This window comes from Capra hircus, chromosome 13 (genome assembly GCF_001704415.2).
Source record: "Capra hircus breed San Clemente chromosome 13, ASM170441v1, whole genome shotgun sequence".
Taxonomy (NCBI): Eukaryota; Metazoa; Chordata; class Mammalia; order Artiodactyla; family Bovidae; genus Capra; species Capra hircus.
Window position 1 is genome coordinate 74,250,732 of NC_030820.1, and position 141,318 is coordinate 74,392,049.

Below are 141,318 nucleotides of genomic sequence, written 5' to 3' on the forward strand. Positions count from 1 at the left end.
TTCAATGAGTTGGCTCTCCACATCAGGTGGCCAAAGTATTGGAGCTTCAGCTCTAGCATCCAGGACTAGCTAGCATCAGTCTAGCTTCAGGACTAGCATCTAGTCCTTCCAATGAATATTTAGGGTTGATTTCCTTTAGAATTGACTGGTTTGATCTCCTTGCAGTACAAGGGACTCTCAGCGTCTTCTCTAGCACCACAATTTGAAAGCATCTATTCTTTGGCACTCAGCCTTCTTTATGGTCCAACTCTCACATCCATACGTGACTACTGGAAAAACCATAACCTTGACTAGATAGACCTTTGTTGGCAAAGGGATGTCTCTGCTTTTTTAACGTGCTGTCTAGGTTTGACTTCCTATAGAAGGAGCTTAATACAGATAGGTGGTAAGCACAATGGTACTGTAATTATTATTAGCATCTCTGCCAGTCAGCATGGGAATTGCCAACACCCTGGAGCTAGAATGGTAGGTGTGTTTGTTGTGGGGGCAGAGCGGGCACTGGAATGATGCTCTCCCCTCGGGCAGGTGGTGTCTTGCAGTCCACACACCTTCCCGCTTGGTCCCAGACACCAATGTCTTTCTCACATCCTGCCAGGGCCTCTCAGGGCTGCCCCTCCCCTCTTGGGCATGTTTGGGAGAAACAGGCTTGGAGTTCCCCCTGCCTGGAAGTGGGGAGCGAAGCCTCATCTCGTGAGGCTGACCTCGGTCTGGGGGCCTGGAGTTATTAATAGCAGTCTGCAGGGCTGTGTCATCTAGCTGGTGACTCAGGGCTCCAGGATCAGCCCCCTCCCCAGCCTGATGGGGCCTCCTCCTGGGTGAGGGGCTTCAAGTCCAAGTTCTGACTCCAGACAGGGTTGGGGGGCTGCTCACCTGGGGGTGGATCCTGCTCTCCCAGGGCCTTGGCTAAACTCTGTTGTGGTGTTGGGGAAGGAGGGGCTGGGGGAAGTGGGGAAGGGATGTGGTGACAGAACCGCTTCCTGCCATTGCTGTGTTGAAGGCCAAGTCCCCCAAGTTCCCCTTGGTGGGGGCTGGGGAGCCCAGACGTAGAGGAGGAAGTTGGAAGGAGTGAGGAAAGGAGGGTTGGATTGACTCCAGGGATCAAGTTCTGGGGTTCCTGGCGGGGTTCCCTCTGTCTGTTCCCCAGTTGGTAAAAACAGCCAGCTGGCCCGGAGGGAATCATAATTAGAACAGCAGCAAGCACTTGTTACCATGGGTCAGGCACTTTATCTCTGTGAACTCATTTCATTCTCACAGCCCCACAAGGTAAGTGCTGTTATTGCCCTCATTTTACAGATTGGGAAACCGAGGCACCAGCAGCTTATGTCAATGACTTACAGTAAATTGATGCTAGAGCAGAGACTTGAACTTCTCAGCTACCACTCCTGTTTGCCCCCTCCCCACTCTGTCTATGGGGTCACACAGTTGGACACGACTGAAGCGACTTAGCAGCAACAGCAGCTCTCTGTCCCTGGCTTGCTCTGTGACCTAAGGGAGGTAAAGTCCCCACTCTGGGCCTCAGTTTCCTCATCTGTATGATATTGGAGTAGATAAATATGCCTCCTTCTTGTGATATATATGTCTCTCCAGTACTAATTACTCATTCAGTTTTTCCCCTACTGGACTTTCAGCTCCATGAGCTTGGGGACAAAGCCTCTTCTGGCCACTGCTATATTCCCCAATCTTAGCACGATGCCTGGCCCATAAAAACTCAACAAATATTTCTTGAGTAAGTGGTCCTTAAAGGTTTGAGGATCATCATCAATGGCTTGAGTATGTGATAAAAGTTCTGGACCCTTCACATTAAAAAAATCAACATATATCAGTAGTTCTCAGCTGGGGTTGTCTGTGCCCCTCCCAGCCACCCAGAGGGCATTTGGTAATGTTTGACAACATTTCTGGTTGTCACAACTGGCAGGGGGAGGTGCTACCAGCATGGCATAGAAGCAGGGGGTGCTACTCAACATCTTACACTGCATCGCAGAGATTTTCCAAACAAAGAATGATCTAACCTCAAACATCAATACCATCAAATCTGAGAATATAACATATATTCTCATATATAAATCTGAGTATGTGACATAAATACACAGATCTGGCATTTTGTACAACTGATGGCAAGTTGGGAGTGGCTCATGGATTCTCTTAAAGTCTGTCTCTGCTACCAGCTGGAGATCCCCTCGATTGGAGGGTCTCGATGTTTCCATCTCTAAAGCCAGTCATTCTGCTGAACTTCCCTGGTGACCAGTGGTTAAGAGTCTACCTGCCAATGCAGGGGGCACAGCTTTGATCCCTGGTCTGGGAAGATCCCACAAGCTGTGGAGCCACTAAACCCATGTGTCGTAACTACCGAGCCCACGTGCTGCAACTACTGAAGCCTGTGTCTCTAGAGACTGTGCTGCATACCAAGAGAAGCCACTGCAATGGGAAGCCTGCTCATTGTAACTGGAGAAAGCCCGCGAGCAGACACAAAGACCTAGCGCAGCCAGAAATAAACTAATTAATAAAAATAAAATCAAACTATAGTGCTGGACAATTCCATACTCTCAAGTCTGGAATATAGTTCCCCTGAGGCCCCTGTTGCAACCTCTGATCCCCAAAGACCTGAGCCTCCTCTCTGATCTTCAGTGGGCACCAAGGATTAGGGAAGAAGGGTCCTGGTTTTGTCTCTTATCTCCCATAATTCCCCTCTCACCCCTGGTCATCTCAGATCCTGTAAATGGTAATAAAGACGAAAAGCTTCATAACCAAATAGCCCCAGGCTTGAGTCCCGATTTTGTGTATTAACTCACTGTGTGGTCATAGCCAAGTTCCTTAACTACTCTGAACCTCAGTGTCCTCCTCTAAAAATGGGAGGGATACTCATTAAACCTACCTCATAGAGTGGTGGGGATGAAACAAGATGCTTATGGGGAACTTAACAGAGTACTCGACACGGTAAATCTCTAAAAACTGCATTATTATTACGGTTCGGAAGTGAAATGACTTGCCCAAGGTCACACAGCCTGGAGATGGCAGAGCTGGGACTGAAAACCAGAACAGTGTGACTCCAAAGTAGCTGCTCATTCATTGTGAACTCCAGGGCTTCCATTTTCCTATAAAGGAAGTTAACTGTCTCCATCTCAGAGGCTGATTTTTGAGATAAGCATGTAAAATGCCTAGCACATAGTAAGTCCTTTAAATACAGCTTGTCAGATTGTTGCTGTCGTCCTTCTCAAATAATGCTTTGAAGAAGGCAAATATAGATCTCACCGCACACTGGCTGGCTGGGAAGAAGAGAGGGAAGGAGTTTGCTGGTTATTGGCATAAGGGGTGATAACTGGGGCTGGAGTTTGTGCCAACTTCCCTCGACTGATAAAACACTTTTACAGGCTGAGGGAGGGGGCTACATGCAGAAACAGCACAGTCAACTCTGACAGTCATCTTGACATTGGTCATTGGTGGTCTGACCAGCATCACCTGGATTGTTTTGAGGTACAGTTAATCTCCAGTTCCAAGGTCAATTTGTTTCCATTTCTTGAGGCCAGTTTTCGGAACTGTGGCAGCTGAGGTCATGGCTACGTCATGTAGTTAACTCTTCACCTGGTGGAGGTTTCAGTACCTATAAGACAGCTCACAGGATATGGCTCAGAATATTATCTATAGCCCTTGAGAAGAAACTAGAAGTCCTTGACATGTTTAATGACTAAACTATGATCATTTGGTCTCCTTGGGCTGCTTTCCTTTGTTTCTGCATATTCTCACTTTTCTGATTAAACTTATTCTTTGGCTAAAGTTTTTCCACAGACAAAAGGCAGGCTGAAGACATGGGGGCGGGGAAGGGCAGCAGCAAGGATCATAGGGTCCTGCTCTGTTTCAAGGTCACACAGCAGATTAGAGTCCAAGACCCCTCTTCTTCCGATTCCCAGATTCCTGGTTTTGGCCCAAACCATAAATAGTGATCACAGCCATTTCTTGAATATTTGCAACATACACAGTCCAAGGTATTTTATGTGTTTGATCTCATCCTCACATCAATGTGGGGACAAAGAACCCTTTTAAATGTATTTTTATTTATTTTTCGAACTTCGCATACATTATTCAGTTGACACTGATGGGCAGTGTGGGGGATGCAGATTTTTCTTTTCTTCCACACAAACCATCAGACAATTTCACACCATCTCCCCAAGTGGAGAAGTCTATATCAGTGCATACCCAGTGGGCAGAGAATGTAGTCAGCAACCTGCTGTACAGATATTTACACATAATTACAGGGCCCCTGGGCTTCCTTGGTGGCTTAGTGGTAAAGAATCTGCCTGCCAATGCAGGAGATGCAGGTTCGATCCCTGGGCAGGGAAGATCCCCTGGAGAAGGAAATGGCAACCCACTTCAGTATTCTTGCCTGGCAAATCTCATGGACAGAGGAGCCTGGTGGCCTGCAGTCCATGGGGTTGCAAAAGAGTTGGACATGACTGAGCGACTAAACAACAACAGGACCCCTGCCACAGGATGTGCCAGGCTTGGCCCACCTCACCCCACCTCTCCAGTCTCTGCCCAAACCCTCCTCTCCCATCCCAACCTCACTGCCTTTAGCTACAATAAGTAGCCCGGGGCCTGGGACATAGCAGACAACTGAGAGGGCTGCCAGCCCTGAATGGTAGGACCCAGCCAGCTATGGGAAAGGGGTAAAGTTCAAAAGGGCCCCTTTTTACAGCTGAAGAAACAGACTCACAGTGGTGAAGACATTTGCCCAAGGCACTGAAGGAATGAGGCCATGTCTGCTGGCTTCCAGACGCCGCAATACTCCCACTGTCCCCACCTGCCCCTCCCCCCCACCGCTGTGCAATTCTCAAGGATCCAGCCTGTTGAAGACCAGGAATTGTCTCCATGGAATTCCCCGATTTCCGATTTCCACCAAGCGGAGCTCACTCCTTCTGCCCCCAGGTGGAGCAGGGAGAGGAAGCTGAGTCAAGGCAGACTTCAGGGAGAAGAGGGCAGAGCCTGGGAGTGTGAGGAGGGTCCACGGAGGGCGTCTGATCAGGAAGTGGGGATCATCTGGCTCAGACAGAAGTCTCGGGAACTTTCCATCCTTCTTCCTTAGGCTGATCTCTCAGGGGTCTTCCGATGAGGGCTCAGGGAGTCCTCCAGCCAGCCCTGCCTCCCTCCCTCCCTCTCACGCAGTTCTCACAAGCTCTGCAGTTTGCAAAACCCAATCCTTCCCGTGTGGGCCTGTGGTTTCCTGTTGGGTCTGGGGTCCTGCCTGACTCGGCAATGGGGGCTGTGGGCAGGAGGGAGAGGGGGGAGGTGGTGTAAGCCCTTTCCTTGCCTTCTCATGCTGGGACTGCCCAACACACACACACACACGCACACACACACGCACGCCATGCCCTGAGTCAGCTCTTGCCAGTGGCCTGTCAGAGAGGGGCGGGGTCACTGATTCAGTTGACAGCCTCTTTAAAGCCCCCAGGAGGGCAGCTGCAGCCAGACCAAGTGCCAGCCTCACCATGAGCCCCCGGCAGCCCTTGGTCCTGGCACTCCTGGTGCTAGCCTGCTGCTCTGCTGCCCCCAGCCCACGCCAGCCCACCGTTGTGGTCTTCCCAGGAGAACGACGAACCAGCCTCACCAACAGGCAGCTGGCAGAGGTAGGCACACTCCCCTATCTAGAGCTGAGAAGGGCTGGCCTGGAGTCCCAGGAAGGGCGCGGGGTCTCGGATGAGATACTCTGGGGCTTGTTGTGTGTGTGTCGGGGGCTGGTGATGGGCACCTCTAGAGAACACTCAGAATGGGCTCTAGGAGATTCTGGACATGGACTGCTGGAAACAGGCTAATGAGGGTCTCCTAGATGGGCATGGGCACTGGGAAATGGTGAAGGGGCACTGGGGGGTTCTGGAGTGGCAATGGGCTGAGGGCAAACAGGGGGAAACCCTAAGGGGCTCTGAGGTAGGCACTGCACAGGGGCACCCTGGAGTGGAATGGAGCTGAGGATGTCCACATGGAGGGGGAGATTCTTGGGGTGGGCACAAGCCCTGGTATCCAGGGTACCAAGTACTGGATATATTGTCTCATTGCTAGTCCCCGAGAGCGGAGAGGGTTGGAGTCCTGGCTCAGTAGGGCAGAGAAAGAGCATCGGGGCTCTGCCACATCTCTGCCCTTCCTTCCTCAGGAATACCTGTACCGCTATGGCTACACTCCTGCGGCAGAGCTGAGCGAGGACGGCCAGTCCCTGCGGCGAGCTCTGCTGAGCTTCCAGCGGCGCCTGTCCCTGCCCGAGACTGGCGAGCTGGACAGCACCACCCTGGACGCCATGCGAGCCCCGCGCTGCGGCGTCCCAGACCTGGGCGGATTCCAGACCTTTGAGGGCGAACTCAAGTGGCACCATCATAACATCACCTACTGGTGCGCGGCTGGGCCCCGCGGGGGCGAGCGGGGAGCAGAGGGTGGCGAGAGGCGGGTTCCCGAGCGCCGCCCGTTGGCAAACACATCCCGTCTTAGGCCAGTCTGTGGCTTTCACTGAATGTGTCCGCCTTGAGGCAAGTGGCACCCCCTCGGAGCCTCCGTCTCCCCCGTCGGGGGAAATGGACCTCGCCAACTGACTCCATAGAGAAAAATGCGTCTGAAAGTGATTTCGAGCTGAAAGCGTGGAGCGCAGGCAGCGCTGTGTATCTGAAGTCGCGGAGACACCGGGTGGCGCTGCTGGCCCGGCTCCCGCCTCTCACTTCGGCCCTTTATCCTCCTGCCCTTTCCCTCCAGGATCCAAAATTACTCGGAAGACCTGCCGCGCGACGTGATTGACGACGCCTTTGCCCGCGCTTTCGCGCTCTGGAGCGCGGTGACGCCGCTCACCTTCACTCGAGTATACGGCCGCGAAGCCGACATCGTCATCCAGTTTGGTGTTAGAGGTGAGGACGAGAAGAAGGGGGAAACCGGGAGAATCTGAGATGGGGACAGAGGTGGGAGGATCAAAGAGAGACGAGAGGAGGGCCTGGACCTGGATTTCTCTTGCCTGTCCCCGACGCTCTGGCGGCCGCTCGCCCTTATGTCGCCCCCTCCTGACCGACACCTCACTGCACTGGGACAGCGGCTCTCAGACCGGATTTTAGCTCGCAGTTAGGCCAGCGTCCTTGGGCAGTGCACAACCTGCGCAACCGTACGCGGCTCACTCTCTTCTCCACTCGCTTCTTCAGAGCACGGAGATGGGTATCCCTTCGATGGAAAGAACGGGCTCCTGGCACACGCCTTTCCTCCTGGCTCAGGCATTCAGGGAGATGCCCACTTCGACGATGAAGAGTTATGGTCTCTGGGCAAAGGCGTTGGTGAGATCCCGATCTGCCCCGGCCCCCACTCCCTTCTCTCACGCGCATCACCAGTCCCCCTGACCCCAGTCCTCCTTTCCCGCAGTGATCCCGACCTACTTCGGAAACGCGAAGGGCGCCGCCTGCCACTTCCCCTTCACCTTCGAGGGCCGCTCCTACTCCTCCTGCACCACGGACGGCCGTTCCGACGACGTGCTCTGGTGCAGCACCACCGCCGACTACGACGCCGACCGCCAGTTCGGCTTCTGCCCCAGCGAGAGTGAGTGCCCACCCTCCCGAGGGTCCAGAGCGCTGGCTCTTAATCCCAGCTCTGCCACTGATGCCGAGGGTGGCCTGCGAACCCCTCTCCTGTTCTCTGGGCCCAGTTCCCTCATCTGTGAGACGAGGCGAGAAAGGGGAGGAGGACACAGGTGGTTCGTGGGTCAGTAAACTGGCGGCACCTTCAGTTAATCGTGTGGGCCTCCCAGGACTCTACACCCAGGACGGCAATGCGGACGGCAAGCCCTGCGTCTTCCCGTTCACCTTTGAGGGCCGCACCTACTCCGCCTGTACCTCCGATGGTCGCTCCGACGGCTACCGCTGGTGCGCCACCACCGCTAACTACGACCAGGACAAGCTCTACGGCTTCTGCCCGACCCGAGGTACCTCTGACCCACCTACCTGATTCAGCCTCACGTCCTCATTCCGCGTTGGTTCCCGAGCGTGGCCCTTCCACCCGTCCTTTGTCTTCCCGCTCCTGTGGGCGCTCAGGACGGCCTTGACTCGGCCTGCCGTCGCCGCAGCTCCTCCCCCAGCCTTCCAGATGCCGCCGCTGCATCCGCGGAGGCTTGGCCTTTCAGCCAGGCTTGCAGCCTCCTCCTAGGTCTGCGATCCCCAGGCCCCGCCCATTATTCTAGCCAGTTGTCGGCGGTGCCCCACAACTCCCCCTGGGCTTTTAAAATAAGCCTCCTAGTTTTTCTAGCTCCTCGATTGGCCCGCCCCTGGCTCTTCATTGCCCCCTACACCCCGCCTCCACTTGGCTCACCCGAGGCTCTGGTCTCTCCAGTCGATGCGACGGTGACCGGGGGCAACGCGGCAGGAGAGCTGTGCGTCTTCCCCTTCACCTTCCTGGGCAAGGAATACTCGGCCTGCACCACAGAGGGTCGCAATGATGGGCACCTCTGGTGCGCCACCACCTCCAACTTCGACAAAGACAAGAAGTGGGGCTTCTGCCCGGATCAAGGTGGGCGGGGTGCCGAGGTTCCGTGGCTGGGGCCTCAGCCAGGGCAGTGGTGACCGGGAGGGATGCCCGGGGCTGGGAGCTCGGCCCAGGTCTCCGAGCTCAGGCTCCCTTCTTTCGTCCAGGATACAGCCTGTTCCTTGTGGCCGCACACGAGTTTGGCCACGCGCTGGGCTTAGATCACTCCTCCGTGCCAGAGGCGCTCATGTACCCCATGTACAGATTCACCGAGGAGCACCCCCTGCATAGGGACGATGTTCAGGGCATCCAGCATCTGTATGGTGAGGGCATGGGGCAGGGATAGAGGGAGGAGAGGGAAGGGCTAGGTTCTGCCGGCTCGGAACACCCGGAGAATAGGGAGGAGGGGAGAGTTAGGACTCTGATATCTATCTTTGAGAGCCCTTGAGGCTGCTGGGTACAACTGCTGCCAGGTCAGTGCTTGGAGATGATAATAAAGAGCCCGGACTCTAGAGTGAGACCGAATAGGTTCAAAAGCCGGTCCAGCCACCATCCGGCTAGATGGCGTTGGATAGGTTACTTCACCCCTCAACTTCCTCATCTGTAAAGTGGGGCTAACACCTGCCTCATAGGGTTGTTAGGAGACTTAAGTGAGTTAGAATAATGCCTGGAATATAGCAAGCACCATATAAATGTTTGATAGTTTTATTATTATCACCACTTATTATCATTAGTATGTTTCCACATCAAAACAATGAAAATATTAAAGAATCTGCTCCATAGTTGTTTTTTTTCCCCCCTTCTGAAGATCAAAGGAGCTAATGTGCATTTATAAAGCTCCCAGCACTGTTTGGCACCCAGTTTGAGAGCTCAAGAAAGGCTTCTCTCCCACCAGCCTGGGGGTGGGGGTGAGTATATCAAAGGAAGCTGCCAGCCCGGGGTTGGGGGAAGGCAGGATCCAACATCTGAAGTGGGGAGAGCGCCAGGGACCTCCAGGTAGGCACCAGGGAGCAGATACCCAAAGGCACAGAGATGCAAGAACAGCGATATGTCTTACGCGGTACCTCTTTTCAGGTCCTCGCCCTGAGCCTGAACCACGGCCTCCGGCCACCACCACCGCCGAACCCCAGCCCACCGCTCCCCCAACGGTCTGCGTCACGGGGCCTCCCACCGCCCGCCCCTCAGAGGGCCCCACTACTGGCCCCACAGGGCCCCCGGCAGCTGGCCCCACGGGTCCTCCCACGGCAGGCCCTTCTGCAGCCCCGACAGAGTCCCCGGATCCAGCGGAGGACGTCTGCAACGTGGACATCTTCGACGCCATCGCGGAGATTGGGAACCGCCTGCATTTCTTCAAGGCTGGGTGAGGGGCGGGGCTGCGCGGTCGTGGGCGGGGGCTTGGAGGCGGGACCTGCCTGTGTCTCCCCGCCCACTGGCAGTTGGTTCCAAGCTCAGTGCCCCCACCCTCTCTTTTCGTGTCCCCAGGAAGTACTGGAAACTCTCTGAGGGAGGGGGCCGCCGGGTGCAGGGACCCTTTCTTGTCAAGAGCACGTGGCCTGCGCTGCCCCGCAAGCTGGACTCCGCCTTCGAGGATCCGCTCACCAAGAAAATTTTCTTCTTCTCTGGTTAGTTTCTGTCTTTCTTCCTCTCCTGTGCTGTGCTTGGTCGCTCAGTCGTGTCCGACTCTTTGTGACCCTGTGGACTGTAGCCCAACAGGTTCCTCTGTCCATGGGGATTTTCCAGGCAAGAAGACTAGGGTGGGTTCCCATTTCTTTCTCCAGGGGATCTTTCCCACCCAGGGATCGAACCCCGGTATCCCGCATTGCAGGCAGATTCTTTACCGTCTGAGCCACCAGGGAAGCCCTAAATAAATTTAGCAGGGCTGAATTTCAGCCCTCCTCACAGCACCCTGGCACAGTCCTACCGAGGGGCTCTGCTCCTTAGGCACAGAGACTGAGGGCACGCCTGGAGCGGAAAGGCCGGCCTCCCTGCGTTTTCCCTCTTGACATTCAAGGGGTGTGTGTACCCCACTCCCTGCCCCCAGACCGATGTGAGCCTTTCTCCGGCAGGGCGCCAAGTGTGGGTGTACACCGGCGCGTCGGTGCTAGGCCCGAGGCGTCTGGACAAGTTGGGCCTGGGCCCGGAAGTGGCCCAGGTCACCGGGGCCCTCCCGCGCCCTGGGGGTAAGGTGCTGCTGTTCAGCGGGCAGAGCTTCTGGAGGTGAGATTCCCGGGGAACGCCAGCAGGGGGAGCCCGGGCGCCATCCGCCTGCCCGTTGGCTCAGCGCCTGTCTCCTCGGTGCCGTCCTGCAGGTTCGACGTGAAGACACAGAAGGTGGATCCCCAGAGCGTCACCCCCGTGGACCAGATGTTCCCCGGGGTGCCCATTAGCACGCACGACATCTTTCAGTACCAAGGTGAGGGCTGAGAGAGGGGTCAGGGGGGAGGATCAAGGGTCAAGGGTCAGGGGGGAGGATCCCTCCCAGAGATACCTCCCACGGTAGGTTCCCCTACCCTCTGTTGTTAGTCGCTCAGTCGTGTCTGACTCTTTGTGACCCCATAGATTGTAGCCCGCCGGGCTCCTCTGTCCATGGAATTCTCCAGGCAAGAATACTGGAGTGGGTAGCCATTCTCTTCTCCAGGGGATCTTTCCCATCCAGGGATCAAACCCGGGTCTTCCACATTGCAGGCAGATTCTTTACCATCTGAGCTGCCAGGGAAGCCCCTGCCTTAGTGATTGTTCAAGTTCCGAGCCAGAAAGAAAAAGCCGGTGGAGACTGAGGCAAACGCCCCGCATTGATGAGTTCCCCGCAGAGTCAGGGATCTTCCCAGACCATTTGAGGACACAGGGCCACAACCAGAACTAGAACCCAGATTTCCTGCCTCTCAGCTAGAAGCTCTTTTCCCTATAGCACAGGACACCTGGTTTGCATGGAGGTTTTATTAGACCATATTTATCAAGTGCTGTAATATGCTAGGCACCATGCTGCCACTGGGAATACAGTGATAAATAAGACATTTCATAGATGCATATGTGTGTGACTTTGGGCAAGTCACTGCTATTCAGAGCCTCAGTTTCCCCATCTGTAAAATGGGGATGGTAGCTGGAGTTAACCCTTTCTCTTTCCCACTGCTCACCCCCAGTCAGCGGACAATTGCTGTTGGCTCAGCCTCTGAAATATTTACAACCTCCTTTGCAGACACCCTAGTCCAAGCCATGCTGGTTGTCCAATACCTTCAAATATATTTTCTGAGAGTAGGGAGGGGCTAGGAGGGGGAGGGCATGCAAGGTCGAAGGCACTAACGCAACCTGATCTGACCCCTCTCCTCCCCCCTCCCCACCCCCTCCCACTACTCCTGTCATTCCCTTTGCTCTGCTCCACTCACACCAGCCTCTGGCTGTTCTTTGAACACACCAAGGTCATTCCCAGCTTAGGGCCTTTGTGCCAGTTGTTCCCTCTGCCTGGAAGGTTTTTTCCCCAGATTGTCACTGGGATGCCTCCCTCTCAGCCTTCAGGTCTCAGCACTCACGCCACCTCTTCAGAGAGGCCTTCTCTGGCCCTCATTATCTATTCACTCGACTGCTCACTGACATTTCCTTCATCGCTTTCCCTATTGTCAAAACCAACCTCCTTTACTTATGCATTTGCTTGTTAATCATATGTCTTACCCCACCAGCATGTAAGCACCCAAAGAACTGAGATCAAGCCTGCATTTTCCCTCCGCTGTATCCCCAGTGTCTCTAACAGGGCTTGGCATGATGAATGGTGGATGGATGAACAGGACTTGTTGAATGAATTGTTCTGAGTATCGACTGTGTGCCAGGCCCTGTGCCAGTGCTGGACCTGGAGGTCTGTGCCCTCCAGCATCTCCGGGGTGGGGTGGGGAACAGACATGTCCTATGGAAACCTTGGAAAGATTTTGAAAGGGCAGGAAGCGTGATTGTAAAGACCATACTCCTGTTTGCGTCTGTGTGTGGGGAGAGCTGGAATCACCGCTCTTGGTCCACTTTCTCCCTTGCAGAGAAAGCTTACTTCTGCCAGGATCACTTCTTCTGGCGTGTGAGTTCCCGGAATGAGGTGAATCAGGTGGACTATGTGGGCTACGTGACCTTCGACCTCCTGAAGTGCCCTGAGGACTAGGGCTCCCAAGCCTGCTTCAGCACTGCAGTGGGGGCCCCCTCGGGGACCCTGCCAGTAGGGAATGAGCCAGTCTGCCGGATCCCAACTAGTGGATCTGTTCTGAAGGACGAGGAGGAGGGGAGGTGGGCTGGGCCCTCTCTTCCCACCTTCCTTTCTTGTTAGAATGTTTTTAATAAATGTGGATTCTTTAACCTTGAGGAGCAGATTTATGTATGGTATGCATGCCTGCTTATATGTATGGAACCAGCAGAGAGCTTATTATGTGCCAGGCGGTGTTCTAAAACACTTCATAAATATTAACGTTCAATCCTTCCTATTAGGAAGGTATAATGTAATTATTCCTATTTTATAGCTGAGGAAATGGCCAGCCTAATATTCATTCATCAAACATTTATTGAGCTCTGACATGGAGCCGGGCCTTGTGCTGGGCCCTGGGGATACAGACATGAGCTGAACGACGTTTCTCCTCTCAAGGACCGCTCAGTGGCCCTCAGATTCTCAGGTGCACAAAAGCCCTCAAAACTTGCTTAAAATGCAGGCTCCAAACTCCATCTCCATTCTCAGAAAGTCCACCTTAGTTACAAGGGTGATGATCCTGTGGCTGGTGGGGGATCACACTTGCAGGTGTGACCCTTTATTCTAGAATAATGGTGTGTGTGTGTGATTCTGCATGTTGTGGTTGAAGTCAGGAAACCTTTCTCAGCCAAGAGGACATCTGAGCTTGAACTGAATCTGGAAGGGTGAGCAAGAGTTTCTTCCTGTGCAAGGAGGACTGTCTTAACCATTAAGCCTAAATATGTTCCTACTCTAACCCTCACGCATGTGTGCACAAAGCAACACCTTGATGAATGTAAACTGCAGCACTGTTCAGAGACTGAGAAACTGGCAACAACCTAAGTGAGCAGATGTAAGGCAGTGGATAAAGAAAATCCGGGTGACATACACGATGATAGGAATTATTCCTAGGACAGCACTGACTATATGCCAGGCACTGTTTCACATGCTTTAGTGCATTAACACGGCCAGTCCTTAAAACAACCCTATGAGAGAATGGATACACGTATATGTATGGCTGAGTCTCTGCTGTTCACCTGAAACTATCACAACATTGTTAATCAGCTATACGCCAATATAAAATAAAAAGTTTAAGAAAACCCCACAACTCTATGAGACAGGTACTGCTCTTAACCTTACAGGTACTATTACCATTGCCATCACTCCCTCCCCCGCTTTATAAATGGGGTAACTGCTGGCCTAGAGCTACATAGCTCACCTACACTCTCTGAGCTGGTAAGTGATGACCCTGGGATTGGAATGTGAGCTCTAGGGGCAAAAGCTGGGAGGACAGAAAAAGCAAGATGGCATTTCAGTTCAGTTCATTTCAGTCGCTCAGTCGTGTCCGACTCTTTGCGACCCCATGGACTGCAGCACGCCAGGCTTCCCTGTCCATCACCAACTCCTGGAGCTTGCTCAAACTCATGTCCATTGAGTTGGTGATGCTATCCAACCATCTCACTCTCTGTCGTCACCTTCTCCCTCCGCCTTCAAGCTTTCCCAGCATCAGGGTCTTTTCTAATGAGTCAGTTATTTGCATCAGGTGGCTAAAGTATTGGAGTTTCAGCTTCAGCATCAGTCCTTCCAATGAAGGGGGCATTCGGGGCAACTAGAAATAGCTCAGAACTCTAACGTGTGGTTTGAGCAGAGAGGGTTCTGGAATGGGGTTCTGGAATGGTTGAAATAGGGATGGGTGGTCTGGGCTAGATGAGAGAAGGTCTAAGCGGCAGGCTGAGGTGGATGGATTTGATCTTCCAGGAAAGCTGAGGAACTTGACCGAAGGGTTGTCGCAGGTGAGTGGAGGTGATGGTCTTGGTCAGCTTTGATCATCATCCACACCCGGGGTCAAGTGGGAGTTTAAAGAGAGCTTTAGAGAACTCTCTCCTAAGATTCCTGTGGGTGGGGCCCTCTCTCCTAACTCACCCATTTCTCACTCAGGAAGGATCCACTCCCACTGGAATACAAATGTTCCTTAATATCACTTGTTTAAAATCTCTCTGGGCCTCTCTCTCTCTCAGTTCTGTTCCATTTCTCTAGTCCCCACCCCCAACTACAGGAAAACTTCCCCAAAGTACAGTCTAGACTCACCATCTCCCATTCTCGCCTCAGCTGTTTGCAGCCTAGTTCTCACTCCACTCCCACTGAAATCCCTCTCTTTTTAACACCTTAGCCAGATCCAGTGGGTACTTCTCTGGGCTCATTTCATACCATCTCTTGACTTGTTGGACTCAGTGGATAATGCCTTTTCTTCCTGAAATTTTTCTTCACTTGGTCCCTGGGTCAACTCTTTCTATGGGTTCTCTTCCTCTCTCATTGGCTAGATCTCCTGCTTTCCAATCTCTAAATGATGGCATGCCCCTGTGTTCAGTCCCTTGACATCTTCTCTGTGTATACTCATTCTTTGTGATCTCGTCTAGTCCCGCAGCTTTAAATAGCATCTCTCTGCTAAGGACTCTGTAACGCACATCCCCAGCGTTGTCCTCTCCCCTGAACTTGACTCAGACGTTTCTTGGGAGCCGAAGAGGCATCTCAGCCTACCTGTTCCAACTGAGCTCTTGGGCTCCACCTTCCAAACACACTCATCCATGTTCAGCTCCTTATCCTGGCACACAGTTTCTCACCCTTGGCACTATTGACAATTTGAACTGAATTATTCTTTGTTGTGGGGGATGGTACATACATTCCAGGAGGCTTGATGTCTTCCTCCAGGAGGTAGTGGGATCCATGGACAGATGCTAGGCCCATTCAGGGTCAGTCTCCCTCCCTCTCTCTGTCTTGGGCTGTAACATACAGGTGAGTGAAGGGACATGATGGTGAATCTGTGGCTCAAGGCCACGCAGTCTCTACCCACTGGATGCCAGTACCATCCTCCTCCAGTTGTGACAACCAAAAATGTCTCTGGATATTGCCAACTGTTCCTTGGTGGGCAACAATGCCCCAAGTTGAGAAATGTTGCTCTAACGTAACAAACATACAGACAGATAGACCCTTCATAAGTGTACATTTCAATATATTTTCATAAACTGAACATGACTGTCTCATTAACATCCAAATCAAGAAATAAAATATTTTGAGCACCCTAAAAGCTTCCTTATGCCCCTTTTTAATCACTACCCCCTCACCCCTTTTGAACTGTGGTGTTGGAGAAGGCTCTGGAGAGAAAATTCCGGGAGATGGTGAAGGACAGGGAAGCCTGGCGTGCTGTAGTCCATGGGGTCACAAAAAGTTGAACATGACCTAGTGAAAGAACAACAAATACACTCTTTTGTGTTTGGCTTTTGTTCCATATGATATTTGTCAGGTTTATCCATATTGTTTGTGAATTATAAGATTGTACTATGGTACTCACTCTATGAACGTACCACTACTTATTCGTCCATTTTACTGCTGATGGGCACTTGGGTAACTTTCAGTTTGAGGCTATCATGAATAATACTGCTATGAACAATCTTGTCAATGTCTTTTGGTCAACAGGAGCTGTCACTTCTTTGGGGCACAAACCTTGGAGTGGAATTGCTGAGTAGACAGGCATGTCTAATTAGGCTCAGCTTTAGCTGACTGAACAATTATCCAAAGTGATTTTGCCCAACTATACTCCCACCAGCAGTGCATGAGAGTCCAGGAGCCCTCCTTGACTCCTCTTTCCTTTACATGCAATGTACCATCCAGCAGCAGGTCGTGTAGGTTTCTACTTCCAAAATGTATCCGAAATTGGACTGCCACCACCCCAGCCTGGCGATCATCACCTCTTACCTGGTCGTTGCAGGAGCCTCCTAATTAGACTCCCAGCTTCTACTCCTGCCCTTAGCTGAGTCCTCACCCAGCAGCCAGAGTGATCCTGTTAACATGTAAGTCACAGCACATTGCTCCCCTACTCAGAAACTTCCCATGGCTTCTCTTGTAGATAAGAATCCAGACTCTTTGACAAAGCCTCCAGGTCACAGTATGATCTGCTCTCCTCTCCCCCACCTCATCTCTGCCCCATCACTCACCTCTCCATTCATGCTGCTCCAGACACACTGGCCCTCTTGTTGCTCCCTGAACTGTTCTAGATCCCTTGCACTTGCTATCTTCTCAGCTAGAGGGCTCTTCCCTCAGATCTTTGCTTAGCTGGCTCCTTCTCATCTGTGAGGGCTCAAGTCAAATACCACATCTTCTGAGAGGTCCTCTTACTCCATCCCTTAAAGTAGTCCTTTCCCTTAGTCATTATCCCTTGACCCCACCTTTTCTTCTTAATATATACCACAATCTCAAATTGTCCTGTCCATGCATTTGCTCACTTGTAATCTTTCTCCTCTCACTCATTAGAATGTAAGCCCCACGAGGACAGAAAGCCAGTCCATCTCATCCGATGCTATATCCCCAGTGCCCCAACCAGTGCCGCAAACGCAGGGGCGCTATCAAGATATGTTGAGTGAATGAAACCCAGTTTAGGAGACCTGAAAGTGAAGTCGCTCAGTCCTGTCAGACTCTTTGCAACCCCATGGACTGTAGCCTACCAGGCTCCTCCGTCCATGGGATTTTCCAGGCAAGAGTACTGGAGTGGGTAGCGCCATTCCCTTCTCTAGGAGATCTTCCTGACCCGGGGATCGAACCCGAGTCTCCTGCATTGCAGGTAGATGCTTTACTGTCTGAGCCAGCAGGGAAGCCCTGACCTAGACGAGGAGAACCCGAGCTCCAGGAGCCACACACGGGGACACCTGGTGCCGGGGTGGCTCTCACCAGCGGGTTGGACCCTCAAGAGCTTCCAGCGGAATTGAGAGCCCAAGGCCCCAGAGCCACGTGGCCAGACACGGAGGCACACAGCCCGGCGGGCACTAGGACCCTGCGCGGCGCCGCGGCCGGCGGGGGGCGGCCGGCGGGGAGGGGGAATCCGCTCCTTCTGTCTCCCAGAGCCAGGTTGCGGCCACTTGTGCGATCCGGGCCGGTTCCGCAGCCCCCGGCGCCTCTCCGCACCATGAGCCGCAGGTTCACAGTCACGTCGCTGTCCCCGGCGGGGCCCGCCGGGCCTTCTGACCCGGGGCTCCACGGGCCTTCAGCCTCAGACCGCCGCCGCCGCCTCTCTGGGGGAGACGCCAAAGGTAGAGGCCTCGGGGGGCGGGGCTTGTAGGGTGGGTGGGGCGATGAAGGGGGCGTGGCCACGGCGAGCGGGCCTTTGGTTGGGAGGGGAGGGACCGGGACCGGTGGGGAGAGGGTCCGTCCCCTCGGAAAGCCGGAGAAGGGAGAGGAGCTGGGCGCTGGGGGACCGGGAAGGGCTGCAGGGGCAATGGTGAGGGGAGGGGCCAAATTCGAGGTGGGCGGGGACACACGGAAGAGGGTGGAGCTAGAGGCGAGGGGGCGGGTCTTATGATACGAAGTCTAGGGCCTCGGAAGCTGGGCCGGGGCGCAGTCAGGGGGCGGGATCATCTCGGGTAGGGGGCGGGGCTATAGCGAGGGAGAAGGCGGGGCTAGAGGGAGGGAGGGGCGGGCCATGTGGGTCCAGAGCCAATGGGAGGAGGCAAGACCATCCTGGTTTGCGGACAGAAAAGGGCGGGACCAGACACGAAAAGGTTCGGGCCAGTAGGGTACGGGAGGAGTCGACGGAGGGAAGAAACAAGGACCTGGGTCGCTAGGTCTCCAATCCTTAGTGCCTCAAGAGGCGTCGCGGACAGCGCCTTGGGGATCCCCCGAAGAAGACAGGAGAGAGAAGTTTGGGACCCTGGGCAGCTAAGATCCTGGGCGCAATCCGTGGGGACACTAGTCCTGTCCCTGCGGGGATTCACCTAGCTCCCTCTTCTCCAGTTCCACAAACGGTGGGTGGAGCCAGCTCTGGCGGGAGCAGGGGCATCTTCCTGTAGATCCCATCGCGGTGGTCTTATAATGGAAGTTACATGCAGGGTACAGATGAGAGAGGAGGGAAGGGATCCTTCTAGGCTTCGGTGAAGAATTAGCATCTTGGATGCACACGTAGTCTTCTCCGCAGGGGCCCGCTTGTGCCTCTCGGGTCTGGAAGGAAGGTGGAGAATTCGCTTGAGGTGGCCCCAAGTGGGGAGGAGGAGCCTCCTCGGGCCACCAGGGGTCGCTGCTGAGCCGCAGGTGAGCTCACCCTGACCCCAGCAAACTTAAGCACCAAAAACCCTTTTAGAGGTTTTATCTGGCGAACCTCTAGGTTGAATAAATGGCCGAACTGAGGCCTAAATTTCCTCAGGGCTCCAGTCTCGTGAACCAACCGCATACTGAACGTGGTCACTCGGATTATAGGGGGCTCTTTCCTTTCTTCTTCTTTCCCATAATGTCTGTCCCTTTTCTCATTTTCAGTGATGTTCTTACCATTCTTACAGATTTAAAAGTCAGAACTCTAGGAGCCATCAACGCCTCCTTTTCTCTTCCCACCAGAGCTGAGTGGTCCTCATGTCTTGGTCACTTCCTTCAAAACTTACCCTGAATCTGGCCACATCTCTCCTTCTGACATCATCACCTTGCTCCAAACATCCATCATCTCTCATGTGACCATGACCCCAGCCTCCTCACTGGTCTGCCTGCTTCCTGTTCATAAGCATCTGCATCATTTATAAGATAAACGGCAAACCCTTTAGTCAGTCGTTCAGAATCTCCCCTCATCTGCTCCTGGTATGCCTGTCCCTGTTTCCCCACCTCCATTGGCCAGGGAAACTCCTACTCACTCTGTAAGTTATAGCTCATTTACCCTTTCCTGAAACTCTTTTTCACTTTCTCTCACTTCCAGGAAGAGGCAGACATTCCTTTTCTGCCCACCCAGTGCACCATTATAGCACATGTCCAGTGAATGGAAGTTATTCACTTGTGTGTCTCCTACATCTCCAGGGCAGGGACCTCATCCTTTTACCTTTGTGTTCTGACTGCCAAGTGCTCAGCTGGGCACTTAGTATGTGCTTACTGCTCACTCATCAGGTGAGGGGGGAGGGGCTGTAGGCTCCTAATTCCGCTACCTTTGCCTTCTCTCCTGCCATTCCCCATCCACTGGCCTGAAAATAAGATGGCTCTGTCTCTTATCTCAAGGCGACTGTTCAGTCTTCCTGTTCCTATTTCCAAGCTCCTGCATACTGAAGTAAAATACAGCTCCCAGTGCTGGGTGTGCAGGTGTGTGTGCAAATTGGATGTGAATCTGGAATGCCGTGGGCTTATGGCAGAGGCGGTGTGTGTGTATCTTTGCATGTCTTGAGGGAGATGCATCCCACGTTAGCTCTGTTGACCCGTGGGACAGTCGGTGAGTCAGTGCTTATGTGTGTTACTGTGTGCCAGTGTGCTGATTGGCATGCTGATGTGTGTATTTCTGTGTCTGTCTGTGGGGTGGGTATCTGTGTGCTTGAGCTTGCACATCTCCATCTTGAGAGTAATTTGGGGAATTTTTCCCCCAAACTTTAAACGTGTTATTTTGTATTGGGATATAGCCGATTAACAATGTTGTGGTAGTTTCAGGTGAACAGGGAAGGAACTCAGCCATACATACACACATATCCATTCTCCCCCAAACCTCCCTCCCATCGAGGCTGGCACATAACATTGAGCAGAGTTAAGGTCCCTTAATTCTAAAATGATTATCCATTGTAAACATAACAGTGTGTACATGACCTTGCCAAATTCCCTAACTATCCCTTCCCCTACTTTGTGGATTTTTAACCTCTTAGGCCCTGAGACAGCCTCCAGCATCTCTTCTTGGTAGGCCAGAACGTGGGGAAGTAGATAAGAGCTCCCTAGGAGAACTTAAAATCTGGTGGTATCTTTCCCCCAGCTGTTCTTGAGCCAGTGCTCTGGCCCCAGCGGGATGCTCTCCCCACAAGCTGTCCTCACCCAGGTGCTAGGGGAGAAATGGCAGCATGTGGAAGGTGGGGGAAGATTGGGGGAGGTTTTGTAGCTCATTTACATACAAGCATTGTCTTTCCTTCTGGACCCAGGGAGTGGAGTTTGTTGTCCCTGGGGGTGCTTCCTGCAGCCAGAGGATAGGAGGGGATATGACTTATGGGGGAGGAACGGAGCAATTCAAAAGCTGATCCTTGAATCTACCACTAATCCTGGGCTGCAGCCTACATGCCTCAGTTGCCTCATCTGTACCATGGTAAGATCGATGATTACTTGGCTGGACCTGGGATCAATTGTTGCAACTCTGAGCTACTCTTCCATCCTCTGTATTGCTCCTTGCTATGTCTGTTTCTCACGGAGGAAGACAGCCTTGGGAAGAGTGATGGGCCTGGTTAAGACTAAGAGGAGTTGAGATGTGTCCCCACGGAGTGAGAGGGAGCCAACTTGTGCTAAGGGGATGGAGCAAGACCACAGCGTAGCCCATCCACACTCTAGCCCAGACTCTGTGGTATGGCCTTGGGCACCTTGCTTCCCATCTCTGGGCCTCAATTTCCCCAGCTGTATATAAAGAAGTTGAACAGGAAGCTATCTGAGGGTCCTTCTAGCCATGAAAATGCTTAGATTCTTTGATGATCTAGAAAGGTGATGTTCTCTACCTCCTCTATACCCAAACCTCATGTTTCAGTCTCTATCTGTAAACTGGGAAGAACAACACTGAATTATTGGTATAAATATCTGATCTGGAGATCTCTAGCCTATCCAAGGAGTTCTCTGGTCACTCACTCCTCAAGCCAGGACTCTGAACCTCACTGCCCACTACCTCAGCCCAAGGTGAGCCTTGGGAATCACCATGGCAACAAACTGGTTATGAACAGGGCTGTAGTTGCCATGGTGATGGGCTGCTCTCTCTCTCTCTCTCTCTCTCTCATCCTCCTCACCTCCCCTCCCCTCTTCTCAATGAACCAGAGTGATCTGTGGGCTCCAGCTTCTCCAGGTGGGGTGGGGATGGGGGTGGGTACAGTGAGAAGGGGGTCCTGATTGAGAAACAGGGAAGATAGACTGAATCTATAGAGGAATGGGGGGCTGTTGGGGTGCCATTGCCATGGTGACAGGGCTGCAGCCTGTTAATTAAGCCCCCGGTTACCACGGAGATGATGGTGGTTGACGTGTCTGCGGCGGGCCCTGTGTGTGTGTGTGGGGGGTGTGCGCTGCCCCAGACTCATCAATTCATGGCGAGGGCTTGGGTTCCAGAGGAGGGGCCCTCCCAGTGGGGGAGAGGAGTGAAGAACGGAGTTCAAGGCCTTAGCTCCATGAGGCCAGAGCTGGGGGTGGGTGGGTTAGGCCGTGGGGATAATGATATAGAGACAGGGTGGATAGGGACTGAGCCAGAAAGAGGAACACTACGCCTACCTTCCATAGAAAGAGGACCCTGTCAAGCAGCTCCAGTTTCTTCCAAACAGCTCCTTGTCCTGATTCAGTGGCTGGGACCCTGTATTGGAGTTCAGGTAGCCAGATTCTAGTCCCTAGTCTGCCACAGGTTCATCCCATGGAGCAAATTCGTAGCTTTCCATTTCTATTTTCTTTCCATTTCTTCCAATTTCCCCAGATAGGAGGACTGGTTAAAAAATAACTTACAAAATTCCTTCCAGTGTCAAAATCCTGATATTAGGAGGCAGTTTCCCTGACCTTTTTTTTTTCTTCTCTCTCTCTCTCTCTTTCTCTCTGAGAAGCATAAGTGGAAGGGGAGATGAATTTTAGAGACTCAGAGTTGAGAAATAAGACCCGTGCCAGGCTCTGCACCTCGTGATGATTTAATGAGAGGATGCCCCTGGCCCTAGATCCTCTGAGGGCTCTCGGCGAGGATGGGGTGCTGAGCCTGCAGCCATGTTCCTGGGGCTCGGAGCTGAGGGTCACCCTTACTGGCTAAGGCCAGGCTGCCAGTGGAGGAGGGCCTGCAATATGTTTTCTGAAAGCCTCACAGCAGAGGCTTGGCCTGAGACCAGAATGGGGATCAGTCTTCTTTAGAGGTGGGGGCTGTGAACCAAAGGACTGGGGTCTCCCCTTGTGGCTGTCTCCTCAGTTGGTCTTGGCTCCTCGTGAAGTGCTCCATGGATTTGGTCTGAGATAAATGGAGAATTTTCAGGGTGGGAAGAAGGCCCAGGGATTATGCAGCCTCACTCTTTCATTCTATAGATAGAGATACTCAGGGCCTGAGAGGAACCCAGCTTTGCCCAAGGAAATGCAGAGTTTCGGGGCAGAGGACAGGACAGCACCACTATCCCCTGAATCCTGGATGCTTTGCGAGATAGGAGGTCTGGTGAGGGTGCCCAGATGGCACACCCAGGGGAAGAGGATCATGCCTGCCTTCATCTACTCCCTTGCCATCTAGATTTTCTCTGTGGGTGGGCTCAGCCCCTCCCTGAGTGGCCAGGGCTCTGGACCACAAATGGGAAATACCCCCAGGGGAACATCCCAGACCCAGGATTGCTGAAAAACCTCAGCATTTATTTCTCAGCACTTCTCAAACATACTACACATTTTACTGTATTACTTGTCTCTACAGAGTAGTAGAAAAGCATAATGGTGGTGGTGGTGGTCTGTGAAATGCAGTGCTGAAAAATTCTTGAACACTGGCCTACCCACCTGCAATCCCTTTAACCCCCGTCACCAATTTAAACTCATTGCAATTTTTGTGTGTGGGTGGGTGGTTTTCTCTCTGGGAAAGCCAAGAAGGCCCATTCTTACACCTTGTCTGAATAGCTAGCTCTCCACCCTAAAGAGTCCTTCCAGTGTCCATAAAATCCAGTGAAGGGGTTATCTTACTGGAGGATGCCTCAGAGTCCCACTTCAGTTAGCTGCTGAAGACTCGGTGGTTGATCCAATCTGAAGTCAGCGACATGTGTGATAACAGAATCTGAGCAGCAGGCCCTGTCCATGGTCCTGAAAAACTCACGTCCTAGAACTGGATCGCTAGTGGTGCAGATTTATTTTTTCTAGGACCCTTGAAGATCTCTGGGCCCACCTCCAATTGCAAGCTGAGAGGCCACTCTGGCCCTGCACTTCTAAAGTCTGAGCACAAGAAAAGGGGGAGAGTTCATCTCCAACCCAGTCCCTGTTCCTTTGTTAGTAGCCAAGGATGAGAGGCACTGAGCAGTTTGGATATGACTGCCTTTTTGCCTCTTCTATTGGAGGCAGGACCCATTTCAAAAGAGGTTATGTTGAGGAAAAGAGTCCTAAGCTGGAATAAAGGAAATTGGATTCTAGGCCAAGTTCTGCCATTCACGGGTATTGTGTTCATAGGCAGTCATTTCCCCCGATCCCCATCAACAGTGAGCCTTAGCTTTTTCACCTGTAAAATGAAAGCTATGCATTAGCTAAAATGATTGAAGCCATCCTCTCCAGGCCTGGAACTCCCCTGAAACTTAGAGGGCTACTGCTGGGAGCTTGAGTGAGTCTCAAAGTCATTTACCCTAAATCTGCTCTTCTCATTGGATGTTTCCATCTTGCTGGGGCTCAAAGGGTCCACACTGCTGATGCTGCTTCCTGAGATCTTTCCCCATGGGATCGAGTCCGGAGTCTTGGGGTGCTGAGAGGGTCCCAGGACAATCAAAGGGAGGAGGAGGAACGCAGAAAGCATGTCAGCTCTGGAATCCTCAGAAAGCAATCCTGGATTAGGGGATTAGACAGTCCCGCCCCAGGAGAAAATCTGGTCCCAAACCGACAGGCGGCCTCATTCTCCCCTCCCCCACTCCACTCCTGGCCAGCCTGCGACCGGCCTGCCCTCCCCAGAGGCTGCACCATCCCCAGTGGGGAATCAGCGCTCCAGAACCTCACTGCCGCCTTCTCTCCTCCTCACCACCTCTCCTTCCCAGGTTCCTTTCGTGGGGGTGGGGGTGGGGTCCCTTGTTTTGGGACTCCAGTAATTTGCCTTTGAGGTGAGACGCTGAGACCTCTATCGGTCTAAACAGAAAGAAAGGGTTCGCTGCAACTCCTCAGACTCATGCCTCCCATTTTAAGCCAGGATGAGCCAGACAGTTCAGCCCCTGACCCTGACGCCCCGGGGGCCAGCACGGTGCTTGAGTTAAAGGCTCTGGCCTTCGCACATCTCTAGCTCCAGCCTCCTGAGCAGCGATTGGGGGCGAGGGCACGATTCCACAGCGTTCTTCAGGACCGGCCTGCCCAGCTTTGCAGGCAAGCTCTCCAGGGACCCATATTCCACGGCGCGCTCCCCCTGCCGCCTCAGATCCCCGCATCTTCCCTCTAGGGGTCAGCCCAGACCCCTGGCCAGGCAGCCGCTGCGGGGCCGCCTCCCCGCGGCCGCGACCTAGTTCCCTGCCGTTATTTTTAGGGCGCGGGATGGCACCTGCCCACGTGCCGGCCCCGCCTGCGCCGGAGAGTGGGGGGCGGGCGGAGCTGCGTCTGCTCCCGGGAGGCGAGGCCCCCGTCCCCCGCAGCACCCTCTCCATCCCACTGGTGCAAGCCCCCAGGTTCCGTGAGAGGGGCCCTCCGGGAGCGCACTGCCCGCCCCTAGTTCCCTCTTCTTCCTCCCTCCCTCGCTCCCCCCCCTCCCAAAACCCCGCCAGTGGCTCACGCCTCCTGCATACGGGATGAGGTGAGCCGCGCCGCCGCTGAGAGGGGGCGCGCGCGGGTGTGAGCGTGTGTCCGTGTGCGAGTGTGTGTGCGCCGGGCGGGCGGGCACTGCAGCTTCTTCCTCCGTGGAGCGGAGAGCGAGAGAGCTAGAGCGAGCGAGAGAGCGGCGAAGGCAGGCAGAGGGGCGCGGGCGAGGCGGCGCAGCCATCCCGGGGCCCGGCGCCGCGCCGCCACCATGCTAAACAACCTGACGGACTGCGAGGACGGCGATGGGGGAGCCAACCCTGGTAAGCGATCGGGGGCGGCGAGGAGAGGAAGCAGCTCTGGGGTTAGAGACAGAGAAGGGGGCCGCCTCCTTTGGAGGCGAGGCTGGGATTGACCCGGGCGGTGGGCGCCCAAGTCGGCCTGGAGCCTAGCTCCATTGGAATGCGCCAGGCGCCGTGCGAGGTGCTGGAATGTGCCGCGCCCGGGGCCAGGACAGGGGGCCGAGGGCTTGCCACTGCCCACGGCCGGGGGGCAGACGTGGGCTAGCAAAGCGGGGGAGTCGGTGGGAAGGGGTTGGAAGAGCTAGAATGGGCTGACGTGGAGCTCGACGGGCGGGAGGAGGGCTTCTTTTCCCGAGAAGGGACCCTGGCGTCCTGGCGCAGAGCGCGGGGGTTGGGGGGGCTCAATCTGCTGCAGTCCCTCGCTTTGAGACTTCCAGCTGAAAGGTGGGGGGAAGGTGCCTGGGGGGGGGTTGGAGCCATATGACAGCCCCTGTCCGGCTGCGATGTCTCCTTAAGGGGTCACTTGATGCAGTCCGGGCCCCCTCCCCCAAAGCTTCCCGAGATCCGACCTCCGACTGAAGCGAACCTCCTCCGGGGATTTTCAGCTCTACTTTGCGGAATCTCCTTCTCCCTCTCACGTTCCCATGGGTTCCTTTTCAGGACGGGAAGCAAGATCACCCTCTTTTCTTTCCCCTTTCCCTTTCCTCTGGGTACTCTGGGATAGCTGTGAGGTTTCCAGGGTGGGGCAGAGGGGAGTCTCTCTAGCCAGCTCTGCTAGCTTCCCCAGTGAGGCCTCAGGAATGGGGTCCCAGCGGCCGAATCCCCGGCGCCGTGGCGCGGACACTGCGGACGCGCTGCGGTGGGTGCGGAGACTCGCTAGGAGCAGAGGGGCTTGGAGCGAGTCCGTTGGTGGCTCCCGCTCTCCCCCGCCCTCCTCCGCGGTTTCCCTGCTCCGAGGTCTTCGAGGCCAGCCACCCCCCCGGGCTCCCAGGCCCCCCGCCGCCCCCCAGCGGTCTCAGCCATCCATCACGGCTGTCAGCCGCCCCCACCCCCCACCCTCCAGCGGCGCTGCGTCCCTTGCGCACTAGCGCACCTCCTGCTCTGGCTGTCTGCGCTCAGCGCCTTCAAACGCTCCCCTGGGCATTGCTTGACCCTCTGGGCCGAGACTCCTGCAGACCTCCCCCCGGGGAAGGCCCAAGGTCCTAAAGACTCAAAGCGCAGGGTCTTTCAGGGACGGGCAGCCTGGACTTGAAGTCCTCCGGATCCTGGGTCCAAGTCAGAGCCAAGTGGTCGCTTGGAAGGCTGTGGACACCAGGGTCCCTCATCCTCTGACACCCCTTCTTCCTCCCTGAAGCTGAGTAGGGGCAGGAACTACTGACTGGCTAACTCATCCATCTCCCCAATGACCCTGGGGTCAATCCGCAGGCGCCCTCCTCCATAGCAGTTTCAGGCTTCCGAGGCGGGTGGTTTGGCAAAGTCGAGTCTGCAGCAGAGCCGGGCATCCCGTCGCTGCTCCTAGGAAACGAAGGTGGGGGCAGTCATTCCCACATGGGAACCCCTTCAGATGTCTCCACTCTGAGGAGGGGGCTCTGCTCCCCCAGACACAGGGTTTGGTCCAGTCCCCCAGGCCCTGCTTGCCCTACCCCTGACGATGGCGCCTTTCTGGGCCACGGGATTTCTGCCGGGTCTCAGGTGGCCTAGAACAGAGTGTGCAGCAGGACTCCAACTAGGAACTCCCTTCAGTTCTACCCCCTCCCCACAAGTTTTCCAGACTCTGAGTGTAGCAGACTCGTCTGCAGACTTTCTATCTCTCTCTCTCTGAGTGGCCAGGACCTGGGTCAGGCCCTTTTGGCCCCAGAGTGAGAAAGAAGGCTTCCCAGTGGTGCCTGGAGACCGTGATGGGATGGGGGGGAGGGGGAAGTGGCTTGAGGGAAGACCATCAAACCGAGAAAATTCTGCATCTCTGAACTTAGGTTCTTGGAAATGTAGGAGAACTGGGTCCTGACCTCGGGGAGGTGGGAATGACCAGAGAAAGAAGGCTCCTCTGGACTAAAGAACACAAGGATATTGTCTCTGCACCCCAGGTCTCCTTTCCTCTTGGGGTCTGACGCCGTCCCCTACTCCCCTCTTCTGGTTTGGGGATTCCCCGAGGCCTGGCCCCAGGCCCCCAGGGGAGGCTCCTAAGCCGCGCCGCTAGCCTGTTTCCTCCCTGGGAGCTCTGGCGGCCGCAGCTTAATTGAAAGCCGATTCGGGCTGAGAGCTCCCAGGGGGCGGGGGCGAGGGCGAGGGCGGGGGCGGAGAGGGCTCAGCCTCCGTCTGGCCCGGCCTCTCGCGCGCGCGCCGCACGGCGCTGTCCCAGCCTTCTGACTCCCGGCTACGGGAATGGGGGCGAGATCGCCCCTCGCGGTCCTGCCCAACTGAGGGCTCATGAAGCTCACCCCTCCCCCTCAACCGGGGTTCCAGGGAGGGGTCGAAATCAGCCCTGGCAGACCAGGCTGGGGGCCTGCCGTCCTGTCCAGACGGCGGGTGGAGAAGAGCTACTCAGGTCAAGCCTACGAGCTGCCCCCTCCTCTGCCCTCATCTCCTGGCTGGGCTCCGGCCCGAGTCTGGCTCCGCGCTGCGCGCCGCGTTACATAAGCCGCTGCGGGCGCGTGGCCGGCTCTGCTCCGCGCTGCGCTCTCTGCCCGCGCGGTCGCCATGGAGACCGGCGCGGGGCTGCTTCGATGCCGGGTCTCCGGCCAGGACGCCCTCTTTCCCCCCCTGCACGTTCCCCGCGCCCCCACGAAGAAGGAGGGGAGGGGTGTGAAAGGAATGGGGGGCTCTCGTGCCTGACAGTCCTAACCCCGAAGAGCCGCGGGGAGGAGAACCCACAGGAGACGGGGTCCCTAAATCTTGCCGCTGGGGAAGGAGTGTGGGACAGGGCGACCAGGGTGGGTGGGGTACCCCGTATATTAGTAATAATCGTGATTGTAATAGTAACAGCAGTAAGTACACTTATGCGCCCAATACACACACGCCCAACAGGCATTATTTTACTTAATCCCCACCACAGCCCTGAGCTAAACACGATTGTTATCCCTTTGCAAAGTAGGAAACCGAGGCTTAGTTTAAGTGACTTGCCCAAGGGGTGGACACAGCCAACGAAATTGGGACTGGAACCTAAATCTTCTTGACTCCAGCCTGTTTTCCTAACCATTAAGAAATTTCTTCTCATCTCATCCCCAACCCCCTAGTTCCCACTATAATGTGGTGAAAACACGAGGCCTCTTGTCAGCATCTTAAAAATGAAGAGGGACTCACCTCACTTTTATTTCTCCTGTTCTCTAGCCCCAAAGAGCTCTTCTGAGACCTTGAGGGTCAGGAAGGGAGCCCGGGGGAATTCACCTCAACAGACTTTTTGCTGAGCACCTAGTCCGTGCCAGGCTCCCACTGGCAAGACCCGTCTGCTAGTCCCAGGAACTCCTGGACGTGAGGAGAAGAGTGAGCTGGTGGAGGCCCTGTCTGGGGGTCAGGAGTTCTCCGCCTGATGAGTGAAGTGGAAGTGGAGGCAGGAGACAGCGGGTGGTGGGTTTCCCTTGAGGACATGAGGCATCACTTCCACAGTTTAGAGTCAGGATGGACTGGATTTATAGCAGGTCATGCTTTGGGGACGGACCCTGGTTGAGAGACTAAGGGAGGTTTCCAGGAGGAGAGGATGGGGAGGATTTGGGCAGCATGGAGATGGAGAGAGAGAGAGGTCAGGAGATGAGGGGATAGGAAATTCAGAATATGTAGGGCCTCCACTTCACTTCTGTTTTGGTCATTGGAGAGTTTCCCCGGAGTCCAAAGAGATATCTACTACTGGGATTCAGCCCTGAAAACTGAGAAAGTGTGATGGCTGGAAGCAAGGGAGTGTGCCTGTGTGTGGGGGGTGGGGGGATGGGGATTGCTTGTCTCTTTGAAAGGACCCTCTCCTTAATGCCCTGGAGACTTCCTCCTTGCATGATCTCATCCAGGCACATGGTTTCACACCCTTGCTACACAACTTTTCCTGGGCTACCACTGATTCTCACGCCCAGCATCTCTCCTGGGTCCCGGGCTGATCCGTATATCCAAGTGCTTCTGGACAAATTCTCTTGAGTGTCCTATAGCGCCTCACCGTCAGTCAAATCCAGCCTCTTCCCCACCCCCAGTCTCCCTCTTTTCCCTCCGTTTATTAAATAGCACCATCATCCACCCATTTACCTCTGCTAGAAACCCAGGCATTATCCTAGATCCCTCCTTCCCCCATCCGCACACAGCTGGCATAGAAATGTGTGCCAAAAATTCTGAAGTCTGTTCACTTTTCCACACTGCTCTGGTCCGGAGTATCACCAGTCCTTGCCCAGATTTCTGAAAGTCCTCAGCTTCTGCATTTTTTCTTTTTCTGGTTTTTGGCCACACGTGGCATGCGGGATCTTAGTTCCCCAACCAGGGATTGAACCCATCCCCCCTGCAGTGGAAGCATGTGTCTTAACCACCAGACCATCAGGAAAGTCCCCGCTAACTTCTTTATTCTTTGTCAAAAGGCCAGAGTGATTGCTCTAAAACACAGATTTGTCCATGGTACTTTTTTGCCTGAAACTCTTCAGTGACTTCCCATTGTCCTCTGGATGAAGTCCAAAATCCTTAACGTGGTTGGCTAGTCATGTAAGGACCCGGCCCACACCTACCTTCCTAGCCTCATTCTCTTCACATGCTTCTCCTCCATCCTCCAGCGCCCCTCCCCTCATTCCCTTTCCTTAGACTCCTCCAGATCAAACTTCTTTCAGGCCCTCTAACCCAGTCCAGCTCCCTCTCACCTCTGGGCCATCGAACACGCTGTTCTGCTCTTCCATCTGCCTGGAACACCCTCCCGGCTCCCTCCCAGGCTAGCTGTTACTCATCCTTCGGTTCTCAGCCAACACGTCACTTCCTCTGGGAATCCTTCCGTGACCTCCCAGGCTAGGCTGGGTGCTTCTCCCGAGTTCCCACAGTCCTTTGTTCATATTCTGCCACACCACTTACCACTCTGGGTTGGAAACTTCTGGCTATGGGTTTATCTCCTCTGCCTTTGTGTTCTCCGAGGGCAGGGCTGGCCTTAGGCTGTGTTTTATTCCCCCACCCCCACAGCGGCATGCCGGCATGCCGGAGACATCCAGTAACTACTCACTGACTGAAGATGAACCAGGGACACAGGACATGCCAAAGGGGGTCACTTTTCCAAGAGGTGGAGTATCCTGGGGGCCTCCGGCTGAAGCTGTCTCTGCCTCCCCTCTAGGAAAGAGCGTGCTTCCACTTCCCAAACTCCAGGATGGGCCAGTTATGGTCAAGGAGGGAACTCTGGAGAGTCTAGGGTGCCCTGATGAATGAAGTAGGACCGACCCCCCCCCCCCAACCAGAGCAAGGAAGCACTTCCACATTCATTAAATACCCTGCACGTGCCAGGGAGTGCGCTAGGTTTGTTATACAGAACTAAAATTCTGCAGGGGAGGTAGCATTAGCTCGTTTTTTCAATGTGGGGACTGAGGTTCAGCGAGTTAAAGTGGCCACACAGCTGGGTGCCCAGGCAGACGGGTGGCAAACAATTGATGCCAAGTTTCTCACTCCTCTGCCTTCTCAGGTGATGGCAACCCCAAGGAGAGCAGCCCTTTCATCAACAGCACCGACACAGAGAAGGGCAAGGAGTATGATGGCAAGAACATGGCCCTGTTTGAGGTGGGTTGCTTGGGGTCCTGGGACTCCCCTCACGGTTCACCTCCGCCTTCATCAGCCGTTCCCTCCCTCCTTCCCTGGGGCACTGTCCCCTCCTCTCCATTGCTCCCTCAGGCCCGCCTTCTTCCTTTCCCTTTCCCCCTGCTCCTCCACTTCTTATCCTAACCCCCTCTCTCCCTGCCCATCTCATCCTAGTCTCAACGGCTTGCCTCCTGGTCCCCATCTCTCTCTGCCTCCTACCACCTGGCTCACCCTCCTCTAGACCCTGGTGCCCCAACACTGACAAATTCCCTCCGCAGGAGGAGATGGACACCAGCCCCATGGTGTCCTCCCTGCTTAGTGGCCTGGCCAACTACACCAACCTGCCCCAGGGAAGCAGGGAGCACGAGGAGGCAGAAAACAACGAGGGTGGAAAAAAGAAGCCTGTGCAGGTGAGGGCCTTGGGGAAGAAGGGCTGGAGGGGAGAGCCGGCGGGGGAGGAAAAGGGATTCAGGTGAAGGGATGGATGGTGGAGACAGAAGGATAGGAGGTGGAGGCGGAGGGAGGGGAAGGAATGGGAGATGAGGGGTAGAGATGAGGGGGCAGGGAGGGGGATGAAAGTCTGGGGAAGAGGAGAGGGCCTGGGGTGCTGGTAGGGATGGGGGGGCTGCAGAAACTGACGCCAGCCTCCCTGGCAGGCCCCCCGCATGGGCACCTTCATGGGCGTGTACCTGCCGTGCCTGCAGAACATCTTTGGGGTCATCCTCTTCCTGCGGCTCACGTGGGTGGTGGGCATCGCGGGCATCATAGAGGCCTTCTGCATGGTCTTCATCTGCTGCTCCTGTGTGAGTGACTCCCTCCCCCCGCCCGTTCCCTGACAGCTGGGGCTTGAGCAGGGACTTGGGGGTGGGAGGGGAAGGGAAGAGGGGGCATGAGACCTGAGCTCTTTATAGGGACCACTGCATATAATCTTGGAGAGGAAATTAGGTCTGACTGGGCCTTCCAGCCTCTCCCAGGTTCATCCCTGATGGCCATCAACCAGGTGTCACCTAGATCTTTGTGTGGGTGTGGGTGCTGCAGACTCATTGATAAAAAAGATAGGCGTACATTAATAAATCAGATCCACCTACAGCCCTACAACAGTCAACAATTTGGTGGGTCTTGACTCACAAGAAAACGGGATGATGGGTCCCAAACAGGTCTGGCTGAATTCTTCCCATCTTCTCAAAAAACCCACATGTTCACTAAACACCTACTTCCCATGACATTTGTGCTTCCTCACATGTGACCTGTGATTCCCCCCTCAACATGTGCGGTAGCCAGTGCCGAAGCTGGTACACCTGCCTATTGAATAAACGAAGAAACAGAGGCTTACAGAACTGAAGTGATGTGTCTCCTCCGGTCAGACAGCTGGTCAGAGGCCAAGCTGGGGTTTCCAGAGCTCTCTGATGTGAGAGCTCGAGTTCCTTCCATGTGCTGGGTGAAGAAGAGGTTTTTCTGGACAAGAAGGACTTGGCAGGAGTAGGACCTGGAACCGTACCAAGGAGAAGCTCAGTGGAAGAGGACTTGTGGGTTTGGCGGGTGTTTATGGGGTAGCTGCCACCCTGATGGTGATCTCTGTTCTCACAGACGATGCTCACGGCCATTTCCATGAGTGCAATCGCAACCAACGGTGTTGTGCCTGGTACGTGACTGGGGCCGCTTGGAGGCGGAGGGGGCCTGGCTGGGTGGGAGGGAGACGTGGACGGTTGGAAGGAAGGAAGGGCAGTGCCCAGAGCTCTGGGTGCCCTCAGGAACTCTGAAAGACAGTACTGCAGGTCTGAGGCTGGGCTGTGTTGTTTGTGGAGTTGGTGGGGGCAGCCCTCTTAAGGGGAGGGGAAGGAGGCTGTTGATGGTGTTGAACGGGGCAATGAAAGATCTCTTCCCTTTGCCTGAGACCCTCTTTGCCATCATCCTATTTTCTGAGCCATGGCCTCCTTAGAGGGGTAATTAGCAACATGGTAATTAGTGCTGTAAAAGCCACTCAAGAGTGTTGGGCTGGGTATCCCACTACAGCCTGTAAGGCTTGTGAGGCCCTGCCCACCACTGTCTCTGATCCCCCCCACCCCTATAGCAGCCCAGGGTCCCTCGAACCTCTTGCCAATACTGGATTCTTTCTGCAGCTGGCGGCTCCTACTACATGATTTCCAGGTCTCTGGGTCCAGAGTTTGGGGGCGCTGTGGGCCTCTGCTTCTACCTGGGCACTACTTTTGCTGGGGCCATGTACATCCTGGGCACCATCGAAATCCTGCTGGTAAGAGGGGCCGGGGAGGAGGTGTGGGTCCCAGGCTGTCAGTCAGTTAACAGATGCTCCCTGGGCACCTCTTGTAGGCTGGGTCACTCAGTAAGGCCAGAGGGATATCAGATGTGGTTCTGCCTTTAAAGAGTTCACAGTCTAGTTGGGGAGACAGGATACACTAATTATGTAACATGAACAGCTGTCGTTTATCAGGCACCCACTGTGCTCTCAGCAGAGTTCCAGGTGCTTTACAGTCATTAGCTTGAATCCTCACGAGGTTTAAGTATTATTATGCCCATTTTACAAACGAGAAGCTCAGAGAGGTGAAACGACTTGCTCAAGGTCACTCAGCAACCGACTGTCAGAGGTGGGTTGGAAAGAGTACAGTCATGGTAGAAATTGTAACAGTCATGTCCCTCAGTGATTGCCTACTACGTGCCAGGGGGCAGTGTGCTAGGCACTCTGTGGATGTTCATGGTAGAGGGCAGATGGCTGGCGGGTTGCAGAGAAGAAGGAGCTGAGAAAGAGATCTGTCAGAAGCAGTGACTGATGAGCAGTCAGGGCCCTGGGCAGTGTCTGAAGTGGACAGCTGCTGACTGGGGTCTCAGTTCTTCCTGCCCCTGCAGGAGGAAGTGGGAGCTGAAGGTTCTTTGGTATAGGGAGAGCTGGGCTGACATTTCCCAAACACTTATTTTACCCAGGCCCCGTGGCTGGCCATGTATCATTTTATTTTATTCTCACGACTCTTGCATGAGTTAGATACCTTCATTTTACAGATGAGGAAGGCAAGGCTCAGAGAGTTAAAGGGACATGTGGAAGGGACGTGAAACTGTGTCTTTCTGACTCTGAAGCCTGTGCATGTCCCCCCAACTGCACTGCTTTAGAGAACTAGAACTAACAGATGTTTCAGCTTCTGGCTTGGGGGCAGATTGGAGAGGTCCAGGGTCAGGAAGGATAGATGGAGAATACAAGACCCAAGAAGCCAAATGGTGAGAGAATAATAATAGACCTCTATGGCTTTTACAAAATTAGAAAGTTATTATAACAGCAATTCTACCCATTGAATTGGAAAATTAAAAAAAATAGATTGGAAAAAATTAAAGAATGTAAAAAGGGAAATAACAATCTCCTGAAGAAAGTCATCATTAACATTTTGGTGTATCCTTCTAGTTTTGTTTTTCTTATGATACTGTATTTTGTCTTTATAAAACCCTATAGATTTCTCTGATAGTTCAAACCTCTCTTTGCAAATATCACTTACAACTGAAAATAACTTTTGTAACAATATAAATATATTAATATTTCATATAGAAATTATGGAAAATACAGATGTGCAAAAAGAATAAAGATTATTCACATTTTTACCATTCAGGGGAAACGACTGTTAACATTTTGATGTATCTACACACAGACAGACATATATACACACGTATGTGTGTATATATTCACATGTAAGTACACATATATATATTTACAAAAATGAGATAAGACACATTCTCTTTAAAAATAGATTGTTTTTACCCAGTCTAACAGGGATAGCTTTTTTAAGTTGGTTCATATAAATCTTTGTTGTCCTTTTTAGTAGCTACATCATCTATTTGGAAATACCATGATTAATTTACCTAATCCTCTAGGGATGAATGTCTAATTTATATCTGCCTTGCTAATTAAATAATAAAGACAATAAATAATCATTAATACTTATACTTGATAACAAAAATGATAGAAATTAATAATTGCTCCTAACATTTCTGCAGTATCATCTTTTAATGACTGTATAATGACTAGTCTTTGTAGGACAGACCCTATCATTGGATGTCCTTCCCAGGCTCGGATTACTGTAAATATGCTGTGAAGAGTTATCTTTTTCTCCAAAGCCCTGTCTGTGCCTCAGGGTATTTCCTTGGGGTGGTTCTTTGTTGGTCCCCACTGGGTTATCTGCTTGACCGCCTCAACCCTTTCCCACAGGCTTATCTCTTCCCAGCCATGGCCATTTTTAAGGCAGAAGATGCCAGCGGGGAGGCGGCAGCCATGCTGAACAATATGCGTGTGTATGGCACCTGTGTGCTCACCTGCATGGCCACTGTGGTGTTTGTGGGCGTTAAGTACGTCAACAAGTTTGCCCTTGTCTTCCTGGGTTGTGTCATCCTCTCCATCCTGGCCATCTATGCTGGGGTCATCAAGTCTGCCTTCGACCCACCCAACTTCCCGTAAGTGCTGCTGCCCTGCGCCTCGGGCACCCTCCCCCTCCTCCCTGGCTGGTTTCAGGGTCTTCATACTAGTCTCTGCCACCCCCCGCCTGCCCCTGTCTCTCAGAATTGGAGTGGCTGTGGATTCAGAATAAACTCTCTTGGGAGGGAAAACCTCTCTTGGTTTCAGGTATATCTCTTTAGGGTGGGGTAAGTTTTTTTGGAGGTGGGCACAGTGTCCTTTGTAAGGGTCAACTGCTTGCTGGTGAACTGGGCTTCCTCTGGGTGGCTCAGAGGTAAAAAATTCACCTGCCCAGCAGAAGACATGGGTTCAACCCCTGGGTTGGGGAGATCTCCTGGAGTAGGAAATGGCAACCCACTCCGGTATTCTTGCCTGGGAAGTCCCATAGGCTGAGCAGCCTGGTAGGCTACAGTCCATGGGGTCACAGAGTTGGACATGGCTGAGCATGCTCACTCAGGTGGAGTTAGGAAGAGTCAAGTGGAAAGATTTCTGTGTGAGGGAAAGCTTTCTTGGGTAGGGAACAACCTTCTGGAATGAGACAACCTCTTAGTATTAAACACCTTCTCTATCGTAGGACAGGACACAGAAGAGAGGGTCTAGGGGCTCAGGTCCCTCTTGGTTCAGCCTCTCTCCCTAGGACACATTCCCCTACATACATAACACGGCTCAGACGGATGGCACATTGGGACTGCTGTCCATGGTGCTGAAATAACATCGCAGGAAAGCAGTAGTTCTCTGCCCTGGCTCATACTAGAGTCACTTGGGAGGGAGGAGATTCCCCAGCGGGCCAGTGGTTAGGAGCTTTGAAAAAATGCTCATCCTGGGCTCCATCCCAATTAAATAGAAATCTCTGGATATGGGGCCCTGGCATCTGTGTTTCTTCGTGCTCCCCTGGTGGTTCTACCATAAAACCAGGGCAAGGTTACGTCCCTCCCCACCTTCCTCCCTCCCTTGTTTCTCTCCCTAGGATCTGCCTCCTGGGGAACCGCACACTGTCTCGCCATGGCTTTGATGTCTGTGCCAAGCTGGCGTGGGAAGGAAATGAGACAGTGACCACACGGCTCTGGGGCCTTTTCTGTTCCTCCCGATTCCTCAACGCCACCTGTGATGAGTACTTCATGCGAAACAATGTCACGGAGATCCAGGGCATTCCTGGCGCTGCCAGTGGCCTCATCAAAGGTCTGAGGGAGGGAAGAGGTCTGGTGTCCAGGGAACACTGCAGGGATTGTGGACTAATCAGTTAGGATTAAGGGACTCTCTTTGGGATTCAGTTAAATTCGATCCGTTTTAATTGAGCACCTACTCTGGGCCACGTTCTATCCTTGGAATCACAGAGGGGTAGAGATGAAAGGGAACCTTTGCATGTCTTTCCATCTAGTGGGAAAGAAAGCCATCAGTTTGGCAAGTATTCACTAAGCCCCTGCTAAATGCCTAGCGCTGTGCTGAGCACCAGGAACACAGCATAAATAAGTCACAGTTCTTGGCCTCAACAAGTCTAATAGCAGAGACAGATGTAAGAGCAAATAAATTATGACATGTGTAGACGTGCATTCAATGAACAGAGTTCTCCCAAGGGAGGAAGTGGTCATGTGTATAAGGAGGTAAGGCTAGGCTTCCTGGATTCATCTGAGAAGGGTTTTGAAGAACAAATAAGAGACTTTCAGCTATACAAGGGGAATAAGGGAATTACAGGCAGAAGAACAGCTTGCCTAAAAGCATGCAGACACTGAAGAGCATATTGTGCCCTTCCAACCAAGAGTAATTTGGTATGACTGGGGCATAAAGTGCAAGAGAAGGAGGGGCAAGAGATGATGTTGGAGAGACTGACATGAGCCAGACTGTGGTCAGCCCTGGAAGCCATGTTGAAGAGTTTGGACCGTGCTCTGAGGGTGATGAGGAGCCGCCAAAGGGTTCTGAGTAAGGGGCGGACATGCTCAGTTTGCGGTTTCTGAAGGCTCACTCCAGCTGCTAATGTGGATGGGTTCATAGCAGGGAGGGGACTGAGTCAGGAAGTCTAGGAGGCGGCTGATGCTGAGTCCTGGTGAGATATGATGGTTTTCTGAGAGTGGTGGGTGCCAGCAAACTGGTTCTCCATCAGGCCTGTTTTGCACCCCCACCCCACCCCAGGAGACAGGTGGCAACATCTAGAGACATTTTTGGTCGTCAAAACTGAAGGGTTATTACTGGTGTCTGGTGTGTAGAGGCTGGGATGTGGCTAAATACCCTACAATGTGAGGGGACGGCCCCCCACACACACACGAAGAATTGCCTGTTCTTATCATAGTTATCACTACAAGTTAATAGCGACAGAGTGGAGAAACACTAGAAAGATGAGAAGGGGTGAATTTGAGAAATATTTAGGAGGAATAATGGATAGGAGTTGGAGATGGTTTTGAAACAGAGACGAGGATAGGGAATGGTTGTGAGCAATGTCAAGCTGATCTGTATTGATGGTGGTGCCTTTTACCAAGGTAAGGGGTAAAGGAAAGGAGCCGTTTGCCATGAGTGGGTGGTGAGACCAGTTTGGGACATATTGAATCAGTCTGAGATAGGTCTTTGTTGTATATGTCCTTCAGTAGATTGGACCATTTTAGGGCAAGGACTTGATCTGATTCATGTGCAAAGTCTCTGGTCCAAAGCAGGGGCTTAGGAAGTGTTGGTGGAAATAAGAGCTGGTTGATTTTGACCCTTCTTTTTGTCCACCCTGCCTCCTGGCCCCAGAGCTCTGGCACCCTGATATCTGAGAGTCATGTCTCCCCCACAGAGAATCTATGGAGCTCCTACCTGACCAAGGGGGTGATTGTGGAAAGGCGTGGGATGCCCTCAGCGGGCCTGGCAGATGGCACCCCCATCGACATGGACCATCCCTATGTCTTCAGCGATATGACCTCCTACTTCACCCTGCTGGTTGGCATCTACTTCCCCTCAGTCACAGGTGAAGGGGAGCTCAGAGAGGGAAGACTCTGCCTGGGAGTGGATGGGTAGGGAGAAAGTCAGTCATGATGTGGGGAATTTCTTAGTCCAATAGCCCCATCACATAAGCAGGATCCAATTCACCTCCCACTGGACAGGTGAGGGAATTAAAGCCCGGAGTAGCCAGGTAACACGCCCAAGCTCTCACACGAGTCAGTGGGCCCGGACTAGACTCCTGGGTTCATGACTCGGAGGCTGGTGTCCTATCTCCATCTGCTCTCCCACGGCTCCTGTCCTAGCTGCTCCTCTGTTCACAGGGATCATGGCTGGTTCTAACCGCTCTGGGGACCTGCGGGATGCCCAGAAGTCGATCCCCACTGGCACCATCCTGGCCATTGCCACCACGTCCGCTGTCTGTATCCTGCATGGCTGGCGGGGACAGCTGTGGGTGGGGAGGGCTAGACGGAGGGTCTCTGAAGCTGCTGCCTCATCTGGCTGGCTCAGGAGAGGTTGGGAGGATGGGGAATGCCACCCTGGGGATTCTCCTTCATCCTCTGCTGCAGACATCAGCTCCGTTGTCCTGTTCGGGGCCTGCATCGAGGGGGTCGTCCTTCGGGACAAGTAAGTAAGGGGCTCAGGGAGGAGCCTGTTCTGGGGAGGGTGGGGTGGGCATCAGGCACACCTCTGCTCACACACCCCAGGGCCAGGACTCCCTCTACCCACTGCGGCAGCACCTTCTGTTTTAAGACAGTGCCAAGTGGCCAGTTTGTGGTCTCTGAAGGCTCACTCTGGCTGCTAGTGTGGATGGGTTCATAGCAGGGAGGGAACTGAGTCAGGGCGTCTAGGAGGAGGCCAAATGGCCCTGTCTTAAAAATAGAAAATGCTTAGAAAATGCTCTTCTTGATTCTCACACCACATCATGTCACCACGTGATGAGGCCAGAATCCCCATTTTTCAGATGGAGACACAGTTTAAGATATCTGCCCAGGATGACACAGTCTTATTCAATTGACCATGTTCTAGAATCATTATTAGTGGGGAGGGGCAAGATAAGGGTAGGGTGTTAAAAGGTGCAAATTACTCTGTGTAAAAGAAATAAGCTGCAAGGATATATTGTTCAGCACAAGGGATATAGCCAATATTTTATAATAACTATAAATGAGGTATGACTTTTAAAAATTGTGGATCACTATGCTGTAAACCTGAAACTTATATAATCTTATGCACATCAACTATACCTCAATTTAAAAAAAAAATTGAGTTGCCACTAAGTTCCAGGCACTGTGCTAAGCATTTTACATATGTTAACTCCTTATTCCTCCCACCAATCATATGAGATAGGCTTATAATGATCTTCACTTTACAGCTGAAGAAACTGAGGCACAGAGAGGTTGAATGTCTTGCCCAAGGCCCCACAGACAGCCCACGTCATCAGGGACTCTGTCCCTTCACCCCTCCACAGCCAAGCCCCATGGTGGATGTACGGCTGGCCCTGCAGTTGGCATGGGAGCCCTTTGGAAATCCAGGTGGCATTGCTCACCCAGCATCTCCTATCTTCTACTGCTTCCTTCCAGGTTTGGCGAAGCAGTGAACGGCAATCTGGTGGTGGGCACCCTGGCCTGGCCGTCCCCCTGGGTTATCGTCATCGGATCCTTCTTCTCTACCTGTGGGGCTGGGCTGCAGAGCCTCACGGGGGCCCCTCGCCTGCTGCAGGCCATCTCCCGCGATGGCATAGTGCCCTTCCTCCAGGTCAGTGGTGGGCAAGGCGTGGGCCGACAGTCCACCCCCTATACCAGCCAGCCAGGCCCCTGCCCAGCGAGGCCACCCGGTGAGCAGAGGCCACAGCAAGCCTCGAACTGCCTTCTGGTCTCTGCCTGTCTGTGATGCCACTATGAAAAACGGGTGTGCTTTAGTTGGGACTTGGCCCATGCTCAGAGCCATCTCTTTGGGCAGGGTTGTTTGCTCTTAGGGAGAAAAATAAATGGTCCTCTTTGGGCCTTGTGACTGGGCAGGGACTCAGGGAGACAGCCAAAGGGGAGTGAGAGGAGAGTGCTCTCTGTGGTGCTTTAAAAATATATATATATGATGAACTCCGTCACAGCTGCTTGCTTGGCCGCCTGGAGCTCCTCTTCCATCTGTCCCCTCCTGTTCCCCTTCAGGGATCATCTGAACTTCCCTGCACTTGGGTACCAACGTCAGGGTGGGCAAGATACAGCAAAAACCTGGTATCCCCTTGGGTACCTTTAAAGGATGAGAAACGCAGCCTCCCTCTCTCTCTGCCTCTCCTGTACTGGTCCCCAGGATGGGAGGAGAGAGACAAGAAGTCCTTAGGGTCTCACGCTCCTGTGACGGTTGCTGTGTCCTCAGGTTTTTGGCCACGGCAAAGCCAACGGAGAGCCAACGTGGGCCCTGCTCCTCACCGCCTGCATCTGCGAGATTGGCATCCTCATCGCGTCCCTGGACGAGGTCGCCCCCATCCTCTCTATGTGCGTGCTGGCCTCCTGCCCTCTCCATCAGCCCTGGGGGTCTCTCTACCTGGATACTCCAGCTGTGACCCTGGACGGCCCACCTGAACCACTTTAACAAGCCCACTGTCGTAGAAACCCGTCCTCTGTTGTACAGAGAGTCATCCCCACATGCACCAGGGCGTGCAGTAAGGGGATCTGGCCTTTGAACCCCTCTCTACGCATCAGAACGTGACTCGGCCGCCTCCCCGGTTTCCTCCTCCCTTCCCCCTTTTCTCTCTCTGTGTGTCTGTCTCCGCATTTCCTGCATCTCTGTCTCTTGGGGGCCTTTCTGTGTGCTAGGTTCTTCCTCATGTGCTACATGTTTGTGAACCTGGCCTGCGCGGTACAGACGCTGCTGAGGACGCCCAACTGGCGGCCACGATTTCGATATTACCACTGGTGGGTGCCTTCCCCACCCCCACCCCCGCCCCGGCCCACAGGACCATCCTCTCCCCTGCCCCTCACCCCAGCCCATCCCCTCCAGGTCTCAGGATCCTCAACTCCAGCTTTCATAGCCCAAATAGCATGAGAAAAGTCCTGGTGAAGGTCTCCTTATAATGACAAGTAATAACAGAAGACAGTATCAGCAGTCCCAGCTAGAATCCCTCTCATGTCCTTAGTGCTCAACACCTGCCAGTCTTGATGAGGAAGCCTCAGTTTCCCCAGCTGTGAAATGGGACAATAACCATACCTACCTCATAGGCCCCTCTGAGCCTTACAGTGCTTGGGGCACAGAAGGTGCTCCTCATGTGGAGCCGGATTTCTGATTGTTCTGCTTGATGGTTCTTGACCCTCACAACAGGCTGATGGGACAGACAGGGCGGGCATGATCATGCTTATTCTACCGAAAGGAAATGGAGGCTCTGGCGGGGAAAGGGGTAGGCCTAAGGTCACCCCCAGCCCAAGGCTATGGCACACCTTGACCAGAACCCAGGCTACCTGCCTATCCCACCTCGGCCCTCCTGCTGCACCAGTTACCTCGTCCCATGTTCCTCCTGGGAGATCTTACCTCCAACTCTCCCTAGAGACCCCTGCCCTCAGAACCCCTCTGGCAGGGTGGTCTGCCAGGGCCTGAGGCACTGGGCTGGGGCAGTGTGGTGACCGAGGAGCTGGGCGGGGCCCTGTCTGCGGCTGCTCATCCACCCAGAGTGCCCAGGTTCCGGTGGTGCTCCTGGGGATGATGGTGTGGGCTCCCCTAGCCCTGGCTGTAGCTTCCCAGGTCTGGCCCAGGCCCTCCCTGCCCCTTCTAACTCTTGCTGTCTGAGCCCCCGGCACCAGTGAGAACCCTGCCAGGGGCTCAGAGGCCGGGTCTCCCTCTCACTGTCCAGGACACTCTCCTTCCTGGGCATGAGCCTCTGCCTGGCCCTCATGTTCATCTGCTCCTGGTACTACGCCCTGGTGGCCATGCTCATTGCTGGGCTCATCTACAAGTATATCGAGTACCGCGGGTAAGGCGGGGTGAGGAGGGGAGAGCAGTGATGGGTACTTGACGGGGAGGGGTGGGGTTGAGGCCAAGAAGCTGGGGAGAATGGAGAGGAAAGTTGAGGGCGTGGGGCAGGAGCAGAGGCAGGCACTGAGGCTTTGAGAAATGGAGGTGGCCAGGACTGACCGCCCTTCTGAGCCTGAGATGGGCAGCTCTGGCTCCGCACTGGGGGGTGGGTGCTTCTCCCTGGCACTCCCCGGCTTTCTGCCTCTCGTGATCCCCCCTTCCTGGCCCCCAGGGCAGAGAAGGAATGGGGCGATGGGATCCGAGGCCTGTCTCTCAGCGCTGCTCGCTACGCCCTGCTGCGCTTGGAAGAAGGGCCCCCGCACACCAAGAATTGGAGGTGAGTGGTGGCGACTGAAGAGGAAGGGAGCGGGCCGACCCACCCCGCCTGCTCTGTGCTGCTCTTGCTGAGTGGGGTTCGGCCTCATCTGAACCCTTCCCTCCTGTAACGCTGAGGCTGAGCTGAGGTTCCACACATTTGTTCTCCAAAACCCTACCTGCCATGCCAGTTTCTAACCATCTACCCATCCCTCCATTCATCCCATCATTTGTTTAAAAAAACACCTATGAACACATGGTTTATGTGCTGACCCCTTCCGGTCTCCGGGGAACGTACTGAGCTCACAGTTCCCTGGAGAAGGCACGTGTCCAGACGGGTAAGTGCAGTATCACAGAGCATTCACCCTGGGAGAGGTGGGATCATCCAAAGAGTTACAGGGCCTCTTAGAAATCTCCAGATTACTAACAATCTCTCTATTGGCTCCCCTGCTGGCTCAGACGGTAAAGCGTCTGCCTACAATGTGAGAGACCTGGGTTCAATCCCTGGGTCAGGAAGATCCCCTGGAGAAGGAAATGGCAACCCACTCCAGTACTCTTGCCTGGACAATCCTATGGACAGAGGAGCCTGGTAGGCTACCATCCATGGGGTCACAAAGAGTCAGACACGAACTGAGCGACTTCACTACTACTACTACTGTTTGATTCATGTGAAAATCAGGGCTCAGGGAAGGTCTCAGGGGTCGTGGAAGGCAAAACTGGAGCAAGAATCTTCCCCTCCCACCTCTCAGCCCAGCTGCTTTCTAACTGCTTGCTCTGCAAGCCCTCCTTCTCCTTCAGGTTCATTTTGCTAAGAGTAAGGTCTGGAACTCTGGAATGAGGACATCGTGGACTTGTCCTCACTCATGTCTACTAAACTGGCCTTTTAGAGACTGGAGCTTTGCATAAATAGTCTGTGAATCCTCAAATGCTTAGCACAGGATCTAGCCCAGAGTAGGTACTTAGAGGATGCTATCAAACTGATGGTTGGCTGCGGAGGCTAAATGAATAAGGAAACAAACAGATAAATAGATGGGCAGATAGCTGAGTGTATATATGTATGGGAGTGTGGTTGGGTGAATAGATGAATGTGTGGATGGGTGGTGGCAGGTGGATGTGAGGGTAATTGGGTGAATAATGCATGTGTTGGTAAATTAACATGGACGTGAATGGATAACTGAAGGATAAAATAGATGGATGGTTAGGTGGATAGGTGGATGGATGGGTGGGTGGGTGAGGTAGATGGGTGGGTGGGTGGATGGATGAATGCATGGGTGAGAGAGATAGATGCAGAGATGGGTGGGTGGGTGGATGGAGAGATGTGTGGGAGATGACTGGATGGGTTGATAACCCAAGGACATGGGTGGATGGATGTTTAGGTGGATGGGAGATGGAGGACAGGTGGTTAGTGTATGCAGTATGGGTGTATGAGTTATGGTGCTTGGGGAGGTGGTGGATGGATCACGTGATCTTGCACCCGCTTCAGGCCACAGCTGCTGGTGCTGGTACGTGTGGACCAAGACCAGAACGTGGTCCATCCACAGCTGCTCTCGTTGACCTCCCAGCTCAAGGCAGGGAAGGGCCTGACCATTGTGGGCTCTGTTCTTGAGGGCACCTTTCTGGATAACCACCCCCAGGCCCAGCGGGCAGAGGAGGTGAGTACAGGCCTTGGTGGGGGGCACGTGGCAGTTGGGAGGACAGTCCCTTGCTCCTTTTCAGTTTCTCCCTACCACCTGTGCCAACAGCTGGAGCTCAGGCTTCTCTGTCCTCCTCCTCAGAAGTGGAGTCCAAGGGCTCAGTGACTAAGTTCCTTAGAATCCAACCTGCAGAACCCAAGAGGATCAGGGCCAGAAGGGCCTATTTTATGGATAAGGAAACTGAGGCTTAGAGAAGTCAGGTCATTTGTTTAAGGACAGAAAGCGGAGACTCAGAACCTAGACTCCTATTCCAGCTTTCTTCTGCGAAAGCATAAATCATTTAAAGCGTTTTCACATTGGTGAATTCTTCCAGTTCCCACACTGCATGGGGTTGACAGGATAAGTATCCAGTTTAGCAAAGGAAGAGACTGAGGCCCAGAGAGGGAAAGCGGCTTGCTGAAAGTCACAAAGCTGGCTGGAAGCATGGCAGGATTTAAACCCAGGTCCCGGGGGCTGGATTACTTGCTCTCATTCCTATCTACTGGTCATTGCTCACGGAGCAGTGGGCAGAGCCAGTGTGAGGTGGGGCAGCAGGGGTCTGCAGTAAGTGGCACTAACAGGTGTCTGGTGGGTGGCCGAGGAAGCGGGTTCTGTCTGTGATTCAGGCCTCTCTCCCCTTGGGGCCATGGTTAGAAGTGGAAAGGGGAAAGGGGGCCTCAGGGAGGTGAGATGAGATGGGGTGGGGCACCCCTAATGGCTTGTGACAGCCGCTGTTTCTGCCTCACTGGGCCGTTCACACCGATCTGTCAGGGCCCAGGGCTGGAGGCCTCCACTGGTCACTTTAATTCAACATGCAGTGGCTGTACATGTCCTGGGTACCAGACACTGGGGTAGGCCCTGGGGGACATGGAGAGGTGGAAGAGCAAACCCCACCCCTCAAGGTGGTCACAGGCTGGCGGGGGAGCGAGAACATACACAGAAGGCTCTCCAACCCATCTGAGGTTGACAGGGGCTACCTTAGAGTTAGTAACCACAAAGTAACAACGTATTGAGTGTTTATGATCTCTCAGGCTGTATGCTAAGCTCTACACATCATGTTATGTCATTCTCCCTCTTCCTAAATGAGGTAGCTGTCACAATGCCCATTTGACAGATGAGAAAACTGAGGCTCACAGAGGGAGGTGATTTGCCCAAGGTTACTCTGCTCTTATTTTCAGCCACTGCCTGCTGAATTAACAGATTAGGGCAGAGGCAGAAATTGGAGCACTTGCTGTTTGACATTAGGGGATTGGTTAAGAGTGTGAAGGATGGAGTCAGACCCTTGGATTTGAGCCTCTACAATAATATCCATTATCCGTATGGCCTGAAGCAAGTCTTAATTTCTCTGAGCCTCAATTTCCTTAGCTATAAACTGAGAGTCATAAAACACTTCCTTCATCACGCAGATTGAATGTGTGTTTTAAATGCCTACTATTATGCTAACTTTTAAAAATCATTAAAACCAAATTGTCCGGCTAAGCAGAGGAGCCTAGTTTCATTCTGGTCTGGGTGGAGGGGTGGTGTTTGAAGAAGGTGATGGTTGAATTGGGCCAGGCAGGGTGTCATGGACAACATGGGGGAGGGGGAGTCTGGGTGGTGGGAGAGAGCTTCCCTGGGGAATCTGTGAGCCATGGCAGGGTGATGGGAAGCATGGGGTCTGATCATGAAGAGCTTTGCTTGAGTAGTGGGGAATAGGGGCCATAGGTGATGGGGTGCCAGGGGCTGACATGATCGGAGCTGAGCTTCAGGAAGATCAGGATGATGGAGAGGAGAGATGGGAGGTAGAGAGGCTGCAAGGGGCTGAGCAGGGCCAGGCAGGCCTGGGCCTGAGGCTGCCCCTTTTCTGATCCCTGCCACCCCAGTCCATCCGGCGCCTGATGGAGGCAGAGAAAGTGAAAGGCTTCTGCCAGGTAGTGATTTCTTCCAACCTGCGAGATGGCGTGTCCCACCTGATTCAGTCCGGGGGCCTCGGGGGGCTTCAGCACAACACTGTACTCGTTGGCTGGCCCCGCAACTGGCGACAGAAGGAAGATCATCAGACATGGAGGAACTTCATTGGTAAAGCTGGCTGGGCTGGGAGTGGTGGAGGGCTGCGTGGGGGTGGGTTCTTCTTTGGGCCTGCGGACGGCTTCCCAGGCATAACAAGTATGGATTCAGCATATACAGGTGATGGTGTTCAAAGCTGGCCAGGTGCCAGACACTGTGCTGGGAGCCCAGGGACTTAGGTGTGAAGGAGACAGACTTGGCTCTTGCAGGGCTCACAACCCTTCAGGGAAGACAGTGCAGGCCAGTGGGAAGACCTACAGCTTTGAAGGCACCACTGAGGCCCGGGTCTAAATCTAACCTCTGGCCCTTCCTTGCTGTGTGACTGTTCACAAGTGCCTCACCCTCTCTGAGCATCGGATTCCTTGGTAGTAGCAGATAATAAGTCACACAGTAACTAACACTTACGGACTGCATTCTGTGCGCCAGACAAGTGGTGGCTTTCTCTAAGTCTCGAATTCTCTTAGCAGGCCTGTGAGGGCTAGGCATGGCTGTCTCTATTTTAGGGCCGTGAAACTGATGTATGGAGAGATGAAGGTCACAGCAGCTGGTAAACCCTGAGGCTGCTTTATCAGTAGATCCCAGTTAGAAGGTAGTTGGGAGGATTAAGTAAGTGCCGCAGGGTCGCCTTCTTAATCAGAAAGGGCAGGCGTCCTTATTACCACTTGACCAGTGGGGAAACTGAGGCCCAGAGAGGTGTTTGTGTTTTTTTTCCCCCCAAGTTCGAACGCGGCCCAGGCAGATGGGGCTTTTCTGACTCCTCAGCCCAAGGCCGAGGCGGGAGGCGGGATGGGGAGGGGTGCTGGGTGCCAAGGAGGGGAACAGGGTCACTGTTTTACCGTCTGCCATCTTCTTGGTCTCCCCCAGAGCTGGTCCGGGAAACCACGGCTGGCCACCTGGCCCTGCTGGTCACCAAGAATGTCTCCATGTTTCCCGGGAACCCCGAGCGCTTCTCTGAAGGCAGCATCGACGTCTGGTGGATTGTGCACGACGGCGGCATGCTCATGCTGCTGCCCTTCCTGCTGCGGCACCACAAGGTGTGTGTGCGTGAGCGCTCCCGTGCGCACGTGCTCGTGGCCACGCGCGCGGAGGGGCTCCCGGGCTGCCCCCTGGCTCCTGGTAGAGGGTTCCAGTCACCTCCTTTATTCTGAGGTGCTGGGAACTGACTGTGTCTCCCCTGGCAAATGTGCTTGAACTATAGAGGAGAGCTGTGTTTAAGTCAAGCGAGTGATGCTTCAGTGGGGGCAGGGGGACCCTCACCTAATCAGGGGCATTTTTGTGGAGAGTGGCCACCGAGATAGAGGATTGGTGGGCTACCTGGATGTGTGGGAAGGTGGGTGGGAAGGGTGAAGGAGGAGGTCTGGCCTCGGGTCTCCGCATGGCATCTGGACTGGACCTTTCTGGGTCCCCTTCATCTCTCAGGTTTGGCGGAAGTGCAAGATGCGAATCTTCACTGTGGCCCAGATGGACGACAATAGCATCCAGATGAAGAAGGACTTGACCACATTTCTGTACCACTTACGTATCACTGCAGAGGTCGAGGTGGTGGAGATGGTGAGCCCCCAGGAGCTGCCTCTGAAGTTTTGGAGTCCCGCTGGCCTCTTTGCCCTTGGGCCCATGACCAAATAGGGGAACCCCAGTACCCATCAGCTTGTGCTGCTAAGGTCTCTCCCCACCCCCCCACCCAATCCACCTTTGGCTGCACTGGGTCCCAGTTGTGGTACTGAGGCTGATTTTTGTGGTGGGTGGTATCCTCAGTTGCAGCCTGTGAACTCTTGGTTGTGGCATGGGGGATCTAGTTCCCTGACCAGGGATGGAACCTGGGCACACCCATCCACTTTTAAACCTCTCACATGTTCACCCAAGAGCCCTTCCACCCATCCATCCAGCCACCCACTCACCCACCCTGCCTCGCCTCCATTATACGAATAGACATGTCTAGGAATGTTGACTACATGGGAGGCACTGTTCTATGCACTTTATATATACATTACTTCTCATAGCAACCAATGAAATAGATACGGTTATCCAATTATCAGTATTTCCATTTTACAGATTAGGAAGTTGAGGCACAGAAACATTAAGTAATTTGCCCCAAATGTGCACCAAGTGGCAGAGCCGGGATTCAAACTGAGGCAGACTGGCTCTAGAGTCCATGCTTCTAGCAGTCACACTCTAAAGCCTCTCGTCGTCCATTCCACTCAGCACCATTTATCCGTCCCTCTAATGGTATATTCATTAATCCGCCCATATATTCATTAATGTATTTATTCACTCACTCACCCATTCATTCATATGTGTATGTATTCATTCATCTCTGTGTTCCTTTTTTAACTTCTTTCCCCTCTCCATTCACCCAGGTAATTAATTAATCAACTCATTCATTAATTCACCCATTCATTCACCCAGTCCCGGGCTTGGCTGAGGAGGGAATGAGCTGCCTCGCCTTCAAAGAGCATCGCCCTCTGCTTTGTCCTTCCTCCCACAACTGTTGATTAAACTAGGTCATTGGACAGGGAAGTCCTAGGCTGGCAGCAGGAAGGGGGCCTGCCTCCCTTTTCTTGGCCTTGCACCTGAGCTTGGAACTCATACTTTCCTCCCTTGCCCCTCTCCCCCATCCCACCCCTGCCTGCCCACAGCATGAGAGCGACATCTCCGCTTACACCTACGAGAAGACCTTGGTGATGGAGCAGCGTTCCCAGATCCTCAAACAAATGCATTTAACCAAGAATGAGCGGGAGCGGGAGGTGAGGTTGCCCTGGCTGGGCTTGGAGTGTCTCAAGCTGCTGCCAGCTCTGGGGCTGCACAGGTTTGGGATGGCCCACTCCTAGTCACTGGCATTGCTGCCTCCTGGCACTGGTTCCCCAGCAGCAAGGGTGCACGCTGCAGCTGCCTGTCTCCAGCCTCCCAGCCGAGGCACAGAGGGGCTTTGGCAAGGGTGACAGATCTGCTTTCGATGTGACTTCTGGGGCCCAAGGGAGACGAGTGGAAGCTAAATGTGCATGGATGGTGGCTCCTCAGGGGTGTGGGCTGCAGCGTGGGGGATAAGGTATCATGTGATAGACCCTTAGAGAGTGAGTAATGAGTGGATATTTCAGGATGCAGCTGATGATGAGAGCTGGGGGCAAACCTCCTAGGGTGTGGATGGTGGGTTCTCAGGGGTAACAGTGATGAATTCTCACGGGGTAAGGCTGGCTGTAAGGTCTCTCCCGTGTGGGTAACATGGGCCCATCAGCCCTCTGGCATTTGGATGAAAGCCCCACCCCAGCGAGTGGGGTCCTTGGGGCTGGGGACAGAAGAGCTCTCAGAGGTAGGTGACAAGACAATTGTAAGAAGTGGCATGTGCACCGACCAGTCAGAACTGGCCCTGAGGTAGAGCTCAGCTGGGCCAGGTGTCAAGCCTTTGGTCGCTGGGGGGTGGGAAGGCCAGGGGTACTGGAGAGGAGTCGGAGTGGCCATATCACTGGGACAATAGCTATTTGGTGCGGAAGCATTGCAGTATTTTAACAACTGGCACAGGTCCCGAAAGTGCACATCCTGGCTGAACATCAGCTTTGGGGTTAGCTCTTTGCAGGGCATGGGTAGTGATTACCATGGCACCAACTTGTGTCCCTCCCTAGATCCAGAGTATCACAGATGAGTCTCGTGGCTCAATCCGGAGAAAGAATCCAGCCAACACCCGGCTCCGTCTCAACGTCCCAGAAGAGACGGCTGGTGACAGTGAGGAGAAGCCGGAAGAGGAGGTATGCAGCTCGGGTAGTTTGGCTGCAACCGGTGGGAGCAGAATCTTTGGTCTCCAAATGAATCGTGCGCCATCCCTTCTTTCATCCCTTAGGTGCAGCTGATCCATGACCAAAGTGCTCCCAGCTGCCCTAGCAGCTCACCATCTCCCGGAGAGGAGCCTGAGGTGGAGGGCGAGGCAGATCCAGAAAAAGTGCATCTCACCTGGACCAAGGACAAGTCGGTGGCAGAGAAGAACAAGGGCCCCAGTCCTGTCTCCTCTGAGGGCATCAAGGACTTCTTCAGCATGAAGCCGTACGGGCCTGGGGGCTAAGGGCTGGGGTCTGGGGTGAGCCTACAGGGTCTTTGCTCCCCATGGAGAGTAAATGAGTGGAAGGGGTCCTGGCCTGGTAGTTGGATGGCCCAGTCCAGACCTCCCCTTGGTTGCTCTGTCTGAGGACTCAGGTTGGGCTTGATTGCTAAGGGTCAGAACGCGCAGGTGCAGGCAGTGGAAAGGTGAAGGCTGGGGGTCTGGGAGAACAGGAGTCGTCTGCACGCAGGGTGTTGATGGTGGCTCAAGTCCTCAGCTCCTCCTGCTTTTTCTGACCCCTCTCCTTTTTCTTCCTCTCTTTGCTTCTCTTATGTTTCCTGAAGGGAGTGGGAGAACTTGTAAGTGCTTCAGAATTTTTAAATTCTCTCCTAGGTTGGCCAGGTTCCCTACTTTTCTCACTTTACCATGAACCCTCAACTCGTGCCCCTGACCTCTGGGGTCTCTGAGTAGCCCAGATTGGAGTGGTCTAGGGTTGGTGGTCCCTGGCTTGCAAGGAGCAGATCCCAGCAGCCCAGTGCTGGGGGCGGGGAGGTGCCGGAAGGGGCGACTGGATCCAAGAACCCCGTCTCTCCTAGCCTTACGTGTCCTCCTCCTCCCCGGCTTCCTCCCGCAGGAACCAATCCAACGTGCGGCGCATGCACACCGCCGTGCGGCTGAACGAGGTCATCGTCAAGAAATCCCAGGATGCCAAGCTTGTTTTGCTCAACATGCCTGGGCCTCCCCGCAACCGCAACGGTGACGAAAACTGTATCCTGGGCTTAAAATTGGGAGGAGGGAGGGAGGCGGACATCAGGGGACTTAGGTCCTAGCCCTGGGAAGGAATGGCTGAGCCGGGTCGGCTTCAGAATCAGCACCTCGGACAGGGTCGCGAGCCCCGCGTTCCTCTGGGGCCAACGGGAGCCGGATTCCATGGGGGAGGAAAGGGGACGGTCTTTCTCCTTGACGGGCGCTCAGACATGGAATTCCTCGAGGTTCTCACCGAGCGCCTGGACCGGGTGATGCTGGTCCGCGGCGGCGGCCGCGAGGTCATCACCATCTACTCCTGAGAGCCAGGACCAAACACCCGGGCCCGAGCGCGTCCGGCCCGCGGCCCCGGAGCCCTCGCCGCGCCCCCCGCCGCTGTCACCGTTTACATACAGACCCTGTGCCCGCGCCCTGGCCCCCTTTCCCCGCTGCCTGAAGCCCGGAGGCCACGTCGGCTGGGGCGGACCCGAAGACCTCCCCTCCCGGAGACCAGAGTCCCGTTGGCGCGTCGGCCCCGGCCGCCCTTTTTCTAAGCCCGGCCTCGCCCCGCCGGAGGAGACGCTGCAATAAAGATCGGAGGAGGCTGCGGAGAGGAGCAGACCTGGGGCTTCGAGGACCCCCGGTCGTCCGCCCGGCCCCTTCCCTCTCTTCCCGCGCCCCGCCCCGCCCGCACACTGCGCCCCTCCCCCGGCGGCCCGGAGCGCGCGGGGTGGCGAGGAGGCGCCCCGCCGTCTGCGTTCTACTTCTCGCGGCCACGAGCGCGAGCCGGCCGAGCGTATACATAGTGTACAGGAGACATCGCGTGTATTTTTAACGTCCCCATATTTCTGTGACTTAGAAGCGCAACGGACTTCTCTTCTCGCCGCAGTCGCGCTCTCCCGCTGGGGGCGCGCCCAGGGAAGGCGGAGGCCTCGGGAGGCTGGGTTTTCCTTGACGTCCGAGCGTTTGAGAGCAAAAGTGCTTATAGGCCCAGGCGGAACTCGTGGTCCCTCGACCACTCAACCCCTCGACGCCTCCTCACCCTTTCCTCGCCTCCTTGGCTTCCGACCATTCTTCCCTCTAGATCTTTTCGGAGACGAAGTGAGACAAGTGTCCCAACTTTTCCTGGATTCGCCTCCCAGCGAATGTGAGCTTCCACTGTGGCTGCAGAGACGCGCGCAGCCTCTTCACATCGGCTCTTTATGCAAGCTGGGGCCAGGAGAGGGGAGGGGCGTTCCTTAAGCCAGAGGAACTGAGAGAGGCCCTCGCCCCCGCCCCCAGGAAGCCCCGTCCCGGTGCCTTCGCTGGGGGAGCAGGCGTCTCTCCTCCACCGGCTTGTCGCCTACTCCCCTATCCCGTGGCTCTTCGCCAAAGACTGAAATCGGGGGGTGGGGGTTGGAGGGCGGCCCCTCCCCCGGAGTTTCCTCCCTGGGACAGGTGAGGGAGGAGGGGGCGGTTCTGGGTTAGGGGCCGGACCCGCCGGGGTGGCCCCAGCGCTGCCCCTGACTTTTCCTACCCTGTTCCCATCCGGCAACTCCGGCCTCGGGGACCTAGCCGCCTTCTCCGCGTCTGGGGGCCGGGCCTCGCTGCCTAGCAGCGGCCTCTAGCTGCGTCTCCCAGGCACCTGGGCCTGGGGGAGAGCTGGAGTCGCCACTTGCTTAGTTCTTAAGCGCCTCTCTGCCCTCCTCCAACTAGGGCCCAAGGCCTTTGGCTTCTCCAACACCAGTCTTTGGCGCTTCTGCTCCGCCAGCCCGGCCAGAGGTGCCCTCTTCCCTTAGAGAAACCCCGTTGGCCGGGTTCCCTTCCCCCAGGGCACGTTACTAAGGGGGGACATGCACTGCATGCTCGTTCCAGCGCCCTCTGGGGCTGGGTACAGTAACTCCAGCCCCAGGGCCCTGACTGCACCTAGTTAGACATCCCGTCCACCGCCCAGAGCTGAGGCTTCTGGGGACTCCTGACCTCACCACCTCCTTTCCTTTGAGCCCAAGGCAGAGCTGGCGCTGGTGCCATCTAGACTGGGTCAGGTGTGGCTGGAGGAGGTTTGGATGCCTGCGGTTAGACCAAGGCCTCTCTGAAATTTGATCAGGGGTCTGATAGATTTTTCCGGGTAGTAATCAGAAGTTGGAGGTATTAGACACCAGCACTTCCCACCCCCATCCTCCAAGACCTCCCTCTGAGAACCACAGCTGGGTCTAGCCTTCTGGGGGCCTAGCACTCTCAGGCTGAAGTGGTGGGCTAGGCAGAACCGAAAGGGGGCTGTATTAACATCACTTAGGGAACCAAAGTTGCACTATCTGGGCCCAGGCTGTCTGGTTGGCAAGAGCAAAGTTTCCATTGATGAAAACAGACATCCCACAACAAACCCCCAAGTTTTCTGTGCTACATGTGCAATATTTGTTATGAATGTTCTCACCCGTCACTCATCAACTTATCTTTATAATCATGTAGCTAGATGTTTCATGTCCATTCAAGTGACTTTTATTCTGAGTGCAATATTTCAATAGCCTTGTAGTGATAACTAGTGTTGCTTTTGTTTTAGACGATCTATGTGCAGGGCAATGCAATGAAGTTGAAAACCCTTGTAAATAGGAGAGGTTGCAAACCAAATCAAGAGTATTTATTACTATTATTAGGCCTGCCTTTAATTTTCAGTGTGTTTCAGTATCTCGCATTCTGCCTCAGTATTGATCTTGTGTTCTTTGTGCCAAGATGAAAAGGAGAGGGTTGGTTCTTTCCTTTATTGTTGAATGCTCCCATTTAATGCTTTATAGCTTTTACTGTATTATTTTTTAGACTCCTGTCTGCACAAAATGCAATAAAAATAATTTTATTATACCCTTCACAGCCTGAGGTGTGCTGTTTGGACACTCCAGGGGGAAGAACTAGTAGATGGGAAGAGGGGTATTCAAAGTGGGCCCCCCGTGAGGACCGGACTCTTAATCAGAAACACTGACCACCACTGACAGAAGAGTTTGTTGGCTGATCCTCCAGGTCTAGCTGCCTAGTTTGTGTACTGATAGTTCTGGAGCCCTGCCAAACACCCGAGATGGCACCTCCAGGGCAGGCTGGGCGCTGATGGCGTCTTCATCCCTGATCTACTGGCAGCCTTGTGGTGGTCACTTCACCACATCCACCCCGAGTTTCCCAGTGGGGAGCTCTGTGAAATGCTCCCCAGTGCGCCCACCTGGGACACTGGTTCTGCCGACTCCTTGCATGATGAGCTGGCAACAGACAAAATCAAAACAGGAGAGCACCCCTCTCTCCACGGCCTTTTGGTCAGAAGTGGCCTCCTCGCCATTCTGTTTTCATTAGAATAAGCGGACAAGCCTCTGACACACTGAAAGTCTGCCACAAACAAGGATGTTTACACACCATTACAACTACCCAGCAGGCTTTTACTCCAAACTGTTGTTAAAGCTTCTAAATAGGTGAGCTGTATGAGAGAAGCTAGGGTTCAAAGAGGTTTTGAGGCCCGACTGCAGGCTGAGGACAAAGGGGACAGACCTCACGACAGATTGAAGCCAGTCAGCACGGTCAGGGACCCTCACCTATGCACTTGGGAAGGAGTGCCCACAAAGAGGCCCTACTGACACTCACACCCAAAAAAAGACAAGAGGGCTTTCACTTTTACATTTTAATTAAAAAGTAATCATTTCATCTTATTGACAACACAGGAGTTCCAAAGAGGAGAAAAAAAAAAAAAACAAAAACACTATATATAACACAAACAGGTCAGAACAAAACACTGCCATCTGGGGACCTTGAGTTTTGGAAACCAATGTTTATTCAGCTACTGGCAAGGACTCAGCTGAAGTCACTGCTCTCCCATGTCTCCGCCAGGGGTCCCTTGAGACTGATCCACAAGGCGCTAAGGAGCACCATCCCTAGGGAGAAGGCAGCTTCCTTTGGCTCCACTTAGAGCAGCAGGCAGAGGTCCTCCCTCTAGTAACTTCACTCTGGCTCAGAAGTTATGAACAGCCGCCTGCACCAAGAACATGTCCAGCTACCAGAAGTCTGACATCAAAATGGTCCCTACCTCCTGCTGCTCAGAAAACAGAACAAGAGCCTGATTTCTGGGCCAAAAGCTCAGAGCAATCACTGAAAAAATGGGTGTTCACCACCAGAGTCTAGGGTGGTCTTCTCAGAGCCAACTCCATGAAACTACCACTGGTGAGGAAGAGGCTGACAAATGTTAAAGGGTTCAGAGTGGTTGGGGCCCAGATTCACAGTTTGGGTTAAACTGCTGGTGACCGGTGCTGCTCAGTCCATGGAAAATCTTCCATTGCAATGAAAGCCACAAAGAAAAAAAAAAAAAAAGAGAAAAACCAAGAACTACTCTGGGTCAGGCAGAAAAGTGACTGCCATGGCCCTTCTTCAGCAACTCCCGAGCAGCCTGCTTACCACCCCGCAGGCAGCCCCCACACTCGTGGGACAGGGCGCACTGGCACCATGCCTACCAAGCCCAGCTTGCGGCTCTACAACCCTGCACAGGGACGCAAGCGGGAGCTCGCGCTCTGGTGGGCCTGTGTGAGGCCAGAAAGCCTTGGGGAGGTTCAAAATGAACAAAGGCAGTGGCTCTCGCCATGAAAGGACTACCCCAAATGCAGCCAGTTGGGACTTGGCTGCTTTTTCCTTCCCCGCCCCCACATCGAGCTGACAGAGACAAATGAAATACAAACGGAGCCCAGACACCTATACTGCCCATGACCCCAGAGATATTTATTTTCTATCAAAAAATAATAAAAAATAAAAAAAATAAAAATAACCCCAACAACAAAAAATACACCTCCAAGGCAGTACAAACTCTGACTCTGGAAGGAATAAGTAACAACAGCCTTGGGCAGAAGAGAGCAGGTGGTAGAAACTTATGCCATTCGATGTGGACCTGGATACGCGCAGAGAACATCCTCCAAGTAACTACTTAGAACGCAACAGGTAGGAGGCCAGGGGAAGAGGGACCTGGGGGAAGTTGAGATTTAGCCTCAGTAATGCCTCTGATACGATCCCATGGGGGCCTGGGGCTGCCCCACCTGTGCTGTGGTCTGGCTAACCAGGTGGGAGAGAGCAGGGCCACTCTGGATCAGGGTGTCCAGAGCTTTCTGTACACTTGGATTGTCAAAGTTGATACTTGTGGAAGACACGGGCCTCTGGCTAGCCAAATTGCTGGCAGGTGCCAGGAGGGTGGAAGGCTGGCCAAAGAGCCCTTGGGAAGGAGCCCCAGGCCTGGGGCCCATGTTCCGAGCAGATCCTGCCTGTCCCAAAATGCCTGGAGGCTGATTGCCAGAGGCCTGTGATCTTTGCTGAGGCTGGCTGTTCGCTGCTGTGGAAAAATTCTGGTTCTGGGTGTTTCCGGCAGCAACTGAGGGGGATGCAGAGCTGCTATTGGCCGCAACCGTGCCACTATTGAAGAGGCTGAGGATTTTGGCCTGAAGCTCTTGCTGGGAGGTGGGGGGTGCAGCTGGAGTGGGTGTAGCAGACGGGAGCACTTGGCCACTCTGGAGCGGTTGAGAGCTTGGCTGTGTCTTCAGTGAGGCACCCGAGGTCGCCCCGAGTGGTTGACGGGAAATCGGGCCTAGAAGACAGAAATAAGAGGTATCTGGTTGAAAAATACCCTCCATGGGCAGGCTTAGCAGCCCAGGGAAGAACAACAATCACTGATTACATCAATCACACAGTACACAGACTATAACATCAATTTCCCAAAGGGGCCATTTCATAGTATGTGCTGTTTTCAGTAAACAGCTTAGTTCCCCCAGAGAACTACTTTAAAAAAAAAGGACATCCATCTTGGTTCCCAGGGAGCCAGCCATACTAGCCCACCCACCACCACATTAACTACAGGGATCAGAATTCAGTACCCAAATCTTAAGTTACCATTATTACACCAGCACAGATGGCCCATGCGGGAAAACCCATGGGATGCGCTCATTTCCCTTCCCCACCCCAAACAGCCCTGGGCCTGCCACCCTCCCAACAGAGCCTGGGGATTAGAGAAATGCAGAGTCAGAACTTCACCTCGGCCCTGCCACGTAGCTCACCAGGCAGAGAGTCGGTGCTGCTCCTCATAAGCCGCTCCTTCCTCTCTCGAAGGTAGTTGATGATCTTGTCAGTCTCTTCAGCAGTGAGGTACCTGTTGTCGGCCAGCAGGTTGAGGAGGCTCTGGATGGCTGGGGGGTGCCCCCCACGCATTCCCTCCTCGGGGCCTCCTCGCTCTCTTTCCTGGAGGATGGCTTCATCAGCCATCTTGGCCGCCTGTCTGGCAATCTCCTCGCGCTCCTTCTCCCGGCACTCATTCTTATAGCGCTCGTAATTTCTGGCCACCAGCACCATGGCGTCTGCCTGGGGCATGTTGCGATGCTCTGTAGGAGGGAATGACATGAGCTATTTTCTCCCATGACAGATTTGAGTGCCCACCTGCTGAACTCTACCAAGCCTTTCCTGACCTCAAACAAGCAAGAAAACCATTTCACTGACAAAAAGCCTTGGAATGGGGATGGGGAGAGGTGGGGCGGGAGGGGATGCAGCCTGGAAGACAAAGAATGGGTTTCTTCAGTGGGAAGCAGACACCCTTGTAGAAAGCTAGTTCTAAGGGGAATTCTTAGATCACAGACATGTAGTGAAAACCAGAGAAACATGACATCTCACAGATTCAAAAAGACCACGTGGAGAATGACCACAGGAGGCAGGCCATGGGGGTCCACACAGCCCTTCTGGAAAGCCTGGCTTTCCACCACGCTCCTCAGGACAGAGCTGTTTTTTAATGTATCAAAAAGGTTCAAAGGTTATGGATTAAGATCAAATTATGACCCTCAATAACCTTCTCCCCTCACCCTTGGGCAACAAGATTTATAAGGTGATGAGAAGACTTCTTGGCACTTGATATAAATGTCTTCACACATCTTGAGGACTGTTCCTCAGAGAGGCGAATGACCTGCTGGAGAGGCTTCTACACTCTATGCTTATGGGTAAAACTGGTCAGGCAAACAGAGGGCCCAGGGTAGTGGGAGAAGGGAAAAGTCTGTGCTGTGAGAGCAATCAGCAAGGCATCAGTTGACTCAGTCTCAACGATCTGGGAGCAAAGGACTAAAAGTTACTTCAGGCAAGGACTTCAGGGAACCGACCCTGGGCCTCCAGGAGGTCAAGGCCGCCTCCCTCTTCTCAAAGTCCCTCCACTGACTTCTCCAGCACACTAACAAAGTCTCCTAACTGCCTGCCACATGCTGTGCCCCTCGTTCCAAAGTCTGGTGAAGCAGGGGCTCCGCCACCCTCAGTGCAGTATGTGCCAGGGCTGGGCTGGCTCTCACTGGTGCGAGCAGACTGTGCGCCTCTCTTCCCAACTTGCCCTGAAGTGACTTCATGTTGGTGGCTTGAAATAGAACACGGTGGGAGTATTTACACCACGGAAGTCAGGAAATTCTATAAACCATGCCATCCCCACCCCAGAACTGGCTGTTAAACATTTACTAACACATCACTGCACATACCTAAGGGCTGAATATAACGTCATACACAGCAGGCCCAGAACTGTATGCAATGAAAGAAGATCAAACAAATAAATGACTGTGCAAGCTTCTGTCATGCACTTACAAAAGGGCTCTACCACATCTGAGCTGAAATACCTTTACCTAAAACCTGCTGCTTCTGAGTAAGCCATAAAAAAATTAATGGACTAGCATCTGGAAGTTTCTGGAACTGTAACCCACTGGGGCCTCCATACCTTGAGGGGTTCCGAACATGATGTTGACTGTGCAGGAGCGGTGAATCTGGTGTTGCTGAGTGATGACAATAGCGAAGGGAGAGCCTCCCCTGCTGACATCCTCCAAGGCTTGGGACAGTGAGACTTCCGTGTTGAGGAAGATTAGATCTACTACCATGCCTAGGTCTCGGACCTTCCGCCCCACAGATTCAGCATAATCTCTGTAGAAGCAAACAGGATCCAGTTGAGTACTCCCTGATCGACTCCCAATCTGTACAGTGGCACCTCAGCCAGAAGACTTCAAATCCTAGCTCTACCAGTGTCTCCCTAGCACCCTCTTCAGGCTCCAAAAATCTAAACCAATTCCTTCTCTTTATATTGGCGGAGAAGTTCCCAATGGAACAGGAGTTAGTATCCCAGGCCCTTCTCTTGATTCTCTAGTCTGATGGTCATTCCTAAATACCATACTGTTGCCTAAGATTTGTAGCACATTTCTGTCTTGGCAGAGGCTGTACAACACAGTGAAAAAAGCATAGGTTTTAAATGCTAGAGATAGGTTTGGATCATAGCCCTAACATTTACTTGCAAAGTTGAAGCTTTAAGCAAATCCCTTTACCTCTTACAAACCTCAGTTTCTTTACCAATCAGACAGGAATTATACGGCTCAGCTCATATGTCATTTCCTTAACTTTCTCTCCAATCTAAATCAGATCCTTGATATATTTCTTCTCATAAGACTCATGACCAATACATTTATATTTGTCATCTGTCCAACTAGGGTATAAGCTCCACAAGAGGAAGGGGCCATGTGTGTTTTGCTCATTAGCATTACAGCTTCAGGACCTAGCACCTGCCACACACAGAAAAAATTTGATGAATGAATACATGTGAAACATGATTACTATGAAGATTAGAAAAATAATTTAAAGCGCTTAACATGGAGTAGTACAGAGTAGGTGCTCAGAAAATGACAGCTATTATCATGCATTTAAAAATAAAAAGGCAAAAAAGTTATCTGCAAGTTAAAGCAGCATCTATTTCTAAACAAGGCAGCCCAGAGCCTGTGAACTCTGCCTGCTGTTTCGTGTCTTAACACCTATTTCCCTAGCTTCTGCCTTGAAAATTAGCTCTTTAACCCCAAACTGCTAGAAAATACATGAAGTTCTTTACTAGCCACTTGGGGAAAGGGAATATAGCTGCTGCCAAACTTGCAAGCTGCTACACTCCCTTCTGCACCTCTGAGCTGCTTCTTCAAGGAAAGAATGTGAAACAGAGGTAGGAAGAACAGTGCCATGAGCTCTGCCTTGGCTGGCACGGCCACCTAACAGCTCTGCAAGGCCATGGCACTTCCCAAACGAAGCCAGTCTCTCGGCTGGTGAATGCAGACATGCCTGCCTTCCCACGTATTACGGGCTTGGGGTCCTCGCACAAAGGGGGCATCTACTGCTTCACCTGACCAACATCTACTCCCTCGGATTTTCCTTTGGGAAGGCACCCCTTTCCCACTCAGTCTGCCCCGGCTCCACAGGGTTAGTGCCACTTTCAGCACTATGCGTGGGCACTTGACCTAGCCCTGGCCAATCAGGACATCCCAGCACTGCTGGCCAAAGGGAGAGTCCAGGGATGGGAAACAATTCCAGGCCTTCAGGTGGAAGCAACAGGAAAAAGCAGCTCTTTCCACGGGTTTGCTAAGCTAAGGAGATACATGTCAAGAGCTAGCGCTGTTCTGTCTTTTCAAGTAGAAAGCTTGTCTGAGAGTAAAGACAACACAAAAGACCAAGTCTTTATGAGAGGCTAACCCTGAATGCAGCCATGCCTGAATGTCCCAGTCAAGCAAACTAAAAACTTCCCTTTGGGCCCAAGCCAGTTTGCGGTGGGTTTTCTGTCATCTACAACTGAAAGAACTCTGGTTAACACAGTACAGCAATGTCACCATACAAAGCCTGGCAGTGTGTACAGCTGCCAAGAAGACTAAATTTCTAATTTCTCTTCTGCTTCTTCTCCTCACTCGGGAAAAACCCAAAGGGTTCTTACTTAGTCTGCTTGTTGACCACAATCACAGAACAATCAACAGGCCTCTCAGCATCAAAGCGTCTCTGGATTTCCTCAAAATACTGACGATAGAGCTCTTCTCTACGACGCTCCTCACGTTTCAGACGCTCTGCAGGATGACACAGGGAAAACTGAAACATGGACGGTGCCTTTCTATAAAAGTAAGTCACAGGCCTTATTTTCAATCTTGAACTACTTGTAGGCAAAGGTTGTAATCCTCTAGACTACCTCTGAAAAAAATTTATTTTTTTACTATTATAAATTCATTAAAATGGAATGAAGGGATTACAAGGCATGGTTGCTTTAATCTGATACATGCTACCAGAATGTCCTTTAGGAAAGGCTGTTACTAATTCATCCTTTCTTTGGGGTGGATCACCTAGTGCTATTTCTCCATATCTTAATCAACACTGAGTTTTGTCATTAAAAAAAAAACAAAAACCTCCTGCCAATTGATAGGCAAAAGATAGTATATCATTATTATCCTAATTTTCATTTTTGTGACAACCATTTAAGACTCTTATTGACAGGTAATTGTAATTTGCTTAAAAAAAAAAAAAAAATCAGGCAGTTAAAAAAAATCAACAAAAAAATCCTAAACAAAACCAGGCAGTAAAGTTCTGTAGCAAACTACAAATGAGGTTATTAATTTGATCAGGAATAAAACAATTAAAAAATCTTAAAGATGTATTAAATATATTGAGAAAATCAAGGCTTTAAAAAACATGTCTTTATCTAAAAAATAGATGCTCTTAGGTAAAAATTATAAATAAAACAACTCTCCCCACATACTACATAGGTAATAAAGATAGTTATATTCATTTGGTCAATGAGCAAAAAACAAACATTTAACCTCTTCAGCTCCATTGTTTAGTTCATTTCTTTTCTTACTGATAGTATTTCATGTTTATTTCTTCTTGTTGGGTGACTAAACCAGATGACAGTACCACTTTGCATTTAAAAAATGATTTTCAAGCTGAATGCTCTCTACAAATGAACAGGCCATTTGTATTTCTTCCTTTTGTGAACTGCTTAGCCAAGTCATTAGCTCCTTTCCAGCTGGTTATTAGTTTCCTCTTTGTTTTATAAAGTGTTCTATTTGTGATAAGAATAAACTGTTTCTTCTACTTTACCTTTTGCACGAGACTGACTTTCTGGGCCTGGTGGGCCTCGTCCATCAAAGCTATCTCTGTAACGGTCAAAGTAAGTGTCATCTTTCCTCCTGCAGTAGTCATCCATTCGCAGGTATCGGTCGTAAGAGCCTTCTCTCCTGAAAAGGTAAAGAAACGTGCACAAAGTTAAAGGTTTTCTCCTGCAAAAATCAAATACAGAGAACTCTTCAAGACCCAGCCATCTGTGAGGAAGACACAGTAAGGCACAAAACTTTGGGATTAGGCAAACAAAATTAGTATCTGGGACTCACTGCTTATCAGCTCTGTGGCTAGGACTGAGTTAACCTACCTTCCAAAAGGACTGGGAGGACGTACAGAACACTCTCAGCATAATGGAAGCTCCCTGGCCCAAAGTACACACAAAATAACTGGTAGTAATTATTGATATTTGAGGAACCATTCTCGGCCCTACTCCAAGCCTCCTTCCTTGTGCTTTTTAAAAATTGTGGTTAAAAAATAGAATAAAAAAATACACATATATAAAATAATTTTCATCATCCTTAACAGTCTGAACAGAAACTCACCCCCGATCTCTGTAACTTCTAATCTTACTATGAATTTGCCTTTTCTAAATATTTCATGTAAGTGAAAACATGTATTTGTCTTTTGTGACAATGTAGCTTAGTATTTATTTCATGTAGCATATTTCTTAAGGTCTATCAAGGCTTAGCAAGTATAAAAATGACCTTTCTTTTTATGGCTGAATAATATACTGAATGGATATATCATACTTTTTAATCCATCTATTGATGGTGTCTACATTTGACTGGTGTCTACCTTTTGGCTACTGTGAATAGTGTTGCTATGTACAGTCACACCCATCTATGTAAGTTCTTCTTTTTAATTCTTTTGGATATATATTCAAGAGTGGAGCTGGTGAATCATTAATTCTACTAACATTTAATTTTCTGAGGGACCGCCAAACTTTTTCACAGCAGTCATCAGTTCAGTTCAGTCGCTCAGTCGTGTCCGACTCTTTGCAACCCCATGAATAGCAGCACGCCAGGCCTCCCTGTCCATCACCATCTCCTGGAGTTCACTCAGACTCACGTCCATCGAGTCAGTGATGCCATCCAGCCATCTCATCCTCGGTCGTCCCCTTCTCCTCCTGCCCCCAATCCCTCCCAGCATCAGAGTCTTTTCCAATGAGTCAACTCTTCGCATGAGGTGGCCAAAGTACTGGAGTTTCAGCTTTAGCATCATTCCTTCCAAAGAAATCCCAGGGTTGATCTCCTTCAGAATGAACTGGTTGGATCCCCTTGCAGTCCAAGGGACTCTCAAGAGTCTTCTCCAACACCACAGTTCAAAAGCATCAATTCTTCGGTGCTCAGCCTTCTTCACAGTCCAACTCTCACATCCATACATGACCACAGGAAAAACCATAGCCTTGACTAGACGGACCTTAGTTGGCAAAGTAATGTCTCTGCTTTTGAATATACTATCTAGGTTGGTCATAACTTTTCTTCCAAGGAGTAAGTGTCTTTTAATTTCATGGCTGCAGTCACCATCTGCAGTGATTTTGGAGCCCAAAAAGATAAAGTCTGCCACTGTTTCCACTATTTCCCCATCTATTTCCCATGAAGTGATGGGGCCAGATGCCATGATCTTCGTTTTCTAAATGTTGAGCTTTAAGCCAACTTTTTCACTCTCCTCTTTCACTTTCATCAAGAGGCTTTTTAGCTCCTCTTCACTTTCTGCCATAAGGGTGGTGTCATCTGCATATCTGAGGTTATCGCTATTTCTCCCAGCAATCTTGATTCCAGCTTGCATTTCTTCCAGTCCAGCGTTTCTCATGATGTACTCTGCATAGAAGTTAAATAAGCAGGGTGACAATATACAGCCCTGACGTACTCCTTTTCCTATTTGAAACCAGTCTGTTGTTCCATGTCCAGTTCTAACTGTTGCTTCCTGACCTGCATACAGGTTTCTCAAGGGGCAGGTCAGGTGGTCTGGTATTCCCATCTCTTTCCGAATTTTCCACAGTTTCTTGTGATCCACACAGTCAAAGGCTTTGACATAGTCAATAAAGCAGAAATAGATGTTTTTCTGGAACTCTCTTGCTTTTTCCATGATCCAGCGGATGTTGGCAATTTGATCTCTGGTTCCTCTGCCTCTTCTAAAACCAGCTTGAACATTAGGGAGTTCACAGTTCACGTATTGCTGAAACCTGGCTTGGAGAATTTTGAGCATTACTTTACTAGCATGTGAGATGAGTGCAATTGTGCGGTAGTTTGAGCATTCTTTGGCATTGCCTTTCTTTGGGATTGGAATGAAAACTGACCTTTTCTAGTCCTGTGGCCACTGCTGAGTTTTCCAAATTTGCTGGCATATTGAGTGCAGCACTTTCACAGCATCATCTTTCAGGATTTGAAACAGCTCAACAGGAATTCCATCACCTCCACTAGCTTTGTGTATGGCACAATCTCATACAAATTCCATCACCTCCACATCATCATGATTATCTGGGTCGTGAACATCTTTTTTGTACAGTTCTTCCGTGTATTCTTGCCACCCCTTCTTAATATCTTCTGCTTCTGTCTTCTTCACAGCAGTCATATTACTTTGCATTCCTACCAGCAATGTATGAGGGTTCTAGTTCCTCTACACTTCAACAACATTAAAAAAAAGAAAGTATTAAAGCCATCCTAGTAGGTATGAAGTGCTATCTCATTGTGGTTTTGATTTGCATTTCTCTACTATCTAAGGATGTCAAGTATCTTTTCACCTATTTATTGGCCATTTGTACATCTACCCTGTGGTCCCGCATGGCCAAAACAATTTGCACTCCCATCTTTTTTTCCATTTGCACAACGGTGCCTTTCAGAGCACACAAGAAGAGACCCAGATTCATTCATTGAGCAAAATCCGTCTTCAATCACACATTCAGCAAATATTTATTAAGCAGCACATCTCTCATGGTGATAGACACCAGAAACTTAGGCCTGGGAAAGGCACTGCTGTACAGAGTTCTCAATTAGTTCAGCAGAACAAACATAAAAAAGACTGCTACCAAAAACAAACAAACAAACAAAGACCAGCAAGCAGAACGACTGTAGAGGTTACCTGTACATGGGATCTCGGGAGTCTCTCATCTCTCTGTATCTGTCGTACATGGGATCTCGGTGATCTCGAAAATTCCTAGTCTCTCTTAGGTCACGAAAGTCTCTAAGATCCCTCATGTCCCGAGCATCACGCATACTTCTGCTGTCTCGGTGATCCCGAATGTCTCTGCTATCTCTGTGGTCCCGCAAATCTCGGGGGTCTCGCATGTCTCTGCCATCTCGAGCATCCCGGCCATTTCTGCCATCCCTGGGCTCTCTTCTTGGACTTCCTCGAATGGGCGATCGATCACGTCTTGTATCTCGACTATCTCCAAAGCCATATGGATCTCTGTGGGAGGGGGGCAAGAAGATGCTAAGACAAAGGAACTGAAGGAGTCTACCCTTGAGCTCTTTACTGGAGAAAGCCCCCACCCTCCAAGCATTTTTCTCTAAAACACAGCAGTCAGTGAGAAATAAGATGAAAATTTTAAGGACAGTCACCCATCTGGTCAGCAAATAAAGACTAGCAGGTTTTAGAATCTCCAAAGATTAGGATATTCAAGGAAGAATGTATGATCCAGAGCCAAGGGTTTTGACTGGGGTCATAGTGTTTATCAGACTTTGGGGGGTAATTCAATATTCTGTATACATGTTAAACTATCATCTCCATCTCAACAGGTTTTCAAAGTGAAAGGGTCTTCCCTCATTCATTTCCTCCCACCAAACTTGTATTTTAAAAGGGGAGAAGAGTTGTGGGAGGTGGTGTGTGTGTGTGTGTGTGTGTGTGTGTGTGTGTGTGTGTGTGTGTCATAAGGGGCAAGACTCATGAAGAAAAAATGAGCAAATGACACAATCTCGTACAAGGTTGGCACAATCTCATACAAAGTAACGGTGATCCAAGGAGTTATCCTTAAAAGTACAGAAAACGTTACTTAAAAAAACATCGAGCAGGATCAATCAAATAAAGGGGAAAAAAGAAAGAGAAGTAAATACGAGACACACAGTCAAGTACAGGAACACTCTATCTTCTTAACATATGAGTAGTGGTCTCTCTTAGTCTAAAGTTTAGGTAGAACCTGGCTCCTTCTGGTCAAGGTGTTCTTTGTTTAAAAATAAAACAGCTTGAAGTCACAGGTGTTCAGCCTGATCTGATTCAATATTCTTCATGAGACTACCCCACTAGGAACTCTCATTCTCAACATGTTTAAAATTAAACTTCTTATTCAACCCACTCAGGCGCAGTCAGAACTTTTCACTTTTACTAAAAATCATCTTCCCAATTACTGAGGTTTAAGTTCTTGAGAGTTAACTTTGATTTTTCTTCCCTATCAAGTTACTTGAATACTCTTTGCTTTTCTTGTTCATTCCCATTGGACTTTTAAGTTCAATCCAAACCTTTATTCTATGCTGGCACCACCAAGAATTTTTAAGATACAAAACCAAAATCCAATCTTCCAGATTTCAATTCTTTCAGCAAATACCAGATAAACCATCAATTTCCACCTGTTACCAACTGCAGCTTGGCTATCACGCTTCTGGGCACTCTTCCCTAACAAATTTGGCCCCTTTCCATTTATTATTTCTCCCTCATTTCCTGATCCAACTTCCTTAGTTCTAAAGCTGGTCTTATGATTTAACTCACATGACTTATTTCAGTATTTCTGTTCATATGGCTTTTCAACGTGGAATGATTTTCCTGCACTAACTCAAGTATCACCCAATGCTCAAAGGCAAGTTCATGTCCCATGTCTTCCAAAAAATATTCTCTAATCTCTTGAGTAACTGCTGATCTCTCCTGCTAAACTCTTAGAGCACTTACTATTACTCACCTAGATCTGATTTACCTTTTTACAATGTCTCCTTGTAAGAACTGCTTTAAGGATTGCCTCCTCCGTAAAGCCTGCCCTGAACTCTTCATCTTTTCCAGCAAATAGGCCCCTCCTCCAGTCATTTCCATCTCAATAAATGGCACATCTACCTACTCAGTTGCTCAAGCCAGGAAACTGGATGTCATCCTTTCTTTAAAGCCCTATCCACTCTTTCAATGACATTTCCAAAATGTATTCACTCTTTCTCTGAAATTGATATCCATTCTGTCCATGTTTCTTTATCTCCATTGGTACCACTGAAGGCCAACCCCAAGCCACCTTTCCCCAAAACCACAGCAGAGCCTTCTAAAGTAGTCTCCCCATTTCTGCTCTTGCCTATTTCTCAATCTTCTTCTAGATTACTCTAGAACCATCTTTTAAATATGTAAAACCCTTCACTGGTTTCGCATAGTATTTAGAATTCAGTCCAAAATCTCCACTGAGGCTAGTAAGATTCTGCCCTGCCTCAGCTCGTCTTCTCCAACCTTATTACGCCCCCTCCCTAGTCTGCGTCTCTTACCATATTGACTTTTCAGCTATAACTAGTCAAGGTTTTTCCCAATGCCTCTTGTTGTGCAGCAGGAACTACTCCACAGTCATTTTTCCAGGTCTCAGGCTTAAGCATCCCTTACTCCATGATTCTGTTAGTTTAAAACTTTATTTTTGGTCCCTAAATTCTGGCCCCCTTCTCTCATAGCACTGTTTTCGCTCATGTTATTTATCACAATTTGATGTCACATATCAATTAACTTAACGCCCATCTGCCCTGCTAGACTACAAGTCCATGAAGACAAGGACTGTCAGTCTGACTTCATGATAAGGCCACTGCATAGGCTTATATTGTCTGGCATAGAGCAGATGCTCCATGAACCTGTTAAACAAGTCTTGCTCTGCATACATATTTCTATTGCTGCACTTATCACACTGTTCTGTAGTTATTTGTTTGCAATGGCCTCCCTACCAAACAGTAAGCTCACTTGAATGCGTTGTATCCACAGGACACAGCACAGAGTTCAGTAAATGTTTAACAAAATTAATTATTCAACTAAACTGTAAACCTCTCAAGAGTAGCATCATGTCTTCCTCATATTTTTGTCACCTACCATGATTACACATATAGACATTTATCATGATGCCCTCAGCTTGGAAGAAAACTTCATTTTCACTTCATCCACATGGTCACAGCAAAAACAATTTAAATGCCAACTTTGTTTCTATGAAAAGTCCTTGTCATATGTTTTAAGGCTCAGAAGTACTCTTGATTGGTGGGAGCAAACATATGGGAGATCAGGGAATTTAAACAAGGATGGCTAAAGATTTTTCCTACTAGAATAAAGTGCAGAGTAACTGAGATTCTCACTTCAACTTTTACTATGTCATAAAATCCCTCTAACATATGTAACATCTGATATAGTGTATAGTGTGGGCAAACACCTAGGATCCAATGGGAAGGGACAACTGTAAAGTATTTCTGGATTAATGATCGGCAGATAAACCTGCCTTGGGGAGCAGTCAGAAAAAAGTCATTAGAGGTGGAATCATATTTCAAGTGCTCTTTGGCAATCAAGGCTGAAAGAGATCATGAACCTGACAGACCACAGACCACACACAAAGCCTGGAGAAAACGGGGTGGGGGGTGGGACAGGGCACATCACAGCACTTTTCACAGTCTTAGGATGATTACAAATGCCACATCTGGTTCTCATTCTTTTGAACCCACTGAAATACCTTACTCACCTGGCGAGAGTTTATTCCTGGAGGTTGACCACAATACCCTAGATTCCCAAAGTCTAGGTTCATGTTTCTAGTTTGAGAAGGTAAGCAGTCAATCTAAAGTCTGTGTGCAACAAAACTGTAAATTCCCCCTTAATTACCTTTGGGGTAAAAATGTAGAAGAGATGATATTCACAAGGGAAAGAAGAACCAAAGGAGTAGCAGAAGCAGGGACAGAGAGGATAGCAAGGCTCTAAAATGAAAAGGGAAAGTTTTCCTTTCTCCAAAAGACAAGCAGTGTGGCAGACTGCTTTTCTTCTGGAGACAAAAACAAAATAACCCTTTAGGTGCCAAACAAGACCTCCCCAGAACAAAATGGATCCTGGTGTTGGCCCCAACATCTTTCTCAAAATAAGAACCAGGTAACAAAAAGATGGTACAGTGTGCAGGATTCAGAGTGCCGCAAGGATGAAGCCTGCTGAACAAGATGCTTGGCCTCAAACAACAAGTGGGTTAGAGGCAAGTTTCTGGAGAATGAAGTTCACTATATCATCCCATGGTACCAAAGTTGTTTAACTGGAGACCAATGCACTGTACCCTCAAGCACTAGGTCACCAGAAGCTAAAAAGAAACTGAACGACAGTTAAAACTTCAGAACCAGAGTCCACAAACTGAAAGCAGTTGATAAACATCACTAAAATTCTGTTGCAAATTCCTCATTTATTCAGCAGGAGGGGGCAAAGCCAAATGCTCTTTTGCCTTGAGAGAAATGGTAGTCAAACACTATTTGCAAACATCTGAGAGGTAAGGAGGGATGGATGAAGGAAAAGACCATGGCTCAGATGGCAAGTGATATGCTCCTGGCAGAAGTGCTTCTCTTCCTGAGGAGCACTAGGCATTTGAGAGCTCTTGGACAACTGATGGACTCCGAGCTTCTCTTAGAGACAGCCTCAAGCCCAGCATGGTGCTCTTTGGCCTTGGCTGTTCAGGAGGTCAGGGAGGAAGGCCTCCGTCCTTTTCTTGTCAGCATCTCCGTTTTTCTTTCTGTTCACTGGAATATTTTCCTTCTAAAGCCAGCCTTTTTCTCCTGAGAAAAAAAATCCATCAGCTCTTTGTATTTCTGTTCTGTCACAGATACTGCCCACAAATACCATTCTCTAAATGGCTGGATGCTGTGTGATGCTGACCCCCCACCAGGAGCTCCATGCTACAGTCAGCAACAGAGACAACAAGCTTGTACAGAGTTTCGCCACTGGGTGCAGGAAGGATAACGAGGAGCAGCAAGCAACCGCACCTTACAGATCCAAACTCTGTAAGTGCCCCTGCTTCTCCTGGAAGCGCACTGATAATTTTCCCAAACACAAATGCGACTCTTCTGTTGGTAGAGAGGTGGCACTTGCTGAGAACTGACGGATCTTCTTTAAGTGTTAGTGCGCACGTAATCAGCCTGGAGTCTTTAATTGTGAAGCCCACCTAGAGCTAGGGCAGTCTCACATCCAAGAAGCAAGCAGTGACTAAAGGAATTAACACTGTGGATACACAGAAATCACCTCAGGCCACGTAAGAAACTTGTCTGCAGTTAGGCTTTTTCTTTTCTTTTTTAAATAAGTGAAATATAGCTGACAATGGCCAGGTTATTTCTGATGAACCAATCCTTGACGACTTTCACCAACGAGGCACCAGGCCTAACATTCTTCACGAATACATACAGAAATTCTCTGCCGAGGTCTCGACATAGACAAGTAACTCTATTTGCTTTTCCTCAGGTCATGCAGGAAGGTTTAGGAAGTAGAGTATCACTCAGAGGCCATGTCTGCAGAAGGATATGTTCCAAAACCTGGACTGCTCAAGTGTTGAGCTGAAGATGGAAACTGAGAACTGAGGCACGACTAGAATCATGGTCCAGTCTCCGAGGATGGTTAAGACTGATGCCGAGCACCAATGCGAGACAACCTGCATGGTAACTGTGCAGTGTTCTCAATGTGCACAGCGGAGTCCAATGAAGCGGTCCAAGGGTTAAATGACGAGAATTCAGGCTGAAATGTGATCCAGAGTAGGGATCCCTGATGCAGAATTCTGTGCTTGGCTGGGCTAGTACCATCAGAACCACATTCCAACAGCTGGAGTCATTAGGGAGGCATATTACTGAACGGTGAGCAACACCAGCAGAACTGTGGCTTACACAGACATTTGAAGAGGTGATAATCCTGTGAAAATCCCCAAAGATACTGAGGTGTTTTGACACTCAAGGTTAAAGTCCAGCAAAATAAGGTGTTACAAAGGTCTTGCCAGCATGCTTAGAAACAATTTTCTTAAAAAGTAGCAACACTGAAGACACAGAGTTACAACTTAAGGGAAATGCTTGCTATAGGTACTTACGCACCTAAAGAGAGTTTGTGCTGGCCAGTGTTCACCCTCAGAGAAATGATTAGCCCCTTCCAGACTAGTATCTTAAGAGAGAATATACGATCAACACAATGATAAAAACGTTAGTGTTCTATTTTGAATACAACATTCAATTTATCTGACTTTGGGGTTTGAAAATTTTTATTTTTAAATGGAATAAAACTGAGACTCTGCTTAGACTTTTAGATGGGGCTCAGAATAGATTTTTTTTTGACTAAATGTGAATATTCCTCTTCCCCAAACCTTACTGAGTATGACTATATGAAACTTAATCATGCTAAACAACACTTTGAGGAACCCAGTTAGGGACGATCACCAAGAAGACTGATTTTTAATGGACCTTTAATTAGCCTAGCTGTCCCTGCTATTGATTATAAATAAAGCGGGGAGCCACAGCCCAATCCACATCCCAAATGACCTCATCTTAGAATTTATTTTTGAGGAAGATGATATATTAAAATGAAAATATAAGTGACATATGTTTATAAATCTGGTAAGGAGAACATTTTAAAAGGCCCCCTCCAATGTTGTTTGTATGTTTTATCTTTGGGGGGGGATATAAAAAAGAAAGAAAAAAGCATTCTTCCATTATAGATGAAATTATAGAGTTGCATTTTAGGCTGGGATGAAATTAATCTTTTAAATTTAATGCTCTGGCAATGGCAATACTGGATTTCAAGTAGGGGAGTAAGCTATTTCCCCAACATTGCCAATGCTTAGTGAATAGCTACAATAATGGGAAATGTTAAAATTGTCTGGTTAGGTATATTTTTAGTGGAATGACATAAAATATTCTTAGCATAGCACAAATGATAACTACTTTTTATTCTGTGATGTGCAGTCCCACCTCCTTTTTGCCTGCAGAAACATTACCCAGACATCACAGACATCATGAGGATATAGAGAGCAGGAGGATTTTACCAGGGGAGCGTCTTTATAGTGACCAATTCTACACTCCTATAAGCTACCTACTTCAGAAACATACACATTTGAGCTCCTTGGAAACTGGATATACACCGCATCTCCTTTCAGGTCATTTAGCAACCCCAGCTTCCCGTGGAGCCCCATATGTCTGACCGTTAGATGCAAACTCTCAGTCACTTGTATTCCATGTTTACTGGGGCAACGAGGAGCAACACTGAAGGGACTGCCCAGCATCTGCAGCGTGGTTAGATGCGGCACAGTGGAAACAGACTTCTATGGATCTGAAGTGCCAGAGCATTCATTTATGTTCTTTAGGGCACTCACACATACACACAAAATCAATCAATATACTATTTACCTGCAAGCTGCAGGCATTCCTTATAGTGTCAGAGAAAACGAACAGAATACCAATGTATACGCTCACTTCTGCAGTGAAACCAATGGATGACCAGGGCATCCAGCTAACAGCTGTGGTGCAGCTATAATTGTGGTGTTAGATTCAACTTCCAGGCAGAGTGCTCAAAGAACTTAACTGAAATCAGCAGCATTACTTTGTCCCTAAGGTCAGCTTGAACTCTGCAGAACATACCCGTGTAATTTAATCCTGGTAGCTTAGAAAATACCATCAGGTCCAAGTGGGCGCATATACAAACACAGAGCATCCAATCCTTCCTATAAGTAGGTAACAAACTATAGGTGTTTTTGTTTCAAAGCAGGACAGCTATATGTTATGTGTACGCGCCCAGTTAGTTGGGTACACCCCCAAGTGACCTGTGGCGCTACCAGTACAGACTAGGATTAGTTGTACTCAGCATGTTCAGTCATCATATGAAATGTAGTTCCCTGTGGTATATAGCTTAGGTACACACTTTACTGTGGAAAACTGGCATTTTACTTAGGGGCAAAGGCAAAATCCATACTGAGTATCCACTTGGGCCATGAGGAGACACCAGATATGAGATATGTATGTCTGCATTCCACACAAATCTGCACACACTGCATCCACTTGTGTGCTATTTATGAGGTCAGACAGTTTGAATACAATATACTCATCTTTGGTGTAGTGGCAACATTAATGAGGCTCTTCTTTGGGACGAATTTAATGCATATCTTGAGGGTACACATCAGGACTATCTCTTGTAAATAGTGGAAGACTATTTGGGGAGATGCTTTTTATTTCCAGGAAAACTAAGAAAAAGGGAGACTTCTAGAGGTAGGGTGTTTTTGCCCTTTTTATTTCCCCTCAACAGGTAACCCAAGCATGCGAGCGCACAGGGGATCTGCAGCACAGGCACAGGAGCAATCTCTCAAGCAGCACTTTCTGTAACCCTGGGTGAGCATCTGGACCGGCAGCCATGTGGAATGAAGAGTCGAGCCTGCTGCAGGGCAGCGTAGCACACACCAACGACCCTCGGGCACTCCTGCTGTGGAGGCTCCCACTGACACGTGAGCGGGGGACACACAGAGGTTTATCCTCTTCCAATCGCCTGCAACTCACGGTGCAAGCTGAACTTGCTGGGTTTGCCACGGAAAACAAAGCTTCCTCTGCATCTCCTGATGTATGTTCTAAAAAAGCAGCAAGGCCCTTCACACAGGTTCACGTTCTTATTGTTTGCTTGTGCGTTTCTGATTTCTTTGGGGGGAAGAAAAGACCCTTGATGTACGAAGTTGGGCTTAACTCCCCAGAGCCCAACTCTCCCAAGGTAACTCACTGCTTCAGGGTACTTTACCTTCGTGTGGGGCTGGGTCTTGATGGAGCCGTATTCATATTTCTTCTTTCCGCTGCCTTATTAATATCTGAAAAGAATAATCAACCCATCTGTTCAATGCTACGGAATAAAAACAAGATCATCAGCACATTTCAAATGAAAGCAACAACAAAAAAACTACAATGACAACCAGATGGTGTAAGAAAATCCATTCAGCAGACGCATAGTCACTTGGGCAATTTTTATTAAGTTACAGCAGTACGTTGTCATGGCTTGGTAGAGAATGTCCCTCAGTTTTCTAGCTAACACATAATTTGTGTAAAACTGATCATGTCAAGGCTTTAACACTGCCAAGCCTAAACCTAAAAACTGCCCCCTCCAAAAGGGGAAAAGTGTCTTCTAAACTCTTGGAGAGCCAGATGTGTGATTCTTTTTTGAGGGCAGGAGAAACAAAGAAAGAATTTTAAAAAGAGAGAGAGAGCAAGGGCAAGTAGTTCCATTTTATATTATAAGGAAGTAATGGCTGGAATCCAGTTTTAAAACATCTAATATTCCATGAAGCAGGGGCTCCTTTTAGTTTGCCTTGTGGCATTCTATTGGTTAGAATCTTCCAGAATGAGATGTAGGGAAGAAATTAATTTTTTCAAAACAAAGCATATGACATGTTAATATTTATAACCCTCATAAGTACCTAAGAATAAGAACTGTCATTTGGTATAGTAAGATTAAGTAATAAAACACTCATTGTCAGTTTTCACTACAGAAGCCTGGCATATACAACTAGATAAAGAACAGTGGAAACATAAACTCACAGAAGCCAATCTGTGCAGTTAAAGCCTCTCGGTTAAAAACAAAACAAACCTACTTTGCAAAAGCTGAAGCAAGTAATAAAAACACCATATGTAAGTAAGAAATATCTAAAGAAATGTACCAATCTATGCTCAAAGATAACACCCGATAAATTTTATATGCCTTAAAAAATAAGCACATTAAAAATTTCCTACTTTAGTATATGGAGAAATAAAACTGCTTTCTGCTGCAGTGTAATTTTATTTCCCTTGTTCCATATTAAGCAATTAACAGTGTATCTAATAATGACATTAAATGGTATTAAACAATCATACAATTAGGATTTAAAACAGTGATTTTAAATAGCTTTGAAAATAGTAATTATGTGTGTGAAAAATTCTAACCAGAGTTGTATCACATGAAAGACCACAGTAATGATAAACCTTAAAGAGGTCTTGTATGTCTTTCCCCTGCTATGTTGTCAACTATTGAGTTCCTGTTCAAGTGAGAATGATCTTCAGTTCCATTTTAAGTCAGAAGCCCCTTATCTTTAGGAGAATGGCTTTTGATCAAACTGAAGGTAACATATCTAAACAGTCAGAGAGGTATATTCTATGTAAACTGCTCCTTAAGTTTCTAACTGAGCAGATCCAATCCCTCTACCTTTATAAAGAATCAGGAAATATGTTCTACACAGAAATTGGCCAGTAATACCTGACCATGGGTTTGGTATTGCATGTTACAAGTTACAACCCTTAAAGTTCACTAAGGCCTGACATTTTTTTTTTTTTTTAAATATTTATTTATTGGCTGCACTGGGGTCTAGTTGCAGCACGCAGGATCTAGTTCCCTGACTGGGATTGAACCTAGGCCCCCTGTACTGGGAGTGCAGAATCTTAGCCGCTGGACCACCAGGGAAGTCTCAAGTCCTGAAATATTAACACATGTTATATAATGACATATCATACAGGGAGTATCTAGTTTCTTCTATATGCAATTGTGAAGAGTATCAGGTTCAGGCTTAGAAGGGCCTGCTGACCTAGTCTGCCCACTTACTTTGTACTGCTTTCTAATACAGGGTGACTATGATTCAGAGAGAAATGTAAAGTCTTTGGTTATTTAAGCAGTTTTCAAAGCATCTCTGGAGTACATGGGGAGTGGTGTTAGTGGCGTGCACATTTCTTTTAAATAAGGACCATATCTCCCAGCAGGATTCCATGTATTATTAAATAGTCATGTAAATAAAACTCATCTAAACACTGACTTGACTCCGCAAACACTTAGGTGAGAATATGGACCACAAGGTACTACTATAACTCGTGTCTATAAATACTATATAATTTTGCCCTCATATGAAAAGGACTGCTGCATTGCATAATTATATCCAATTCTGTGAGGGCCGCTAAATATAGGACTGGGGAGACCAAAATCCTCATGGTACCATATAACTTTGGGGCAAAACTGGTTGCAGTCAGAATGAAGGAGGGAAATATTTTCCTTTGAAGTTCGTGAAATTCTTCGCGATCACTTGAAAGATTATTAAAAAAAATCTAAGATTATATCTTTAAACCATTCTGACTGTAATTTGCCTCCTAGTATCCATTTTCATGGAGGAGTCCAAAGTAATTGGTTTTGGATGGTGTGGCTTAAGTTTCTTTTGCAGAAAAGAGAACTCTTAGACCATTTTCTTAATTTTAGGGGTTAGCAAACTTTGGTATGGTATAGCAACTGTTTGTTTATTCATTCCTACTAAAGATATCCATAAATCTCCACCTTGAGTAAGATATGGACAAAATGAAATTTGAAACATTTTGCTAGTCTCACTGCCATGTAAGAGGACTGCTCAGGTTAGGCTAGAGGTGGAGACGTTTTCATTAAGAGTTATGAAAAACTATCATCACCGCCAATTCACATACACAAACAAGTCTAACATACGTGCACACAGAACTTTTGGAAAACCTAAGAATTCGGAAATACAGAAAGAACAGAGAAGCTACCAAAAACACAAATAACTTCAGAGAGCTGATCATGGTACAACAAAGATTTAAAGCAGCAGGAAAAACAAACCAACAAACCAAAGCCTTGCCCCATCCCAATTTTCTGTCACACAATTTGAAAACCTGGAGGTTCATCTGAACAAGTTTCCATTTGAAAATGCAAATACTGGGAGCAGTAAAGGGGGTTTTTGTATTAATTAATTGAATCAGATTATTTTCTTTCTATCCCTACTGAGATAGATCCCTGGTGGCTCAGATGGTAAAGCATCTGTCTACAATGCTGGAGACCTAGGTTCGATCCCTGGGTCGGGAAGATCCCCTGGAGAAGGAAATGGCAATCCACTCCAGTACTATTGCCTGGAAAACCCTATGGACAGAGGAGCCTGGTAGGCTATAGCCCATGGGGTCACAAAAAGTCAGACACGACTGAGCGACTTCACTTTCACTACTGAGATACAAAACTTACACCAAAGAAATAGAAATGATATCAATGTAAAGGGAAAACAGAAAGACAATTTGGGAATCTTTCTGGACATTAGAGGGGAATCAAAATTGGAGGGAATTTAATCAACAGGAGGGCAGTGGTAACTTACAAGAATCTCCAAGGAGAGGTGGAATGCCTCTTCTGCCTAAAAAAGGGAAGAAACTGTGCTTCTTTTTCTTCCTGCTTTATTTTATCTGGGGCAGCTCAGTCTCAGTGTCACTGCCACCTTAGCCTGGATGGTAGTTCTACACTTTGTCAATTTATTAGCAATGTGAATACCATTCAAAGTCACCGTTACCACAAGGTGCTTAACCTTCACCTGAATAGCTATAACTTCCAAGGGGTAAAAATAGTTAAAAGCACTTCTCTGGTAAGAATTTTTAGACAAGAAAAATAGCACCAACTGAAGGGATTCACATAAAAGGGGAAAAAAAAGGAAAATAATCTGGAAAATGTTATACAGGAAGCAGCAGAGCTGTTTTAAATCACAAAAGAGTGGGGGTAAAGAACTCCCAAAGGAAGGCACAATGCCTAATCTACAATTTTATTTTAGACTAATATGCCAGACAGAGTTCACACAATGGTACTCAGATATGCTATAAATAAAAACGCATGTTTCATTCATAGTATCAGGAACTGGTTTGCTCTATTTTTTAATTGTACCACCACAAAACAATTCTTTTCACCTTAAAGCCAATTTTTATACTTCAAAGACCGTCACAATGGAAAACAGGACTATTCTAAACAAGTGCAGTATGAACTGTAACATTTGCCAGTACCACCACTGGTTGCTGAAATAAGTCCTAACCACTGGACTGCCAGGGAATTCCCTACAATTTCAAGAAATGATTACAAATGAAATAAAGCTTGCCAATAGGTCTAACTGAAAAGCAACCAACAATCAGGAATTATTAAATGGGAAATACATGATGACAAAGATAATGCGACTTGAGAAACCATACTGACAAGACAGTGAATATGAGACAGTAACTCCCAAAACTCGGAAGGGAAAGGACAGGACTTCTTACTTACACCGTATTTATGAAGACGACTTTGACGATATATTGTACCATTAGGGATATTATGAGTTATACTGTAAAGAGTTAGGGATAAGAGAATGCTTGGCTTGCTGCTTCTAAATCAATGCTTTAAGCTCACTCTGAAAACTACACAATCCCTCATATTTGGTTATCCCCTTCAATTTCTAATTGAAATAATTATTGTATCCTTAACGGTATTAGGATGTTATTCCAAGGAACAGGAATGGTGGAAACGATATAACTTATATTTATAAAATACTTGCTCTGTCCCAGAGCCTGTACTGAGAATGTTACGTGCAGTATCTCCAGCAAGCCTTTCTACAACCCTTGGAGTTGTATTATGATCTCTATTTTGAGAATGAGGAAATTTGAAGTTTAGAGAAATTAGGTGACTTAACTGAGGTCACAAGATGATGAAAAGGCAGAGCTAAGGCAGAGCTAGAACTCAGAACCAGGCGTGCCCGACACTAACATGCTTAAACACGTTACGCTGCCTCCAACAGGGAGTAGAAAGACCTGACTTCCATTTTGAATACTGGTGAGGGCTCCCTGATCAGATGCTGATGGAATCTGGAAAAGGCAGTCTATGCTGGGCACACCAGTGTTTAAGTGCCCCAGACACTCAACAGGGTAGGACCCGCTTATTCAATTACAACTTTGATTTCTATCACCTCAAACAACGTTTCTGGCTTTTACTACTGACATTCTATTCACCATAACACCTCAGACAAAAATTCTCTATCAATATTTAATTTCTGGCCCTTTTTACTTCTTTTGAGGAAAGAACCTTGGTTGGAATCAGCAAATCTGAGTTCTAGCCCTACTTTTCTGGGATGTGGGGGAAGGGATTTATTCAAGTCACTTGATTTCTCTAAACCTGATAAAATGGATATTCTACCTTATTTGTTATACTGATTCAAGGAGAATATCAACTAAGAGAAAAAGCTCCCTAATTTGGACCAACAAAGGTTGAGCTAATCTAAACTACTAAAAAAGCTGGAAAAACAAAAAATTCAAAATACAGGTTCATTTAAAAAAGGTGAAATTTCAACTGAACTGTACAAGTAGAGATCCTTGTGCTGCGCTTAGTCTCAGTCGTGTCCAACTCTTTGCGATCCCATGGACTGTAGCCTGCCAGGCTCCTCAGTCCATGGGGATTCTCCAGGCAAGAAATACCAGAGTGGGTTGCCATGCCCTCCTCCAGAGGATCTTCCCAACCCAGGGACTGAACCCAGGTCTCCCGCACTGCAGGTGGATTCTTGACCTTCTGAACCACCAGGGAAGCCCAGAGATCCTTAGAAAACTAAATTAATGAACTTAAAAAGTACTGTTTATAATCAGGACATCAAATGCTTCTATACATAACCACACATCACACTCTGTACTAGGTCTTAAGATATATGGAAATAACAAGGCTTAAGTCTCTGCCTTAAGGGAGTTCACTGTTTAATAAAGAAGAGAGGCACATGTATACAGATAATCACAACATAATTTAAAATGGGATTACAGCAGAGATAAAGAAGGCCTACCTATGCGTATGTGTGTGGCAGGGCAGAGAGAACACTGGGAGGAACAGGGGACGAGGGATGGGTGGGAAGGCCTAAAAATAACATTTAAACTGAGTCTTGAAGAATGAGTTTACCAGAAAACAGAGAAGTCACTGCAGCACATACAAAGGGAAAGGAACGGTCTGAAGGGCACAGGAAGAAATACTGTCGGAAGTCTAATGTAGGAAATGGGAGGATAGGAGCAGGAAAGAGAGGAATTACAGATGCAAGCCAGAGCAGACTAAAAAAAAAGTCTGCTATGGAAAAGGAAGAAATTGCTGGCAGGAGGGCACGTTAGGAGGTTACGAACTGAACTACCATAAACAGAGTTTCAGTGAAGTCAAATTCAGGAAGGTTTACTGTATGTTTATTATTCAAAATAATAGGGGATTATTTAAATCTATAATATTCAAAATATTGCCCATTAAAATAATGTTCCTTGAAGATCACTGGTTTGACATTGAAGGGACTAGAGGGGAGAAAAATATCTAAAAGTTATGATCCCTTCAATAAAGGGATATAAAATGAACTGATGGCTAGAGGAATCATTATTTAATTAGCCAACCATCTACTGATCAGGAACAAATAGACAACAAACCTTATTTTTTCTAAAATCTTACATTTATCATCTGTAAGTATACAGTTCAGTAGTGTTATGTATATTCACAAATATAAACAGCTGGGCAATAGGTTTCCAAAACTTTTTCATCTTGCAAAATTAACTCTCTTCTACCCATTAAACAACTACCCATCCTCTCTCTGCCCATATATATTTTTTCTTTTCATTCTCAACATCACATTTCTTTAATGAAGATACGTAAGTGCCACCTGAGAAGATGTTTAAAAATGGGATTTCCAGATCCCTTCTCAAACTTTCAGTATCTGAGGATACAGCCTAGGAATCCAATCCACACTTAAGCAAGTTTCTTGGCAGGTATTTGGGAACTACAGTGCTACTCTCGGAGAAGGCAATGGCACCCCACTCCAGTACTCTTGCCTGGAAAATCCCATGGACGGAGGAGCCTGGTAGGCTGCAGTCCATGGGATCACGAAGAGTCGAACACGACTGAGCGACTTCACTTTCACATTTCACTTTCATGCATTGGAAAAGGAAATGGCAACCCACTCCAGTGTTCTTGCCTGGAGAATCCCAGGGACAGGGGAGCCTGGTGGGCTGCCGTCGCACAGAGTCGGACACGACTGAAGCGACTTAGCAGCAGCAGCAGCAGTGCTACTCTATTATCTATTTATTTCTGTAGTTTATACAGAACGTATACTTAAGTCCTCCATTTAAAAACCTCTCTAAACTCCTGTGTTCAAGGGGGAATAGTTTATAAACTGCTACAAAGTACATGTCACAACAATGGCTAAAATCTGCAGATTGGTCAACTGGGAGTAGGGGTGGGAAGCTGCACCCAAGAACATGTATTTCCAAAGAACTGTTTCTGGTGACTCTGATGCTGTCCTAATGTAATCTTTCCAAAGGCTGAAAAAAAGTTCAACTATATATTTATAACTCTAAGTTTTAAAATTGAATGAAAATCATCTTTTTCCTATTTTTTCTTTTGGATATCAAAAATCATTTCTGAAGAGAGATTAAAAAGAAACTTCTTGTATCATCTCTCTCTCAGTCTCCAACTGCATAATTAAGTATGCAACCTAAAAGCCAAATGATTTGTAATTCAAAGGTCTTCACAGCTTGTTCACTAGCTGCAGAATCAACCTAACTTTCAGTAATGCTATCATTCCAGATCCAAACAAGAAGACCACTCAAAATATTTTTTAGAGCTAAAGTTGTAAGCCATTCTGCTTTGTAACTGTTCATTAATGCAATTTAAGTTCTCCTGGTCTTTGCCTAAAGTTGTTGGTCTTTGCATAGGTCAACAATAATGTTTTGAACATGAAATAAAAGGAAAAAGAGTCTTATGGTTTGGAAAAGTTCTGATTCTTTCAGTGGAATTATTTTCTTAACATTAATGCAATTAGTCCAGCTGACCTATTATCTTTCATTTTTTAGTGATAAGATAAAGAATGAAAATGACCATCCCTATAAATATTCATATTTGGTGGTAATAAAACCACCATTTAAAAAGCAGCAGGCATGCTGGTATCACACATTTAGCTGTCAGTAGAGTTCATATTTCCCTCATGTGCTGCTGCCTCAGACAGTGCCCTAATACTGATCCTTTCCTTAATGCCTCTCATTAATGAGAATTACAGAGGGTAATTTTCTGATGCTTACTGCCCTTTTAACTTCTCAGTAGTTTACTTCAAGTTACTGAATAGTCTAGGCAAATGTTTATGCTGTTCACAGGACAAATTTTTAGGCACAAAAAGGCTGATGGAGCTTTTAAAGTGTTTGTCTTAAAGACATATGTAAGTATTAATTAACACCAAGGTACAGAGAGCAAATCTAGAGTAGCAGAAAGAGTAGTCGGTTTGGGGGAACACTACAACCACAAGCTGTCCGTGGGAGGAGAGCAAGAGAAAGGCATCATGATACCTTCCTCTCTTGAACATCCACACTGCATGTTTAATATGTTAAAGCCTCTGAGAAGTTCTGGAGTAAGGACACTGCTTTTTTCCTTAACATTTCCCAATTTTACTTGACCACAAAATCTTTTATCTACTGGGCCACAAAATCCTTTATCTTCAGTATGTTCTACTAACATGTTATTTGGGCAAGGAATATGACCTCTCTGAGCCACTGTTTCCTCATATGCAAAAAAGATATAAGACTGGTCTACCTATCTCACAAGAGGACAGGAGGGAGAAAATGAATCGTATCTGTAAACCTGCTTTGTGAACCATAAGCACTGCCTGTTGTACTTTATCATTACTACCAAGAGTAACAGTGAGTGTAGGAAGAGATGTTTAATTTCTCCTGTGGAGAGTCAAAAACAAAGAAACAATGTAAATGGAACACAAGAGAATGTTAAATATAGTTCCTCCAAAGGTTTTCCATTCTTTTTTTAAATAAATTAATTTATTTTAATTGGAGGCTAATTCCTTTACAATATTGTAGTGGTTTATGCCATACATTGACATGAATCAGCCATGGGTGTACGTGTGTTTCCCATCCTGAACCCCCTTCTCACCTCCCTCCCCATCCCATCCCTCAGGGTCATCCCAGTGCACCAGCCTTCAGCACCCTGTCTCATGCATCGAACCTGGACTGGCGATCTATTTCATATATGATAATATACATGTTTCAATGCTAGTCTCTCAAGTCATCCCACCCTAAGGTTTTCCATTCTTAAACGCACAACTGAAATCCAGTAATTTACTCAACAGCAATAAGCTGAACAAAGGCACTGCCATCTGCAGGCGATGGAGAACGAATGCTCGCAATGGACACTTCAAACGAAGTTTCAAACCATCAGGCGCTCTTTCTCATCAGACTTCTAAAGCCTTTCCAAAAAATGTTTATTCTTAGCTTTTGAACACTGGTAGATGACATTCCATTTACTGAAGTTCTGAAATTGACTGGAGTAAAATTCTCATTTCTTCTCCACACAGGACTGCTGCTTTGAAATGTGAAAAAATTACCTTAGCCTTTCAAAAATCCTACATTGTGCCTGCACAAAGTACTCCCAAGGAATAAGGATTTTTTACACAGCCTTTTGAGGAAAAAGCCCTTGAAAGGCCTATGCTGACTTTTCTGAGTTCTCTCTCAGTGAGTTAAAGTAAATCTGCTCTCTCATACACAAAAACAGAGCTTATGAACAGACTACAAATAGAACACAATGTTAACTAAGGAGTAAGTTAATTTGTCAATACCTCCTTCAACGTGTGATGTTCAGAGGCCTGGGCCATTCAACAACGTGCACCTAGAAAAATTCCTTCCTCTGGGCCTTCTCCAGCACAGTCTACAAGGAAAATCACTGTTTCTATGTTTTACGTTAAGACTGTCGGAGGTTTCAAAAACATATCTGGAGGGTGATAGACAAGTTAAAGGAAAGGCAAAGAAACCAGAATGGAGGAAGAAACTGATACCGACATACTGCTAAGTGATTTCCAATATTCACAAAGCAAAGTTTGGGCTTTACTGTTTTGGAAAAGTCAGCGACCAGTCAGTTTTCACAACCAGACTGACTCATACGCAAAACATGAAATCTAGAGTTGTCAATAAGCAGATCCACCGGCGTCTGCAAAACATTTTTGTTGAACTATCTGGTAGGTACCACACCACAATGTCACAAGAAAACCGAGGAGACACACCGGGTGCTCTTGAGCGCAGTTTCTCTGAGACTATCCCGCGTAAGATAATGATGAGAACGGTTTACAACGAGAAAGCTTTTAACGTTAATTATTACCCCGGAAGACCCTAGGGCGTTCCATGGAGTCCGCTAAGTCTCAGGGGGAAATTCTATGCACAGCGCTAAAAGGCAGAAGGACCACAATTAACCCCACATTCCTAGGGCAGCGTTTCCCAAAGCGTGGAACGCAGAATAATTTCAGGAGGAATCAGGACGCACTGTTTATTTTAATACGTAAGTATTTATTTCTTTATGAGCATTAAAGAATTGGCTTTCCATTAAACGGTCGGTGATTTACCCTTCCACCTTAAACAAATGTATTTTAAAAAGCGGGGGGGAAAGTCAGTCTAAAGAAGAAAAAGTAACATTTGGTAAATAAGTAGCTGTTCAGATGGGTACATGAATGTAAAAGTGCAACGCGAAAGACTGAAACTGGGGAAACGCCGTCCTAAAAACAAGCCCTCCTGGCGAGCCGTCGGGGTGTAGAAGGTGCCCAGGTTCCATAGACCGAGAACCAGCCGGTTGGGACGCTGGCTTGATCGCTAGTTGCCAGGGTAACCGCGGGCTCGGTCGCTTTCCCCGTTTTCTGGGCCCGGATCCGCGCTATTAAAACGGGTGTGTGTAGGGGGAATGTCACAACAACGAGACGCCTCATGCTGTCAAGAGGCCGCGAGGCGACGGCGACGCGGGGCAGCGCGTTCGGTTCGCCACCCAGCGCCGCGCAGAGAGCCCGGTGAGGCCGGCCGCCTCGGCCCGGGTTCGAATCCCGACTGCGCCACCGATTAGCTGAGGACCAGAAGGCGAGCGACTTCACGTTTCGAGGAGACGTGGGATGTGCGGCCCGAGCCTACAGAGGAGCCCCACAAGGGCTATTATCGGCGGGTCGTGCTCAGACCGCAGGCGGCGGGGCGGCGCCGTCGGCCCCGAGCCCACCTCCTGCCGCCCGGACTGACCGGGCCTGCGCTCGACGGTAGTCAAGAGAAGGCCGCGCCCCGCACCGGGCATGCGCAGCCCCGCGCGCACCCGCAGGGGGGCCGCGGTCGCGGCCGCGCGTCGAGCGGGCCCTCCCGCCTCAGCCTTCCCATCCGGCCCTGGGCCCCCTCAACCGTCAGCCCCACGCCTCGGCGGACGGCCACCGCTTCCCGGCACTCACCGCTACCAGCACGGCGGGCTGCTGGCCGCTTCTCCGCCTCAGGCCCGCCGCTGCCGCCTCCGCCTCAGCCCACCTGCCCGCCGTAGGACAAAGGCGCCACCAACCGACCGGCGCGGGCACGAGGCAATGGCGGCCGGGGCGGGGAGTAGGGGCAGAGGGCGCGCACGCAGCGGCAGGCGCGGCAATGTCGCAAGAGCGCGCGTGTTTGCGGCAGGACTGAGTTGGAGCGTCGATCTCCTTAGCGATGAAGGCGGGGAAGTGGCTTGCACGGCGGTTGAGAGCGTAAGAGGTTGCCTAGCAACGGCGTCCCCGGGTGAGGATGGGTCCCAGGCCTGGTCGCCACCACCCTAAAGGGCTTCGCCTCTCTTCAGATTTTCAGAGTGCCTTCTTTCCTCTGTAACTGTGGAAAGAGATCATTTAAATCCTGGAATACTTTGATTTCGCCCTGTATAAAACTCAACACCTATAGATGTGTGTACTGGAGACTAATACATATATTCATGTAACCTCCGGATCACAAGGAACAAAGCAGAGAGGTAGAGAAAGTGTTTTGTTTACGTTTAAAGAGGCTGTGTGGAGGAGGACACGGCAACCCACTCCAGTATTCTTGCCTAGAGAATCCTGTGGACAGAGGAGCCTCGTGGGCTACCATTGGGGTCGCACAGAGTCGGACACAACTGAAGCGACTTAGGAGCACCAGCAAAGCGGCTGTGTATCTTGTTTAGTTTCACTGACAAGAGGCAAAAGGATTCTGGTGATACAGTCACAGATTCATCTTGAGTTCGTTCTTTCTTTCTGGAATATTCACTCAGTGTCAAAAAAAAATTTCCCAGAAAGTAATTGTTGATCATGAAGCATGTAAAATATTGTATTGCTCATTTAATCTGCAGAATATATTTGTCACAGTAAATGGAATTTGCTCACAATTGTAAATGCACTTTGTTAATCACAGTGATGGCTATGTGAATCAGGTAGGCTTTTTGTGAGTTAGGAAGTGCTGCAAACCCCATGGGTCAAGTTTTTGTCCTTGTGAATGTGTGTGTTAGTTGCTCAGTCGTGTCCAACTATTTGCGACTGCGTGGACTGTAGCCCGCCAGGCTCCTCTGTCCATGGAATTCTCCAGGCAAGAATACTGGAGTTGGGTAGCCATTCTCTTCTGCAGGGGATCTTCCAAATCCAGGGATCGAACCCAGATCTCCCACATTGCAGGCAGATTCTTTACCATCTGAACCACCGGGGAAGTTCTTGTGAATAGTGCATGCAAAATAAAAATGGTGAAAGTGGGATTTGAATACTATGAGAAGTCAGATTTCTTTGACACCAATTCATAAGGTCTCTCCACTAATTTATTCACTGAATGTTTATTATACACCTACAAGGTGGCCTTATGCTTTATTATACACCTACTTGCTATCATGAGCAAATGCAGACCCATCCCTGCTGTCTTGGCGATTCAGTGCAGTGGAGAGAGAATTAGGCAAACAATCACACTTGTGCACAAACAAAAATAACTGAAGGAAAGGACTAGGGATGCACACTATTGTCCAGTTATTCTCCTTATGAATAGTACAGAATGTGTCTGACGCCTATCAGCAGGTATGCTTGGCCTGCAGATCCTTGCCATGATTCATCATGGCACCTGGGAAAATGGAAGCTGTATGGTTTTTTCCTGCCTTGGCTGAGAGGTTCTGAAGGCAGATAGGGACTTCTACTCCCAGGAATTTCCCCTTAACTTTATCCCAGGTTGTTCACCCACTCTTGATGAGAAGTCTCAGGGTTTTGTGGATTCACCTGCTTTCCTGATATCCTTTTCTGTGTCAGGTGAAAAATGACACTTGACTCTGTTCAGAATCTTCTGTTTCTTTCCTTGATTCCTGCTTTTTGTGCTTATGCCGTAAAATGGGTACTCTTTTCATTGTTTGGTTGAATACTCTTAATTCAGGCTGATATCCTTTAACTTTTTATTACTACTTTTTAGTTAGATATACAGGGACAGAGATACTGTGACTCAACTTCATCTTGTTACTTTACCCACCCAGAAGTTTTACATTATCTCTTACTCTTCACAACAACTCTATGTGATACTATATGCTTAAAAATTTTTATTTTTGTTCCTGGCTCTCTGTTCTGATGCTATATAATTAAACTTTAAAAATTCCTTAATATCTGAAACATACATTAAACTACATAAAATAATATGATGCATACCTTTCTACTCACTACTAAGATTCTCCTTCCATTTCCTTCCCCTCTCCTATAAATAATCACTCTCCATACATTTTCAGGTATATTTTGTACTAAGTTGCTTCAGTTGTGTCTGACTGTTTGTGACCCAATGGACTGTAGCCTGCCAGGCTCCTCTGTCATGGGATTCTCCAGGCAAGAATACTGGAGTGGGTTGCCATGCCCTTCTCCAGGGCATCTTTCCAACCCAGGAATTGAACCTGAGACTCCTGCATTGGCATTCTTTACCACTGAGCCAATGGTAGTCAGGAAAGCCCATACATGTCAGAGTTTTCTAGAATACACAGCTTAGGAGTGGAATTGATGACTTTGTAGTATACCACATCTTGAACTTTAGGTTTATAGCCAGATTGCTCTCCAAAGAAGTACTAGTATATACTTGTGCAAACAATATAATACCATTTTTAGATATACTTGCAAACTTTTGATATTTCTCACTTTATTCATTTTTGCTTATGATGATATGTGTGAAATGATATGTTTTTTCAGTTTTAATTGTCCTGAATTTAGTGATATTGAGCATCTTTTCTTACAGGCTCTCCAGGTTTCTGTCTGTTGATATTTCTGGACCATTTTTCTACTGGGTTTATTTATGTTTTTCTTATTGATCCATAGGAGTTATTTACATATGCTCAATACTGATCTTGTGTTAGTTAGGTCTTCTTTCTGTGGTTTGTCGATTTACTTTGTTGATGGTATCTCATCATTGAGAAGTTTAAATTTTTAATGTAGTCATATGTTTCGATCTTTCCCTTCATGGTTTGTAGTGTTTGGTGTCTTGTTTAAGGATTCCTTCCCTCTCATGATGTCATGTAGATATTTTCCTTGGTAAATACTACTAGTACGTCAATTTTACAGGTAAATCAGTTGGTGCACGGAGAGCTTATATGACTTGCCTAAGGTCATAGAGCATCGGCGGTGAGTGACTTGGGTTTTTGACTCCCAGGTTGCACTGTACTCCACAACTGATGAATCTCTTGCCACCCTGTTCTGCTAATTGTCTCATGAGAGCACTTTGCAGCCTTTTGTAGACGAAGAGGATGCGCAGAGCTCAGACAAGCTGCAGATTAAGTGCGGTCTTTATTTACTGCATCATGAAACCCTCTGGCTCTAGACTTCACAATACTTAGAAATATTTTGAAAATCTTCAAATAACTTTGGCTACACATTAGAGTTGCAAAAGTAGTACAAAGAATTCCTGAATGTTCTTCACCCAGATCCCCCAAATGTTGAGCATTTTACCTTGTTAAGTTTGTAACTGTTTCTCTGTATTATTGAATCTACTATGCTAGATTAAATTATTAGTAACTCTATGTTATCTTTGCATTATCAAACCTATTATTTGAATTTCACTAACTGTCCCACTAATGCCAGTTAGAGCAAAAGAAACAAAAAAGATTTTTTTTCTGGTCCAGAAACCAGTCTAGGGTTTTATGTTGCCTTTTAGTTTTCAAATCTCTTCCATCTCCTTTAATCTGCAACATTTCTTCAGTCTTTCTTTGTCTTTCCTGACCTTGACATTTTTTAAGAGTTCAGGCCGTTTATTTTAAGGACCATCCCTCATCCAGGCTTTCTGATGTTTCTTCATTGTTAGACTCAGGTCAAACATTTTTGGCAGGAATATGCAGAAGTGACGCTGTGTCCTTCTCGGCCAGTAATTTTCTTTTGACTAGAACCTCTACAATATTATGTGAATAAATGCATTTTTCCAGGCAAAAGAATTAATATTTCTTATTTCCAGATCTCAAAGGATCCACATGATGTAATAAAGGCCCAGAAGTTCTTCATTCCTCTGTGCTGGTCTTGGTGGGAATCCTTGCTCAATAAGATGCTCTGAGGGAGGCAGGGAGGCATTGAGAGTTGGGCCATGCCCTCTCCCAGGCCATTTCCTACACCTTCATCCCCCTGTCCCCTGCCCCACTCCCTTCTCTGCCACCTCTTTAACTGCTACTCATCCTAAGGGCTTTAATTTAAATCTCACTCCCCTTCCCCATTTAGAATAGAGACTTTATTTTGGGGGGGGGCTCCAAAATCACTGCAGATGGTGACTGCAACCATGAAATTGAAATTTACTCCTTTATGACCAACTGAGACAGCATATTAAAAAGCAAAGACATTACTTTGCCAACAAGGGTCCATCTAGTCAAGCTATGGTTTTTCCAGTAGTCATGTATGGTTGTGAGAGCTGGACTATAAAGAAAGCTGAGCACCAAAGAATCGATGCTTTTGAACTGTGGTGTTGGAGGAGACTCTTCAGAGTCTCTTGGACTTCATGGAGATCCAACCAGTCAACCCTAAAGGAAATCAGTCCTGAATATTCATTGGAAGGACTGATGCTGAAGCTGAGACTCCAATACTTTGGCCACCTGATGTGAAGAACTGACTCATTGGAAAAGATCCTGATGCTGGGAAAGATTAAGGGCAGGAGGAGAAAGGAGCGATGAAGGATGAGATGGTTGGATGGCATCACTGACTCAATGGACATGAATTTGACTAAGCTCCAGGAGTTGGTGATGGACAGGGAAGCCTGGCGTGCTGCAGTCCATGGGGTCGCAAAGAGCCAGACACGACTGAGCTCGTGAACTGAACTGACAGGAGAACAGACTATGGATTCAGACTACTTGGCTCCAAATCCTGGCTCTGCCATTTACTAGCTGTGTGACCTTGGACATGATACCTAACTTCTCTGTGCCTCAGTTTCCTCCTTTGTAAAACAGAGAGAGTAAAAAGACCTGTCTCAAAAGATTATTGTGAATGTTGCTGAGTTAAAATATCTAAAACACCTAGAACAGTGCCTGCCAATAAGCATTAATTAGCTGGTAGTAGCTTGCCAGCCTATGGCACACTCTTAAAAAAATTTTTTTTTAAAATTTATTTATTTGACTACAGTGTGTCTTAGTTGTCGCACACAGGATCTTTTAGTTGTGGCTTGTGGAATCTGGTTCCCTGACCAAGGATGGAACCTGGGCCCCCTGCTTTGGGAGTGTGGAGTCTTAGCCACAGTACCGCCAGGGAGGTTCCTGCACTCTTATAGAACTGTGCTTTCCTGTCTTAAAATTACCTTTCCAATCAGAGGCTGTGCAATGGAATATGAGGGAAAATTTGGGAGTTACCGCCTAATCTCACAGCTGAGGATAAAGGGGTACTAAATATAAAGCAGGGGCCCTTGACCTGAGGTTCACAAACTGGGAAAAACCTACTTCCTTATTTTCATTTACCTCTTACTGAAATTAAACTTTTCTTTCAATTAGGAATGTAGTCAACAAACAATAATGTTAGCAGGTCTTGCTATGTTGTCTCCAACAGAGAGCACAGATATTTCAAGTCACATTACAGTTGTGAGGGAGGTCTTGAATTATTGTTTATGCTCATCATTATTTTGAAATTAATGTAAATTTTAGGCTTGCCACAAGATCTTATTATTTAAACCATTAATTAAGAAGCATATTCAGTGCTATATCACACCTTTGTATTTCTAATATTTTGATGACTGTATTTCAATATAATTAGTTTTCTTTGTAACCTTATCTATCATATTTTATGCATTTGAAAACATTTCCTGAGAAGGGTCCATAGTCTTCTCCAGATGGTCAGATAAGTCCATAATGTTATACACACACAAAAAACTTAAGAATCCTGTTCTAAAAACAGTATTCAATCACTCTATGACACAAATAGTAGTAATGTTTGATATATCTCCTAAAGCAAAGGGAATAAAAGCAAAAATAAATGAAGCCTAATTAAACTAGAAAGTTTTTGCACAGCAAAGGAACTCATCAACAAAATGAAAAGACAACCTACTGAATGTGAGAAAATATTTACAAATGATATGACCAATAAGGGGTTAATATCCAAAATATATAAACAGCTCATACAACTCAGCATTAAAAGACCAAACAACCTGATTAAAAAATGGGTGGAAGACCTGAATGGACATTTTTCCAGAGAAGAAATGCGATAGCCAACAGACACATGAGAAGATGCTTACCATCGCTAATCACCAGGAAAATGCAAATCAGAACCACAAGCTATCACCTCACACCTGTCAGAATGCCTCTCATCAGAACACAAGCGACAGATGTTGGCAGGGCTGCGGAGAAAAGAGAACTCTCATATGCTTTTGATGGGAATGTAAATTGGCGCATCCACTGTAGGAAAGAGTAGGCAGGTTTCTCAAAAAACTAAAAACTGGAAATTCCATGGCAGTCCAGTGGTTAGCATTCCATCCTCTCACTGCTGAGGGCCTGGGTTTAACCCCTGGTTGGGGAACACAAACCAAGTGGTACAGCATTAAAAAAAAAAACCCAAAACCCTAAAAATAGAACTACCATATGTTTCAGCATTTCCACTCCTGGATATATACTACCAAAAAGCCCACCACTAATTTAAAAAGGTACACACACCTCAGTATTCATAGCAGCATTATTTACAACAGCCAAGATATGGAAGCAACTTAATTGCTCATCAGATGAATTGATAAAGATGTGGCTTATATATACAATGGAATAGTACTCAACCATTTAAAAAAAGGAAATTTTGCCATTTGCAACAACACGGTGAAAGAAGTCAGAGAAAGACAAATGTTATGATATCACTTATATGTGGACTCTAAAAGATACAACAAACAAGTGAATATAACAGAAAAGAAGCAGATTCACAGAGATAGAGAACAAACAAGTAGTTACCAGTGGGGAGGGGCAAGATAAGGGTAAGGGGTTAATAAACTATTACGCATAAAATAAACTACAAGGACATACATTCACAGGGAATACAGCCAATATTTTATAAGTATAAATGAAGTATAACCTTTAAAATTGTGAATCACTATGTTGTACACCTATCACATATACATCAACTTTATTTCAATGAAAATATGGTCGCTGACTTGAGCTTCCCTTGTGGCTCAGGGTGAAGAATGTGCCTGCAATGCAAGAGACCTGGGTTCAATCCCTGGGTTGGGAAGAATGAGATGAGAAGCTCCCCTCGGTATACTAAGAGGTGAGTCAGTCACGTCTGAGGACTTTATACATATCATTATTTAATCCTTGCAACACTGGTATTACTATTCCCATTTTATAGATGAGAAAATTGAGGCTCAAGGAGCCAAGGTCAATTACCCAAGGTCATAGGACAGTATACTAGAAAGGAAATCCGTGCTTTCAGTGACTTCAATATCCTGCTTCCTATGTAAATCCTCTTAGTCTTTCTAGTACCCTGCAAAGTATTAATAAGTATCCTATTCCTCCATTTTACAGATGAGGAAACTGAGACTCAAAGCGGACAAGTTATTTATTCTCACAGCCAAACAACATAGTCAGGATTCAAACCCATATCTATCAGGTGCCCAAGCCCGTGTGTGTCCCACTGGGTCCAGCAGAATTACTGAAGGTGGAAGTGTAGCCTTGAAGAGCTGATGGTTTATCAGATGTATAACTCAGGCAGACCTTTTCAGGCCATCCATCGGGATTAGATGGTTTGGAAAGAAATCGCTTTTCCTGCTTTTGCTATGGGGTCACAGAGTTCTGTGGGGAACCTCTTCGTGAGTGTGAAAAACACACTGGCATCTGAAAGGCTCCGTTAGCTGCTATTGTCTAGACAGTAAAAGTAGGAAGCAGGAGATAAAAAAATACACAAGTAGGAAGTTCTGTATTGGGCTCGTGCTGAAACAGAAAGAACCATTATTTTGAAACCATTAATGATGAACTTGGTAAAGATCAAAGTAGTCTTGTGACCTGTAAATCTAATGAAATGAAAATGAGGTAATGGTATGTTTTATAACTATTGAGTTTCTGAGAAACTGGAAATTATCTCAGCATGAATACTGTAAGCGAACAGGGAACAATGGAAGCCATCTAGAAAAGGATCTTTATTCAGCTTTATTTATAGCAGGTATTCGTCTTGTCTTTCAACACGGGGATCACAAAGGAGTCTGTTTCACCTTGCAGGGTGTATGAAAATACAACAGCTGTTACAGTCCCCAACGCTTCCTTCCGAAGAACATAGCATAAAGGAGAGAAAGGCGGAGAGTGCTGTGAAGAGGGGGCTGGATCGCTGGGGCTAGGAAAGGTGACAGAAGGGAAGAGGAAATACGGAAAGAAGAAAAAAAATGAAGTGATTTTTTCCACCATCACTCAACCCCTATCCTCTAGACCCAAGCTATCTAACTGAACTGTAGCCACTAGCGGTACATGTGCTTTCCAGGTGGTGCTAGTGGTAACGAACCCATCTGCCAATGCAGGAGATACAGGAGACCTGGGTTTGATCCCTGGATCCAGAAGATCCCCTGGAGAAGGAAATGGCAACCCACTCCAATATTCCTGCCTGGAGAATCCCATGGACAGAAGAGCTTGGCAGGCTACAGTCCAGAGAGTTGCAAAGAGTTGGACACGACTGAAGTGACTTAGCAAGCACTTTATGTTTATTAGCAGTAAATTAAAAATCCGCTTCCTTGGTTGCACTTACCATCTCCCAAGGGTTTAATAGGCACATGTACTCTGTGGCTACATTATTGGATGGTGTAGATACAGAATGTTTCTCTGGAAAGCGCTATTGGACAGCACTGATAAACATCCAGTTCCACCTAGGAGAATTCAAAGTCTAGAGCAAGTGGAACCCTGTGACTGTATCGTCCTCAGCCCATGGGAAGACAAGAGCAAAATCTTCTGAAGTGGGATATGAGAGTGCCAGGCTCCTGTGTGACCTAGCACATATACTCTCTAGGACTCAGTTTTCTAATTTAATGATTAATATAAATATTTTAGTGGATAATGCCAGCCCATTCCGGTACTCTTGCCTGGAAAATCCCATGGATGGAGGAGCCTGGTAGCCTGCAGTCCATGGGGTCGCTAGGAGTTGGACACGACTGAGCGACTTCACTCTCACTTTTCACTTTTATGCACTGGAGAAGGAAATGGCAACCCACTCTAGTGTTCTTGCCTGGAGAATCCCAGGGACAGGGGAGCCTGGTGGGCTGCCGTCTACGGGGTTGCACAGAGTCAGACACAACTGAAGGGACTTAGCAGCAGCAGCAGCATAGGAAAACCACATAATTAATTCTTATGATAATCATGTGAGCTATTAGGCCAGTTTTTTTTAAATTGGGATACAGTTGCTTTATAATATCGTGTTAGTTTCTGCTGTACAATAGAGTGAATCAGCTATATTTGTATACATACATATATCTCCTTCCTCTTATGTTAGGCCTATGTTAACAGAGGAGAAACCAGAAGTTAAGAAAGTGCTCAGGGCCACATGGTCAGGAGCAGAACCTGGCTTCAGACTCAGGCCTCTGACTTCAGAAGCCACATTCCTGCCCACCTAGCTGCCCCACTTCCTGCTGCTCGGTTCCTCCTACACGAATGAAAATGCCTTAGTCAGATTCTCCCCACAACAGAAACTGGGACTAGGACTTAAGTGCAACTAGTTTATTTAGGAGGTGGCCCCAGGAAGTGCAGATAGGGGTGTGGGAGAAGTGAAACAGGGAGGGGAAGGAAGCCATTACTGGTTTGGTTAAGAACAAGGCCTACCCTGTGGGCAATGGAGCTTAATGTTGATGGGGAGAGAGTATGGAACACATGCTTCTGAGTTATCACACCTAAGGGATGAGGACTGCAAGGAGATCAAACCAGTTAATCCTGAAGGAAATCAACCCTGAATATTCGTTGGAAGGACTACTGAAGCTGAAGCTCTAATACTTTGGCCAACTGATCTGAAGAGCCAACTCACTGGAAAAGACCCTGATGCTGGGAAAGATTGAGGGCAGGAGAAGTAGTGGGCAACAGAGAACGAGATGGTTGGATGGCATCACTGACTCAATGAACATGAGTTTGAGCAAACTCTGAGAGACAGTGAAGGACAGGGAAGCTTGGTGTGCTACAGTCAAATCCATGGGGTTGCAAAGAGTTGGACACAACTGAATGACTGAAAATGACAAAGGGATGAGGGTGTTAGGATATTCATCCACCAAATCCTTGTCATTGTAGATGGCTGTTCCTAAGGGCACTGACTCTGGCACTTCTGTCCAGACATCCTCAACGCCTCAACAAGCTCTTGTAACCATCCAAGGTCCCCTAGGCAGAGGCCACAGGTGCTTGAAGTAGGGAACAGGATCATGTACATGGAGGGCATGTGAGTGAGGTGCCAACAAGATGCTGCGTAGGAGATTGGATTGAATGCTCTCTCTAAGAAACTAATGGATAGCTGAGCTTGGCATTAGGTATTTTTACATCATAAAATCTGAAACCATAATGATTAACAGTCTGCCAGAAAATTTTCACAGGGAAAGCCTGGAGGTACAGTTAGACATCTGAGCTGATTTTCAACATGGATGACAGAGTAAAGCGTTAATACCTTTGGTAGCAGAGGAACTCATTTTAGATAAGGTGATCAGGGAAGGCCTCTCTGAGGAGATGCCATTTACTGGGAAAGCCCAATAGTGAGAAAGCAGAGGAAGAGTGAAAGACAAGCATTTGAGGCAGAGGGAGCAACACGAAAACTCTTGAGGGGGCAGCCGAGAGGCCTTGCTGGCTGCAGCGTAGCAAGCAAGTAAGCCAGACGAGGGAGAGGTGAGTGGAAGCCAGTTAACGCAGGATCTCAAGGCCCTGGTAAGGAATTCAGATCCCTTCCTCCAACCTAAGCAAGTAAGTGTTAGTCGCTCAGTCGTGTGCGACCCCATGGACTGCAACCCACAAGGCTCCTCTCTCCATGAGATTTTCCAGGCAAGGATACTGGAGTGAGTTGCCATTTCCTTCTCCAGGGGATCTTCCCAACCCAGGGATAGAACCCAGGTCTCCTGCACTGCAGGCAGATTCTTTACTGACTGAGCTACAAGGGAAGCCCCTCCTTCAACCAAAGCCATGTCTTATTCCAGATCTCAGAGTCTGAGAAGTCTGTGGGCCAGACATGAAGTTGTCTTTGTCTAGGCATCAGGACCAGCCAAGCCAGTGAGGGGCTTTAACCAGATCATGATAAAAAACTTTTCTGTGGGTGGAAGGGAGGGGACATACATATACTTATGGCTGATTCATGTCGTTGATTGGCAGAAAGCAACACAACATTGTAAAGCAATCATCGTCCAATTAAAAAAAATAATAATAAAAAAGAACTGCTTTATCAGCTCACCTGTTACTTTTGCTAGATCTTGAAAGTGAAAGTGAAGTCGCTCAGCCGTGTCTGACTCTTTGCGACCCCATGGACTGTAGCCTATCAGGCTCCTCCGTCCAAGGGATTTTCCAGGCAAGAGTACTGGAGTGGGTTGCCATTGCCTTCTTCTTTCCCTGGTGGCTCAGAGGTTAAAGTGTCTGCCTCCAATGCGGGAGACCCTGGTTTGATCCCTGGGTTGGGAAGATCCCCTGGAGAAGGACGTGGCAACCTACTCCAGTATTCTTGCCTGGAGAATCCCATGGACGGAGGAGCCTGGTGGGCTACAGTCCACGGGGTTGCAAAGAGTCAGACATGACTGAGCAACTTCACTTTCACTTGTTAGCTCTTAGGTTTCTTTAATTTCTGATTGGGTTCTTTCCTGAGTTTCTTAGTTCTCTTTGATAAATTCCCAGCCAGCTCTGCCAAACTGAGGGGGAAAGATTTTTGTCCACGGCTGGGCCTGGGAATCCCAGCTAGAGAGTCCGGTCATCTGGAGGAGATGGGCAGTTAAACTTTGGATAGTGTGGGGATGAGCAGGTGGATTCCAATTCAACCTTTCAGTCTCATTTCATGGTCCCACATTCATTCAACAGTTATTTAGCATCCAGCATGTCCTGGGTTCCTTGTGGGCCTTGGGCTATAAAAATCCTCTTCTCCAGGAATCAAGTCAGGTATGAGTGAGGGCCCAATCCAAAGGTCATTGAGTGAGAGTTCCCTGTTACTTAGGAGCTGGTAAAAGCCACAGGCCCACCCTTTGTAACCTGCATTCCAAACAGGAGGCAGTACTTTCTCTCCAAGGTTTACTAGTGGGGCAGAAACAGTCCCGAATCCCTTAGCCAATCCTTTGCTTTCCTTTTCCTTGCCCATGTAATAATCCTGGGGAGGGAAGAGTTCTCTGGTTTTATTGAGGAATGTAGTGTCTATAGCAGAAGATAGTTCCCACCCCCACACCTTTCCCTGGTAGTCCCTCCTGGATATTGAGGAGTGAGTTCAAGAAGAGGATGTGGGGGTACTGTTCCCAAGTGTGTGTGTGTGTGTGTGGGCGGTTACTTGGCAACAGACCTGCTGACGTCCTCCTGTGCTTATCTGAGCAGGGGAGAAGAAAGCTGGACAGGGAAGGAAGTAGAGTCACTGACCAGGAGGTGTGAGTTTTCTCTGGGTCAGGTGGGTGCTCCAGTAGTTAGGCTTTCTGGTACCCCGCTCAAGCAGACTGACTGCTGGACAGAGGGTCCCCCGCCAGTGGCAGGGGCCCTGCTGGTGGTGGGACAAGTTAGGAGAGCTCAAGTCTGAGCAAGATACCCCTTGTCAGAGAACCTGGCAGTGAGGAAGACCTTAAGAAGCTCACATGCTCCATGGATGAAAACTTGCCTCCCTGGGTTAGCCAGGGAAGCAGGGTCAAGCAACAGGCAGAGGGCCATGTTATAGAAGGTTGTTCCCGCTCCCTCCTCCCGATTTCAATAAGGAGATGGTAGCAGAGTATGTCTCCCAATCAGGCCACACACCCACTTCCACTTTTTATCCAAACAAGTGGGGTCCTGGCTCAAGTCAATCCTTGAATAAGCAAGGGAGAAGATCAAATGAGATTTAAATTGAGTTTGAGAATAAAGCTTTCAAGGATGGAAGCTTAACAACAGAAAGTGATCCGAAAGTAATGCAATCTGCCCAAGATGTCATTAAGGAATGGAAAATGGAGATTCAACACAGCAGGACTGAAGGCAGAGATTAGGGGGAAAAAAGCTTCATTGTTATATCCCACTGAGTTGAATCACCTCAATACACTGGTTCTGTGAGTAAACAGAATAATTGAAATACGTGTGGTAGAGCTGGAGTCTTACCTAGGCAAGCAGCTCCAGGGTTCTGAGCCGGCATGGGAAGCTAGGGGTGCGCATCCCAGGCTGGCTGGCTGATGGAGAGGGCTTTCCAGAGAAGGGGCACCTGAGTTGAGCCTTGAAGGATAAGAAAGAGCTGGTCTGGGGACTTCCCTGGTAGCCCAGTGGTTAAGCATCCACCTTGCAATGCAGGGGATGTGAGTTTGATCCCTGCTCAGGGAACTAAGATCCCACATGCCACGAAGCGACTAAGTCTGCATGCTACAACTAGAGAAAGCCTGCACACTGCAATGAAGACCCAGTGAGGCCAAAAATATTAAAAATAAACAAAGTAAAATTATATATAATTTATGTATTAATTAATATATATTATTAATATATAATATTATATATTATATGATTAATATACTAATAATACACTAATATATTAATATATATTAATATATGGAGAAGGTAATGGCACCCCACTCCAGTACTCTTGCGGAGACTCCCATGGATGGAGGAGCCTGGTAGGCTGCAGTACGTGGGGTCGCTGAGAGTCGGACACGACTGAGCAACTTCACTTTCACTTTTCACTTTCATGCATTGGAGAAGGAAATGGCAACCCACTCCATATTCTTGCCTGGAGAATCCCAGGGACGGCGGAGCTGGTGGGCTGCCATCTACGGGGTCACACAGAGTCGGACACGACTAAAGCGACTTAGCAGCAGCAGCAGCATATTAATATAATACAATATAATAATATATTATATTATAATATTATATAATTGATATATTAATTAATTTATATATTAATTATATAATTATATATTATAATTATATTTTATATATTTTAAATATATATATAATTATATAAATATATATATAAGTTTTAAAAATCTTGCATTCTTTAAGGAGACTCAAGGAGAAGAAACGGCAACCCACTCCAGTATTCTTCACTGGACAATCCCGTGGACAGAGGAGCCACAACTGCTGAAACTTGCAAGCTCCAGGGCCCCGAGGGTCACAACTGGAGTCTGTGCTGCAACGAAAGAATCTGCATGCCGCAACGAAGATCCTGCATGCCACAACTAAGACCCCACACAGTCAAACAAATACTTTTTAAAAACAGGAAGAGTTGGTTCAATGAAAGGACAGTGGGAAAGGGCTCTCCCTGCAGCGATGACAGCACAGTCTGGAGCGGAAAGTTGAAGGCAGGGAGGACAGCTAGAGATTCAGGCCTAAAGGCCCTGTGGGCTTGTAGGAGTGAGAGATCTGTGGGGTTGCTTCACATCTGGGAGGCCAAATCGGGTTTGTATTTTAGAACCACCTAGCAGCCAGATTCCAGCAGTGCTGCAGACTTGACCTTCAGGCCCGCTTCTCATCCATTTATCTGGCCCTGGGACTGCCCCCCGCCGCCACCCCCACCTCCCTACAAAGGCCATTTCTTCTGTGATTTCAAAATCCTCGGTTCCTGCTCTTTGGAATGTCTTTTGCCCTACTCCCACCACTGAACGTTTCATAGTTTCACCCTTCAGTGGGACTCTGAAATATTGTCACCCTCCCCAAAAGTCATCTTTTCTCTTTCCTCCTCCAGCGCACTCTTCTAAGCCCAGGAAGATTCGATGCCTCCTCTGGGCCCATGCCTGCCAGCGCATGTCTCCTCGGGATATGCGTATACTAAAATATCTTCCCTTTATCTCATCTGGTCTTCGCCCCATGGGGCCACCCAGAGGCTACTATTTATTCTTCCACACATTAATTTAAGCTGCTTTAATTGCTGCTATGATATGTTTTATATAATATAATTAATGTTTAATTCTGTGTACTTGCTTCCCAAGGCAGTTTTGTGAAGGGCCCAATTTTAGAATCAAGCAAATAAAGAATAAGTAATGGCTTAAGTTATTATAGTAACGCCCCCCTCCACCGCCCCCCTAGGAATGAAAATGGTGCTTGTGTTTTCCAATGTGGGTTAAAAAGGGAAAAGATATTTTAATGTTGTCTCTATTCCAGGCATGCTTGTGTGACTTTCATGAAATTCCCTGGTCTCTGGTTTCAAGTGTTCTGGGACTATGGGTATCAACTTGAGGTCTGTGTTGAAACTATCAGCTCTATACCTCCTTTCTGATGGAGACTGTGCTTAGAATAAGGAGTTATCAAACCTACTCACTTATTTATTCATTCAGCAAATGTGTTGGTGCCCAGGACTGGGACAGATTCAGTCCTGCCCTCAATGAGCTCATCATCAAATGGGGCCAGGCATATGGGGTAAGAATCCAGCATGTTACTGCTGTGGGAACCTGGGAGCAGGGGCAAAGGTGGGGTGCAGTATCCACTTCTGTCTCGGGGAGTTTAGAGGAGGTTTATCTAAAGAGAAGGTAAAATTTAAACTCATTCGAGGAAGGAGAAGGAAGAAAACAGCAAGACAGAAGAAAGAAACAACCGTGCTTTTGAAAAGTGAAGAAAAGGCGAGGATGCTTGAAGCCAGCATGCATGGTAGGACATGGCAGGGTGTGAGTGTGGGAACAGAGGGTGGGGCTGTGTGGAGACTCAGCTGTGCCAGAAGAAAGAGTTTGGACCATCCTCAGATGAGACTCCCTTGTTCAGGAAGGAGATCAAACCAGTCAATACTAAATGAAATCAACCCTGAACATATATTGGAAGGATTGATGCTGAAGCTGAAGCTCCAGTACTTTGGCCACTTGATGTGAAAAGCCGACTCTGGAAAAGACTCTGATTTGGGAAAGACTGAAGGCAAAAGGAGAAGGGGTGACAGAGGATGAGATGATCAGATAGTATCACCAACTTAATGGACATGAATTTGAGCAAACTCTGGAAGATAGTGGAGGACAGAGGAACCTGGTGTGCTACAGTCCATGGGGTTGCAGACAGTTGGACAAGACTCAGTGACTGAACAACAACAGGGTCTCAGTTCAGTCGCTCAGTCGTGTCTGACTCTTTGCGACCCCATGAATCGCAGCACGCCAGGCCTCCCTGTCCATCACCAACTCCCAGAGTTTGCTCAGATTCACGTCCATCGAGTCAGTGATGCCATCCAGGCATCTCATCCTCTGCCGTCCCCTTCTCCTCCTGCCCCCAATCCCTTCCAGCATCAGAGTCTTTTCCAATGAGTCAGCTCTTCGCATGAGGTGGCCAAAGTACTGGAGCTTCAGCTTTAGCATCATTCCTTCCAAAGAACACCCAGGACTGATTTCCTTTAGAATGGACTGGTTGGATGGGGGTGGGGGGGTGGGGGGGTTGGGCTCAGAGTTACCTGGAACATAGCAGAGACTCAACAAATACTTAATTGAATGAGTGAGGCTGTTGTGACAGCCCAGGTGAAAGATGGTGAGCCTCTGAATTAAAGCAGTGGCAGAGGGGATAGAAGAGAGGGGATGGATTCTGACGGTAAAATCTACAGGTCTGCAAATGTGCCCTTTGCAGCAGAAGCCAGGAGAATGGGGTTAGCAGCCCTCTCCCTTCCTTTTTGATCTGTGCAGTTTGACCTTTTGACCCTGCCCAGAAACTCAGAGCTTGGAGAGTCATCACCCCAAACACCCTCTAGTTCAAGCTCCTTAGGTTTTATTGAAGCACATCGAGGCTCAAGGACACCCAGCCCATCAGAAGCAGAGCCTAGGCCAGAACCCAGGTGTTCCCTGCTGCGGAGCAGAGTGTTAATACTGGTTCAAGAAAGGCTTGGAGGGTTTGAACTGGGGAAATAATCGCTACAAGGACGTGTACTTCTGCAGAACTAGGGGGTCTCCAGTCTCCTAAGATTCTCAAGGGGTCCTGCGATTCCAAGAAAGAGTGGTCTAGTCTAAGCGCCTGTTTTCAGGTGGCGGAAAGGAAAGGAACTGGAATAGAACAGAGTCTGGTGGGGACAGCACGCACGGATGGATGGGTGGATGGATGGATAGATGGATGGACGAATGGGATGAGGCAAGGGGCGCGCTGGGACGCGGCGCCCACGCGAGGGAATTTCCTTTGAAAGAGAGCGAAACTGTAAGTTGGGAAACTCTTTTCCTTGAAAGCCCCTCCCGCCCCCGCTCCCTCCAAACCTCCTTCCACCACCCAGCCGTGGCCTTCCCGTTTTCTGGGAACTTCCTTAGGCCTCTCCATCCGCGACGTTCGACACTTTCGGTTCCGCTGGGATTGCCGGAGGCGGCGGGGAAGAACGGGGCGGGGTGGAGGAGTCTTAACACCCATAGGGATCTCTCTCCACTCCCTTCGCCTCTCTCCCAACTCCTCATCCCCATCCCCAGAAAGCGGCTGCCTCCCTCCTGTTCGGCCTTTGTAGTCCTAGGGGGCGCGGGGAGGGGGGGTTCCCATGAAGAGCTCTCCTTGGAACCACCCTTTCCCCCTTTCTCCCGGCTTCCTTCCCCAAAGCGCGTCCCTAAACTCCTTGGGGAATTAGACTCCCCGGGAATGTCCTCGGGGAAATCCCAGGGAGGTGTGTCTCCGGGAGCTCCGCCCCCCCGCCAGCGAGGCTGGCTGCGATTGGTCCCCGAAGACCCCGCTTCTTTCCTGGGCGGGCCCCCGGGCCAGGACAGGGGAACTGGAAGCGCCTAAGTCCCGGCGCGCTCTCCTCCCGCCGCCGTTTCTCACCTCGCCATGGTTCGTTTGCCACTGCAGTGTCTCTGCTGGGGCTTCTTTCTGACCGCCGTAAGTTGAAATTCCGTTCCGACCAGAGGCGGGAATTTGAGATTAGAGAGTAGGGAATGGGAAAAGAAGCGATACTTCGGGCAGGGGACCTTCTGAGCTGATTTTGCGGTGGGGGTGTGGAAGCTGGGTAGGGTACCGGGGTCATGGCTGAATGAGATGGGCTGTTTCTCTCTCCTCCCGGGCAGGGGTGGGGGTCCCAGGTGGCCCACAGAGGGTGCCTAGTGGGGTCGCCGCAGGAAACGCCTAGGCAGATGAGGTTGGGGGTTTCGGCAGCTTTAAGCCTTTATCTGGTCAAAGAACTGGAGTCTGGGTCTGCCTCGAAGGCTGGCCCGAAAGAGACGGTGAGGGGTTTCAGAAGTGAGAAGGGAGGCCAGCCAAGGGAAGGGGCGGGTTTGGCCGGTTTCCTGTCTCTTTCCCATTGTGGATAGATGCCAGCCTCTGTGAGTGGTTATCACCTCCTTGCCAGCTGGGGTGGCCTTCTTCCAGGACATCTTGCGGGAGCATGGGATGAGGGCAGTGGCCCAGGTGCTTCTCTGAGAAGGCAAGGAGCTTTTAACATTCCCACTCCAGAACCAAATCCTGGTGATCTTTCCCTACCCCCAACATAGGAGGAATACCCAAGGCTGTGACCCTGCCTCCTGAATTTAAGGTGACATAGGGGACTCTTGGGGGACCTGAACAGTTCATGGGACCATGAAAGGGCTGGGAGACCAGCAGAGGTTTCTCCAGGTGCCAGAAGGGCTCAGATATGCCCAACCAAGCATATCTCCGGGATTTTCAGAGTTCCACACTTGACTCGCTTCTAGTTTAAATGTATTTTTGTAGTTCCTCATTCTGGAGGCTGGGAATCCCCCAAGTACCTGACACTGTCATCCCCACCCCTCTGGTCTCCCCCTAACTTTCAAGGGCTGTACTTTCTGGCATGAAGGCAGGGCAGGAATGACCCATGAAGTAGGGGGTCAGCAGCAACGGGAGAGATGCTGTGGGGAAGCTACTCTGGCCCCAGCACTTTCATTTTCACTGTAAGCAATGGCTCTTAGGGAGAAAGGGGGCAGGAAGGGGGCTCTTGGAGGAGAAGTGGAGGAAAAGCCAGCAGGGATAGGGTGAAAGGTGGTCTGGGCTTCTCAAGAGCAAAGTCCCAATTTTAGCTCCAGGTGGAGACTAGGCTGTGACAACAATATCTGAGGCTGTTTACTGAGAGCTTCCTGTGTGTCAGGCTCTGAGCAAAATACTTTATGTACATTCTTGGTCTGATTTCTTCCAACTCCCCCATTATACAGATGAGCAAACTGAGGCTCAGAGAGAGAAAATGGCTTGCCCCAATCCACTTAGCTAGGTGGAACCTGCCAATAAATGTACATCTGCCTGATTTCTGAGCCAGCCTCTCGGATGGTGAGAGTCTCCAAGCCTTGGTCCTGAGCTACCACATGTCAGAAGGGTTGAAACTGTGAAGTGGGAACTGGGGATTTGACGCATTTTCAGAGGAGGGGCTATATGTCTCATATGTTTGAAAATGGCATAGAGGACTTTTGCTGCCCTGGGAGTGTGGGGGGAAGGTCCATGGGCTTGTGGGGAGAACGTTCACAGGATGGTGTGTTGTGATGTGATGGCAGGAGCAGTAACCTTTGCTCTTTCCTTCCCTGCTTGGGATAAGATGCACTTCTGTAAGTGATTCACGCGCCACCCCGCCCCCGCCCCCCCCACCCCCCCCCCCCCCGCCCCAAGTTGAATGAGAACCACCAATTAGGTAGGTTCCTGGTAGCCAGGGTGCTGGGCAACCCAGCAGATACTTATGTATGTATGATAATTAAAAGTGCCATTTAATGAGCAACTCCTATGTTCTGGACACTATACCAGGCCATATTTATCCATTCTTTCTCGTCTTCACAACCTAATCTGTGCATGCGTGCATTCTAAATTGCTTCAGTCAACTCTTGTGACACCATGGATTGTAGCCCGCCAGGGCTCTGTCCATGGGATTCTCCAGGCAAGAAAACTGGAGTGAGCTGCCATATCCTCCTCCAGAGGGTCTTCCTGACCCAGGGATCAAACCCATGTCTCTTATGTCTCCTGTATTGGAAGGCGGGTTCTTAACCACTGGGGCCACCTAGGAAGTCCTAATCTGTGGGGCAGGCATTATTTCTCCCATTTTAGAGTTGTAGAAACTGAGGATAAGAGAGGCAAAACAATTAGTTAAGTGTTACAAAGTCAAGACTGGAGCTTTAAGCTGTTTGACCCTTAAAACTGTTCTTTTCACTGGCTGTTCCCAAAGTGTGAGATGATTTTAGAGAGCATGCGGTTGCTGTTGTGAAGTTGCTAAGTCATGTCAACTCTTCTGCAACCCCATGCAGATGTAGAATTAACAACATAGATTCACTTTGCAGTTCTATTTAAAATCCTTTTCATTTTTCAAGAAGGAAGTCGCTGGAGCTAGAATATAGTTAATACCTCTCAAATGCCTTCTAATCCTCCTTTTAAAACAAAAATCAGGAGCAGGCCTGGGGTAGAGGGCTGTCAGTAAGCAAAGCAATCAGCTATGGCTTAATGACATTGTTTTGTTTCTGCTGAATTTATTTTTAGGGTTGCCTTTTATTTATGAGAAGTGATACTAGTTTTGCTCTCATGGCAATGCTATGAGGTTTACCTTGAAAATAAATGTATTTAAATGAACAAGAAGTGATGAATAGCATGGGTGGTACCTGGATGTAGTGACAATAATGCAGGAGACCCACGCTGATGGAGAGAGGGAGTATTGAGACCCGAGTTCTCATTCGGATTCTATCACTGTGTGACCTTGGGCAAGTGAATCGGCCTTTCTGGTCCCCAGTCTCACCATGTGTGAAGTGAAAGAGTTGGATTTTATGCTTCCAGCTGCTCCATCCTGTATTTCGTGAGGGAGGGGTTGGATGATCAGATGATGAGAGGGTGAAGGGAGAAAACATGACGAGGCTCGGAGAGGGGAAGAGGGTGGGGAGCAAAAGAATAGAAGGAAGAGGCCAGATGCTAAATATAGCCCCCATTTGGGCTAGGACCAGCTGGAGTCAGCCAGCTTCAGGACTCCAGGGTAGATGCTGGAGTCCTCATGTGCTCTTGGGTTGCTGGGGAGAGGAAAGACTCAGCCCTCAAGCCAAAAGGAAGATGTGTTTAGTGCAATGAATACTGTGAGTTAACAGCGCAATTACTTTGTAAAATATCAGAGTGATTCTCTGGGTACCTTTGTCATCATACTAGTTGGCAGTTTAGATAAAAACAAATGTAACATATAACACAGGCCCCGTTTTTCTGCTTTGTACTTCCACTTTGGTTCTAACCTCTGTCCTGGCCGATTTGCACCTGTCTGCCAAGGAGGCTACATCTGAGATTTCAAGATCCCTTCAAATCACCCAATTCTTATTTTAGGTCCACCCAGAACCAGCCACTGCCTGCGGAGAGAAGCAATACCCAGTGAACAGTCTTTGCTGTGATTTGTGCCCGCCGGGTGAGATGCCGACCCTCTAGCCCCACGTGGGACCTGTCTTGGTCTGCTGGCACATGCAGATCTCCTGTGTCAACGATAAGCTTGCGTCTTAAATGACTCCTGGGATTCCCTGTCCCTGCCCCAGGATGTTCTGAGCTTCCTTTCGGCCGACCCAGAACTAGGGTTCCTATCTCTTCTGCGTCCTATACCAGAGTATGAAGGCTGGAAGGGTCTGGGACTGCCCTCTTTGCAGCCCCCTCCCTAAAGCCCAGCCTTACCACTTTTCAGTTAAGTGTCTGACTCATTGGGTTGCCTGGAGCGCCCTCATTTCCGGATATTTTCCAGGACAGAAACTGCTGAACGACTGCACAGAGGTCAGCAAAACAGAATGTCAGTCCTGCGGTAGAGGCGAATTCCTGTCCACCTGGAACAGAGAGAAATACTGTCACGAGCACAGATACTGCAACCCCAGTGCGTGGGTTGATGGGGAAGGGGCCCTTGGGAGTCAGGCTGACAGTCCAGCTCATTCCTGACAGTGCAGCCATCCTGGCTTTTTAAATTTTAATAGCCAGGGTCTGTTCTGATTGGCTAGAGTCTGGGTTGTCTTGGTTGTTACCTAATTTGATTGCCATCCCTGCTAGGAAGAGGGTCTAAAAGAAAAGAACAGGAAATATGAAGATCAGGGGCCCCTGGATCAAGGCCGGTAAGGGGTTCCCATCCTTCCTTCCTGTCTCTGCACAGACCTAGGCCTCCGGATTCAGAGCGAGGGCACCTTGAATACAGACACCACTTGCGTATGTGATGAAGGCCAACACTGTACCAGTCACACCTGCGAAAGTTGCACGCCCCACAGCTTGTGTCTCCCTGGCTTCGGGGTCAAGCAGATCGGTAAGTGGCCTGTCTGGGAATCAGCTCTAGAGGCAGGAGAGAGGAGGCAAGGGCCCAAGGAGAGGGGCTGGGCAGCGGTCACTCTGCCCCAGAGGCGGAGAGACCAGCCTACGTTGATATCTCCACCATGCTGCTGCTGCTAAGTCGCTTCAGTCGTGTCCAACTCTGTGCGAGCCCAAAGATGGCAGCCCACCAGGCTCCACCGTCCCTGGGATTCTCCAGGCAAGAACACTGGAGTGGGTTGCCATTTCCTTCTCCAATGCATGAAAATGAAAAGTGAAAGTGAAGTCGCTTAGTTGTGTCAGACTCTTTGCAACCCCATGGACTGCAGCCCACCAGGCTCCTCCACCCATGGGATTTTCCAGGCAATAGTACTGGAGTGGGGTGCCACTGCCTTCTCCGTATCTCCACAATAATGGGTTGGAAATGGAATCTTAGCCTTCTGCCTCCCACCGTGGGCATCAGCCTTGGGAGGGCCGTGGGGGAAGCCTCCTTAGGGGCTGCCTGCCGCAAGGGAAGGTGTGTGCTGTGGGGAGAAGTGCTTTGAAGCAGGATACTCATCTGGTCCTGCCTGCCCACTGGTCCCCCTGACAGCCAGACAGGGGCTCCACTGTAATGATTAATGCCTCCTCTTCCCCCTCAGCTACAGGGGTTTTGGATACCATCTGTGAACCCTGCCCGGTCGGCTTCTTCTCCAATGTGTCATCTGCTTTTGAAAAGTGTCACCCTTGGACAAGGTATAAGGACTCATCCCTTGTGTTTCCTGCCCAAAGAGGGGCATGGGACCCGCTTCCCTTCTCTCTGGCCACCAGTCCTTCGGTCCCCGCCCCCCACGTCCACACACACTCACACACCTCTAGAATGTCTCGAGGGATCCCACAGCCAACCAGAAAGACACTTTCGGCATTTCCTGCCTGCTCTCTCTTGGTGGTAATAGACACCGCTGCTCTCTGATCTTTGGTGAAATTCTCCCTCTGTGGGGGCACAGTGACACCTCTCTTCCTTTCCTTGTACCCCTCTCAGCCCCTCCTTCCTCCTCCTGAACTGGTTTTCTAGGCCTCTGTTCTAGGCTCTAGTCTCCCCTCACTTTGCCCACCTCCCCTGGACCATCTTTTCCACATCTGTGGCTTTGGCTACTATCCTCCTTTGATCGTTCCCCATCACCATCTGTCTAGATTTGTCTCCTAGGTCCCAGCCTGTCGTATCTACCTGCCGAGGGTACACCTCCTCAGAGGTGAGCCACGGGCACCTGCCTGCTCCCTTCACCCGCTGTGATGGGCGCAAACATGCCTCTGGGCACCTGTTGCAGGGTCCCCCTCCGTCTCCCCCAGTCAGTCACTAAGTCCTGTCTGTCTAACCTTCCAAATGTTTTGGGCCTCTTCCTTCTTCTCTCTAATCTCCCCTGTCACCACCTTAGTTTGGACCTCATCACTGTGGTCTGGCTGATGCTATAGCCTCCTCACTGGCCTCCCTGCCTCTAGCTTCTCCCTTTCAGCTGGTTCTCCATCCCTTTGCCAGAGTAAGCTTTCCACCGTTCTCTTCGGAGCACGGCACTCCCTGTTTAAAATGCTCTGCGGCTCTCTGCACCTTTGGGATGAAACCCTGACTCCTCTGCACAGCCTCCGACCTCCCAGCTCCATCTCTTGATCTCTTCGTGACATCATGTTGCTTGCAATTCCCTCAACACACTGTTTGTTCTCTTGCATTAAACTCTTCTGCCTGGAATACGCTTAAGCACACGCCTGATTAAGTTTTTTTTTTTTTTTAACATTTAATTTGAAAAAATGAGTAAGACAGGCGTGAGGACAGAAGGCATAAAAGGGCCAGTAGTGATACGTCCCCTCGTCACCCTCAGCCATCCTGCAGCCGCTGGACCACACGTGTCCTTCTAGAGATTCTCTGCACAAACAAAGGCATACACGTGCAAACGGATCTTTCACACAAATAGTAGCATCCCCTACATACCTTGTTTACTGTCTGCAAGTCTCCAGTAGGTGGCAAACTCCTGAACTATAGAGACGATCTTTTCTTCTTCCGTGGATGTATCCCTTATGCTCCAAACAGCATCTGCTGCATAGTAGGTGCTCAATAAATCTTTACTGATAACTGTTGACTGGGAAAGGGAGGCATCTTGGTTTGGTAGAACCAAAGCACTGGGTTCCAAACTCACTCAGCTTAGAAAGGGTATGACCGCGTGGGACTGGGACCCTCATCTGAGCCTTGGTGTCCTCATTTGGAAAATGGGAATGACCTTCATTTCACAAGGGTAGAGGAACAGACATGTAGATGTGTTTCAAAACCTCTTCAGCACTGTTCTCTTATATGTGCTTTCTTTGAAGCTTCTCTTTTTCCTGCGTTAGATGTTTTGCCCTTTGTGATGTCCTTCTCTGTCCATCCCTTTCCATTCCTCCTGGGAACCACCTTGGTCCAAGTCTTCATCATCTCCTGGCAAGCCATTTTTCCTGTCATTTCTCCTCCTGGGAGATCTTTGGCCATTAAATCCTCTAGCAGCTTTAGTCATCTGGTTGGATGCTGACGCGACCCACCAGCTGAATCCAGCTGAAAACTTCATGGCTGATTAGTGATCTGGTTCTAAAGATCCAGTTTTCCAGAGTTTCCTTATACCACCTGGCTCATCACCCACCTAATCCTTCGTATCATGTTGTCCTGCTTAAAGAGAATATGGTGTTATTGTTGTTCAGTCGCTAAGTTGTGTCCGACTCCTCTGCAGCCCCACAGCCTGTAGCCCACCAGGCTCCTCCGTCCATGGGATTTCCCAGACAAGAATACTGGAGTGGGTTGCTATTTCCTTCTCCAGAGGGTCTTCTCCACCCAGGGACTGAACCTGAGTTCTTGCATTACAGGTGGATTCTTTACCGCTGAGCCGCCTGGCGCGCCCTAAATATACTGATGTTCTAAATTTTACATTCCTCAAGGGCCCACTGAGATCTGACTTCCCCAGGGAAGTCTTTCTGGATGACTCTCAAACCAGAGATTCTCAACTGAGCAGTTTTCTCCCCCAGGGGACACATGACAATATCTGGAGATATTTTGGTTCTCACGACTGGGGAGGAGGATGCTGCTGGCCTCTAGTGGGTAGAGGCCAGGGACGCTGCTAAACATCCTATGGTATTCAGGACAGTCCCCACCACAGAAGAAAAATTATGTGGCCCCCAGACATCAGTGGTGCCAAATTTGAGCAGTCCCACCTCGTCCTTGCATCCCAGTCACTGTGGATTCTGCCTCCTCTACCCTGAACCATGCCCGGTTCACAGGCACGTGGCACTCGTCAGAGGCTTCCCGATCCTCACTCCTTCATGGTTTACCATTGTCTTTCTTCTGTACTCGCGAGTTCTGTATGAACAGTCTGTGTCATTCCCATAACAAGCGGCACAGGAGGGTGCACATCACATATGCTCCGTTGGGGGCTGGCTGTCTCCCTCTGGGGCTGGAAATCTCATGAGTGGGGAAACTTAGTTTCTCTTTCTCTGTGTATGTGTCTGCATGTGTACGCATGTCTGTACACAGCTGCGAGAGAAAAGGCCTGGTGGAGCAACATGTGGGGACGAATAAGACAGACGCTGTCTGCGGTAAGTCCTGGAGAGTGGGCCCCGCGGCAGGCTAAGGAGGCGGGGAGCTGAGGGGGAGACTGGGGCACCTGGAAGCACTGGTGGGGAAAGAGGGAGGGGGGCTCAAGCAAGAGGAGGAGGCAGTTTGGAACTGTGGCAGCCTAGCTCTGCCGCTTACCTGTGGCGCCTGGGCAAGTCACTCCCTCTCTCTGAGCCTCAGTTTCTTCATCTGTAAGATGGGATAACACCGCCTCCCCTAATAGGGCAGTGTAAGTTCCTGGTGTGGGCGCAGGCATTTTGGAGGCACCCTTGGAGCTCTTCTGCCGCTCTGCACACGGAGGCCCAGCGTGTGTGACACTGGTTCCTCTCAGGCTCAGTTTTTTTTTTTTTTTTTTGGCTGCACCACATGGCTTGCAGAATCTCAGTTCCCTGACCAAGAACTGAATCCCAGCCATAGCAGTGAAAGCCCAGAACCCTAACCTCTAGGCCACCAGGGCCCTCAGTTGTGATCTTAGAATAAGGAGGTGACTCACAGCTCAGATCACAGACTCAAATAACTATAGAGATTAGGCAGGATCCAGTTAATGAGGGGAAAAGATCAAGGGTAAGAGAAAGGCACTCTGCTTTTCCTTAAAATTCACTTTCCTCTTGGCAAGGTTGGGACTGGGGTGAGGTGAGGGAGGCACTTGCCTTGGGCACAATATTTAAGGGGGCACCAGAAAAATGCTGTCATCAAGATAGATATTTGAGGCAATACTTAAAAAAAAAATTACTGTGAATTACTGTGGCGGCGCCTCCAAAATGCCTGCGCCCACACCAGGGATTTACACTGCCCTATTAGGGGAGGTGGTATTATCCCATTTTACAGATGAGGAAACTGAGGCTCAGAGAGAGGGAATGACTTGCCCAGGCTCCACAGATAAGCGGCAGAGTTAGGTTGCCACAGTTCCAAACTGCCTCCATAACAAATAGAATAACAACAGTTTAAATAAAGACAGGCTCCAACCCTGTATTTGTACAACCCAGCCTCACTTGACTCACTGTAATCCCGACTCCAGTTCCAATAAAACTTTATTTAAAAACAGGCAGCTGGCCGGTGGTCCAGAGTTTGCTGATATAATTTTTCAAAACATGACATTAAAATATGACCTATTTGGGACTTCCCTGGCAGTCCAGTGGTTAAGACTCTGCACTTCCTATACTGCAGACACGGGTTTGATCCCTGGCCAGGGAACTAAGATCCCATATGCTGTGTGGCGTGGCCAAAAAAATACAACTTATCTTGATTACTGAGCTTTTGGGTGTCCCCTTCAGTTTTGTCCTAAGGCAGTGCTTTACTGGTCTTACTTTAGTCCTTACCACACCTCTGGTCTTTTTTTCCAGTTTCCCATATAGAATAGAGACTTAGGCACAAGAAACACTTTCCCTTCCCTTCCATTCTTCTATAACAAAGACAATGGTGCAGAGATAAATGAGGCTGGGCCAATAACGGACAAAGTAGGGAGGGGTGGGAAGTGTGGCGAGCTGGTAGCGGCAACTTTCACCACTCATTTCTGGCCAATGAGTGGCAGGTGGGCTGCTGGCCCACTGGGGCTGGATCTTCCAAATTTGTAAGAGAAATCAGATACCTACATTTTAAATGTGCAATCTCCCAATTTTAAAATGTTGGCAAATATTATAAATTAAAACACACACACAGACACACACACATGCCAGTCACACTAAAGACATCTGCTGGTCACACTTCTACTAGGGGCCATGTGTTTGAAATTTCTGATATAGATGAGCTTAGACACAGAAGGATTTGAGAGTCCAGCAAAGCACAGCAGCTTTGGGCAAAAGGTTGGGGAGCCATGGCTGAAGTCTTGCTCTCTCCAGGTTTCCAGAGTCGGATGAGGACCCTGGTGGCGATCCCCATCACGATGGGAGTCCTGTTTGCCGTCCTGTTGGTATCTGCCTGTATCAGTGAGTCCCCAGGTGGGGAGGTGATGGGGCAGGAGGGACAGTTGGCGGGTCACCTGTTTCCTTATCTGGCCTTGCCGACTCCTCATCCTTTTTTTTTCTCTCTAGGGAACATGACCAAGAAGCGGCAGGCTAAGGTAGGTCACCCAGGGGGACAGTCTAAGACAGGAAAGAAAGACTGATTCATTGCTGCCTATATGGCAACAAAATTGAGGCAGGGCCAGTCCCCTCCCCCTCCTCTGGGCTTGGGGCTTCTCCCCTTTTCTCCTTTTCTCTTCTCCCAAGGTCACCTTCCCCCAGAGCTTCCCCAGCACCACTGGCAAAGTCTGACATTTACTCTTCTTTCCTGGGAGAGCAGCATCTTCTGAGCCTTGGTGTGGGATCTAGGAGTTGGTGATAGAGGAACATTTCCTTAACCCGCGGGCTTCCCTTACGGAAGCTTCGTGACACCCTCGCTGTGGCCAGCAGGGGGCAGGACGCGCCCATGGAATCAGCACTGACCCTTGACTTGGGAAAGGGAAAAGGGGCGAGGGGTGGGATGGCTTCCAGGGAAGCGGTCAGAAGTGTTGCTAGGGGCAACCCCAAGTCTTGTCTCCCCAGGCCCTGCACCCTATGGCTGAAAGGCAGGATCCCGTGGAGACGATTGATCCGGAGGATTTTCCCGGCCCCCACCCGCCTCCTCCGGTGCAGGAGACCTTATGCTGGTGTCAGCCCGTGGCCCAGGAGGACGGCAAAGAGAGCCGCATCTCCGTGCAGGAGCGAGAATGAGGCCGCGGGCGCCCGGGGGCGTGGCCTCCGGGCCCATGGACATGAACCCGGGGCTGCTGCTGCGGGGGAGGGCGACAGCCGCCCTGCAGCCCAGAAACAGTTCACCTTGGGGCGCCTTTCACCCCAGCCCTGGAGCCCGTTCAATCTCCTAACCTGCTTTTAACGATGGTAACAAAACTTTGGGGAGGACACACAATAATATCCACCAGACCTTCCACCCCAGCGAGCTGTTCATTGCTGACATATGTCATTCGGTGGCTGCTCTGAGCCCAGGAGGTAGATACATGGATATGCATCGCAGTATTGTTTGTGACAGTGAGCAACTGGAAACTGCTTAACTGTCCATCACCAGGGGACTGGTTAAATAAAATTGTAATATATTTATGCAACAGATCTTAAAAACACTGTCGTGGGGGGAAAAGTAGGTTGCAGAATGGTGGGCACAGAAACTTTTTTTTAAAGCAGAGTCGGACACGACTGAAGCGACTTAGCAGCAGCAGCAGCAGCAACCCAAACCAGGAGGCTCGGTGCTAAAGCATCCACCTTCCAATGCAGGAGATGCACGAGATGTGGGTTCCACCCCTGCGGAGATCCCCTGAAGGAGGAAATGGCAATCCGCTCACTCCAGTGTTCTTGCCTGGAGAAGTCCATGGACAGAGGAGCTTGGTGGGCTACAGTCCATGGGGTTGCAAAGAGTGGGACGTGACTGAGCACGCACACACAACCCCAAACAATATGACATATCACCTACAGATACATATATAAACACAGAGTGTTATATATGTGGGTATAGATGGGGGTCCTGGAAGGACACACAGAACTTGCACAGCTCGAAGAATTGTACTGTCTCAGTTAGGGAAGAAGGGTCCGGGGGAGGGTTGGTTAAAGAAAGATTTGACTTTCCCATAATGCTTCATCCCCCCCCCCAAAAGAAGAGTGAATTCACATACTGCTTATGTAATTAAAAAGTCATCAAACATGTAAAAAGAAAAGCGGGGGTGGACACGCTGGGTGACATGAGCTGCTTCACATGCTGTCAGGCTCTCAGAATTAGGGTGCTTTCTGAGCGTAAATAAGAAAAGTCCCCAGGCCACGGCCTCTCCAGGGTGGGTTCTACGTGCCCTCACATTTGGCACCCTGTTTGCAAAGGGGTTTCCCCATGTGGTTCACATTCTCGACAGTAGCCTTTGGGGCAGGCAGGGCCAGCATCCCCCTACGTCTTTATCGGAGGTGGAAATGGAGGCCTAGAGAGGTAACTTATAGTCACACAGCAGCTCAGAGCGGAGCACCTCGGAGCGCCCCTTCCTGGTCCTGGGCTGCTCTTTCCAGCCCTGCTTGCTCTCTGGAGCCTAGATCTGTGACCCCTTCCCAGGGAGCTCCCGGGCTCCCCACCTCCTTTGACATCCCAAATGCCATTGGATCCTCTGACGGCTTCTCGGTCAGATGGTGCCCCCTTCCCCCTAAGCAGTATCTGGGGATAAAAATAAACCGTCCTGTTCTCTTTTCCTGCTGTGCCAACTGAGGGGGAGCCTAGCCAGGAGGAGCAGCAGATGGAGTGGGAGCAGAGGGGAGGGGAGGGGGGAGGTTGTAGGGCAAGAAGGAGAAGGAAGGGGATTGCAAAACCCCAGCACAAAGACTCCTGCTGAAGATGGGGCTGGGCTGGTTTAACCCAGGGATCCACCCCCCACCCCTCCCACCGGGAGAAGCTGCTTTGGATTTCCCAACCTGTCCTGCTGCCTGGAGGGTGCAGGTGGAGAGGGCTTGTCCCCATTGGAGGCTGTGAGGGCAGCTGGGAGCCAGGAGAGGGGCACCTGGCTTGGCAAGCTTCCCAGGAGAGAACCATTTGGAGGAGCCAGGGGGAGTCGTCTGGTTCAGAAAGCAGGGCAAAGTGGTGGAGGTGGGGGGTGGGGGGAGGGGAGCCCTTGGGCCTCACCTCTATCCCCTGCGGAGAGTCCAGGGAAGCCCTGGTGACTCAGTGGTAAAGAATCTGCCTGCCAAGCAGGAGACGAAGGTTTGATCCCTGGGTCAGGAAGATCTGCTGGAGAAGGAAATGTATTCTTGCCCAGGAAATCTTGTGGACAAAGGACCCTGGAGGGTTACAGTCCATGGGGTTACAAAAGAGTTGGGGCTAAAACAACAGCAGAGTCTAGATGCTAGTGCTACTTCTGTAGAGGACTGTACGGCAGGCAGAAAGAGACTAAAGACCCAAGTCTGCCACCTATGGTCGGTGTGACCCCTGGTAGGTCACGCTCACTTTTTAGGGTCTCAGTTTGCTCATCTGGCAAATGGAGGCAATACAATGGGCAGATGCTATGGATGCCTCCTTCGATCTTTCCTAGTCACTGTTTCTCAGTCTTGAGCATGTATCAGAACCACCTATAAGACCTGTCATTAATAAAAGATAGATTGCTGGGCTCCGCCGCCCGTGTTTCTGATTCAGTATCTTTGGGATGCGGCCCAAGACTGTGCATTTCTACAGGTTTCCCAGGTGATGCTGCAGGTCCAGGGGTCACCCTCGGCGTTCACATTTCTTGCTGAGCAGTCGGTTTCCTCTGGAAAGCACTTAGGGCTTTCCCTGGTTTTCAAAACAGGCTTGGTGCAGGTGTAGGGCAGGTAAGATGCAGCTGGGCGAGCAAATGCCCTGGATGTGTGCATGCACGCTCAGTCACACCAGTCGTGTCTGACTCTTTGCGACCCCGTGGACTGTAAGCCTGCCAGGTTCCTCTGTCCATGGGACCCTCCAGGCAAGAATACTACAGTGGGTTGCCATGGCCCTCCTCCAGGGGATCTTCCCAACCCAGGGATTTAACCCACATCTCTTACATAATGCTCTGAATACTCTCAAACAAACAGAAGTGAAAGTTGGAGAATAAATGCCCCAGCCTCCTTGCCCTTGGGAGGGACAGATCTGAGGTGTGTTCTGTGCTGTCTCCTGGGTTCCCAGAGGGCTTGATCCACAGATGCCCTCTGCATGGGCTTCCTTTTCTTTTCTGTCTCATGTCCCATAGCCCCACTGGTGCCTCTTGGGCTCAACTCTCCAAAAAACTACCTGCATGCCTTCCTTGTTGCAGAGTCTGCTTTTGGAGAAGTCCACTCCAAGAGTCAGCATTGGCCAAGTATGAGAAGGTACAATTTTGTATATCTTGCATCCCTGACAAAGAGAAGGGGTTGTTATTCTTGGCAGCTGTAGCAAGTTCTGGGTTCTAAATGGACCTCAGCCAGGAACTTTTTAGGTGACCTTGGGGAAGTTGCTGTCTGGTTCTGAGGTTTCCCCTGCTCGGATGTGATGAAGGACTGGGATTCGATGAGTTCTAGTGCTCAGTGGCTTCAGTCGTGTCCAACTCTGTAGCCTGCCAGGCTCCTCTGTCCTTGGGGATTCTCCAGGCGAGAATACTGGAGTGGGTCGCCATGCCCTCCTCCAGGGGATCTTCCCAACCCAGTAATCGAACCCATATCCCTGGCGTCTCCTGCATTGTAGGCAGTTTCTTTACCCACTGAGCCACCCGGGAAGCCCATTATGAGTTCCAGGGAGCTTGCCAACTCTAAAAGAGGATCAGCCCACACTGTAGAGTCCACTCTGACCTGTGGATGAATGGGTGGGCGTGAAACTCGCATCAGCCAGAAGGTGGCGCCAAAGTAATGTCCGAAGACCCTGGCGGCTGGCTTCTGCCCGCTCTCATCCTCCCGTCATCCATCCGCCGAGCCTCCTGCGACTTCTACTCTCCAACTTGATCCGTTTCTCGGGTCTCTCTCTCCACTGCTTCCTCCATTTAACAAGCATTCCTGCATTCCTCCTGTGGCCTCTCCCCCAGCTAGGGTTGTGCGTGCCCTGCTCAGTCACTTCAGTCGTGTAGAGTTGAGCAGGGAGCACCAAGAATGCGCAGGGCCGGAGCGTTCTGTGCTAGGCACAGGGCTAAGAACTTCACACGCTTGTCTAAAGTCCCTAGGACAACCCCGAATAAGGCACAGTCTCCTCGAACGCCCAGTTTACAGATGGAGGCTCAGAGGCTAAATGACTTGCTAAGGCCTGAAGAATTAGAGCTGGGATTTAGGCCTAACTGGTTGATCCAAAACCTCTGGCGAGTGAAAAACCAGGCACACATCATTAGGCTGTTAAAAGGCCGTGTGACTGCCCAGGGCAGAAGAAAAGGCCCCGCAGGAGCAGGTAACCTTTAGGGCTGGGGTAACACGGGGGCTGGAGAGCAAGACAGGCAGGTTGGGAGAGTCAGGACGGCAGAGCCTCTGGGCAAAGCGGCAGCAAGGCTCTGTCCATCTTGTGGGGGCGGGGGAGGTGGCATCTATGGATTCCATCCAGTGGTTGCCCTCTAAGAATGAAAATTATATATTGCTGGGCATCCAGATTTCTATATTAAATCTCCCAATGTTTAAATGCTACCAATCCCCCAAGTTAAAACCGTGAGAGCTCAAGACAGCATATCACAGAGGGTTGAAATTAAAAGAGACTGGGAATTTCACTGTATCCAGCACTTTTCTTTTATAATTAAAAAAATTTTTCGGCCACATTGCGTGGCACAGTTATCTGCCCAGGGATCAAACCCACGCCGTGGAAGAGTGGAGTCTTAAGCGCTGGACCTCCAGGGAAGAGCTACTTTTGTTTTCTATGAGGGGAGACTGAGGCCCTGGGAGGGTCCAGAGTCAGGTCAGGCCACATGTGCCAGGCAGGTTGTCCCTTTTCTCTGCACCCCAGCTGGGAGGCTGGAGAGTTTCTGGGGCCTTAGGCTCCACCCTGCGACCCTGGTTAACTGGATCTAAAACACCGAAATTCTAGGACTGGGGGGCAAGGGCTGAGCTGGCTGTAATGCCCTCTTAATTTGATGGCAACCCCCACCCCATCTCGGCCCTCAGGCATACACTCACACACTCTCCCCTTGAGCCTTCAGGGCCCTGCAGTTGATTCCTTGGGCAGCAGAAGTTATTAAAGAGTCTGCCCCGAAGGATTTCTCTCCCCAAGAGTGATTCTAGCTCAGAAAATTACCAACCCACCTGCAGGGGTGGGGAGATACAGTTTTAATTTGTTTAAAAAAAAAAAAAGAAAAAAAAACAAAACCCATGCTGTGGTCCTGGAGTCTGGGGGATGGGGGAAGCTCATTGGGGGAGGGGTCCTCTGGGATGTGCAACATTGCTGGCAAGTGAAAAACCAGGCACACGTCATTAGGCTGTTAAAAGGCCGTGTGACTGCCCAGGGCAGAAGAAAAGGTGTGTGTGAGGGGGTCGGTGATCAGTAAAATCAGTGTGCAGCTTTCGCCCAGACAGAAAGTGGGTGGTGGTGGAGGGATTGGGGATAGAGGGGCCCCCTGCTTCTCTATTCCAGTCCCCTCTTCCAGTCCCTGGGGCCTCTCTGCCTTTCTCACCGCCCGCCGACTGGCACATTCCGCTGGGCCCTGGCACCCAGCTAGTTCGCTGCCTGCTTCTCCCTCTAGGATCTCCTCCCACCCTCTGCAGTCTCTGTGTCTCCCCCTCCCCACCTTCTGCCTGTCTCCCTGACCGATCACCTCCTTCCCCGCCTCCCAGCCCTCCCATCTCATCCTTGTTCTCTTTTGAACAAGTATTCTTGCTTTGGCAGATCACCAAACTCCGACCCGTGCGTCTCAGCACCCTCCACCCCCGTCCAAGCAATGCCCAGGGAAACCAGCCCACCTGTGAGAGCTCCCCCCTCCCCCCTTCCCGCCCCCACTTCCAAACCCCCACCAAAGGCAAGTTACAGGTCCTTCCAGACTTGTTTTCTGTACTAAAAATATTTTTTCAACTCGGGCTATTATTCCATGCACTATTTTGTAAGCAGCCTTCTTTGCTTAACTGTGTACAACAGACGTCTCTCCATGCCAATAAATATAGATCGACAACAAGCTTTTTAATTGCCGCATAGGATTCCATTGTCTGGCTGGAGCCCGATTCAGGTAAGGGCCCCATATTAGTGGACATGTAGGTGGCTTCTCTCTTTCCCTCTTGAGTTCCTTCCTGCTTCTATGGCATCCCCCTCTCCACTTCCTTTCATTTTTCCCCTCCTCTCTGGCCTTCATCCCCAGCCTCCCACCCTCCCCATCCCCTCCAAGCCTTGGGGGGCCCCTGTGGAGGAGTAGGGGGTCGCTGGTGTTTAACACTTGCTCCCCTGTGTCAGACATGTGCCATCTCATTAGTAAGCCTGTCCCCCCAAGTGAGGCAGGCAGGAGCCACAGGGGCAGCGAGAGGCCTAATTGAATGTAACTAATTATTCACTCCCTTAAATGGGCCTGGGAGGGACAGAATTACTCACTCTGAGCTGGGGAGACAGGGAACTGGCCGGCTGGCAAACAAATCCTGGGGCCTGCAGAGCCAGTCCTCCTTGGAATACTAATTAGGCAGGAGGGCAGGATCAGATCAGGAACCGAGAGCAGAGCCAGCCGCCTGGCCCGTCCCCCCCTCCCAGCTGGGAAACCGGGGGTCTAGAGGAGAAATGAATCGTTGTGTGAAGCTAGTTGCAGGCCCACCCCATCCTGGACCTGGGAAGGGTCACTAAGGGAGCGGGGGTTGGGAGACATGAAATGTTGAGCCTTGCTTTGGCTCTAGGGAAACGGGATTCGTGTTTCAGGGGGAGAGAGGCGAGAGGCAGGAGCCCCTGTGGGGATGGGACAGGTGGGGATGGGTGGCAAGAGACCTCAGTCCCACTGGGAGCCGCCGGGACCCAGGTGGCTCCAAGGAGGGTCCCCTTTGCTCCTGAGCTGTCAGGGGCAGAGCGAATGATGATGTCCCCAGTCCCTATGGCAGCCCGCCGGGGCAGGCTCCTTAGCGAAGCCAAGGAGCACAGGTTGGGGGAAGAGATGTGGGTGATTCATCCCAGATCAGAGCCAGCACGGGCCAGAGCCAGGGCTCAGCCCTCTTTTGCTACCAAGCTTGAGTTCCTAACTGACAGAAGGACCCAAACCTCACTCCTGACAAATCAAAATGTCCTCAGGGTGGGGTGGGGCGGTACTAGTCCAGGCATCAGTTTTGTTTTTTTTTTTTTTTTTTTAAAGAGGTTCCTGGTGATTCTAACATTCTGTTGTTGTTGATTGTTTAGTGTCTAAGTTGTGTCCCGCTCTGTGATCCCATAAACTATAACCCGCCAGGTCCCTCTGTCCACGGGATCTCTCAGGCAAGAATACTGGAGTGGGTTGCCATTTCCTTCTCCAGGGGATCTTCCTGACCCAGGGATCGAACCCACGTCTCTTGCATTCAAAGGCAGTTCTTTACCCTGAGCTACCAGGGAAGCCCTCTAACATTCTACCGGGTCTGAAAACCACTTGTTTAGACCTTAGTTCCCTATGAGTCTCTGTTCTGGGGCAGGGGCGGGGTGGCCTGGGTAGGGAGGTGAAGAAAGACCTGAATGCAGCCCCAGGGAGCTCCATGCTGGGCAACTCCTGCAGGTCAGAGGTGAGGATATGGGGAGATGCAGAAAGGAGAGTGAAGGGGTGTGTGTGTGAGAGAGAGATAATCGGGATCCTGCCATCTTATACAGGCACTTATCACATAGGATCTCGTTTGATCCTGACAACAGACGACAGCTCTTTGAGAGGGTATAGTTATCCTTGCAGCTGAAAAAGGTGAGGATCAGAAAGGTTGAGTAAGTGGCTCAAGGAAACACAGCACAGCCAACATCCTGGCTCTCCTGGATTCCAAACCCCATGCTCCTTTCTCTGCTGCGGCTTTGATTTGCTGTTGTGTTTGTGATGTCTTCTCCAGCAGGTGTTAGTGTGGGCGTGCTACTGTTCTCTGTGTGTGCAAGCTTGTTAGATGGGTCTATATGAGCATGCCTTTCCCTCCTGAAAGGGGCTGGCTGTTCACAAGCCTCCCACTCCCGTCCAGCACAAAGCCTCCTGTTGACCAATGAGAAGAAGGGGGAGAGGGCAAAACCCCCAGCTTCTTGCCCCCTTTTCCTGAAGCCAGCTCCAGTACCCACTCAAGAGGCAGCCTCCCCTTGATGCTGGGGGCTAGCGAGGGGCAGGCGAAGGCAGGGTACCCTTCCAGCCAAGTGCCAGTCAGCCTTGCTTGTAATGAATGTGGAGTGAGACCTCTCTGTAGTCCTAGGGCAGGGAAGTTTCCCCTGCCCCATGAGCATGTTGCCCCCGCTTCGGCCCCCAGCGAGGGTGGCAGAGAGAGATGGATCACCCCCTCTCTCCACCTTCCCCGAGTGCAAGGGACTTCATGGGGGCTTCACAGCGGAGGAGTAAATTTATGAGCCCAACACAGATCCCCTAATCACCTCTTCGGCTGATCCATCTTCCTGGAGTCAGGGATGACATGAAATTATCATGAAATACATCTCCAGATGATGGAGGTGCTGGTTGGTTGGGGGCCAGCAAAGGTGCCGGGGCAGAGGAAGTTGGGGCTCAGGTGGGAGGGCCGTTGCCACCCCCTTCTTGGCTGAGACGCAGAGAGGGGGACCTTGCTCACTTCCCAGAGTCTTTGGCTGGGGTGGGGCAGCTGTGCTCCATCTCTGCCTCCAACTTCCTTGGAAGCCCCCTGCTCAATGAGACTCTGAAGCCACCAGGCTGCATGTAGGACCTCAGCTCTGATGGGGCTATGAGGCACTTGTGTTTCCAGACTCCCAGAGTCAGAGAGATGGGCAGGGTAGGCTAAACAGGGCAGCTGGATTGGAGGAAGGGCTGGGTTCTGCATGAGTGGGTAGGGGCACCAGAAACAGGGTCAGGACCACGGTCCTGGGTGATGCTCCACACCTTTGGTTGCCCACCTATAATCATGGGCAGGGACCAATCAGAAGGTCTCTCAGAGGGATGGGGTCTTTGAAGGCTCCCCTGCTGTATCTGGTATTAACTCTTCACTCTCTGGGATTGAGGAGAGAGTCACGGAAGGGACCAGTGTTGAGGGGGTGCTACTTGGAGAGCTTGGGGTAGCACCTAGTTACTACTATGTTTGGAAGTACAGCTGACCCTTGAACAACACGGGGGTTGGGAGCACCCACCCTCTATGCAGTGGAAAATCCACGTGTAGCTACAGTTGGCCCTCCGTGTTCACGATTCCACATTCAAAGATTCAACTAATTGCAGATTGTGTAGCACCAGAGTATGCATTTATTGAAAAATGTCTACCTATAGATATTTTATATAAAATATCTGCATAGGTATCTGTGCAGTTCAAACCTGTGTTTTTCAAGGGTCAAGTGTAGTTAGTATTTTCCCATGCCCTATAGCAGGATGGGGGGCTTCCCTGGTGCCTGCAATGCCGGAAACCTGGATTCAATCCTTGGGTTGGGAAGACCCCCTAGAGAAGGGCATGGCAACCCACTCCAATATTCTGGTCTGGAGACTCCCATGGACAGAGGAGCCTGGTGGGCTAAAGTCCACGGGGTCACAAACAGTGGGAGACAACGAAGTGACTTACACTCACTCACATAGCAGGATGGTGTGTTCCAGCTGAATGCCAGTCTTGGAGCTGGTCCCCAAAGTCCAGTGGTTCCTCCCTCTCCCTCTGGCTGGCAGTGTCTGGGTCCCCTCCCCATAGACCGTGGTCTTGAGGCCACTGAGTCAGAGGATGGGCCCAGGGATGAAGGGCATACAGGGGTCCCCAAACCCAGGGTGCCAGAGCCTTCCTGCCTCTCCTCACCCCCACTGCAGCCAGCTCTCAGGGGACCCCCTGCCCCGCACCCTGAGCACTGAGACGGAAGTGGATGCAGTCAGCCAGCTGGGATGCGGTCATCCAGCCTCCTGAGCAAGGCCAGCTCTTCCTGTGGGAAACTGCGAGAGTTGAGGCTCTGCGGGGGCTCCCTGGATGGGACTGGCTGGCCCAGCCCGCCCTGATCTAGCTCTGGGACACCCCCCTGGGAAGGGGCACAGCGACTCTGGGGGATGGTAAAAGTCCAGACAGCCAGACCAGCCGCTCCTAGTGATGTTTCGGGCTGGGCGGGGGCCCTGGAGTGTGAGTGCAGCCCCGAGGCAGTGGGGTGGTGGGGAGCCAGACACAGCCGACTCTGGAAATGAAATTTGTGTTGTTATCTGTGCTCGCTCAGGCCAAGGGCCTTGGGCATTAGCTAACCTGACTGAGGAGTTAAGAAGCAGGGAGGGGCCCGGAAGCAGAGGGGTGGTGGGAGCTGAAACACAGGCTGGAGTGGAGGGAGCACCTGCTGGAGCGTGTGTGTGGATCCCTTGGGGGGTTTGTATTTGTGCCTTTTGGTTTTCCCCAAGTGTGTGTGTGTGTTTCCCTGCTTTATGTGGATGTCCTTTAAAGGGATGCGGGGTGAGTGCTTGGCTTCTTGCTCATGTGTTGAGATTTCTCGAGTGTGTGTGTGTGTGTGTGTGTGTGTGTGTACACAACCACACAATCCCTGCGGTTTGGTGTGTACACGCTCTATCATACCCCACCCCCTCAGCAGCCTGCAGGTCCAAACACAGTCTAAGGAATAGAGCGGGGATGGGGGGGCAGGGCACCCGGAGGGTGGTCCTGGGAGAGCTGGGCCCTGGAGGCGGCCCTGGCCTGGCAGGGAGCAAAGGGGCAATCAGTGGAGAGGCCACGAGAGTGCTGGCTGATTGAGGAAGAGGAATTAGCCAGGAGCCTCTCGGGGCCCCGCGGGAGGCGGGGGGGCCTGGCATCCTGATTAGGGAGCGGGCACAGCTGGGTTCACCTGAGCCTGGGGCAGGGGGAGTCCGGGCGTGGGCCAGGGATGAACCACAGCAGGGCCTGGACTGATGACCAGGGATGGCAGGGATGGACTATAAACAACAGATACCCCCATGACCCTAGCAGCTCCCCGATGCCCAGGGTGCCCAGGGTGCCTGGTGATGGAAGCGGCATCTGCCACTCAATCCTCACAACGCAGGTTCAGCCATCATTCGGGCTCCTGCATGAGGACACAGAGGCTGATGTTGTTCAGTCCCTCAGTCGTGTCCGACTCTGCGACCCCAGGGACTCAGGCTTCCCCTGTCCATCACCATCTCCCGGAGCCCGCTCAAACTCATGTCCATCGAGTCGATGATGCCATCCAACCATCTCATCCTCTGTCGTCCCCGTCTCCTCCTGCCCTCAATCTTTCCCAGCATCCGGGTCTTTTCTAATGGGTCAGCTCTTTGCATCAGTGAGGGGATGCTCCTAATCCAGGTTGACTCGACCTCAGAGTCCTCTTTTTACCTTTATTCCACCATCCCCGACAGGTCCCAGCCCTCCGCTATATCACCAGTGGGGAAAAGTTAGAGGAGTGCAGTTTGCAGGGACAGGAAAAGAGGGATTTACCAATCAACCTGACCAGCAAGGGCTTCCTTGTGGCTCAGCTGGTAAAGAATCTGCCTGCAATGTGGGAGGGCTGGGTTCTATTCCTGGGTTGGGAAGATCCCCTGGAGAAGGGAAAAGCTACTCATTCCAGTTTTCTGGCCTGGAGAATTCCATGGGCTAACTCCATGGGGTCACAAAGAGGCGCACATGACTGAGTGACTATCACTTTCTTGATCATCAAAGCAGACTGACTTGGTAGGTGATGAGACACTCATAACTGGAGGTATGCAAGGAGTGGCCCCCTGATGAAGGGCTTCCTTGAGGGATAGGAGCTTGGGTTCCATTTTCTTCCATCACTGTAATATGGTCTTGAGTCACAGCCCCTGGGTTGGAATCCTCACAGTGTGACCTTGGACAACTGGCTAGCCCTCTCTGTTCAGTTTCTCATCTGTGAAATAGAAAGTTTGAGGATTGAATTCAGAGGGTAGAATTTTTCCAGTGGTCATGTATGGATGTGAGAGTGGGACTACAAAGAAAGCTGAGCGCCGAAGAATTGATGCTTTTGAACTGTGGAGTTGGAGAAGACTCTTGAGAGTCTGTTGGACTGCAAGGAGATCCAACCAGTCCATCCTAAAGGAAATCAGTCCTGAATATTCATTGGAAGGACTGATGCTGAAGCTCCAATACTTTGGCCACCTGATGCAAAGAACTGACTCCTTGGAAAAGATCCTGATGCTGGGGAAGATTGAAGGCAGGAGGAGAAGGGGCAAAGAGGATGAGATGGTTGGATGGGATCACTGACTCAATGGACATGAGTTTGAGCAAGCTTCGGGAGATGGTGATGGACACGGAAGCCTGGCATGCTGCAGTCCATGGGGTCGCAAAGAGTTGGACATGACTAAATGACGAACTGAATTGAACTGAAAGCACTCAATATTCTAACACTGTGTGTTAGGTGGAGTCAGAGAGAGCTGGGGGAAGAGGAGGGACTTGGGATGAACAGGAAGTAAAATGGAAGGAAACACAGGTGTTGGTTCTGAGGCTTGAGGGGTTAGGCGGGTACTCAGGTTTCCTGAAAAATCCCCAGGCTGCTCTGCTTCAGCCTAGACCTCACCTCCCCTTTCAGGCTGTTACTCCTCCTTCCCTCCCTGCATTCCCCGCCCAGTTTTCCCTCCTCTATTTCATTCTTCATCCTCATTAAATTGACCATGTCACCCTCTCATCCATAGCCTTGGATGGCTCCCCTTTGCCCACGGAAGTGATTCTCCAAGTGCTCCAGGAGAAGCCAGGGAGTTGGGGGATAACCTTAGGTTATCTGGAGTCCCTTACACGACCCTTGCAGGATCTGGAGTCCCTTAGGAAATTTCCAGTTCTCTACTAATTCCAAGGAGGACATCCCATTTGACGGTATTTTGTCCTCTACTCCTTTATCAAAAGGAGGTGAGGCTCAGATTCAGAGCCATCAGCAAGAACTCAGTATCACTGATGTGTTCCAGCCATCTCTTTCTTCTCAAAGCACTGCTCCTCTCGGTTCCCCAACTGCACACTTCCTTCTCCGTATCCTCTTCCCTGGCTGCTCCTCCCCAGTCTCTGGGATTGTCCTCTGGGGCTGACCCTCTAAAGCTGGTGTGCCATCGGGCCCCCTCTTGTCTGGACTCTGTCTGGTCCCATGGGCTTCAGCACCACTGGTGAGTCCCCAGCACATCTCTCTGGACTCAGAGAGGAAAGTCCAGCTGCCTTCGTGACATCACCACTGGATGTTCATCTCAATCTGAAAGTCCAAAATGGAGCTTGAGTTACCCCACACCTCTGCCTTCCATCTTGCTCGCCCTGTTGCGGGAGACGCTTAACCACCTAGGGGTTTCCTTGGTTCCTCTCTCTCACCCACCCCATCCAATCCATCAGCTATACACGTTCACTTTACCTGCAAAACACATCGGCTGCTACAGCCACTTCCCTCTAGTCACTTCTTGCTCTGGCCCAAGCCATCCTCACCCTTCACCTGTGTCTTACAGTCACCTCTGCCCTGGTTCTGTTGCTCCCACCCTGCACCCCTACAGTCCACCACACAGCAGCTGGAAAGGCTTTTAAAAACAATGATCAGACAATCTCCCTCAGCTGCTTAAGAGTTTCAAAGGGAATTCCCTTGTGCTTACAAAAATTCAAGCCCTTTGCACTGGTTTGCAAGGACCCTCTTTGGCCTGTTTGTCCCTCTTCATCTCCATGTGACTCACTCCCTTGTCCACTCTGTTCTGGCCCCAGGAAGCTCAGTTCCACCTTACTCTCTCTGGGACACTCTCACGCTTGATCTTTGCATGGTCAGTATCTTCTCTTCCTTTTGCTGTCCACACGAGGGTCACCTCCACAGAGAGGACTTCCCTGACCATCCAATAACCAAGTCACTCCCAGACATGACCAAATCAGCCTCTTCAGGCACAGCAGAGCATGGCACTTTTACTTGTTTCCTTTCTTTGCTTTTTTCTTTTCCCCATATAGCTATAAATGTCTTCCCTGGTGGTGCAGTGGCAAAGAATCCACCTGGCAATGCAGGAGACGCAAGAGATGTGGGTTCGATCTCTAGGTTGGGAAGATCCCCTGGAGAAGGAAATGGCAACCCACTTTAGCATTCTTGCCTGGGCAATCTCATGGACAGAGGAGCCTGGTGGGCTACAGCCCATGGGGTTGGAAAGGGTCAGATGTGACTGGGCGCCCCTGCGTGCATGTGTGCATGTGTGTAATTATGAACCAAGAACTTGAGTTAGGAAAATGTCCAGGAAGATCATTAGTGGGAACCTGTCTGGTTCGCTGCTGTATCCCCAAAGCCAAGAATGGTGCCTGTGTCATTGGAGACAATTATTAACTATTTGTTTCTTGAATTAATAAATTATATATATATATTATAATCACCTTTGATTTATGATGGCTATCACTGCGTTTTTCCACTGTAGACAGAGATTTAAAGTTTCTTTTTAAGAATAAAGAGAAAAAAAAAAAGAGAGAGAGAAAAAAAAAAGAATAAAGAGAAAAAAAAGAATAAAGCAAAGGGAGGTCTTATAAGAGACTTGTATTCAGAATATTAAAGAACTCTTACAACTCAACAATAAAAGGACAACATGGTTAAAAATGGGCAAAGGTATGAATAGACATTTCTCCAAAGGTGAAATGCACCTGGCCCATCAGCACATGAAAACATGCTCAGCATCACTAGTTGCTGTGTATGTGTGTTAGTCGCTCAGTTGTGTCCAACTCTTAATAATCCCATGGACTGTAGTCCATCAGGCTCCTCTGACAATGGAATTCTCCAGGCAAGAATACTGCAGTGGGTTCAGTTCAGTTCAGTTGCTCAGTTGCGTCTGACTCTTTGTGACCCCATGAATCACAGCACGCCAGGCCTCCCTGTCTATGACCAACACCCAGAGTTCATGCAAACTCACGTCCATCGAGTTGGTGATGCCATCCAGCCATCTCATTCTCTGTCGTCCCCTTCTCCTCCTGCCCCTAATCCCTCCCAGCATCAGGGTCTTTCCCAATGAGTCAACTCTTCACATGAGGTGGCCAAAGTACTGGAGTTTCAGCTTCAGCATCAGTCTTTCCAATGAACACCCAGGACTGATCCCCTTTAGGATGGACTGGTTGGATCTCCTTGCAGTCCAAGGGACTCTCAAGAGTCTTCTCCACACAGTTCAAAAGCATCAGTTCTTTGGTGCTCAGCTTTCTTCACAGTCCAACTCTCACATCCATATGTGACCACTGGAAAAACCATAGCCTTGACTAGACAGACCTTTGTTGGCAAAGTAATATGTCTGCTTTTGAATATGCTATCTAAGTTGGTCATAACTTTTCTTCCAAGGAGTAAGTTTCTTTTAATTTCATGGCTTCAATCACCATCTGCAGTGATTTGGGAGCCCAAAATTAAAGTCTGACACTGTTTCCACTGTTGCTCCATCTATTTCCCATGAAGTGATGGGACCAGATGCCATGATCTTCGTTTTCTGAATGTTGAGCTTTAAGCCAACTTTTTCACTCTCCTCTTTCACTTTCATCAAGAGGCTTTATAGTTCCTCTTCACTTTCTGCCATAAGGGTGGTGTCATCTGCATATCTGAGGTTATTGATATTTCTCCCAGCAATCTTGATTCCAGCTTGTGCTTCTTCCAGCCCAGCGTTTCTCATGATGTACTCTGCATGTAAGTTAAATAATCAGGGTGACAATATACAGCCTTGATGTATTCCTTTTCCTATCTGGAACCAGTCTGTTATTCCATGTCCGGTTCTAACTGTTGCTTACTGACCTGCATACAGGTTTCTCAAGAGGCAGGTCAGGTGGTCTGGTATTCCCATCTCTTTCAGAATTTTCCACAGTTTATTGTGATCCACACAGTCAAAGGCTTTGACATAGTCAATAAAGCAGAAATAGATGTTTTTCTGGAACTCTCTTGCTTTTTCCATGATCCAGCGGATGTTGGCAATTTGATCTCTGGTTCCTCTGCCTTTTCTAAAACCAGCTTGAACATCTGGAAGTTCACGGTTCACATATTGCTAAAGCCTGGCTTGGAGAATTTTGAGCATTACTTTACTAGCATGTGAGATGAGTGCAATTGTGCAGTAGTTTGAGGATTCTTTTGCATTGCCTTTCTTTGGGATTGGAATGAAAACTGACCTTTTCCATTTCTGTGGCCACTGCTGAGTTTTCCATATTTGCTGGCATATTGAGTGTAGCACTTTCACAGCATCATCTTTCAGGATTTGAAATAGCTCAACTGGAATTCCATCACCTCCACTAGCTTTGTTCATAGTGATGCTTTCTAAGGTCCATTTGACTTCACATTCCAAGATGTCCGGCTCTAGGTGAGTGATCACACCATCATGATTATCCTGGTTGCGAAGCCTCTTTTTTTGTACAGTTCTTCTGTGTATTCTTGCCACCTTTTCTTAATATCTTCTGCTTCTGTTAGGTCCATACCATTTCTGTCCTTTATTGAGCCCATCTTTGCAGGAAATGTTCCCTGGGTATCTCTAATTTTCTTGAAGAGATCTCTAATCTTTCCCATTCTGTTGTTTTCCTCTATTTCTTTGCATTGATCACTGAGGAAGGCTTTCTTATCTCTCCTTGCTATTCTTTGGAACTCTGCATTCAGATGCTTATATCTTTCCTTTTCTCCTTTGCTTTTCGCTTCTCTTCTTTTCACAGCTATTTGTAAGGCCTCCTCAGAAAGCCATTTTGCTTTTTTGCATTTCTTTTCCATGGGGATGGTCTTTTCCAGGGAATCTTCCTAACCCAGGGATTGAACCCGAGTTGCCTACATTACAGGCAGACTCCTTACTGTCTGAGTCACCAGGGACGCCCCATTAGTCACTATGGAAATGCAAATCAAAACCACAATCAGATGCCATTTTAAACCCATTGGAATTTAGCTACTAGCTTGACTAAAAATGAAAAAAGACAGACAATAGCAAGTGTTAGCAAATGCAGAGAAGTTGGAATGCTCATATATTGCTAGGGGGATTGTGAAATGGCACAGCCACTTTGGAAACAGTTTGGCAGTTCTTCTTCCTCAAAAGGTAAACATGGAGTCATCATATAATCCAGCAATCCCACTCCTAGGTGCATACCCAGGAGAACTGAAAACATACGTCCACACAAAAACTTCTGTGTGAGTTGATAGCGACATTATCCAAAATAGCCCCCAAATAGAAACAACTCAGATGTCCATCAACGGATGAATATGGTATATCTATGCAATGGAATACTATTCAGCAACAAAAAGCAACGAAGTGCTGCTATACGCTTCAACACATCTGAGTAGACCCTAACACCAGGTTTCTAACAGAGAAAAGCCAGTCACCGAAGGCCACAGCACATATTTCTTGATTCTACTCCTCTGAAGGCAATGGCACTCCACTCTAGTACTCTTGCCTGGAAAATCCCATGGATGGAGAAGCCTGGTGGGCTGCAGTCCATGGGGTTGCTAAGAGTTGGACATGACTGAGCGACTTCACTTTCACTTTTCACTTTCATGCATTGGAGAGGGAAATGTCAACCCACTCCAGTGTTCTTGCCTGGAGAATCCCAGGGACGGGGGAGCCTGGTGGGCTTCCGTCTAAGGGGTCGCACAGAGTCGGACACGACTGAAGCGACTTAGCAGCAGCAGCGTTCATCTGAAGTGTCCAGAACAGGCAAATCCATAGAAACAGAAAATAGATCAGTGGTTGCCAGGACGTCTGGAGTGGTGGCAGGGGGAGAGGGGAGGGAAAATTGGAAATGACTGATAATAGTTGATGAAAATGTTCTGAAATTAGATAGTAATGATGATTGTACAATTATGAATATGCTAAAAAAACATGAATTGTACACATTAAAATGGTGGGTTTTATGTTATGTGAGTTATATCTCAATAAAGCCATTACTGAAAAATAAAGTTTAAAGATGATCATCGAAAGAAAAAAGCCAAGAAACGCATGGGTCTCCGGCACAGTCATGGAAGAGGAATGTGAGGGATTTGAAGCTGCCTTGTGGGGACTTCCCTGGTGGTCCAGCAGTTAGGACTCTGTACTTCTACTGCTGGGGCACAGGTTTGATTCCTGGTCATGGAACTAAGATTCCACATGATGCATAGTGCAGCCAAAAAAAAAAAAGATGTTGGCTTATAGGCTTACAAGGATAAAGTCCAGACATCACAGTTTAACATTCAAAGCTTAACTCCAGTTTTGTATGCTGCGCTTCTCTTTAATCTGGTCACATTGGGCTGCTTCCTGTCTCTGAAACAGGAATCTTTAGTGCTGCCTTGTCCTTGCAAATCCTTGCCCCTGACTGGGGTGCTCACTCTCATTTTCTCTACCTGGTTTAATTCGGTCTGGTCAATATCTGCGGGAAGGCTAGGTGCTGAGGCTTCTCAGGTGGCGCTAGTGGTAAAGAACCCGCCTACCGATGCAGGAGACTGGAGTTCGATCCCTGGGTCAGGAAGATTCCCCCAGAGGAGGGCATGGCAACCTGCTCCAGTATTCTTGCCTGGAGAATCCCATGGACAGAGGAGCCTGGCAGGCTGTGGTCCATAGAGTCGCAAAGGGTCAGACGCGACTGAAGCAATATAGCACGCATGCACACACGCGGTATACGCCAGGCTCTGTGCCAGGTGCTAGCGACACAGTGCAGACAAGTGAGAGGGACACGGTCTGGCTCCCAGGCAGGATGAGGGAGATGAAAGAGTACCCGGCAACAATCAAACTGGAAGGAGAATCTGGGATGCTCGGAGCACTGAGGCTGCAGAGGTGCAGAGGAAGAAACTGACAGAGCCTGAGGGATCCAGAGGGGACAGAAGAGGGGCTGTTTCAGCTGCAGAGTTTAGCCAGGCAAGGATCAGAGGGAAGCATATGACAGGCTGAGGGAACGGACTAGGCTAAAATCTCAGACAGAGCACAGCAGGTTGGAGGAGGCATCAGAAGGCGGACTGACTGGAATGTAGCCTGGGAGGTGGGGAGCGGCAAGAAACAGTCTTAGAGGGAGAGTGATCAGGTGATCGGTGCTCTGGGTCTTTGTTAGTCATGCCAAACATGCTGGATTTTTAATTCCAGAGCTCAGTTCAATTCCACAAAATATTATGCTTATTTTTCTTCAAATCACTGATCACCCCTGGCATTATACATCCATCTGTTTATTGCCTGCCCCCCTACTAGAAAGGACATGAACTTTGTGTTGTTGACTGCTGTGTACTCAACAGCCAGAACGGCTCATGTAGGCGCTCCATAAATACTTATCAAATGCATGGATTTACATGCCTGTCTCCTCTGCTTCACAGTTATTTAAAGTCAGGGAATGGCTGGAATCATCATTATGTCCCCAGGGCCCAGCACAGAGCTTGGCACACACATGCTGCTTAATAAATATCCAGAGAATAAGTGAATGAATAATTGTCTCCTTCAATAGGCTACAAATTCCTAAAGGGCAGGGACTGCTTGATATATGTCCTCAGTGGCCCACACATTGTCTGGCGGACAGCAGACACCCAGTAAAGATTTGCTGCTCTAGTCGAGAGTCCCCTCTGGATAGGGCCCCTGGCACGCTTGCTTTGGGAGCTAAACCTTGCCCACCTTCAAGGGCATTAGCTCCCAGGTAGGCAGGAAGGGGAGATCCCCAGTTGTCAAAGGGTCTCCGGACCTGGGGCCACAGGTCTTGCTGACAGGATTAGCCTAGATGTGCCAGGTAGCCAGGGAGACTGGGAGCATCAAGGAGGGCTTCCTGGGGGTCAGAGACCACACCACTGCCCATCAGGCCCCAGCCCCGCCCCTCTCTGGTGATTGGCAGGTGGCTCCACCAATGAGATGTGAGTGCAGCTGTGGGTAGAGGTGGTGGGATGGGACAGATGGTGGGTGACAAGGAAACCCCCATGTTCTCCTCCATCTGTTACATTTAATTGACTTCCCGCAGAAAGAAAAAAAAAGATAAACCAGTTGCAAGGATGAAATTGCTAATTAAAAGTCCCTCTGATTAGATAGACAAATATTTACCAATTATGCCTGACCCTGTCTCTCTCTCTTATGTCTGCAAACTCCCCCATCAGCATCATGGCTGCATGACACCCAGCTGGTGGCTCTTTCACCAACGTCTCTCCTGGGGCTCAGACTGGCTCCGGGTGAAGCCGGGTAGGAGAGAGGCAACTACGGCAAATAGTCATTCAACAAACACCATGCCCAGGTCCAGGCTCAATGCTGGGCCCCAGAGAGCTGCATCAGGGTTGCCAAGCTCAGTGCTGTGGGTTGTGTGCTGCACGAAGTTTCAGCCCAGGGAGAGTGGGGCTCCACTTGTCAGCCTGAGACTTCTGGTGGCAGAAGATTTTTTCTTTTCTTTTTTTGCACAATGGGCCATTAGCTTGCCAACCCATGTTCAGAGGATCATGCCTGTATCTTTTTAAATCCACACAGAATGGGCTAGTGACAGCTGAATAGAGATGACTATGATTCAGTTCCTGAGCCATGGGCTCTTGGGAGAGTGGGGGAGAAAAATCTACCTATGATGAATAAACTGTCATTTAACATTTATTGAGCTCCTGACGTTTGCCAAGCACTGTGCTAAGTGCTGGGCTTCCCAGGTCACACTAGTGGTAAAGAACAGGGCTGGCAGTGCAGGAGACATAAGAGACGCGGGGTTGATCCCTGGGTCGGGAAGATCCCCTAGAGAAGGGAATGGCACCCCACTCCAGTATTCTTGCCTGGAGAATCCCATGGACAGAGGAGCCTGGCAGGCTACAGTCCATGGGGTTGCACAGAGTCGGACATGACTGAAGCGACTTAGCATGCATGTACTAAGTGCTGGGGGAGAGAGAGATGAGTAACACATATTTCCTGCCCTCCAGGAGTCCTGTCCACTTGGAAGAGATGGGTACCTGTACCTGGGTCTGCCCTTCCTGTTTTCTTTCCTTCCTGCATTCCAAATAATCTTTAGAAATACCTGGGAGATAAGAACCATCGCTCTGGACTCATGGGGCCTTCACTCGAATTTTGGCTCTCCCCTGTTCTGGCTGTGTGACCTTGGGCAACTTACCTCACCTCTCTGTGCCTCAGGTTTCCTCCCTAAGTTGGAAATAACAATGGTAGCAGCATCGTGGAGTTATTACAGATGAAATGAGTTACTGCATGTAAGTCATGCCTGACGCACAGTAAGTGCTCAATAAAGGGCAGCTATTCTTATTTTTTGGGTCTATTATGTGTCCCTTGGGAACGCAGAGCTGCACCAGTGTGGTTTCCTCTTCCTTTAGAACTCACAGTGTGGCTCACACACAGAGAAACCCGGTACCATTCACACGCTCACATACACTCAGGCTGTGCTGAAGAAGTTGTGACGACAGGGTGCAGTTTTATTTCTTTGTTTTCTAATTTTGACTGTACTGGGTCTTCACTGTGATGTGCAGGCTTATTTGTCCCATGGCATGTGGGATCTAGCTCCCTGACCGGGGGATCAAACGCATGTCCCTTAACCACTGGACCACTAGGGAAGTCCCAGGGTGTGGCTCTAGAATGAATGAGTTTTAGCTTAGAAGTCAGATGAGTTGAGGTTGTCTTACACCCAGGCTGGGGAGAATGGAACGATTGCCTGGTGAGGGCATAAGCTCTCCATCCCTGGAGGTATGCCAAAGAGTGAGGTTGCCACAGAAAGGACCCCAGCTGTGTGGGAGAAAAGCAGGTCAAGTCCATCAGGCAGACACTGGTTTGGGGTGTGACAGCCCCTTCCTAAGACAGTGGGATAAGTTTTCCAGGACCAGAGAATTCCCTAGCGACCTGGTGATTAGGACGCAGTGCTTTCACTGCCAGGACTGGATTTGATTCCTGCTAGGGAAGCTAAGATCCTGCAAGCTGTGCAGTACAACCAAATTAAAAAAGAAAATAAGAAAAAACGGATACTAAAGTTCTCCAGGAACAGCTGGGTAGGCGTGGAAGCCTGACATTGGGCAATTCACTGGGAGCCCATTCCACTAGCAAAGGGACAGCCAAGCTTCCCGCCATGCATGTTCATTTCCAGGGGTGAGGCCCTGAATGGCAGGAGTGCTACAGACAGAGGCAGGAAGCTGTCAGACTTCAGCCCCTAAGGTGGCCCCAGTTGGGGTGAGAGACAGCTGGGATGATTCAGTCCTGAAGGGGTGACTCGGGAACCACTGTCTACTTTCTCCCCATCTGTTTCCCCACCTGTAAAATGGGAAGAGTGGACCAGATAAATGTCACTGTTCAGCCCTTGTTTCCCTTCTCCCATTTCCAAATCACTGACAACATATATTAAGTACTCACCACATGCCCAAATCCGTCAGTCCTGAAGGAAATCAATCCCAAATATTCATTGGAAGGACAGATGCTGAAGCTGAAGCTCCAATAGTTTGGCCACCTGATGCAAAGAGCTGATTCATTGGAAAAGACCCTGATGCTGGGAAAGTTTGAAGGCAAGAGGAGAGGGAACAACAGAGGATGAGATGGTTGGATGGTATCACCTACTCAATGGACATGAGATCGAGCGAACTCCAGGAGACGATGAAGGACAAGGAAACCTGGTGTGCTGCAATCCATGGGGTCGCAAAGAGTCGGACATGACTGAGCGACTGAATAATAAGAACATGCCACGCACTGGATAAGAACAGCTAAGCCTGTTGCATGCAGCATCTCGTTTATTTGTTAAAGTTTTATTTTCTTTTTTTTTTTTTTTGGCCGTGCTGGGTCTTCATTGTGTCACGTGGGCTCTCTGTTGCAGTGCACAGGCTTCCTCGAGTTGCGTGCAGGCTCAGTAGTTGCAACGTGGGAGCTTCTCTAGTTGCCCTGCAGGATGTGGGATGTTAGTTCCCTAACCGGTGATCAAACCTACACCCTCTGCACTAAAAGATGAATTCTTAACCACTGGGCCACCAGGGTTCACCCCTAGCATCTCATTTAAATTTCACCTCAGTCCAGAAGGTAGGCACTCTTACCGCCATGCCCGCTTTACAGGTGCAGAAGCTGAGAAGTAAAGGAAGCTAAGTTCAGCTAGCACAGAAGTAACAGAGCCAGGTTTCAGACTCAGGCCTGGCTGACACTGAGACATGGGATGCCAGTACCTCTGTCCTCCTGCCAGCCAGTCCTGCTAGGCTCCCCAGCACGGCCCCCGCCCTGCACCCCATCCTAGGAGCACGCCTCCCCCCACTGTCCCCTTCCTGGGCTCATACCATGAAAGCCCCATGCAGAGCCTTCGACTCTAGAGGGATATATATTATCTAAATTTGATAAGACAACTTAATTTCACTCCGTGTCTGTTACTGGCGATAAAACCAGGAGACTTTTATGACCCAGCGTCCTCGGCAAGATTGTCAGGAACTTATTATACAAGGTCTAACTGGATTTCTCCCTGCAGATGGCTGGGAGCCACAGGCTGGAACGCAGTTCGGCATCACATTTGGGGGAATAAATGCAAAATGCCTGTTCCAGAGGCTTAGATAAGGCAGCAGGCCTCTGAGCTCCCCAAGAATCGGATCTGCCTTTCCCAGGCCCTGAAGGATGATTTGGGGAGGATTTACTTAAACGCTGTTGGCGGAGGACAAGATGATGGGTTTTCTCTCCCTCTCACCCCTTGATCCTTCTCACCCAGGGAAGGAATGTGGAGGTGCCTGAGACTTGGGGTTCAGAAAAGAGGTTCCTGGAGGGTGAGAAGTTCAGGGCAAAGACGGGGTATGGAAGGAGGGGCATGAGTGGGTGATGGAGGGTGAGACCAGAGATGTGAGGATTGTGTGTAGTAACAGAGGGTAAAGGAAGGGCCAAAGGAGGGGGAACTAGGTGAGTCTTACCTTGCTGCCCGAGGATGCCCCCAAGACTTCTTCCTTACTGCCCTGAGACGCCTGTCTCCTTCCCCAGCCAACCCCCAGGGCTGGTGTGGACCCTCACACACAGGGTCCTAAAACAGACAACGTCCCTCAGATGCAGGGTTCACGTATTTGGGCTCACAGATGCCCCTATATATTCTTTTTTTTCCTGGCATCAGCTGAGCCGTTTGCATGATCGGCACTGCCCGGAGTAGCCTCCAGAGACCATCGTGAGAAAAAGCCATCATCTGCTGATACCCCAATCTTTTTTAAGGTTCACTGTCAGCAAACCCCACATTCGGAGCTCACCTCAAAATCTGATATCTGCTAGGCTCGGGTTCACAGACAGACCTAGGATTCAGCTCAGTCTTAACACCCGGTGCAGATCTATAGCCTCCTAAACCAAGATCAGCCCCAAGCTGAGAGTTACACTCCCCAGACTGACATCCCTCCTGGGGTGGGCTTCTATACTTTGGCACAACCCCAGATTCAGACATCTTCTCGAACTAGACTAACCCTTAGCTTGAGCATCCCCAGCCTTGGGCTGCCCCCAGAATCCGAAGGGTCACCCTCAGATTCAGGCATCCTCCTCCAAAGAAGCTCGGACCAGCCTGAGGTCACTGCAGGCTCGGGCTCTCCGAGGACCCACCCAGGGGCAATGAAACTGTTCACTGGCGAGGACCGAGGAAGCAATGGCCTGGGAAGCTTCAGGTCTGCCCTCGCCCTTTCTCCCAGGCCAGGAATGCAGTGAGCTATTTTCATCTGTCATCGAGCTCCTGATGCCTCATTTATCTCCCTTTCAATGGACTCGGGACTTACTTAAGGGAAGGCTTGTCTCATCTTTTCACCCGTGTTGCTTCCTGTTCCATCTAGAACCCTCCATCCTAGCTGGGCCTTTCCCCCCTCCAGGTTTTAGAGAGGAGAGGGTAACATTTATTGCGCATCTTCTGTGTACCTTGAGTGTGGTCTCATGGAACTCTCACCATAACTGTTCTTTTTTAAACAATTATTGGTTCTCATTTCCGGCTGTCCTGGGTCCTCGTTGCTGCGTGGGTTTTCCTCCAGCTACAGCGCTCAGGCTTCTCATTGCGGTGACTTCTCTTGTGGCAGAGCGTGGGCTCTGGGGTGCTTGCGCTTCAGTAGTTGCAGCACGTGGGCTCAATAGTTGTGGCTCCCAGGCTCTGGAGCAGACTCAAAAGTTGGGGTGCACAGGCTTAGTTGCTCTGAGGCTTGTGGGATCTTCCCGGATCGGGGGTCAAACTTGTGTCTCCCACCTTGGCGGGCAGATTTGTTACCACTGAGCCACCAGGGAAGGCCATTACCATAATCTTTTGAACTAGATTTTTATTATATCCATTTTTGGATAAAGAAACAGAGGCACAGAGAGGTTAAGTCACTTGTCCAAAGCCACACAGCCCTGAAGTGTGGGCATTTTGTCTCTCTGAGGTCCTGGCCCAGAACTTGTACGGGCTTGGGCGTGCCCTCGGGTGGTGGGGGTCCTGGGGGTGCTGTGGCCTTTGGAGAAGGCACAGTGGGAAGGCTGCTGTTGTCGCTGAGCCGAAGTTTGTATTGTTTCCATATCAGCAAAATGCATTATTTCCAGTAGACAGGAGGATGGGGGGAACAGGGGAGCGGAGGACACCTCAGTGAGATCAAGGACACCGGTTGCCAGGGCCAGTAGCCGTGGGGGTGGCAGGGGCAGGAGCTGGCCTTTGCCAGAGACAGTGATGAATGGGTCGGGTCCCAGCGGCAAGGTGCTGAAGGGCAGAGACCCAGTTCCTGCGTGTGTGTGTGTGTCGGGGGTCAGAAATCACTGCCCCCCTGGGATTACCCCATCTTGAGTGAAGACCCAAGAGTCCATGGGACCTCTGGGAGACTCATAACCCCTGGCAGGCCTGACAGGACGCAGAAGGCAGGCTGGAGCCCTGTCTGTGCCCCCAGCTCTGCAGTTTCCTGTGGGACCCAGTGGGGTTTGAGGCTTGAACCAGGATCTGGGGCTGAATGAGAGAGAGCCTGGCTGCACTGGGGGAGCACGTGACTGTTGGAACCAGGCGGTATCCCTTCCCAGCTGGGTGACCTGGAGCAAATCATTTCACCCCTCTGAGCCTCAGTTACAAGTAAACAGGTGCAGCGAGGCTGATCTGCTGGGTGGTGAGGGTTGGAAGGTACATGCTAAGTGCTCGTTCAGGAAATGGTGCTTTATATTATAAAGGGGTTACCATGCCAGCACTCTAAATGGCTGGCCCTGAAAATTGCCTCTAAGGGGAATAGGGATGGAACCCAAATCCCTCAGCTGAGAGTGGCTTTTTTTTTTTTTAAAAGAGAAACAAATAATATAATCCTCAAAGGATTTTCCCTCTTGGCTCTAAAAAATAAATAAAGAAAACAACTAATATCTTCATTTCCATCCTCCCTTTTAAGCTAATTTGTGGAAAATTAAAAAGGGGAACTCACGATGGCTGGCATTTTAATTGGATCTTGACTGGCATCCTCACTAGGATTCCCTGATTAGTGTCTTCAGTTAAATCCTCTGCTCCTTTTAGCTGATTTTCTACCCTGGGCAGGGCCTGGGATAGGCAGGGCTGCCCAGAGCCCAGGTGACTTCCCATGCCAAGAAGAGGGCTTCAAGCTGGTACACCAGATGCCCCAGGGGCTCTGGGGACAGAGTGACCCAGGTTGAAATTTTGGCTCTGTTACCTGATTGGGGGGCGGAATCTGTGCGAAGGACTTGCAGGAGGCACGTGTCCTCATCTGGGGCTGGGACACACCTGAATGAATTTACCTGGCACACAACACAGACCAGCAGCACGTGGTGTCTCCTTCTTCAGTCCACCTCCGAGAGAGTTTGGGAGGGGGGCTTTCACAGGGTGGGAAGAATGGCCAGCCCTACCCCATCCATATGGCTCAAGGGCAGCGCTCTTTCCTGCATCCATCAGCCTCGCAGTTTCTGGTTAAAAAGACAGTTCAGGGACTTCCCTGGAGGTCCAGTGGTTAAGAATCTGCCTGCCAACTCAGGGGACACAGGTTCTACCTCTGAACCAGGAAGATCTCACATGCCTTGGAGCCTCTAAGCCACCACTACGGATCCCACATGCAACTGCTGAAGCCAGCACAGGAAGCATCGAAAATCTAGTGCAGCTGGAAAAAAAAAGTCCACTGCTTTCCCCACTTTCAGGATTTCGGAAATGGTAATAATAGTATGTTTCTTGAGTGCTTATTTCCTTTCAGGCCTTCTTTTGTCCTCGTGAAACTCCTGGAGGAAGAGACAGTTGTCTTCCCATTTTATGGATGAAAAAACTCAGGCTCAGAGAGGTTGACTTGCCACACAGCTGGGGTAAGTGGCAGAGCCAGAAATAGAATTCAAATGTTTTGCCCCTCCTCTCCCCATAGCTTCCTCAACCAGCCTCAGTTCCCCAGTTTTGGATTAAAGTGTGTTTCCCCAGCCCTAGGTTTCCAGGGGTGCTCCTCCAGGGCCCGGACTTAGACCCCTGGGCTGGTGGGTGGGTGACGGGGTGAATGAGAGGAACCCCCAGCACCGCTGTGCCCCACTCCCCCAGCCCACACGCCCGGCTGAAGGTGGGGCTCCCTCCTCTGTCCCGTGGGGGGAACTGCAATCAGTGCTAATCAGCTCTGGATAATTACTCAGCCCTGGGGAGGTGAGCACAGTGGTGCTGAGGGGGTTCCAGCCCCGGCTTGCTCAGTGGGATGCTGGCACAACGCTCTCCTTCCCGGGTCTGGGTTTCCCTGGCTACACTTGGGCATGGTTAAAGCCAGTAGATCTTTATCTCTGAAATGCAAGACCTGCCCACTTTCAAGAAAACTAGGGTGGTCACAGAGCTCCTGACCAGAGGTGTGGGCTCAGCCCAGTTGCCAGGTTTATAATCCGGTCCTGTCCTGAGCGGCAGGGATAACTCACTGAACCTGGGCAGCTTTCACTTTCCCCATTCATTAAGTGGGGATAAAATTAAAGCCCTGACTCCTGATTTAAGTGACTGTTAGGAGCATGCATGCTCAGTTGCTAAGTCACATCTGAATCTATGCGACCCCATGAACTTCAGCCTGCCAGGCTCCTCTGTCCATGGGATTCTCCAGGCAAGAATACTGGAGTGGGTTGCCATGCCTTCCTCCAAGGGATCTTCCTGACCCAGGAATCAAACCTGTGTCTTCTGCACTGACAGGCGTATTCTTTACCACTGATCCACCAAGAAGTCTGACTATTATGAGAGAGAGGCCCAAA

The 141,318-nt window shown here is 49.7% G+C and overlaps 4 protein-coding genes across 11 annotated transcripts; 3 read left to right on the forward strand and 1 right to left on the reverse strand.

Annotated features, from left to right (window-relative positions):
* MMP9 (matrix metallopeptidase 9) lies at positions 5,475–12,707 on the forward strand. Its single transcript, NM_001314269.1, is given in 13 exon segments — positions 5,475–5,618; positions 6,140–6,372; positions 6,727–6,875; positions 7,161–7,289; positions 7,375–7,548; positions 7,757–7,930; positions 8,335–8,511; positions 8,634–8,789; positions 9,541–9,826; positions 9,949–10,088; positions 10,533–10,683; positions 10,776–10,879; positions 12,486–12,707. Coding segments are annotated over 13 exon segments (2,130 nt in total). The 5' UTR covers positions 5,475–5,480; the 3' UTR covers positions 12,605–12,707.
* Positions 17,449–54,066, forward strand: SLC12A5 (solute carrier family 12 member 5). Of its 3 annotated transcripts, none has more exons than XM_018057952.1 (26): positions 17,449–17,739; positions 30,953–31,047; positions 31,344–31,475; positions 31,722–31,868; positions 32,653–32,707; positions 33,186–33,316; positions 35,270–35,511; positions 36,480–36,691; positions 38,277–38,447; positions 38,743–38,841; positions 38,989–39,046; positions 40,000–40,174; positions 40,793–40,911; positions 41,233–41,331; positions 42,261–42,380; positions 42,654–42,758; positions 44,220–44,388; positions 46,272–46,467; positions 47,320–47,489; positions 47,875–48,006; positions 49,092–49,199; positions 50,073–50,195; positions 50,288–50,487; positions 50,827–50,841; positions 51,117–51,250; positions 51,458–54,066. In XM_018057952.1, the coding sequence occupies exons 1-26, from the start codon at positions 17,616–17,618 to the stop codon at positions 51,547–51,549; spliced, it is 3,423 nt and encodes a 1,140-aa protein (XP_017913441.1). In that variant the 5' UTR covers positions 17,449–17,615; the 3' UTR covers positions 51,550–54,066. The 3 variants fall into 3 exon arrangements, with proteins under 3 accessions (XP_017913441.1, XP_017913440.1, XP_017913439.1); XM_018057950.1 differs by lacking the exon at positions 17,449–17,739 and adding an exon at positions 25,053–25,353; XM_018057951.1 differs by lacking the exons at positions 17,449–17,739; positions 50,827–50,841 and adding an exon at positions 25,052–25,353.
* NCOA5 (nuclear receptor coactivator 5) lies at positions 54,846–85,256 on the reverse strand. Of its 3 annotated transcripts, none has more exons than XM_018057953.1 (8): positions 85,077–85,255; positions 73,829–73,895; positions 65,210–65,536; positions 62,108–62,244; positions 60,957–61,083; positions 58,944–59,143; positions 57,265–57,585; positions 54,846–56,798 (listed from the first exon to the last, which is right to left on the reverse strand). In XM_018057953.1, exons 2-8 carry the CDS (start codon positions 73,864–73,866, stop codon positions 56,209–56,211), a joined length of 1,740 nt encoding a protein of 579 aa, XP_017913442.1. In that variant the 5' UTR covers positions 73,867–73,895; positions 85,077–85,255; the 3' UTR covers positions 54,846–56,208. The 3 variants fall into 3 exon arrangements, with proteins under 3 accessions (XP_017913442.1, XP_017913443.1, XP_017913444.1); XM_018057955.1 differs by having other exon boundaries at positions 56,075–56,798; positions 57,242–57,585; positions 85,077–85,256; XM_018057954.1 differs by lacking the exon at positions 73,829–73,895 and having other exon boundaries at positions 85,077–85,251.
* CD40 (CD40 molecule) lies at positions 102,788–113,968 on the forward strand. 4 transcript variants are annotated; one of them, XM_005688619.3, is made up of 9 exons: positions 102,788–102,931; positions 106,331–106,409; positions 106,734–106,859; positions 107,130–107,276; positions 107,920–108,013; positions 110,805–110,866; positions 112,724–112,822; positions 112,916–112,944; positions 113,408–113,968. In XM_005688619.3, exons 1-9 carry the CDS (start codon positions 102,881–102,883, stop codon positions 113,573–113,575), a joined length of 855 nt encoding a protein of 284 aa, XP_005688676.2. In that variant the 5' UTR covers positions 102,788–102,880; the 3' UTR covers positions 113,576–113,968. The 4 variants fall into 4 exon arrangements, with proteins under 4 accessions (XP_005688676.2, XP_005688679.1, XP_013824424.2 ...); XM_005688620.3 differs by having other exon boundaries at positions 102,815–102,931; positions 112,724–112,810; positions 113,408–113,964; XM_005688622.3 differs by lacking the exon at positions 106,734–106,859.

Coding starts and splice junctions, on each gene's coding strand:
- SLC12A5 (XM_018057952.1), top strand. CDS start 17,616: ATGAGCCGCAGGTTCACAGTCACGTCGCTGTCCCCGGCGGGGCCCGCC. Junction 35,512..36,479: donor TTCGACCCACCCAACTTCCC/GTAAGTGCTGCT, acceptor TTCTCTCCCTAG/GATCTGCCTCCTGGGGAACC. Junction 38,842..38,988: donor TGCCACCACGTCCGCTGTCT/GTATCCTGCATG, acceptor CCTCTGCTGCAG/ACATCAGCTCCGTTGTCCTG.
- NCOA5 (XM_018057953.1), bottom strand. CDS start 73,866: ATGAATACGGCTCCATCAAGACCCAGCCCCACACGAAG. Junction 59,144..60,956: donor GTGGTCAACAAGCAGACTAA/GTAAGAACCCTT, acceptor TTGCTTCTACAG/AGATTATGCTGAATCTGTGG. Junction 56,799..57,264: donor CAGCACCGACTCTCTGCCTG/GTGAGCTACGTG, acceptor TCTGTCTTCTAG/GCCCGATTTCCCGTCAACCA.
- CD40 (XM_005688619.3), top strand. CDS start 102,881: ATGGTTCGTTTGCCACTGCAGTGTCTCTGCTGGGGCTTCTTTCTGACC. Junction 106,860..107,129: donor GCACAGATACTGCAACCCCA/GTGCGTGGGTTG, acceptor GTCTCTGCACAG/ACCTAGGCCTCCGGATTCAG. Junction 108,014..110,804: donor AAGTGTCACCCTTGGACAAG/GTATAAGGACTC, acceptor GTCTGTACACAG/CTGCGAGAGAAAAGGCCTGG.